At 41.1% G+C, this 121896-nt stretch overlaps 2 protein-coding genes across 7 annotated transcripts; both read left to right on the top strand.

Moving 5' to 3' along the window:
* Positions 1-2507: 2507 nt before the first annotated feature.
* VPS36 (vacuolar protein sorting 36 homolog) lies at positions 2508-34298 on the top strand. The gene is made up of 14 exons (XM_059902848.1): positions 2508-2674; positions 10118-10186; positions 11652-11722; positions 15612-15726; positions 16803-16892; positions 17605-17691; positions 24620-24652; positions 24799-24876; positions 25516-25650; positions 27627-27692; positions 29134-29198; positions 29742-29826; positions 30771-30847; positions 30935-34298. The coding sequence occupies exons 1-14, from the start codon at positions 2579-2581 to the stop codon at positions 31026-31028; spliced, it is 1161 nt and encodes a 386-aa protein (XP_059758831.1). The 5' UTR covers positions 2508-2578; the 3' UTR covers positions 31029-34298.
* Positions 34299-38355: 4057 nt separating this feature from the next.
* THSD1 (thrombospondin type 1 domain containing 1) lies at positions 38356-64552 on the top strand. Of its 6 annotated transcripts, XM_059903108.1 has the most exons (6): positions 38359-38444; positions 38694-38797; positions 41391-41539; positions 44994-45959; positions 56946-57104; positions 62936-64552. In XM_059903108.1, the coding sequence occupies exons 3-6, from the start codon at positions 41482-41484 to the stop codon at positions 64285-64287; spliced, it is 2535 nt and encodes an 844-aa protein (XP_059759091.1). In that variant the 5' UTR covers positions 38359-38444; positions 38694-38797; positions 41391-41481; the 3' UTR covers positions 64288-64552. The 6 variants fall into 6 exon arrangements, with proteins under 6 accessions (XP_059759095.1, XP_059759091.1, XP_059759092.1 ...); XM_059903109.1 differs by lacking the exon at positions 38694-38797; XM_059903110.1 differs by lacking the exons at positions 38359-38444; positions 38694-38797 and adding an exon at positions 41084-41147.
* The last annotated feature ends 57344 nt before the right edge of the window (positions 64553-121896 follow it).

Genomic DNA, 121896 nt, shown 5'->3' with positions numbered 1-121896 from the left:
GCACAAGAGTTCCCTTTTCTCCACGTCCTTGCCAACACTTCTTATTTGTTGTCTTTTTGATAATAGCCATTCTGACAAGTGTGAGATGGTATCTCACTATGGTTTTGATTTGCATTGCTCTGATGATTAGTGATGGTGAGGCTCTTTTTGTTGTTGTTGTTTTTAATTGAAGTATAGTTGATTTACAATGTTGTATTAGTTTCTGGTGTACAGCAAAGTGGTTCAGTTGTACATATACATGGATATATATATTTTTTCATATTCTTTTCCATTATAGGTTACTATAAGATATAAAATATAGTCCCCTGTGCTATACAGTAGGACCTTATTGGTTGGGTTTTTTTTTTTTTTAAATAACACTATTTTTTTAAAAATTTTTATTTATTTACTTATTTATTTTTGGCTGTGTTGGGTCTTCGTTTCTGTGCGAGGGCTTTCTCTAGTTGCGGCAAGTGGGGGCCACTCTTCATCGCAGTGCGCGGGCCTCTCACTATTGCGGCCTCTCCCGTTGCGGAGCACAGGCTCCAGACGCGCAGGCTCAGTAGTTGTGGCTCACGGGCCCAGTTGCTCCGTGGCATGTGGAATCTTCCCAGACCAGGGCTCGAACCCGTGTCCCCTGCATTGGCAGGCAGATTCTCAACCACTGCGCCACCAGGGAAGCCCTGGTTGGTTTTTTAAAATAAATTTATTTACTTATTTTTGGCCGCACTGGGTCTTCGTTGCTGCACATGGGCTTTCCTAGTTGCTGCGAGCAAGGGCTACACTTTGTTGCTGTGCGTGGGCTTCTCATTGCAGTGTCTTCTCTTGTTGCAGAGCACAGGCTCTAGGAACACAGGCTTCAGTAGTTGCAGCACACAGGCTCAGTAGTTGTGGCTCATGGGCTCTAGAGCGCAGGCTCAGTAGTTGTGGCACACAGGCTTAGTTGCTCTGAGGCACGTGGGATCTTCCCGGACCAGGGCTCGAACCCGTGTCCCCTGCATTGGCAGGCGGATTCTTAACCACTGTGCCACCAGGGAAGCCCTGTATTTTTTTTTTTTATATGTATATAACAGTTTGAATCTGTTAATCCCAAACTCCTAATTTATCCCCCCCAACCCAGCCCCGCTTTCCCCTTTGGTAACCTTAAGTTTGTTTTCTATGCCTTAAGTTTGTTTCTATGTTTCTGTTTTGTAAATAAGTTCCTTTGTATCATATTTTAGATTCCACATATAAGTGATATCATATGGTATTTGTCTTTCTCTTTCTGACTTGCTTCACTTACTATGATAATCTCTAGGTCCATCCATGTTGCTGCGAGTGGCATTATTTCATTCTTTTTTATGGCTGAGTAATATTGCATTGTATATATGTACCACATCTTCTTTATCCATTTCTCTGTCGATGAACATCTAGGTTGCTTCCATGTCCTGGCTATTGTAAACAGTGCTGCAATGAACATTGGGGTGCACGTGTCTTTTCAAATTAGAGTTTTCTAGGGATATATGCCCAGGAGTGGGATTGCTAGATTACGTGGTAGCTCTATTTTCAGTTTTTTAAGGAACCTCCATACTGTTTTCCATAGTGGCTGCACCAATTTACATTCCCACCAACTGTGTAGGAGGGTTCCCTTTTCTCCACACCCTCTCCAACACTTATTATTTGTAGACTTTTTAACGATGGCCATTCTGACTGGTGTGAAATGATACCTCATTGTAGTTTTTTATTTTATTATTTTTTAAAATTTTATTTATTTATTTTTGGCTGCGTTGGGTCTTCGTTGCTGCACGCGGGCTTTCTCTAGTTGTGGCGAGCAGGGGCTACTCTTCGTTGCGGTGCGTGGGCTTCTCATTGCAGTGGCTTCTCTTGTTGTGGAGCACAGACTCTAGGCGTGCGGGCTTCAGTAGTTGTGGCACGCAGGCTCAGTAGTTGTGGCTCGCGGGCTCTAGAGCGCAGGCTCAGTAGTTGTGGTGCACAGGCTTAGTTGCTCCGCTGCATGTGGGATCTTCCTGGACCAGGGCTCGAACCCATGTCCCCTGCATTCTCAGGCGGCTCTTAACCACTGCGCCACCAGGGAAGTCCCTTAAATGAAAATGATTTTAATGTGAAAAAAAGAAGGGTACAAAATAGTACTTACATACTGATTGAAGCTGTGTGAAAATTCAGGCCATGAATATTCATTTGGAAAAAAAAAGTTATCATTTACAGACTTTAATGAACATGGCAGCATGCTGGGCACTGACAAGAAAACGGCACAAATACGCAGGAATAATGCACAATAAGAAAGTCCAAGCTGCGGTTTGGGCTCCCTCAAAGTCCGTTGTAAGCTCTGTGTTTGTGCCTGAGCTGGACAAAGGATGGGGTCGATGTCCCCACCGGGCCCTTGGTGGAAGGAACGCCAGGGGGCGCACCAAGCACGTCGCCACGTCCCCCGGCGCCCCCGGGGCAGCGCGCGTTCCCCGGGACGCCTGGGCAGGACCACTACCTCCCTGCCGGCCTCCACCCCGCCCACCGCCAGGGGGCGCCGCAGGCTGCCCGGCACTCGGCTCGCCGCCGGGAGCGCCAGCGCGGGCAAGCGGCGGAGGCCGGCCTGGGGGCGGCCATGGACCGCTTCGTGTGGACCAGCGGCCTCCTGGAGATCAACGAGACCCTGGTGATCCAGCAGCGGGGAGTGCGCATCTACGACGGCGAGGAGAAGGTAGGGCGGCGGCCGGCCCGGCCTCGCTCCCGGACCCGGACTCCCGGGCCCGGCCTCGCCGCTCGGCGCCGCCCCCGCAGTCCACGCCGGCCCAGCGCCCGGCTCCGGCCCGACTTGGGAACGGCTCCGGGCGGGCGCGTCGGGCGGCGGCCCCTTTCCCACCCGGGGAGAGACCCCTTCGGGCGGCACGGCGGCACGGGCCGGGAACCCTGATTCCTCGCCCGGATCGCGGCGGGCGGGCGACGGGCAGGCCGGTTCCGCCTTTGTCCGGAGCCCGCCGGGTCCTGCGCTCCCGAACCGGGCGTGACTTCGGGCGCTGGGACCTGGGGGAGCCCAAGGGACTAGGCGGTCCCGGCCGGAGCGGGAGGGGGGTGGCTTTAAAAGGATTTCCGAAAAGAGGAGTTAGCCTCTCCTGGGACGCCTGGGCTGTAGGCTCTGTGTTTTGTTTTTTGTTTGGGAGGGACAGTAGAAAGGCGGTTTGATTGTTTTGTCGAGTGCTGGAGTAGGCCATGCCTGGTAATCCAAGCGTAAACCTTAGGAGGTGTGGTTGCAAATTGAAAGGAGAAATATTGCCGGTATTTCACAGAAATATTAACGTTCACTGGAGACTTCCGTCAGACTACAAACTATCATCCTCTTCTGGATGAAATGTATAAACTGGAATTAGAAAAAAATTTAAAAACCCCTTTACTCACGAGCATTTGTGGTTTCCAGAAGTTTTCACTTGCTACCTCTCCTTCCTTGCGGTTTCCTTAGAGAAACTTCCTCCTGTACTTTCGCAAACGTTGCTGGACCCAGAGCTCTTCCTGTCTGTGCTTTACAGAAGCTTGAGGCTTCCTTCCTTCTAGGGCGGTGGAGGGCAGGGATTAGTTACACAGCCATCGGAGGCACTGCTGACATGACCGGGGGCCCAGGGGTTCTCCCTCCCTGAGGGCATTTTTCCATGTTTCCATTATTGAGTCAAGATCTTTTTTTCTTAAATAATATGCTTGGCCTTAACTCTGTGTACTGCTTCAGTACTTTTATTAACTTGATCTCAAATTGGGTTTGCATGTTTTGATTGGAGTGACAAGCTCAATGTTTTTGTTTTTGTAAACCGAGGTTACACCTTTGGAACTGGGGTGAATGGGAAGCTTAATCAACCTGCCCTCCCTCGGGGGCTTGGAGCTTGGCTGCACCCTCAGGTCCGAATATGGGTATTGACAGATGGGTCTTCAAAGTCTCCTCCGAAGCCACTCCCTGCTGGCTGTCTAGCTTTTGCCAATCCCCACACTCTGTTGTTCTATGGAATTCCGATATGCAAATTAGGGACACGTTGGCTGCACATAACATAACTATGGTATCTTTTCTTTTTTTTAATAAATTTATTTGTTTATTTTTGGCTGCATTGGGTCCTCGTTGCTGCGCACGGGCTTCCTCTAGCTGTGGTGAGCGGGGGCTACTCTTCGTTGCGGTGCCCGGGCTTCTCATTGCGGTGGCTTCTCTTGTTGCAGAACACGGCTCTAGGCATGCAGGCTCAGTAGTTGTGGCGCACGGGGTTAGTTGCTCCGCGGAATGTGGGATCTTCCCAGACCAGGGGTCGAACCCGTGTCTCCTGCATTGGCAGGTGGATTCCCAACCACTGTGCCACCAGGGAAGTCCTTATGGTATCTTTAAAACAATAAAAAGATCAAACGATTAGGACCCATATATGAAAAACCATTGCTGAGGCAGCAAATTCTAGTTTTTCCTTTATTTTTTTTGCTTCTTGTTTTAGCAGACAAATACATATAGGTATCAGAGGATTAAGAAAAAAGTCATGGGAAGTACTTAGTCGAGACCCTTTGATCTCATCAAGAATTCTTTTTTTTATAACTTTTTTTTATTGAAGTATAGTTGATTTACAGTGTTGTGTTAGTTTCAGGTGTACAGCAAAGTGCTTCAATTGTATAGATACATATGTATCTATTCTTTTTTAGATTCTTTTCCATTATAGGTTATTACAAGATACTGAATATAGTTCCCTGTGCTATACAGGAGGTCCTTGTTGTTAGTCAAGAATTCTTAACTGTTCTGCAAGCTGGGGGTGGTGCGGGAGAGGTGTGGGTGTCTTGAAACCTAAGCGGAGCTCTAAGGCCTGCTCACCACTGTGGTCCCGGGGCTGGAACTACTCAGTCACTTGCTGAGCTGTCCCTAGTGTGGCTGAGGGTCAGGCTGATTCCTGGGGGAAGTCTTGCGTCCTGGCTTTCTCCCTCTGCTGGAAGGCGTCCAGACCTCGCGTGGTCTGAGGACTCCAGGAAGCTGCACACATGAACCTCCGGATCTGAGCAGGTGCCCTCTCAGAATCTCTCACCAGCTCCCGTGGTCTCGGTGCTACAGTGCAGACCGAACAGCCTTCTCAGCTTTGCCCCCAACATGTTCCCCAGTAGGTGCAGGGCTAAGACCAGTGGACTCTCCCTACTCGTCCAATGTCTCTTCTGGCTCACTGTGGGTGTGCAATACATTAAAACAAAGAAACAAACACACAAAACCTTGAATAAGCAGCGTACCTGCTACGTGCCAGGAGCTTTACGTAATTTAATCCTCTCAGTGGGCATGTGAGGTGAGTATTTCACTGAATGAGAAAAGAACTCTCAGAGGCAACGTGACTTGCCCTAAGATCCACTGAGTTAGTTATCAGAAGAGCTGGGAGTTAAATCTCTATTGGTCAGACTTCCAAAGACTGTGCTTTGTTCACTCTGCTGGAGCGCTTCAAAAATACAGCAGTCTCCAGTGCCAGACCCTTTCCGTAGTGTAATATGTATGTCCTACGTATGTTTATGGAACATCCTCTGAAGAGGAGTACACTGAGACCCTCAGTAGGTGGTTGAGAAAACTGCGACCTGTCCAAGGTCACACAGTTAGTAATGGGTGGAGCCAGACCATTGCTCTTTCCACTGCCCAGGTGCCTCTTGCTTGTTTATACAGGCACAGTTTTCATGGGCCCCTTATGACCGGATAATATGTTGTTTTCCTAAGCAGCGTGGACAGGTCATTTGTTTCAATTCACAGAAGCTTCTGCAGCCTCAGCTAATTTAAAGAGTAACGTAAGAAGGTTAGTGGTGTGTAAAGTGGCAAGTTGCCAGCTTATACTAGAAGATTTAGAAAATGTGTATTTTCTTTCAGCTTTTAGGAATTTACCCTTGGGAAATAATCAGAGACGCATAAAAATATAATGAACGAGGATGTGCATCTCAGCAGTATTATATATATATTATTTATTATTATGTAGTATAGGGAAAAATTGGAAGCAATCTGAATGTCCACCATAGGGATTGGTTAATTAAATATGACACGTCCTAATCAGCATGAGGCATGGCTAACCATAGGCTGCTAAGTGAAAAAAAGCAAGTTATAAAACTACAAATATCATGGTCTTATTTTATTTTAAGATTATGTCCACACACCCTGGCTGGTCTGATTACAAATGATTTCGTTTTCTTTTTTAGACTTAAAAAAAATGTTTTCCAGATTTTCAACAGCATATTACTTTTATAGCAGAGAAATGTGAACTCAAAACAAAACAATAAGAGCTTATTCAGCGAATGCCTAAGTTATTTTAACTATTGACTTTTAAGTAGTTGAAATTATTCTAGCTCTGAGTGGTAGAAGCAAAGCAAGCCTAAACTTGTCTGTCCCGTTGAGCTCATAATCCCTTGGAATCCCTGAAGGGAACAATTACACAGTGTCTTCACTCGGAGCAGCAGTGCTTTACGTGTGCACATTGTTCATCAACATAGTAATGGAACGTCCTCTGGCTTCAGCTTTAAACTCACATCCTTATGCTTGGATTTCAGTCAGATAACGTGCAGTTTCCTAATCAGAACTATTATGTAGTTATGCTGTGTAATGTGGTATCAGGTACTCTCAAGTTGATAAAGTATCTGCTTCTGGAAAAGTGAAATCTTACTCATTGGCAAAAAAGAGACTTTTAAAATAGCTTAAACTCAATTATTTGGTTTTGCGTATGCAACATTCACCAAAACATTTGTAGCCAGGCCGCATTAAGTGCCAGGAATGTGAATGTGTTACTTCAGATGCAGAGGAAAGCGTGGAACTCCGAAGTCTTTTCTCTGAGGTGCTGAAGTGCTTGGTGGGAATCTCTTACAGAGTGTCTTCGACCAGATGGTTCAGTTTTCTTCCTATTAAAGCTTATTAACCACATTATTTAAACTTACTAATGTTAAGATATTAGTAATAAAGTCAGACGTTTCTCTTAGAAAATAATTTTTTAAAACTCATGTTAAAAAGTACTGGTTATGTATTTTAAAGGAATTTTTTGACAGTGTTTCTGCTTATGTTCAATTTAGCAAAAAATAATTTATATACATTTCAGAGTTGCATGGAGTTATATATGCCTGTAACAAATTTCTTTATCTTTTTTTATTAGACAAGTAATAAAGTTGTTAAATATGGGTAAACCAAAAGAAGAAACTTGAAATAATCAGTAATCCTTTACCCATAAACAATTACTTTTCGCACGTCCTGTGTGTGTGATTGTGCAGGTGCGTGTGTGTGTGTGTGTAACTGTGCTGTGTACACTGCTTTTTTCTATATTAATATTATGAGTATCTTGTAATATATTGTCAAGTGCATACATAATTGCATTTATGAATATTTTTACTTAAGAATGATATATAATAATGTTCTAATTGGTTATTTACTTGATACCCATTTTTAACCACATTTTATTTTTTTTAATTTTTAAATTTAAAAAAAATTTATTTATTTAATTTATTTATTTTTGGCTGTGTTGGGTCTTCGTTGCTGTGTGCGGGCTTTCTCTAGTTGCAGAGAGTGGGGGCTACCCTTCGTTGCAGTGCGTGGGCTTCTCATTGCGGTGGCTTCTCTTGTTGCAGAGCATGGGCTCTAGGCACGCGGGCTTCAGTAGTTGTGGCATGCGGGCTCAGTAGTTGTGGCTCGCGGGCTCTAGAGCGTAGGCTCAGTAGTTGTGGCGCACAGGCTTGGTTGCTCCGCGGCATGTGGGATCTTCCCGGACCAGGGCTCGAACCCATGTCCCCTGCATTGGCAGGCAAATTCTTAACCACTGTGCCACCAGGGAAGCCCTAACCACATTATTTTAAACTCAAAAGGATTATTATTTGTAATAACCTGGACCCTTACTAAGATGCTTTCCTTTGAGTTTCTGTTTTATATTATAACTTTTGAAATAACTAGTTACTCCTCAAAAGGATAGAAGCATGTCCTACCTTATGGCAAATTCGACTTTCTAGTAACTAAAGTGAATAGAAACTTCCAATATATTTCTTGATTTTAACAAATGAAGGGGTTTGACTTATCAGTCTTTTGGGTTCCAACTCTAAAATTTGCTTATTTATATAATTTCCAGTGCATAATAACAAATTATGAGGATTAAAGGTTTGGTCCTAAAGACCTAGCTGGCATTTTTGTGATGGTATTATAGTTTAAAAAAAAACATTTTTACATTTATAATTTGCCTAAGTGACACAGTCCCCTGATAAAAATTCAAAAACCACGAAAAGTTAAAAGTCTTCCTCCCCTCCTAGTCTGTCACCCACTTCCCCCTGAGAAGTCACCAGTGCTTCATTCTAGAGAGTCATGCGTATGTGTCATACACAGGTGTTTGCGTAAAATATATTGTTTTTTCTTTTTTAAAGTATAAACTTGTAATATACTATGCATACAAAGTTCTGAAACTTGCTTTTTTCACTTAATCTATGTGGAGAATTTACCATATTTCATTAAGTCTTAGTACACATTCTCTACCCCCTCCACCCCCCTGGGAGCAGGATGAATCTTCAATTCATGGCATCTTAGATGTTATCAAATACATAGTCTCCTGATTCTTTGTAATGACTGAGTTGTCATTCCTTGTGTGGATGTACATTTCCCTGTTGATGGACATTTAAATTGTTTCCTATCTTTTGCTTTTAAAAAACAACAATGAATAACCTAGTAGCATATCGTTGTCCACATGTGTGAATTTGTCTGTGGGATAAATTCCTAGAAGGGCATTGATTGGATCAAAGGATTTGTGTGTTTATATTTTTGATAGATGATAATACATTGCCCTCCATAGCACTTGTCCCTCCATTGATGTGTGCAAATGCTTATTTGCCCAACACGTCACCAGCACAATGTTATCAAACTTTTGGGCCCTTGCCAATCTCACGGATAAAAGGGGTATCTTGATGTTGTCTTAATTTGCCTTTTTCTTATCATCAGTGACGTTGGGCATCAATTAATGTGTTTAAGAGTCATTTGTAGTTCCTTTTCTGTGAACTTTCTGTTAACAGTCTTTGCCCATTTATCTAATGGATTATAGGCTATTTCCTTATTGATCTGTAAGAGTACTTTATATATTAAGGAGACATATATATTTGTCTCTGATGTGAGTTACAATTATTTTTCCCAGTCTGCCATCTTTGCCCTTGGTAGTTTTTGCCATGAAGAATTTGTGTGCATGCGTGTGTGTGGAGGGGAATTGATCAATCTTTTCCTCTAATGCTAATGGGTTTAATGTTTTTCTTAGAAAGACTTTCTCCACTCTGAAGTGATTTAAAATTTTTTCTTGTAATTTTTTTCTAGTTCTTTCATAAATTTTTAACTCAAATATTTGATATCCAGAATTTATTTTGGTACAATGTGTTAAGTATAATCTTACTTTGTTCCCCCCGCCCCCCAATGGGCAACCCAGGTGTCCCAGTGCCATTGACTGAATCTCCATCCACACTTATTTTGCATCTGTTTGTGTTTTTTTCTGGATTTTCTTATTATTTAAAAATCATTTAAAATTTTATATGAGTGTTATACACAAATTCAATCTGATGGTAAAAATTCACTCAATAGTGAGGTGTATAGTTTTGAAAAAGGGCCCTTTGCTTCTTTTTCACCCATTCCCTCACACTTTTTCTGAGATAACCATCGTTAACAGATCATTGAATATCCCCATTTAGACCTTTTTCTACTACTTATATGTGTATATGTGTATATATACACACATCTATTTATCTACCTATTTATAGATCTATCTCACATGTAGTTTGAGGGGTATGGAGTTTATATCTATCTGATTACATTATATGCAATATGCTGTCAATTACTTTCTTCCCCACTAACCCTACGTCTTCGAGTTCCGTGATAGTTCATGTAGCTCTACCTCACGATTCTTTTTAACCCCTGCATGGATTTCATAGTATGAATGTATCACACTTGATTTAACCACTTCCCTATTGTTACATAGCTAGGTCATTTTCAATTTTTTCCTAATTTTAACAAGGCTTATGAAGTGTGTAGCATTGCTTCTCTTTAACTTGTGGTAAGTCTAATTCTAAAATGTTTATTTATGTGATTGACTTACTATTGTGCAATTCATGGGGAAGAAAATCTGGACCACATTGAGTGATATGTTATTAATATTTTGTGATGATCTTGTTTTTCTAGATAAAATTTGATGCTGGGACCCTCCTTCTTAGTACGCACCATCTAATTTGGAGAGATCAGAAAAATCATGTAAGATTGCGTTTTTTGCTTCTGTTCTAGGTTTTATGTCACTGATTTTTTTTCTTTCTTTTTTTCTTTCTGGCAAAACTATAAATACATGTGATAAACTTTTGTTTGCAGATGTCAGAAGAGTGTGTCCCATACGGTCTCTCTGAATGGGGCACAGATAGAGGAGTTAGGGTCTGGTCCCTCATTCAACCCTAGCACAGTCTGCAGCTACTGTACAGAGAATCCTGGCAGCTCCTGGTTTTTAAGCACTAATCAGATTCTCCCTCACACCCAAGTGTCCCCATCACTCAGGGGTCCTGAAAACAACCCGTTTTCCTGATTGTTGTTGAGAGTCAGGAGGAGGTCTGCTGCGAAGTGCTTCTACCTAGATACTGAGATGAACTGCCTCTCAGTCACTCAGCAAAAGGAGAAACGCCCCCCCCACCCCGTTTTCGCATTTCTAGGAAGAGAGGACTCAGTGATATGTATAGACCTGATATATTTATTCCAAAGAGCTTTACCTTGAAAGTGTGTGTGTTTTTATTTAAAAAAAAAAAGAAAAAGAAAAAGAAAGTGTGTGTGTGTATTTGTGTGTAAATTTCTGTGTTGCCAGTAAAAGAAGCAAACTTTTCTATGTTTTTTTTTTTAATTGCTGGCTGCCTCCCCCATGAAATTTTAGTTCCACAGGTAAACTATATACTGTACTGAGGCTCTTTGCATGTCACTAACTGCTGCAAACTCTGACTCTTTTTGCCCCCCAAGAACCAATTTTTCCCCCTCAATGGTGATATTGGCCTGGTTGATGATGCATGCCTTAGAACTGTTAATGTTGCCTAATTCTTTTTAAAGAAGTATATATTCAAGAAAGAAATCTTTTTTGGAGGGGTAGGCGTCCTTAAACCATATGTTTATAAATTAAGTTAATCTTAGTATAATTTTTCTGATTATCATGTAAAGGAGCTAATATCAAAACCCTTAGACCTATTAAATGCTGGTCATTTATAATAATTCTAAAAATCAGATATACGAATAAAGGGAAGCCACGTTAGTATTTTCTGTTAAAAATTAATTGTGGGTGGGTGAGTGAAATATAGAAAATTATAAAGAGGAAAAATCAGCTCTATAACACACTCTTTAAAGTCGTTTTGATTTACCCGCTCTATTTTCTGTTTTCCATATAAGAATATATTATACGTAAACAATTTTCATATAAATGCTACTGTTTAAAAGATATAGCTCCTGTAAAAACAAAGGTAGTTACAGCTGCTTTTAAACCTCTTATGTTCTTCCACGCAGCAAAATGCTACCACAGTACTGTCTTCATTCAGTTTTTCCTTAAGTTTATTTAAGGAATAAAATAACATTATTATTTTCTATTGTTATAATTACTAAGGACCTTAAAGGTATGTGGCAACCCACTAAATCTATAAAACAAGGATTTCTGACGAGTCTTAACGGATCGTGTTTTCTTTTGATTCCCTCCCAGGAATGCTGCATGGCCATTCCTCTTTCCCAAATCGTGTTCATTGAAGAACAGGCAGCTGGAATTGGGAAAAGGTAAGGTCTGTATATTACAGTCTTTATGCACAAAAGCGTTTCCAGTCAAGCTGTCCTTGTTAACTTGGTTGAGTCATTGCTCAGTCAGTCATGGCCTTGACTGCGTGTGTGCAAGTGAATCAGATGCTTGTGTTTGTTGGTCAGAGCTCCCCTAAGAAGGTATTGTCCTGGGGGAGGAGGGAAATAGGTGAGGGAGATTAAGAAGCACAAACTTCCAGTTACAAAATAAATGCGTCATGGGTATGAAAGGTAGAGTGTGGGGAATATAGTCAGTAACTAAGTAATAGCTTTGTATGGTGACATAGCGTACCTAGACTTATCATGGGATCATTTTGAAATGTATAGAAATATAGAATCACTCTGTTGTGTAACAGAAACTAACATAGTATTGTAGGTCAGTTATACTTCAAAAACAAACAACCAAAGTCATGGAAAAAGAGATGGGATTTGTGGTTGCCAGAGGTGGTGTGTGGGAGGCAGGGAAAATTGAGGGAAGGTGGTCAAAAGGCACAAACTTTCAGTAATAAGATAAATAAGCAATAGGGACGTGATGTATTGAAGACAACATGATAAATGTAATTAACACTGCTGTACGTTATCTATGAAAGTTATCAAGAGAGTAAATCCTAAGAGTTCCCATCACAAGGAAGAAAAATTTTTTTTCTATTTCTTTAATTTTGTATTGGATATTCACTAAATTTACTCTGGCAATCATTTCATGATGTATGTAAGTCAAATCATTATGCTCTGTGCTCTACACCTTAAACTCATACAGTGCCATATGTCAATTATATCTCAAAACTGGGGAAAAATATGTTTTAAAAAAAAGAAGGTATTATCCTACTTTAAACTCACTGATAAACGGAAGTCATTCTTAAAGCATGAATCAAGTACTAAAGTTGCTGTGATATCCTCAGGTCATAATAAATAAGTGTGGGCCGGCTGTCACTATATATTTCCACAGACATTTGCTTTTTTTTTTTTTTTTTTTTTGTCGAGGGCATACCACACGGCTTGCGGGATCTTAGTCCCCCAACCAGGGATCGAACCCAGGCCCTCAGCAGTGGAAGCACAGAGTCCTAACCACCGGACCGCCAGGGAAGTCCCCAGACATTTGCTTTTATGTGTCTGTGTATGTATCATTCAGTACTTAAAATCATAAATGACCCATCTGAGAAAAATACCTGACTTGGCTCCTATTTCTAGTTGACCATAAAGTTTCTCAACTTCGACTTTTTCAGATATCAGTGTTGAATAGAGTATCACAAGAGTTACTGTCGAAACAGGGACATTTCTTAGAGTAATAAGGGACACTGCTTATAATTAGATCAGGCAAGCATAAAACTGGACTGTCCCAGGCAGACCAGGAGATGTGCTCACCTTGGTTTAAAGCCACAGGTTAAAACGTTTCTGTCTATTCAAGTATATAAAACATTTTGGCTTTATACTTTACATGCATGTGATTGAGGGCAACTCATGAACAAATATTGCTGATAAGGAATTTTTTTCCATGTGGGCTTATCTTCAGCTTTCATGTGGTTAGATCCTTCAGCAGAAGTGAAGCAAATGTTAAAGTTCCCTGGAAATGCAGTGCATCCTTAATTAGAATGTTGTAGCTAGCATAAAAGATTGCTTATTTGGCATAAAAGATTGCTTATTTGGCATAAAAGATTGCTTATTTGGCATAAAAGATTGCTTATTTGACATAAAAGATTGCTTATTTGACATAAAAGATTGCTTATTTCACATAAAAGATTGCTTATTTGACATAAAAGAAACTAACCAATATTTTGAAAAGATTAACAAGGCATAGATTTTTAGAGTAGACTATTTCTCTGATTTATATTTTCCACCTTGTCACTTTTCTCCATCTTATTGAGTTTTTTCTTTATTTTTTGGTATGATCGACAATACAACATTATATCAGTTTCAGGTGTACAACATAGAGATACCTAGTATTCGTATATACTGCTTTATATCTTGCTTTCCTTATTAAGTTCTACAAACTTGGGCTTCCCTGGCGGCACAGTGGTTAAGAATCTGCCTGCCAATGCAGGGGACATGGGTTTGAGCCCTGGTCCGGGAGGATCCCACGTACCATGCAGCAACTAAGCCCGTGCGCCACAACTACTGAAGCCCGCGCGCCTAGAGCCCGTGCTCCGCAACAAGAGAAGCCACCACAATGAAAAGCCCGCGCACCGCAACAAAGAGTAGCCCCCTCTCGCCGCAACTAGAGAAAGCTCGCGCACAGCAACGAAGACCCAATGCAACCAAAAAAATAATAATAATAAGTAAATTAATTAATTTTTAAAAATCATATTAAAAAATGACCATTTAAATAAAAAAAAAAGTTCTACAAACTTTAAGGGTGTTCCAGATCCTTTGACTTTTTCTCTGCTGTGTTCCAAGGAAATCTAAACTCTATAACAAAAATAGTTAAATATTTACCTTCACATTAGTGTCTCTTTTTAAACATCTCCGGTGAGGAGGAATTCGATAATATGCCAGGTTGACTTTTCTCAAGTATTCTCTTTAGCTCCCAACTCCTCCTCTCAAATAATTACCATATCTCAGTGAGTCAAAGATGTATGTGCATTTTCACCTTTTAACGTCTCTGAACGCAAGATGCTTCTTTGAATTGGTGGATTTTAAACTTGGTGAGATATGCTAATTGAATCACCCAAGAAGTGAATATATGAAAAAATTAGCGTGGATCTTTTTATTCTGACTTTGGGATGTTTAAACTTCATTTTGTATCATCTTTTAGCTTTTCATTGGGTTTCCTTTGACAAATTCTGATAGTTAGGGCTCAGGTTTTTTAGTTTTAAAGAGTGTATGATGCTTTTACTTAGTCACCTGATCCTAATTGTCATAGTTTTATTGTTTACCTGACAGTTCATTTCACACAGTCCCGTGATTCTGCTTACACAGTTTTGTTTGCTCACCTCACTTAAAGATGTTCATCACAAAGGAACCAATGAAGAGTCCGTACAAGCCTGGCTCCAGTTCACTAACCAAAGCATTTGTTACATCAAGGAGGCCCCACATGTGGTGTTTCAATTTTAGGGTGATATTTAGGCAACCATATGGGCCTAAACAAAGTAATATTGAGTAATAGGTGTATCTATAATGTGGTCATAAAGAAAAAGCTCTAAGCTAGGTATGCAAGATACTTTGAGTTTTTGGTTTTGCTAATATTTATAGAAGATTGTTTATTGAGCTGGTTGGGAAAAAAAAGACATAAAACTCAACAAATATAATGGTATTCTGATGGCATAGAAGATAACAGTAGTCATAAAGATCATGGTAGTTTGTGATCCTGGAGTGGCAGCATTTTGAGAATTGTTTTTGCTATGGGATAGCTCTCTAGATCATGCTGCTGATTGAGTGGCGTTTTCCAAAAATGACACTGTAGAATGTTAGTTTTGGATGGAGTTTTAATAAAATGTCACCTGGCCAGTTTTACACAGATAAGTTTTCACATTTTGTTTTCAAATGAGTAAGGTTGTATGCTTTGGCAGACATTATAGGCCCCCTGGTAACCTTTGGGGATGACTCTGTAGATGGAAAACCTAATCATAAACCAATATCATAAACCACCCCAAATTCTGAAAATTTATTTTGAACTTACTTTCTAAAACCACATTTTTATTTAGTCTATAGCGCTAGTAATTTGAATTTTTTGGTTCACAGCTTATAGATTTTAAGTAGAGATAGTTTTGAAAGGTTCATTAATACTGAATTGATACAGACTTTAAAAGGATTCCTTTCAGGATGTTGTTTGTTTCTACAGGAATTTTAAGTGATCTGAAATATATTAAAAGTTATGAAAATAGAATTAGTGATTTTTAAAAGACAATTAAATACCTTACATTTGCTCTTTCTTTAGTGCCAAAATAGTGGTTCATCTTCACCCAGCTCCTTCTAACAAAGAACCTGGCCCATTCCAGAGTAGTAAGAACTCCTACATCAAACTGTCCTTCAAAGAACACGGCCAGATTGAGGTAAGTTTCTTTATGAATACTATCAGACTAGAAATGTGTACTTGTATGTATTTTTGTTGTTGTTTGTTAATAGGATGGAAGGCAATATTGTTCAGCATACCAGTTTTCACCATATTTTTACGATAAAATTTTTATGATATCTTAAGCCTTATCAGTGGAGAATATGAAGTTTAGGTTTCATTGGGAACGGGAGGCAGGAGGATGTAGTCACAGGAAAGAGTGGAGGCTGGAAACAGGCTAAGTCACCACACTAGGTAGGCTACTAGTTAAGTGCTCAGTGTTATCGTTTGGATAAAGGGACAGAGTATAATGCAGTGACATGTTTAACTGCCTCAGCATCTGAAAGTTCACCAGCCTTACATCAGGCAGTCTATCTTTATTAACTCCATACAAATCTAATCGCTTAAGTTCTTATCCCATAGTATCATGGTTTATATGTTCTGATTAATAAGTTGCTTTGTAAGTATTCTTTAGACATTTATAAGTGTGTGTTTATCTCCCCATCGAGATCATAAATTATTTATGTTCTTTTTCTCTGTAGTACCTGACCCAGTGTTCCTTGCACAGCAGGCACTGAGCAAATTTAAGTGACTAACTGAAGTCATTCTCACTGTAGCTGAAAAATATACCTGATTTTTTTTTTTATGAGCATAGGCATGTTTTGGCCCTAATATCTGGCCTCACATTTTAACTAGACAAATTATTCTCAGCTTCCTTCATGGATAACAGTTGTGTATTTTTCTTGGCACTGTGTCTGTTTCGCTACAGATTGAAAACAATCCACATATGCAGGATTGTTTAAAGTAAGTCTATTTACTTCATTGTCACTCATCTCTTTGTTGAGAATAGTTCACTTTATGTAGAAGGTCAGTTCCTTCTTTTTTTTTCCCCCTTTGTGCTTTCTGAAGTTGACCCAAGGAAAGAACTTCCTTTGATTTCCTTTGATGTCTCTGAGAATTCTAGGCTTGTTGCAAATGACCTAACAGACTTCCAACTAAAGAAATGTTAAGTAATGATTTGTATGAGGATGTCACAGCCTGACTGACTCACTTAAAGTGTATGCATCTGCATAACAGTTTTACAGGCGTTTATCAGAGGAAATGACACAGAGAAGATGGGAGAATATGCCAGTTTCCCAGTCGTTGCAAGCAAATAGAGGACCCCAGGTATTTTTTCAGCTGTTTCCTAATCCAGTATTTTCAGCTCTGTACTTGCATCTTCATTAAGGGAAAAGAGTTCTATGATTATAGAACTTGCCAGAAACAAAATAATGATATTCTAATTAAAAACTGATTTTCACAGAACTTAATTTAGTGCTCTATAGACAGCAGACACTTAGTAATAATACATGACTACTTACCAGGGTAATTTCAGGGTGGCAGAAGTTAGATTCCCCTTCTGCATTCTCTTCTTTATAATTGGTGTGGCATCTGAGAGAACAGACAGTACCACTGGGTGACATTTTCCAGACCAACGTGGACAGACACTCAAATATATAAAAGTAGCTTGTATAATAACTGTCAAGTACCAGAATTTTACCTATAATTTTTTGCACATTTGAGACCATATTAAATATCTGATATCTGTATAATAGCTTGCCAAAGAACAAAAATGAAGAGGAAATTTAATTTATATCTAAAATACAGAGTAAAATATACCATCTCTTGTTATGTTCAGTTTTTCTGTATAATGATTTGAAGGTCATTATGTATGGCAATAAACCGACAAATGTTTTGAAAGGAAACTGAATGTAACTGTGTGCTGTTTTCTTGGGTTCTTTGTGGGTCCTCTCCCACCACTGAAAACACAATATAGTGGGTTACAAAAGACTGTGTCCTTCCTATTTTGGACGTTTTATTTTCTACTTTTGTTTTTCAGCCAGGAAGAATAAGGGCTGTAGGAATTGTAGGTATTGAAAGGAAACTGGAAGAAAAAAGAAAAGAAACTGACAAAAACATTTCTGAGGTAATTCTTACACAAGTTCCGGTCAGCTGTCTTTTTCAGCCATCTTGCTTATTCTTTTGGATACAGCTGTGAGTAACTCCGTTCTGTGTATTGGAATATATTTAGTTTGCCTGGAGCCACACAGTCTCTTTTTCCATTTAAGGAGTCTACTTCAGGTCGGCATAATTTAGCCCAAATGTGTTTTAAAAATCTTTTCCAGAAAGGAATTAAAAAGAAATGCAAATTTGTTTTCTGTGAGGTTAGGAAACGTCATGAATTATTGTGTGTAAATTTTAAAGTCTAGATGGGATTGATTGGAGGGTCCTCCTAATGAATTCAAGGTCCTATGTATAATTATTTGGGATGTTTGGTTAACTTAGTTGAGGGGAAAATGCTGTTCTGCGGCCCTTGACTCTGGCCGGACACTACACAGTTTTATGCTGATGACCACTTGGGGACCAGGCACAGAGGTAGTAAGAATGGCTCAAACCAGCTTATCACTTCTCCTAGGAAAGCACCCCGAACTTGTACTTTACAGTGTTTCTGAAACCTCGTCCTATACGAGGAAATTCAAATGAAGGGGAAAGAACTCTAGTTAAGAAAATGAGTTATACATTAGATTTTGGCAGTTAGTTAATATATCTAAACATATTGGTTTTCCCATGTTTATATGGAAATGGTCTTGGATTTTTATGGAATGATTTTATGAAGTAAAGTAATTTTTTAGTTTTTATAATAGTTTGTAAGTAAAATTCCATTGATGAGTGCTGCTCATAGAATTTCCAAGATTTATCTCAATCAGATAAAGTCTAAACTGCAAATAGTTACTGAATACCTGTATTAGTCAAGGTTCTCCAGAGAAACAGAACAAATAGGGGATATATTCTTTTGGATACAGCTGTGGATATCTTTTGGATATCTATATGTGGATATCGATACATATAGATATGCTGATATCTTTATCTCTCTCTATATAGATACAGGTATCTGTATACCTAGATTGTCCTATATATACACAATGAGATTTATTATAAAGAAGTGCCTCATGTGATTGTGGGAAGCTGCCAGCTGGTGACCCAGGAAAGCTGGTGATAGAAATGCTAACCGGAGTGTGAAGGCCTAAGAACCAGGAGCACTGGTGGTGTTAAGTCCAGTCCAAGGGCAGGATAAGACTGATGTCGTAGCTCATCAGTCAGGCAGAGAACTTTTTGTTCCATTAGGCCCTCCAGGGGGCAATTCAGGAGGGCGATCTGAATTTAACTGTTCAACTCATTCTGCAGATTCAGATGCTAACCTCATGTGGAAACAGCCTCACAGACCCACTCAGAACAACGCTTGATCAGACACCTGGGCACCCCACGATCTAGTCAAGTTGACAAATAAACTTAACCATCATAATAGCCATATCTGGGCCCACTAATTGAATATGGATTATTATCGAGGGACCAAGGGCATTTGACCTATTAAGTGCTGTGGTCTAGGTTTTGCTGAGGGCATGTTTATGGTAAAGTTGTGTGTGTGTTCCTTGGTCCTTTGTATTTCCTGCACATTAGCAGCTGGACCCTGAGGCTTGATCAGACTTGTGTTTGAGCCCTTTGTTGAGACTAGAGGTGACACTGTGTTCCTTCATCACATCTCTTTTTATCATGTTAGCGGCTGTCAATATTCAGTGCATAGATCTTTGGGTCACTGGTGGTTGCAAATGGTGGTACTCTGTGATTTATTTTTCATTTATTAGTTGGGACACTTTTTAAAGAGATGCTTCCCTTCATTACTATTTGGCTACTCAGTGATACGGCTCCTAGAAGGAATGCAGAACATGTGGCATTTCCTTTATTATCAGGATGATAAATTGGTTCCTTATCATCCTCCCGAGGTGACTAGTTAGGTTTTTTCACGTATTATTATGAATTCATACATTTTAACATATTTGATGATTTCAGTCAGTTGCAATTATTACCCTAGTTAAAGCTCAAATTGTCCCATCTTTGGCCAGTGGGAGCGTCTTCAGGTTAGCTCCTGAGTGGTTTTGATGTGACCTGGTGGACTTTGAGAGCTTCCTTACTGCCTGGTGTTGACAGAAGTTCCAGGACCATCTTGTATATTTCCTGCTCCGGATCTGGAATCAACCATTATCTGAGAAGCTCTGGTTTCTTTTAGTGGGAAATGGTATTTCATAACCACAATCTGCCTGCTAGGAATTTGCATCCCTCTTGGGTTGATCTTTATTTCTAGGACTTTTCAGTGGAAAGAGCTAGGATATTTTTTTTTCTAATAAAGGTGCCTCATGAGGTCACATTGATGCTTCCTATTCAAATTCGGGACTACACTAGTGAATAATGAGTAAAACAGTTAAAAAGGATTTTTTTGTATATGTTCTCCCCTTTCTTCCCACATGTAAAACATAGGTGTGCTGTATCTACACTATCTGAGTGTTCAGCCACCATGTACCCTCTTCCCCTCTAGCTGTCATTTAGTCTCATTTGTACAAGTAACTGTGTGTGATACCACCAGTCTTTACGTTCACCTCCCTCTATTCATTTTGGTTGTCTGAAGCTCATCCTGTAGTAGATGTTTCAGAAAGTGCTCATGGGAACAATATTCCCTGAGTTCTGGCATCTTTGTATTCCTTACACATGAAGGTCAGTTTTGCTGGATATTTAATCCTTGGCTCACATTTTCTTTCCCGAGTGCCTTCCATATGTGACTTCCAGTTTTTTGTCTGGCATGAAGTGTTGCTGCCAGAGTGATGACAACCTCATTTTCTCCCTTCTCTAAAGTCACTTGCTGTTTTTCCTAGATGCCCAAAGGATTTTTTTTTCTAAATAAAGCTTTGTATAATAATTTTTCTAGACTGTCTGTGTGTTAGTCATTCTGGATTGTTATTCTCGGGTGCACAGTATGCTTTCAGTATTTGGTTTCAGACATGTTTTCTTTTAATTTCAGGGAAGTTTTTCTCTACATTTCAATAATTGCTTAGATTTTTTTTTTTTTCTTCTGAGACTCCTATTAGCTGTATGTTGCAGCTTTACGGCCTATCTTCACTCTTTGTGACTTTCTTTCAAACCCTTTTTATCTTTTCCTTCGTTTCTTTTTTATTTTAGAAAAATTTCCTTCTTCACCTGTTGTTTCTCTTAAGATATTATCTGTTGTGTTTATTCCTCTTATGTTTGTCTAGTATAGTCTTTCTTTCAGAAATGATTAAAAAAATTCTTTCCTGGGTCCTGTCACCTCATTTCTGATTTATATTGCCCTTTCACAGCTTCTCTCATTTTATTAACACCTATTAGCTCATTTTGAAATAAAAGTTAAGCTTTCGATGTGATCTGTGAACATGCCTCTCTGGCGTGCTTTCATTATCTTTAATGTTATTCTGCTCTTGATTTTCTTTTTTCCTGTAATAACTTTGTGTGGGATTTGACCTTGATACTTTGCTCTCGCTAATTTTCGTGTGAAATTGGTTTTCTTGAAGTTCCAGAGGAAGGCCTAGCTCAGGGCGGCTCTTCTCACTCCACAAGCTCGCTCTTCTGCTGTGTGCATGCAGCGTGAAAAAGGGAGGTGGCTTGCTGTCTGTGATGTCCTGACCCCGTTCCCATGCCCTGTTTTCAGCTGGACCTTGTCCCCTTCCTCTGTTACCTCTACCTTGCTCAGTTGCTGATTCCTGTCTCAGTAGTTTCTCCCCAGCGTGGGCTCCTGTCCTGGAAGGGAAGCCAGGAGGTTCACTTTCAAGGGCTGTTCACAGGCCCTTCCTGAGGACCCCTTGTACCCACTTCCTGTTGAAGTGGGCAAAGCCCTACCCGTTTTAGTTACTGCCCTCAAGCTGGCCCGTCTGCTTTCGAGGGACTCCTGTGGGCTCTTTCAGGGGCTCTTAATCTCAGACCTATCAGTTGCCCTGTTGCCTCCCTTTTCTTTTTCCTGCCTCAGTGCTGGTATCATGCAGGTCTTGTGGCTCTTGCTGGTTTGTCCCCACTTGCTTGTACCTTGGGGTCTTTGTGGATATCTTGTCACTTAGTTTTTTAGTATATGCTGCCCGTGGGGTTTTGGTCTTGAGATCTGGTTGCCCCATTTTTATGTCGGGATTTGGAGAGATTCAAAACCTATGCTGCCATAGCCACCACCTTCCCAGAATCCTCTATTCCCATAGAATTCCAGCATCTTAGCATTAGAGGGGTTCTAACTATCTGGAAAAGGAATCATCTCGGGGCTAGTGACTAGATTTGGAACCAGGGTTATGAGAACTCAGGTTTCCTGCTTTGCAGATGAGTGTGGTCTGCTACATCACGGCCGCTCACTGCTACCCAGAAAGTGCTATCACTGTCCTCTTTCAGTGACTTTTGTAGTCATCCTTCTGTGTGACACTCTTGGAGATGGCATGGAGCAGTGAGCTAATTTTGCATTATTAGTGTTTCTTTTTCTGAATGTTGCCATTCTAACTTGGTGTTCAAAATAACGTTTTTCTTAATTTATGAAATGTTATTCTGTTCCAGTGTAATTTTCATGGAGTTGCATAGGTCAAAGGAGTGTACACAAGCATTGGGCTCTCGTGCAGGTCACTGATTTATTCAGCAGATGGTCCTTGCTCTCTGTGCGAGCCCTGCATCAGATGTTTTGGATTTGTTGTAGTGCGCCAGACAGACAGGCAAGTAGGCGCTCTCTACAGGGTGAGAAATGCCATGTTAGGAGAAAATAGTTGCTGCAACAGGAACACAAAGCATGGCCCCTGACTTCTAATGGGGTCAGGGAGGGCTTGTGAGCAGAAGTAATGGAAGTCAGGGCCTGAAAGTTGAGCAGGCGCTAGCAGATGACCAGTAGGGATAAGAGGATCCAGGTAGAGGGAATGGAATATGCAAAGTACAGAATGAAGAATATTGAAACAGAAAATTCAAGAATGTATTAACAGTCACCGAAGCTAATCACCAAAGTAATGACTGAAAGTCAGTAAGAAAAAAATGCTATAAGTTGGCTTAGGAGAGTATCCCATGGTTTTTTTTTTTTTAAATTAATTAATTAATTAATTAATTTTATTTTTGGCTGTGTTGGGTCTTCGTTTCTGTGCGAGGGCTTTCTCTAGTTGCGGCAAGCGGGGGCCACTCTTCATCGCGGTGCGCGGGCCTCTCACTATCGCGGCCTCTCCTGTTGCGGAGCACAGGCTCCAGACGCTCAGGCTCAGTAGTTGTGGCTCACGGGCCTAGTTGCTCCACGGCATGTGGGATCTTCCCAGACCAGGGCTCGAACCCGTGTCCCCTGCATTAGCAGGCAGATTCTCAACCGCTGCGCCACCAGGGAAGCCCTATCCCATGGTTTTAAAGCAGATGCCGTTTTTTTTCAAACGTGGAGTGGAAATTTGACTATGAATGAGGTAGAGGGATAGAAGGTCCTATAAACTGGCAGATAAAATAATAGGATGGGCACATGTGTCTGTTTTGCATTTGTACATATATTGCTTTAACTTTTTTTGTGGGTAGTTTCTCCACCCATTTTTTGGATAGTTGGCTAATACCAAATTTTAGAATAACAATAGAAATAGAAGTGAGGAAGCTTTTGTTTGTTTTATAATTACTTAAAATGTTTTACAGGTGCTTCTTCCAAGGTACTAAAATATTTGTATTTCTTGTTTATGGACAGTACGGGCTAATTTGTGTATTCTATGTAGACTATTATTTTTAGCAAACTTTTTCTAGAAAATATAATATAGTAAATAAAGTGATTTGCCATATAAAAATTTAAAAGTGTTGCCTTACTAGTTTTCTTTACATGTAGGTAGAAGAAATCTAGTAACAGTCTGTACATGCAAAGTAAAAATCTAAGCGTGTAAAGTGTCTGCATTTCAGTTTTGAAAACGAGGTTGGTGTGTGATTTGCCCTCCATTTAAATGTTAGAATTGCCTTAGTTTCAGAGCTGGTGCCCAGAGTTTCCCACAAAAGGTTTCCTGCATCTGCTGGCTGTTGCTGATAAGAATCCAGTGTTTAAGCCTTTTGTTTATCTAAGGAAATTCCTGTTAGGTGTGTTCCCCTTTGTTTTCGGTGGTAGCCCAGTGAGTCGGCCATAAGAATTGTACACAACACTCTATTCTTTTAGCAAAATCCTTTTGCAGATGGGGGATACTTTCCTGCATGGAATTAAGATGGGCACCAGCCCGTCAGAACCTGTTAACCACTGTTCTGTATGGATTGAAAGAGTTTTCAATTAATGATAAGCTGCTTAATTGGTTTTAAAAAATAACATCTGTGGATATCAGTTAGGTGATATTCTGCACTGGAAGTATATTTTTGGTAATTTGAAATACATGAATTATAAATATGTCTAAGTTTGAAGAGGCCTTTGAAGTGGATAGTCATTGTAGTGAATTGAACAATTGATGGGTTTTATTTAGATATGTTTTGGTGGTATGTGAATGTTTTTCTTTTGTGATAGCCACTCTAGTCAAGGCTACAAGTATAATCTGTGTAATAGTCAGAGGCTGAGGTTTACGGTTTCAGTTAAATCACACCTGCTATTAAAGCCAAAATGGTTGGGCCCAAAGAAGTATTCCTGCAGCTGCATGTTACCATTTTCAGCCAGGAAAGCTTTACAACACCTTTGATTCTTGAGCTCCTATCTAGAAATGGTTTTGGGAAGAACTAGTGACAAATTTTCTTACTTGTGTCAAAGAACAGTAAATAATATTTTCTGAACTATTACTTATGTCATCTTTTGTTTGTTTAATCAATGACTGTTTCCTCTTTGAAAATTTGAAAAGTTGTTTTTCACAGTTCGTTTTGGAAATTTTATGGTTTATTCCTAGAATAAGGTAGATTTAGTACTTGTATAAATATTCATATAAATAAATTGATATTTGTAAGAAAATTTCATACATTTTTATCATAGGGAAGAAAATAGAGTGCTTCATTGCTTTAAAACATCTAAATTCTTTAGACAGATTCCAATAAAAGCTCATTTCTCATTTTAGGCCTTCGAAGACCTCAGCAAGCTAATGGTCAAGGTATATGTCATTTACATCTATTAAATTATACCAATTATGATACACTTTTGAAAATACATTTTGTTAGCAGACACTTTGGGGACATTATTTCTTTTCAATCTTTTTTTTTTTTTTTTCTTTTCAATCTTTTACTGTTCTCTTGACAGGCTAAGGAAATGGTGGAGTTATCAAAATCCATTGCTAATAAGATTAAAGACAAGCAAGGTGACATCACAGAAGATGAGGTAAATAGATTGCTTTTTTAAGGCATTAGAAACTAGATTACACAAATAATGCATGGACGTTTTGGTGGTTTACCAGCTTGCTTTCTTAATGTAGTGTTTGATTTCTTTTAGGACTTGAAGATATATAAAAGTACTAAAGAAAAAGTCAACCATAAAAACTTTGTTAGTTCTAGCAGGATTAAAGGATATTTCAATACCTTTTCCTGGAGTGTAGAAAACAGAGGTATTGAAATGTGTAAGAAGTGATTGTTTTAGACATATCCGTAATTTTGATATGTTTTATTTAAATTTGTTTACAGTCTGGTCACAGCCATTTTCCTTTTGAAGTTTTTGGTTGTATCACTTGGTTGGCATTAAACAGAGCATAGCTGTCATCTAAGTCTCCTCTGCCACCAAAATTGTGGGGAAAATGGAGTATAAGATACTAAGGCAGGAGAAGGAAGAATAATAATTAGATTTATGCAGGGAAGTACTAGAAATCCACTCTTACATAGTTCACAGCATAGAAACACAGTAGAAGAGATGGGTAGATATAGAAATAGTGGAGTAGAACTGAATGTCTGATGGAAGGATTTTATACGTTGGGTGGAGAGACTTATTCTGCATAGTCTTTTTGTGCATTTTCTCCTCTCATTATAGACCATCAGGTTTAAATCCTATTTGCTGAGCATGGGAATAGCTAACCCGGTTACCAGGGAGACCTACGGCTCGGGCACACAGTACCACATGCAGCTGGCCAAACAGCTGGCTGGAATATTGCAGGCACCTTTGGAGGTAAAAACAAAACCTAAACAGTCTCTTTAAATTGTGTTAAATTATTTCTGTGCCATCAGAAATCTTAAGAGCATAACTCCGTTCATGATATGGTTACTATTCAACCAACGTGTTATTTTTCCTTTCGGTAATATTAAACTAGTTCATTGATTCTTCGTCAATAATCTTCTAAATTGTTTTTAATTTCCATTTCAGATATCTATATCTATTTGATATATTTTTTTTTAATAAATTTATTTATTTATTTATTTATTATTTTTAGCTGTGTTGGGTCTTCGTTTCTGTGCGAGGGCTTTCTCTAGTTGCAGCGAGCGGGGGCCACTCTTCATCGCGGTGCGCAGGCCTCTCACTATCGCGGCCTCTCCTGTTGCGGAGCACAGGCTCCAGACGCGCAGGCTCAGTAGTTGTGGCTCACGGGCCCAGTTGCTCCGCGGCATGTGGGGTCTTCCCAGACCAGGGCTCAAACCCATGTCCCCTGCATTGGCAGGCAGATTCTCAACCACTGCGCCACCAGGGAAGCCCTATAATGTTTTCTTATCTTGTTTTCAAAAGGAAGTATATAATCTGTATATATTTTCATATATTGTGTACTATTAATAATTTCATAATACAGTTTCATCTTCTAGTCATTATTCAGGCAATCAAAACTTTATTAAAACATTTGTATTAAGAAATATTTCAAACATATGACAAAATAGAATAGTGTAATGAATCCCTATGTGCCCATCATCCAGCTTCATCCGTAAGCCAGCCTCCACTCAAAATTGTTTTAAAGGAAATCCCAGACGTCACATCACTTTATCTGTAAACATTTCAGTATGTAATTATAGTGATAAAGACACCTTTAAATGTAATTATAATCCCCTTTCACACGTAAAAATTAAAAAATAATTTTTTAATATTATCAGATACCAAGCTAGTGTTCACATTTTCTCTTATAGTTGATTTGTTCAAACCAGGATACATTGCAAATGTTTGATTTCTCTCTCAAGTTTTTTTGTTTTTTAAAATTCTATGGGTTTTCCCTTCTCCCATACAATAAATCTCCCATACAGTAAATTTTTATTTACTGAAGAAACTAGTAGTTTGTCTTATAGAGTGTCTCAGAGTCTGGATTTTGCTAATTTGTAAGTCACCATGCTTCCCTGTCCTGTGTAGTCCCTGTAAACTGGTAGTTATATCTAGAAGTTCTTTCTTTTTTTTTTTTTTTCTGACAAGAATATCTTATAGAGGTTGTTGAGCATTTCCATCAGGAGGTACATAATATCTGATTGTCTTTTTTTGTGTGATGTTAACAGCCACTGACAATCATTATCTAGATCTGTTACTTCATTAGGGGTTGCAAAATGGTGATATTATTATTTAATTCTATAATTTCTTCAGTTATTAGGTGGAATAACTTAAAGCATTTAAATACACTTTTTGAAGGGACTTCCCTGGTGGCGCAGTGGTTAAGAATCCACCTGCTAATGCAGGGGACACGGGTTGGAGCCCTGGTCTGGGAAGATCCCACATGCCATGGAGCAGCTAAGCCCGTGAGCCACAACTACTGAGCCCAGGTGCCACAACTACTGAAGCCCGCGCTCCACAACAAGAGGAGCCACCACAATGAGAAGCCCGCACACCGCACTAGAGAAAGCCTGTGCACAGCAACGAAGACCCAACACAGCCAAAAAAAAAAAAAGATAAATAAATAACTTTATAAAAATAAATAAATAAATACACTGTTTGAAACATGGTGTACAACCCCTCTTTTCACTTAAGTAAATGTTAGAACAGTAATAATGACAGTAAAGTCCAAATATGGAATTTGAAGTGCCTCGTGGTATCTGAATAGGTTCCCTGTGTGTAAATATAGTTTTCAAAAGCTTCTTAAGAGATTTTATGATTTCTGATTTCACTCTGATTATGATTTCTGTTAAGAAATGCTAACTGGTCCTAATTATAATGCTTCTTTTTATTTTATATTTTAACAGGAACGAGGGGGAATAATGTCACTCACAGAGGTGTACTGTTTAGTAAACCGAGCTCGAGGAATGGAAGTAAGAATAGAATATTTAGATATTCTTTTAGCTAAATATAGACTCGATATAATACAAATTCCCCTACAGTGAATACAATTTGAGGAAGGGTTGGGAATATCAAAACTATTTTGAGAAGCAGTGTGGCGCAGTGAAAAGAATACTGCCCTGGGATCTAGGAGATAAATTCTGTTCCTGGTTTTGCTGAATGCCCTTGAGTAGCTTCCTTAACCTCTCTGGAGCTCAGGTTTTTTTACCTTTAAAATCGGGTTTGGACCGAATGATACCTTAAAGCTCTGAGAGTCTGTGTTTGTATTGTGATGAACAAGGTTGTGCATGATGCCCTTTCTCTGTGATAGTTAACTGTTTTGAGTGAACCTGGTTGGACTCAGGTTGCCTGCAGGTAATACAGAAAGAAAGCCACCCTGCCTCTTTGGCTCAGAATCAGCAGCGGCTATACTTCAGCTCTCACTGCCTGTTCACACCCAGCTGTCTTTGGCCTCCAAGGGTCTGTCTGTGCACTCTCTGTGCCCTTGAAGTAGAACACAGTTTTGTGGTGTCAGCAGTCACCTCCACGCAGACGACTCACACACGTCTCTCCAGCGCTCACCGTGGTCTCACGGGTTAAGCCTCTGTTCTGTGTTTTTATTTGAACAGTCATCATAACCGCCGCCAGTGGGTACTTACCATCACTCTGCACGTGTTATCCATTCATCCTCCCAGTAACTCAGTGAGGTAGCTACTTTTACTGTCCCCATTTAGGGGATGATTAGGGGATGAGGACATTAAGGCTTAGAAAGATTCAGTAACTTGACCACAGCTGCACTTGGAGACAGTGTTTTAACAGGGACTGGGACCCAGGCTGGGCTGGCTCTGGAACCATTCTGTGTGACTGACACCTGTGCTGGTCACCACCACGCAGGACCGATTCTTCAAGGTCACATGGTCCAGAAGGGTAGCCACTACCTAGCTACATGTGATGATTGTGAATTTGAAATGTAGTTAGTCCAAATTGAGATGTGCTGTAAGCATAAATTACACACGGGATTTAGAAGACTTAGTACAGAATAAAGAAGTGTTAACTAGCTCATTAATGATTTTTTATATCAATTATATGGCAAATTTTTGCATCTATTAGGTTGAATAAAATATATGTATTAAGATTAATTTCACCTGTTTATTTTCTTTTAATGTGGCTACTAGAAGATTTTAAATTACGTACATGACTTGTATTATATTTCTATGGATAGTATACTTGTATTATATTTCTATGCTTTAATGAATAGAAGTCTTTTGCTTCTTTGTTAATCCTTTTTGCCTTGTAGTGATTAAGCCACCTAAAATCCTTGATACATGATAATTTTACAACATCCTCTTCTGTTTTAGTGGTCGTTATAATTATATAACGTCACTCTATTAATTTGCAGTGTAAACTGGTAAACTGGATTTTTTTCCCTGCTAGTTGCTCTCACCAGAAGATTTAGTGAATGCATGCAAGATGCTGGAAGAGCTGAAATTACCTCTCAGGTAAAAGAACCTCTGCAGGAAGGTTGCCAACTATAGCCACGATTCCACCCTGAGTAGACAGGACAGCCCTGCAGGTCTGCCATCCATTTGGTGAACCAGCATATATATTGCCCCTCTTGAAGTTTATATCACACATGGGCAGAATTCACCTGGCACCACGGGCACCTCTGTCAACCCAGTTTCCATCCTTATCAGGGCTGTGCGGGGCCTCAGGGGCTGGTCGTCGGCCTCTTGCCACTGGGGCAGGAGGTGAGAACGTGGGCTCCTCCCAAGCGGTCCCAGTGACCATCCCTCTGCCCTTAACAAAAAGTAGACAGGCATAGTTTATTTAGCATGTAGATTATAGTTCAGAACTTCATTAACTGTTTATTCATGAGCTTTTTAATTAGGCCTTAGTTACCCGTGGTCATTGTATTTGAAATGTTCTTTTGTGTTAATATTGCCCTCAGTCCTGGCATAAATGAAAGTAAACAATATTTGCGCCTCCTCAGGGGCCCGAGATCCCAGATATTCACGGCTTTGTCCTCCCGTCTGTGATTTTAGGCTCCGTGTGTTTGACAGCGGCGTCATGGTAATTGAACTTCAGTCCCACAAGGAGGAGGAAACAGCGGCCTCAGCCTTGGAGACGGTACGGGGACCCGGTTTCCTCCCTCCGTTGTTAGACCTTGCCACACAAGACCCCAATGCTTAGCCACTTGAGAAACAGGATTTCCTTTTAAATTCAACTTTACTGAAAAGTAACATTCACAGACCCAATTGAAAACGGTTTCTCATTAACAACGAATAACTATTCATCACATTTGTACTTTGAAAGCTCTTTGAAACTTGCCGACACTCATAACATCTTGTAAGGGGAGTTAGGATGAGTGAGGTGCTTGCTCTCTTTCTGTTTGAAACTCAGTCTTGAAAATATGTTTTTAACTTTGTAAATCAGTGTTACCCATGATTAAATTTTTCTTTCAGTATTACCCACATAAGCTGCATTACCCTACAGATTGTTTTGTGAAAGAATTGCTTCAAAATATACGGAAAGCAAGTGTAGTTTAGATGGGTTTTACTGGGCAAACTCCTGATATTACTCATTAGGATCCTTGAAATACTATCGCCTCAGAGCTTCTGTGGTGAGCCTGTATAATTTGAATAACTCGCAGTTATTACACTTCTTATTTTAAACTCGATGAAAGTCCCAAGGCTATAGATACTTCTATCACATATTTAAAACTAATCCTATGTATAACGGTCCTTCAGTGGCGCGTGTACTATGCACTCAGAATTTGTTATATGTTCCTTTTCAGACTGTGGAATAGTTCTTTTTAGACATTAGTACAGTGCCTTTATTACATTATATAGGGTTTCATGATGTTTTAGCCTTCACCATGTTTGTTCTGGGTTCTTCAACTTTTGTAGACTTAAGCATTAGTGAAGAAGATTTAGTTCTAGACTGAACAGTCTTTGGAGTTTAGTAGAAAATTCAGTAAATTATTTCCCAAGTATACTGGTAGATAGTCTCCCCAGGTTAGTACCTAGGTGGCCTAAATGATCACATTTTTTCCTGCTGTGTGTTTCTGTTAGGTTTCAGAAAAGGGATCTCTAACATCAGAAGAGTTTGCTAAGCTTGTGGGAATGTCTGTCCTCCTGGCTAAAGAAAGGTAAGCAAGGGCTTTGCTCCTCACTTGAAAATATCATTTGTGTTTCTGAATGGGTGGATGATGGTGTTTTTTTCCCTTGACTCCTAGGTTGCTTCTTGCCGAGAAGATGGGCCATCTTTGCCGAGATGACTCAGTGGAAGGCTTGCGGTTTTACCCAAATTTATTTATGACACAGAGCTAAGAGTTTTGTATTTGAAATAACTTGTCACTGGGATACTTGCATCATGTAGAGGTTGTATGACATTGAGCTAAGGGTAAACCCTGATAAACCAAGAATTTACTGGAACTTCGCAGTATAATATAAAACCCTTTTAATTTCTCCCTAAATATTATGATCCAGGAAGCTTCTTTAGGATAAATATAGGAAAATATAGAAAGATGAATGCCAATATGAATTCGAAATCATGCTACAGTTGTACAGAAACCCTCCGAGTTTAACTTGAAATATGGTGGATTTTAACTTGATCTTCAAATCTGACCATTTTTGAAAGAAGAGAATTTAGTTCATGGGGGAAGAAAGAGAGAAGTTGCATGTTTGGACAGGTTAGGTCATTATTTTGGTGTGACTAAAATTCACCTGAATTATAAATGAAGTTTTTCTCTGCATCTAGTGTGCACATTTTGGGGGGTTTTCATGCAACAATTTATACCTACAGTGTAGTTTAAGAACGTGACGACATTGGAGCAGAATATCCAACTGCAGGATATCATCTGAGGCTCTTCCTAAGGGCTTTAGAAGCAGCCATAGGCATGTCTTCAGCAGACCAAATAAAGCACCTTAAAAACAAGAGAGAATTTGATTTGACTTACGTATATATAATCTGACGAGTTTCTTTTTTTTTAAGTGATGATTTCATGGCTGGCATTTAAAGAATGCAACTATGTCATTTTGTTTTAAAAATGCTGTAGATTTTGCAAGTGAATTAAAGAGCTGTATAGACATGCCCAGAGATACGGTTACAGATTTGGGAAGTAGACGGTTCAGGATTTCCCTAGGATTGTTGTGTGGGTAGAGGGACCGGGAGGACCTTTAACTCGCTTTACAGGAACCTTGGTGCTCTTTTACCTCAAAGCCAAGGATGGAAAAGAGAGTGGGAACATAACATGTCTCCTTTTCCTTCCCTAAAGAAGGAGTTTCAATGCTGAACTTTTAAAATCTTTCTATCATAGTCTAGCAATATTTTTTTCCTTTACCCCACACATTATAAGTTGTGTGGAGAAACTGTCTCACTAAAAAGTATTACCGGCTAATATATTGAATCTCGATTGCTTGAGTTTTCCAGTGGACTGCCTGACTTTGTTACCGCTACATAGCGTACGGTATGTTGGCATTACCTCAAACTCAGGGACCCCAAAGGGACAGAAGGAGAACCCCTTTCTAAGACTGAATTGGCGGTGGAAGGTAGTGATGGGTTTTGGCCAAGCATCTAGAAGGGATAGTATCTGTATTGAGAGAACCTTTAAGACCGGGAGGTGGGGCTACCCAAGCTCAGACCCTGGGATCCCTGAGATGTCCTCGCTGAGAGGTGGCAGGCCAGTGCTGGGGCCACTGCAAGTGCCCTTTGGGGAAGGTCCAGGGATCCTCAGCTGCAGACCCAGGGAATCCCTCCAAGTGCAGGCAGAGTCAGTCCCCGATCCCTGCCTGCTCCCTGTCGCTGCTCCGCACCCTCCTGTGTCACGGGAATGTTGTGGCCGAGGCATCCTGCCTTAGCCTTCGTTTTCCGAACCTGTCACTGATTCCACGTTGTGATGACAGATCCCTTAATTCCCCCATCGCTCAGCCTCAGGTTTGTTTGGGGGGAAATTCAGTGTCTGGCTACCCAAGTCTTTCGGGCCATTGTGTACGGTCGTTTGTATATCACTCCTCTCTCTGGGATGCACTCACTCTCACACTGCCCTGGCAAACTTGTATGCATACACACACACACACACACACACACACACACACGATATCTCATACACATGATATCTCATCTGCCTAAGGCTTTTTAAAACTACACAGATAAATAATCTGTTTCACTAGTTGGAATGAGTTGCAACTAAGATTGTTTGAGCTACTGGGTCTGGCTCTAATGGTCTGGATTCATTACAGCAAACTCCTATAATTCAGAATATTTATTTACACTAGTGTGACAACACATGAACAAAAATGGAGCAGGCTGAATTGTATAAAGTGAACTAAAGAGGAAGAAAAGTGACATGGATATATTTTGCAAATGTCACGTTAGTTAAAAAACAGGTATGATTGATCTTATTGTTTTAAAGTGGGCATTCTTCAGTTTCCAGACCTCTGTATGTATATTTTTATCCTTTTTTTTTCTTTGTTTTTGCCAAATAAGGTGTCATTTTGGTCCTTTGTTGGTAGAGGTTATGTTTAAATACAACCAATGAGGCCCTAAGTGCAAAAAAGTTCTGTCTTGGTGCTTATCACTATTATAATATTATTTTTGCTTTTCTAACTTTGCTCTTAGGAGCATAAATCTGTTTGTAGCTTTATGGTAATAGAATATTTCTAGTCACATACTGTCAAAAAGTTTTTTACATTGTACAAGTGAAGAATGTTTTCAGAGTTAAATGATTGGTATTAATGTATACCAATCATTTTGCAATTATTACAAAATTTAAAAATGATTTTTTCTTAACTTGGTGTTCTTTTTAAATACTCTTTGGAAAATATACGAAAATGATAACCCTTTAGTCAGAATAAGCCCATGTGTTAAGATTTTTTCTTTTAGATTTTATAATCAAGAGTTCATTATAAATATTTATGACCTCAAGCTCCTACTATTTTAGTTGTCTTAAAAGAATGGGAAATGGCTCACAAACTTTTTTTTTTTAATTCTTGACATGAATTCCACTGTCGATTGATTGTGTATATTTGTGTGAGTGTACTATCTCTTGTTCCCTGTTACCAGACTAAACCGACCAGCATTTATCATGTCATCATTCTCATGCTCAAATACTTAAAATGGTTCTCCTTTGCCCAACAGTCTCAGAGTTTCCATTGTGGTAAGACAGAGTCACAGCTCAGAAGGTGGGTGGGTTTTAAGGGCTGTGCTAAGGATGGAATCGAGCATGCTCAAAATGATCCTTGAAAATCTCTATATAATCTTACAATTCGAATGCCTGTAGAGTGATACATGGGTATGAATATTTTATGAATATAGTAAGTAAAATATATAATAAAAAACTACATATCAACAGTAGACTTTTGTCGTACCAATAATTAAAACTATTTAAATGTGTCTTTTTTTCTTTTTTTCACTTTGCTGATAGGTATGGTTGAATTTATGTAAATGTATTGCTAATTCCATCCCTTATAATAGATCGTAAGTGTAAGCTCCACAGGGGCAGAGATTTTTATCTGTTTTGTTCATGGATGTGTCCTCAGAGCCTAGAGCGAGGCCTGGCACACAGTAAGCATTCAATAAATGTCTACCGAATGAATGACCTCCAACGTGTATGCCTATTTATCATTTGGCTTCACTCTACCCTACTTTATCTCCCATTCAATTCAATACAAAGAAACGTTTTTGCATACCTGTCGACTTTGTGTGAGGAACGGGGGCCACTGGGGGATACAGAAGTGAATAAGATGCGGCCCCTGCCTTTAAGAGGGTGGCCTCGTTGGGAAATAGACACATAGCAACCTCAGTTGATGATGAGATGAAATGTGTGCCATGGAAGGGGCACAGGTACCGTGCTTGGAGGGCAGAGGAAGAGGCCTTCAGTTCTGACGGAGGAGGGTCTGGGAAGGCCTCATGGGAGAGGAGAAGCTGGTGCACTAGGCTCACAAGAACCCAGAGATGGTCAGGGGCAGGCGTTGGGTCAGAGAGCAACAGGAGGTGTGTCCCTTCCTGCACCTGGGGCACATCGTCCTTGTCCAGACTTCCCTTTGTTATTTCCTCCCATCCACCCACCCCCACCCCCAATAATCAAAACGAAACTTTGCTCAATCCCACCTGCTCTGGAAAAATCTGTCTCCAGTACACAACTCTGCTACTCCTAAACTCCGCTAAGAGTTATTGTCTCTCCCATATACTTGACTGTCTTTTGTCTTGTTCTCTAATTGTTATCTTAATGCCGTAAGAAAACAGAGAAATTGGGTTTCTTTAAGTTCAAGGAATATCATATAACACTTCTTTGGAGTTCCCACTGGCCTAGGTCAGTGATTGTACATGGTAGATTCCTAGTTAAGCATTAACTAAATCGAGTGGTTTTTGAATTATAATGTGTCATGAGTTGAGTCTGAAACCTAAGTCTGTATCCTTTACCCTCTTCCCAAAAGGCTTCTTATCTGGACTTGTCCAGGCTCAGCCTGTCTGAGATACACTGTCTTAATTCAGATTCCATGCATGGGCCATATTCATGATGTGGGAAGCACTCCAGAAAAGTCAGGTTAACACACATGTAAGATCTTGTTATCACAGTGTGAAAATTGAGTCATTCGTGTTCTTCCTTGTGTTCCGATAATCACGAGTCAGTTAAAGCTTGTCTCTCAGAGTATTATCTAGGGGGAAAAACATCTCCCCATTTATTTAAAGGGTGTACTGAGATAGTGAATACATTTTACACAATTTGCAAAAGATCCCTAGACCAGTCACTCACTCAGAAAAAGAACTCAAGATATCTTGTCAGCCAGCTTGTTTTAGTTCAGTACAGCCAAGACCATACCACTGTTCTTTTGAAAACTTTTTTCTTCACATCTATGTTGCCTCCTTTTATTTTATTTAAAAAAATTTTTTTAACATCTTTATTGCAGTATAATTGCATTACATTGTTGTGTTAGTTGCTGCTGTATAACAAAGTGAATCAGCTATACGTATACATATATCCCCATATCCCCCTCCCTCTTGCGTCTCCCTCCCACCGTCCCTATCCCACCCCTCTAGGTGGTCACAAAGCACCGAGCTGATCTCTCTGTGCTATGCGGCTGCTTCCCACTAGCTAGCTATTTTACATTTGGAGGTGTATATATGTCCATGCCACTCTCTCACTTTGTCCCAGCTTACCCTCCCCGCTCCCCGTGTCTTCAGGTCCATTCTCTATGTCTGCATCTTTATTCCTGTCCTACCCCTAGGTTCTTCAGAACCACTTTTTTTTTTTAGATTCCATATATATGTGTTAGCATACAGTATTTGTTTTTCTCTTTCTGACTTACTTCACTCTGTATGACAGACTCTAGGTCCATTCACCTCACTACAACTCAATTTCGTTTCTTTTTATGGCTGAGTAATATTCCATTGTATATATGTGCCACATCTTCTTTATCCATTCATCTGTTGATGGACACTTAGGTTGCTTCCATGTCCTGGCTATTGTAAATAGTGCTGCAGTGATTATTGTGGTACATGACTCTTTTTGAATTATGGTTTTCTCAGGGTATATGCCCAGGAGTGGGATTGCTGGGTCGTATGGTAGTTCTATTTTTAGTTTTTTAAGGAACCTCCATACTGTTCTCCATAGTGGCTGTATCAACTTACATTCCCACCAACAGTGCAAGAGCGTTTTGCCTTCTTTTAGAAAGGATTAAACTATCTTAACTGTCCAGTAAACAGTAATACAGTTTGGCAAGTATTCTAATTAAAGCAAAAATGACCAAGCATCTCAATAAAGCTCTTATTTAAAAAAGGACCAAGCACATTGATCTGGGCACTTGCACCCGGATTTAGGCAAAGAGTGGGTTTCTAGGAAGAGTGTGTGTCTGAAAGATCAACACTGAGCAAGTTGCTTTCTATATGTTTCACTCAGTCACCACAAAACTTCAATATAACTATTATTAGATGCCTTTTACAGTGGAGGAAAGGAGGGATTATGTATTTGCCCAAGGTTACAGAGGCAGGGCTGGATTTAATCTCAGCTGTGTCTAACTCCCACTCTTAAAATGAGCTTTTGCTTTCTAAACCAAAAATGGCAGGGCCTGTGGCATGTACTTAAAAAGAGTTCTAACTTGAGTAATAGATGTTGGACTAGATAATTCTGACGGTGAAAGTGGATGATGACCTTTGCCAACTAAAAATTGTCACTTGCCACCTGTCTCTACAAGGATTAGGTCACTAGCCCTGGCAATCACTGACCTTCAACATACCCTGAAAGGAGTTCAGGGTGGAGACCAGGAATGAGGTACTCTGTGCCCTGGGAAAAACTGGCAGAACAGGCATCAGATAGTTAGATATTTTCAGGAGAAGATTTTAGGAGCCCAATTTCTTGCATCTTATATGCAGAAAAGCACTAAAATCATTAACAGAGACATCTGCGCCTGGTGACGAGCCGCAAGCCTCTGCCAAAATGCGTGCTCGGCTGCAGCATCCCCCTTCACACAAATCACACATACCCTGACCTCCCACCCCACCTCTTCGGAGCAGTTCTTCAGGGCTATCTGAGAGGTGTATCCTGGGCTTTAGTCCTCATTTTGCTCCAAATAAAACTTAACTCACAACTCTAACGTTGTGTACTTTTTTCAGTCCACACCTTAAAGCCTTTTTTGAAACTTTGGCTGGATTTAATCAGTACTGCTAGCATTATTTGACAAGATGGGTACTTTGCAAATTTGGTACCTCTGATAAACTCTGATAGCTCTGATAATTGAATACATGTGCTACCTTTTAAAAGATTAAGTAATAGATTCAAGGACCTGCAAATAACATATTTCTAAGATTAAAAACTGAGGTAAAATTTACAAGCAGTGAAATACACAGATCTTAAGTTGGATGTTTTGACAAATGCGTCATAAATCCATGTGATTCACACCCTAACCAATAGAATGTATCTATCATCTCCCAAAGTTTCCTGAGGCCTCTTTCCAATCACCTGCTCCCCAGGGGCCACCAAATCTGTGCTACGATTTCTGTTCCAACACATTGGTATGTTAATGGTAAAGTGTATTGCACTTTGCAGCCTATTCAAAAACAAGCACGGCTGCTAAGGTGGAACTCTATCCTCTCGTATTCTTTTAAAAACACAACTTTAACACTTCTGGACTAGAGTTTTAAAACTATGTTAAATTAAATAACCACTTCTGGCTCCTGAGAAAGAAAAACGAAGATGCACTTTACCTGAACTGTTCTCTTTTGAAACTCTTCAGTGACATTCGGGAAACAAAGTTTACAGCCCACAGCTTATACCACTTCCATGACTGACTCGTGGTCCCCCAGAAGACAATGACACGGGGGCGGAGGGGGGAGAAGTGATAGGATCGGAAATGCCGGGAGACTGCCGGCTCGCCCTTAAACCCGGCTCCCGCCTGCGGGCGGTGGGTGTGCGTGGTGGCATCCGCGTCCCCTCCCCGCGGGCCCTCCCCGGCCGCGCGTTTCCTGCCGGGTTTCCCGTCCAGTAGCGGGCCAGCCGGGCGCGGGCAGGGAAGGATGCGCTGTCCAGAGCGGGCGGGGCGGCCCTCGCGGGCTCCCGGAGGCCCCCCCGCCCGCCGGGTGCCGCCCTCCCCGCGCCGTCGGGGGCGGGCCCGGGCGGGGCTGCGGGAGCGGCGCGCGGCGCGCGGCGGGCGGGGGGCGCAGTCCCGGGACGCGGGATGCTCGGTGCGCTGCCTCACCGCGCCCCAGGCCACTCGCCTGCCTCGCCACCTCGCCCGCCGGTCCCAGAGGTAAGAAGAGCCTTCCGGAAGTGACCCGGCGGGAGCTCGCGCCGCGGGGTCCCCGGCGGCTCCCGGGACCCTTCCGCCCCACCCTCCCCGCCGCCGGAAAGCACTGGTGGACGGGACCGTTCTCTCCACGCACCCGGTCCCCTTCCCTCGCTCCTTGGTGCTCAGCCCCCAGGGACATGCGTTAAAAAGTGTCGTCTCGGCATCTCTGAGTCCCGACTTCAACCTGAACTCGGCGCTCTCCTGGCGCAGGTGTGGCCGAGTGTCTGAGGCTGACGGTGGATTGATGGGTGTTGAGTCCGAATAGTTGGGACCCTTGAAGAACAACTTCTGGGATACTCTGCGTTTCAGAACAGGTTTGCTTCTTTCCATAAAGAAATCCTTACTGGGATGCAAGCAGTATGAGATATGTGCCTTGCAAAACGGTCCTCATTTTAAGAGATTTTGTGCTGGGGACACCGGCAGCCTTAGATTTCCAAGGGTAAACTTGACTCGCAGGCCTGGAGAAAGCTGAGTAGATGTGGGGAGCGCACAGCTGAGTAGATGTGGGGAAGCAGCATCCAACCCGTGGGACCAGGCATATATTCGCCGATTGGCCCGAATATATAAATACAGCCCGTTTACACGAGCCGCGTTGGAATTAGCGATTTCCTCCTAATAAATATTACTATTAGATATACACTTGAGCGTGTGCATGTTTGTCAGAAGGGACAAGATCACTTTGCTTCTTTTTGTTTTTCCTTTTATTCTTTCATAAATCATTGGTCCCATGGAGTTTAGCATAATTCAGTTTCTTTTTCTGCAGCTCTGAAGACACTATAGGGGATACAGTAGCGTGTATCTCAGCTGATTTCAGCAACAACATGGGGTCTGAGCTTAGCGTGGTGCCCTTAGCCACTGAGAATATTCACAACTTCCTCCTACCCTCTAGCTGATACACTTAGAATTTGTCTATAAACGTTTATGGATGTGAATGCTATATAGAAGTTTTTTAAAATGTGTATAAAGTATACCTAAGTTCCTATTTTCTCAAAATGTTTCTCAAGCTAAACATTTTAAGTAGCCAGTTGTGGTATTGGGAACACGTGTTGGAAGAAAATAAGCAAGCAAGGTTTAAAAAAAATTAAAGAAACATGCTATTTTCTTTAAAACAACAACAAAAACGTAGTGATTTTTCACCCAGCATTCCATTCCATTCTGGGATGCTCTGTTAACATCTTCAAATTAGTGGTTGAGCTAGTGAAAAAAAATCAGCATTTATTTTCAAAAGCTTGAGAGCATTAAAAAAAAAATCCATATTATGTAAACCATATTATGGCTTATAAAATAAAGCAGCCTATTTTCAGGTAGCCTGGATTATCTTGTAATTCCATGTCCATCCAGCTCTAAATATAGATTATGACACTATTCTGTTTTACTAGTCTTTTTCATAAGAAAGAAAATGTGTTATAAGCACAAAATCAGTTGTGATTAAGAACTTCTTTAAAAAATGGTTGTCATGGGGAAGCAAGCAATTTGGGAGAAGCCAGTACAACTTTTGGGGGCCAGGGATAGCTTGTTTCTCCTTACTTTGATTACTGAGTAGCAGTGACTAAAAGGAAGCATTTTAATTGCCCTAAGTGCCCACACTTGCCCGGGAGATACAATGACGCTCACCTGCTGTCTTTGGTCAAGTTTCCCAATTCATATTCAAGGAAAGGATTGGGTCAAATCCATGCCTAATTCCAACAAAACTGAATTTTCTTTTTTTTTGTTGGGGAGGGTGGGAGCCTTAATCATCTGCATGATTACACTTCATATCTCTGCTTCTCTTTGAGGAAGTACAGCATTTCCTTTGCTCAACCAACTCCTACAGAAAGAAAGCTAATAGAGACACACCAATTTCCTTTCCATTGAATTTTTGATTATTTCAGTCAGTCCTCTTTAATTCCCTTAATTTCTGTCTTATCCGAAGGGATGTGACATACGTATATTTGGAATATAATATACTTATTAAAAATAGATTAACTGCATAATGGAGGGGAATGTAAACATTAAGAAAATATATATTTGTTTATGTTTAGTATAGTTTCCTAGACTCACGTATGAAAAATACTGGCTCTTAAATGCCCCGCATCTTATTCTGTTGTCTAATAGTTTGTTTATATCAAAATAAGTGCCTCTTCCCACAAATCATTCTGAACCACAGGCCATCAAGGTCTTCCCTGCCCTCCTAGGTGGTCTGGGAAGATTGCTGCATGAAATCATCCATCTCCTGATGCATGCCAGCCAGCAGCAACAAGTATTGGAAGGCTGACAAAGATGATAGCTGTTACTTGTTTTCTCTTTAGAGTGCCCTAACCAAGGGAAGTCTGGACCACCTGGAGTTCATATTTAATTGCAATAATCTGGGTATCTTTTTTTTTTTTTTAAAGGTTTGATAGTTTTGACATAGCTCCTAGGCATTAAGAAATGAAGCAATCCAGATAACACACCAATTGTGCAAGAAGGACAGGGTTAATAAACCCATTTGTGGAAGCAAGGCAGGTCTACACAGCACGATGCAAAATGAAAGTTTCGCAAAATTTTAGTCAGTTGATTAACTGGCATATTAACTATGCCAAGCATATAAATATGTGAAGATATAATATTATCCAGGTTGGCGAGGAGCTTTGATGAAATTAAGCAGAGAACAGCCAACTCTCCACTTAAGGATGTGCTATAAAGGTAAGAGACGTGGTGTTTTGCAGAGATAGTCTTGGTGTTGGGCAGACCTGAAAGTTCTTAGCAGGTGAGCTATAATGGAAGGAAAGGACATGTAAATTACAGATCATTTCCCTGGAGGAACAATAATGTCCTTGCTGTTTTCTTTTCAGTATTACTAGGCAGTTTGACTTCTTAGAATGGTTTTGTCATCTCAGGATTACTATTTTATGAATCACACTGAACAGAGCCAACATTTTTTTGAAGTTCTAATTTCAGGTGTTTTGAAGAAAAATTCACCATTTGGATGTGAGAAAGGACATGAGGAGACCAAAGACCTGGGATTTTGCTGATCAGAATGAAACAAATGTTGAAAGACTTTTCAAATCTATTGTTGGTGGTGCTCTGTGACTATGGTGAGTGTTGTGTGTACTTATGCTGTGGGTACCAATGAAGAAACATAAATGGAGGGTTTATAAATGTGATTCTTGCAACCCTGGGTTCTCTTAAGGTTCTACGTTATTAATTCAAATTTCACTTTAAATACATTCATTTCACAAATTGGAGACAAGCATGTTGCCCTCAGTTCTCTTTGATTGATTTCCTAGTATTTCAGTATTATATGTTTAAACTTCACTCACATACACAGGAAGTCATGTTTTATATATTGGGGTTCTACATGAGATTTCACTTGACAAGAGAGTTTGCTGCTGTAATACCTTTGGAGCAAATCTGAATTTCAATCCTTGCCAGCTGTGTGCCTTTGACTAGTTTCTAAATCTCTTTCTGTTTCAGCAACAATATTGACAGGGTTGTTATGATGATAAGATAAACTCAAGAATGTGAAATACCTGAATGTCTGAGCACATAGTAGGTGCTTAATGTTAGTTTTCTTCATTCATCTTGATTCAACTAAAAATTCATTTCTCAGAGAGTTTTATGCAACTACTGAACCAGTAGATTCAAGCATATAATACCCACCATTTTTCTTTTGATGATTTCCGAGTATTTCAGACATCTAAGCAGTTGGTGGTATGAGAGTGGAAACTGTTTTCAAACTGATGAAGAAATTATCATCCAAGAGACAGAGAATCCTGGCTCATGTAATATCGGTTGGATGGACCAGAGTGTGTACTGTTCCTTTTGTCCAGTGAATCTCCTCCCTCAGTCTTTTATTTTTTAAGAAGTTTATTTAAACAAGAAGACACTTGACTTGCAGAAAAGCAATCTGGGATCATTTCTTTTTAAGTCCTTTATCCGTACTTAAAAATAGATTGCTCTATATGTAACAGCCTCATTCAAAAAATTATAAAAGCTTGCTTTGTTTCATAATGATAAAGACATCAAAATTTTCCATTTAAACAGTCTGCAAGAACGTTTGTTATTGTTGAGAGCAGAATATCTTACTGCAATATAAAAATAAAAGTTGATTGACCATAAAATAGAGCATACAAGTTGAGTACAAAGGCTACTACTGGAAAAGGAGGTATTTTCATAGACCTGGATTTTTTTTTTCTTCTCCATTTGATTTTGATCAAAATATACCATCACCAGTTAGTGTTTTTTCTTTTTTAAAGCAACATGCTTATATTGAGACACCAGTTCCTTTAAATACAATAAAGGAATGGGGAGAGAGGAAATGAAAGAATGGAGAAAACTGTACTGTAGTAGTCAGGATGTGGTACAACCAAATTGTAGTTTTCTAAATGAGAGTGTATTCTTGCCTGTAAAAACAAGAGTTTGAGTAAAGCAGCAAGTTCCCTCTTCAGTACACACCTCCTTTCTGCTGCTGTTGGAACCCGTCCGTTGCGTCTGTTTCCTCCATTTCCAAAGGGCCATGTGTGTCTCTTTCTTCGACAGGCTGCCCATCAAAGCAGAATCTGATCTGCCTCATCGGTATCCCTTGTCATTGACAATTCATTAGTTAACTAAGTGCGGTGTGCCTCTCACTCTTAAAATGCATCGCAGAACCATTCTGCCCCATCAGATTCAAATGAATATGAGCTTTGTTCTCGGTCCTTTGTTCTCAGCAGTCCTTCCTGGGCTACTGTGAGTACTGGAAGCTCTTCAGCCACCCGTTCACAAAAAAGTATCAGGTCCACTCTGAACCAGCACACAAACTGCACCGAAAGCAGCTGCCTTTGGATGAGTTGTCTCCATCCAAAAGGGAGTGTCCCTCAATTTCTGTACTGACTAAAATGAAAAAAAAAAAAAACCAAACAGCTTTATCCTATTAAGGTTTTCAAGCAAGTGCTGATTAAGCATTCAGGTCTATCCAAGTTTTATATATTTTATTTCACCTCATCTTAAATAAGAAATGGGTGAAGTGCTGAGCTAATTAAAACCTTTATGTGCCAATATTTTCATGTGCTGATTCTAATAATCATTTTTTTATATCTTTGAATAGTCTATTTTTTTTCTTTTTTAAAAATTTTTATTGGAGTAGAGTTGATTTACAACGTTGTATTGGTTTCTGCTGTCCATCAAAGTGAATCGTCGAATAATCACTGATTGAGTATATTTAAAGACTACCAGCCCAGACAACATATTGTCCTTTGGACATATATGATATGTACACATTATTATTATTATATTAGTATAATATTATGTTATATTATCATGTATATATAAGAAGACTCATAAATTCATACTTACACATGTTGTTTTTCAAACCAAAGGGCACTGCAGTTCCTTAAATCTAGAATGTTTCTTACCCTAGTCACAGGCCAGCTGATTGATGCATTTGCCAAACTCTGTCTCCTTTGATATGTATTTGGATAGGGTTCAAAATAGAAACAGGGATTCTTGTGTGTCTGTGCTCTTCCCACTCTTTACTTCAGCTGCTCTGATGGGTCTCTTTTTAAAAAAAGATAGAATTGATCCTAACAGAGTGATACTTGTGGGCCAGTAGTCATCTGTCCTATCTAGGCCAATAGCAGTTACTGTAATGTCATTAAAATTGCTAAGAACAAGCTTAGCTATTCCATAAATGTTCACCCTATCCCTTGAATAACCCATGCAGGATAGAATGCCAACATTTCTTATTCATCTAAAAATTTCTGCCTTATACAAAGGAAAGGCACTGTTTCCTTTACTGGTGAAAATGCTCAAGCACTTGTCTTGAATGTCAGAAAACAGTAACTTAGAAGTTCAGTTAATCGTTGGACAACACGGGGTTTAAGGGTTAAAGGCTCTGATCTTCTGCACAGGTGTAATTTATAGTCAACCCTCTGCATGTGCCGTTCCTTTATATCTGCTATGTGTATCTGCGGATTCAACCAACCACAGATCGTCTAGTACTGTAGTACTTACTACTGAAAAAAATGTGTGTGTGTGTAAGTGGACCTGTGCAGTTCAAGCCCATGTTGTTCAAGGGTCAACTGTATATTTAGGGTCTCCCATTTTAAGTAGTCTAGAGTAGTGCGTATTGTATCATTTAAATCAGGCTTTCTCTCATTTCACTGTAAATCCATTTTCCCCAAATACCTAAACACTACAATATGCCTAAAATGAGAAAAGTCAAGTGTTGGATTTTTATCATGAGACTTGTCAGTTGTTACTCTTGCTTTATTAGGTTTTCATCACTGATGTATTACATTGTTGACTGTTGTGAATTCAGAGTATTTATCACTAATTCATTATTTTCAACAAAACCATGAGAAATGGAGATGAAGGAACAGAGCCACTTTAGAATGGAAGCAGCTCAGGGCGCAGCTCCCAGAGTCAACAGTCAGCAGCCAGCAGCATTGTGCATCACCCTTGGCTCAGTTTAGACTTTTCCCGTGTCTGAAACGCTGTTTCCATCGATGTCACCAATAGTGCTGGCTCAGATATTCCTTTTTAAAACCCACTCTGACCATTTCCTTTCAGTTCTTGGAGAAGCTGAATATCTCCTTCTTGGGGAACCGGGCCATGTAGCACTAAGCAACAGGACAGTGTCTGTGGATTTCCAGTATTTGGATGGTGCCAATGGGACGCTGAGGAATGTCTCTGTCCTGCTGTTGGAGGCCAACACCAATCAGACTGTTACCACCAAATACCTCCTGACCAACCAATCCCAGGGGACCCTCGAGTTTGAGTGCTTCTACTTCAAGGAGGCCGGCGACTACTGGTTCACGATGACTCCGGAAGCCACAGACAGCAGCCCTCCGGTCCCCTGGTGGGAGAGGAGCGCCTTTCTGAAGGTGGAATGGCCTGTCTTTCATGTTGACCTGAACAGGACATCCAAGGCGGCTGAAGGCACCTTCCAGGTGGGTCTTTTTACCAGTCAGCCGCTGTGCCTGTTCCCCGTGGACAAGCCCGGCATCTTGGTGGATGTCATCTTCACCAACAGCCTTCCAGAGGCAAGAATGAGTCAGGGCCAGCCGCTGGAGATAAGGGCTAGCAAGAGGGCAGAACTCGCTCAAGGCCAGTGGGTTGAGTTTGGCTGTGCACCTGTGGGGCCGGAAGCCTATGTCACCGTGGTGCTGAAGCTGCTTGGCCGAGACTCGGTCATTACGTCCACAGGCCCCATTGACCTGGCCCAGAAGTTTGGATACGCGCTGGTGATGGCGCCAGAGCTCACGTGTGAGTCCGGGGTGGAGGTGAGGGTGCTGCCCCCGCCATGTGTCTTTGTCCAAGGGGTGATCGCTGTCTTCAAGGAAGCGCCCAGACGCCCTGGGGAAAGGACCATTCGGCTGGCTGAACACACCCTGACCTTGGGAGAAAGGAGGACAGTATTCAACTGCACTTTGTTTGACATGGGGAGGAATAAATACTGCTTTGACTTTGGCGTTTCAAACAGAAGCCAGTTTTCCGCAAAGGAGAAGGAGTGCATGCTAATTCAGAGAAATATAGGTTGGTATTGAGATTTTAAAGCAATTTTTTTTTTTTATCAAATTGGTGCCTTCATGCAATCAAAATTATTATTTTGAATTTAGGTGAACTTGATTTTCTATGAACTGTACCATCATTTTTATGGTTCGCTCCTCATAATGTCCCAAATGGCATTAGCATCCTTATCTGAAAAACGAAGAGTACTGGTAAGCATACCCAGCTCACTCCTAACTAACCGCCTCAGGTCTTAGTTTCCCCGTCAATAAAGTGGGGATAATAAGAGTATCTACCTCAGAGAGTTGTAAGAATTAAGTGAAATCAGTGTGTACAGTTCTTAGCACAGTGCCTGGCAGGTAAGAAGCAGTGATAAACGTCAGCTATTATTACATTGTATTTTTTTTTTTATGTTTGTTAATTTTTATTTTATATTGGAGTATAGTTGATTTACAATATTGTGTTAGTTTCAGGTATACAGCAAAATGATTCAGTTAGACATATATATATATATATATCCGTTCTTTTTTCAGATTCTTTTCACATATAGGTTATTACAGAATACTGAGTAGAGTTCCCTGTGCTATACAGTAGGTCCTTGTTGATTATCTATTTTATCTATAGTAGAGTGTATATGTTAATCCCAAACTCCTAATTTATCCTTCCCCCACCCCGACCTTTCTCCTTTGGTAACCATAAATTTGTTTTTGAAGTCTGTGAATCTGTTTCTGTTTTGTAAATAAGTTCGTTTGTATCATTTTTTAGATTCCGCATATAAAGTGATATCATATGATATTTGTCTTTCTCTGCCTTACTTCACTTAGTGTGATAATCCATGTTGCTGCAAATGGCATTACTTCATTCTTTTCTGTGGCTGAATAATATTCCATTGTATATATGTACCACATCTTCTTTATCCCTTCCTCTGTCAGTGGACATTTAGGCTGCTTCCATATCTTGGCTACTGTATATAGTGCTGTCATGAACATTGGGGTGCATGTATCTTTTCGAATTATGGTTTTCTCTGGATATATGCCCAGGAATGGGATTGCTGGATCATATAGTAGCTCTGTTTTTAGTTTTTTAAGGAACTTCCATACTGTTCTCCATAGTGGTTGTACCAATTTACATTCCCACCATCAGTGCAAGAGGGTTCCCTTTTCTCCACACCCTCTCAGCCTTTATTGTTTGTAGACTTTTTGATGATGGCCATTCTGACCAGTGTGAGGTGATAACTCGTTGTAGTTTTGATTTGCTGTTCTCTAATAATTAGTGATGTTGAGCATCTTTTCCTGTGCTTTTTTGGCCATCTGTATGTCTTCTTTGGGAAATTTCTATTTAGATCTTCTGCCCATTTTTTATTGACTTGTTTGTTTTGATATTGAGCTGTATGAGCTGTTTGTACAGTTTGGAGTTGGTCACTTCGTTTGCAAATATTTTCTCCCATTCTGTGGGTTGTTTTCTCGTTTTGTTTATGGTTTCCTTTGCTGTGCGAAAGCTTTTAAGTTTAATTCGGTACCTTTTGTTTATTTTTGTTTTTATTTTCATTACTCTAGGAGGTGGATCCAAAAGGATATTGCTGCGATTTATGTCAAAGGGTGTTCTACCTATGCTTTCCTCTAAGAATTTTATAGTATCCAGCCTTACATTTAGGTCTTTAATCCATTTTGAGTTTATTTTTGTGTATGGTGTTAGAGAATGTTCTAATTTCATTCTTTTACATGTATTTAAAAATTCTGTTATTACATCGTATGGCAAATCCATGGCAGGTATGATCAGAATTCAAAGCTAAATCCCAAATTGTACTTTAGTAGCTTTTCACTTCCTCTAGAACGTCCTCAAGCATGTCTCTTTCCTCTTACCTCCTTCATTATAAGAACGAAGCCTCTTTAGTGAGAGTTCAAAGCAAGATTTCTGAAAACTTCTTTAAATTTTGAATTCTTTGCATAACGCCCTCCCTAATCACAAAGAAGTGGGGTTATTACAATTCCATCCATGCCCCAGGCTCCTCTTTGCGTTTCTTTCCCTTTTCCTGGGTGCAAGCCTGGTCCTGGCAAGAGGTTAATCTGGCAGAGATTGTCCTGATCGCTTACACGTGCTCTCATTTACGTCCCCGCTAAGCCTGTGCTCCCTGACGGCCCAAGCCTCTGAGCAGCTTCAGTACCCCACGTGTTTCTTGCTCCAAATTCACTCACTCCTTCTCCTTAGAAGTCCCTTTCCTTTGACTCTCTCCCCACCCACTGGCCACTTCCCTGCTTGCACTTACCTCTCTCTCCAGCCTAGATTCCGAGGCCCATCCCTTTAATCACTCTCCGACCAATACCCTAAACGCCTCTGCCCCGATGTCCTTCTGATTGCAGCCACCCAGCCGCCCCCCGGCTCTGCGTGGATCCAGCCATCTGCCAGCCGCCCACGGCACCCGGGCAGGCCGGGCCTCCACCCTTCCCTGGGCCCACCGTGCTACTCACTGTGCTCCTGCCCTGCACAGCAGCTCTCTCGGCCCTCTTCTGCTCTCCTCGGACCTCACCCCCGCCCCTGCCTAACCCTCTGAGCTGACTGGGCTCCTGCCACACAGAGCAGCTGGAAGCCATCAGGTGCGAGCTCCGTCACCCTCCCACCAAAATATCCGTAAGCCTGCAGGCAGCCATCCCGTCCTCTCCCCCTCCTTTGCTGTCCCCAGGGAAGCAGTGTCATTCCTCCAGCCCAAGGTCAACCCTCCCCTCCCCTGTGGGTCCCAGCCCCTCTGCTCTATCAGGAACCTTCTGTTAATCATTATTCCCCTCTCTCCTCCGTCTCTAACTGTCCCTTCTTTACTGGTTCATTCCCATCAACTTCGAAATGTACTTAATTGTCTCATCTAAAAACGAAACAAAATCACCCCTCATCCCCTGGTTCTCCCCCAGAGCACAACCTCTTTCTCGCGTCTTCCTTTTATAGCCCCGGTTCCTGAAAAAGCCACCTGTACTTTGGGGTTTATTTCCTCACCCCCATTCACTTTTCAACCCACTCCAAACCCATACCCCTCCCCTGCAAATGCTCTCACTAAAGCAGCCAGCGAATGACTTCCGGGTCCCAAACCCTGGGGGTGCTTTCCAGTCCGTATCTTGGTTGACCTTGATTCTGTGACGTTACACTCGCCTTGTTTACCTCCTACCTCCCTGGCTGTTCCTTCCAGGTCTCCTTTGCCGGCTGGTTCCATGACCCCATCGCATCCCTTAAGGCTTGGACTTCGGCATCCTATCCTAGAACCTCAGCATTTTTCATTCTTCACACACTCGCTAGGTGATTACTGTCCTGATGCTGTTGACTCCATACTGGTATCTCTCCCCTGCATCCAAGTGCTGAATAGCTGTCACCCCCCAGATGTCTCCCGGGCGCCTCAAAAGCAGCATATCTGGAACCGGACTCATCATCCCACCCCCTAAGCCTGCTCCTCAGTACAGGACTCCACCCCATCTCATTGTTCAAACCCCAAACCCAGGAGCCTTCCTCTTCTTCACTTCCTATGAATAAATCACTAGGTCCTGTGGATTTTGTCTCTTCAAAAAATCTCTGTCTCAATCTCTGCACTTCTCTCCATTTCCACTGATACCGCTTGGTTTAGGCATCCATCATCTCCCACCTGGACTCTTGCAATAGACCCCTAATTGGTTCCCTCCCTCCATCCACTTCATTCTCTCAAGGCAGCCGGAGAGGGACTGTTGAAAATTCAGGTCAGCTGAGGCTATTCCCTTGCTGAAAACTTGTCAGTCACCTCACTTGACAGCTCACTCTTATGAGGATGGGCATCCACGGGTGGGCTGGAGACTGGGCAACGCTCCTCCCGCCTTCGCTTGGTTAGCATTAACCCGTCCCCCAAGTCTCCTCCTGGTGACTCTTCCTCAACCCCAGACTAGGTAAACTCCCCGCTGCACGCTGGCCGGGCATCCTTAGTTCCTCTTTCATGGCATTTATCACTTCTGTCATTGCTTGTTCAGGGTCTTTCTCCCCACGTTTCTCCCCTCCTCCACCCCGCCCCCAGATTGGAGAAGCTCACTGGGCAGCGGAAGCCGACTTGGGCTGCCAGGAAGCTATTTATGATCCTTATTTGGCCCGCTTTGTACACCTGCCACATTAACAGGTACTCAGTACATGTCTATTAAAGTGAAGATTGCACTCTGATGTCTCAGCTAGGTATCAGTGGAAGAACAATTATGTGAAACTAATCATTCAAGATACGCTTGCCGTTTCAAAAGAATTTATTGCTTAGAGGGAAAAAAAATTCTAATTGACTGAATTTAGTGGAAACAAACCAAGGGGAGTAAAGGAATTCGGGCCACGTGGTGAAAGACCTTGGGAGCAGGAGGTCTTTGTGTTGGTTCTCCCTGGGAAGGGGCAGAACAGGGAGTGATGCTCTGTGTCTAGGCTGAGGACTGCAGCAACGAGACACGACCTGGCAGTAGGGCTGGAAGCAGTACCTCGAGGGGCTAAACATTCCTGGAGACCCCAGCTTCTCTGTGTGGCCGCCCAACAGGGACTCTGTTTGGTTGATCAGTGAAATTGATGCTAGCGGTGGGAAACTCAGTGCCTTTGTGTTTTTAGTATAAAAGTTTATAACTAAATCGAGTTCTTTTCATTTTCCATTTAAATTGACAGCTCTCACCAGTAAAGACTTTTTTTTTTTTTTTTTTTTGCCAAATGGCATCATTCAGGAACCCCATTGAACCTACCATGAGGTGTGACCCACCAACTCACAATGAATTTCTCATTAGTTCCTTTTGGAAGGGGAATAAAGGGTTTGATATGTTTGTCTCTTTTTCCAAATATGTCTTAGGACCTTAAAACCGTAAATACTGATTTACAGCAAAAAGATGTTAAAAATGATTATTTGTGACCTTCATTTATCCTACTTAGTGTGAATGTTTATGTGTTTCTCTGCAGAAGCGTTAATGTGTGTGATTATGGGACGCTGCTAGGGGAGTATTAGTAATATCTGGCACGGGCGCTGTAATAACATGCAAAAGTCTAAATTGAGAAATTCTAAATTCTGAACTCATCTGCCCCAAGGTTGTCAGATAAGGGATAATGGACCCTGTATCTCAGTGCAAAATATATATTTAGGGCAAAGTTGAGGATTAATGACAGAGGGTATACATTCATAGTCACAATTTTTTTTACTTAGTTTTTTTTTTTTTTAATTAATAGCTACTTTATTTATTTATTTATTTATTAAGCTGTGTTGGGTCTTTGTTTCGTGCGAGGGTTTTCTCTAGTTGCGGCAAGCGGGGGTTACTCTTCATCGCGGTGCGCGGGCCTCTCACTATCGCGGCCCCTCCCGTTGCGGGGCACAGGCTGCAGACGCGCAGGCTCAGCAATTGTGGCTCACGGGCCCAGTTGCTCCGCGGCACGTGGGATCCTCCCAGACCAGGGCTCGAACCCGTGTCCCCCGCATTGGCAGGCAGACCCTCAACCACTGCGCCACCAGGGAAACCCTACTTAGTTTTTTTGACAAGTAAAAATTGTATATATTTAACGCATAGTTTTCTTGATAATTTAAATTTGTTGGCCATCTTCTTGTTTCTCTGATTAGATGGTCTTGTTTTTCCTTCACAGTGTGACTGAACAAGAGCTTTTTACCAAGAATAGGAGTACTGTCATCCTGTCATTTGCTGCTTATTTGCAGGTGCTTAATTATTGTATCATCTTTAATTCTTTGCCAGAATCTTTATAAGCCATTTGTCCACTTAGTTTTACCTAAAACTAGAAAATATAATTTAATATAAGCAGGCCCTTAGGTGGTTTAATACTCTACAGTTCTCTGAAAGTGAATGAACCAGTAAACCCTTCCACCTGGTGTAACTCCTGTTCTTCCTTTGGGATTTTTTTTTTTTTTTTTTTTTTTTTTTTAGAATAGCTGACATACTGTATGTGACTTTCTGACATAATAACATTTATATAGTGATTACTTTGCACCAAGAACTGCTCTAAGTGCTTTATGAATATTAACCCATTTAATCCTTATAATAACCCTATGAGTTAGGCTTATTGTACTGTCAATTTTATAGGTGAAGAAATGAGGCACGGAAAGGTTAAGTAACTTTTCCAAGGTTTGTGGCTTACCCACTGCTGGTGGTTAGACTGGCTTGAGCTGTTGCTATTCCCACTATTCCATACTGGCTCCCATATAATCATCTATCAATCTAGATATTAAACAATATGAAACTTTTAGATCGAAAAAGTTCCAGTATTTTCCTCCTCATGTCATTGGTTCATCTTGTGCTTCCCACCCCTCCTGAAAGACATGTGACCCACTGGCCCAGGCATAAGCATGATTGGTCTAATATGAATGAGCCTGTGCGGGGCACAGAAAACCTGAACTGCTTATCCAAGTGCCTTTGTTCCCACTGCTGCTTTTAGCTACTTACTCATGTCTATAGAATTTTCTTTCTTTCTTTTGTATATTTTATAATAACTTTATTATTTTTTTAATAGAATTTTCTTCTAAGGATGTTTTGTTTAGTTACTTTAGTCTCTTGAGTGAACTATCTTGCAGATGTGAATATTTCATACTCTGTATTCCTTCAAATATTCTTGGGAGTGGAAACAAATCTCCCTTTTGTTATTCCAGACACATTTTGCTCATTCAGAATTAATATCCTCTAGAGTGGCCTGAAAGGCATTTATCCTGGTCAAACAGGTTTGTTACGTAGTGGGAGTGCATGTATGGACACATAAACAGGACAAAACAAAACAGCCTTTCATTCATGAAGTAAGACTGTTTAGAATAGTGGTCATCTTACTCTTCATTTGTAACATGTGAACTATAGCTAGGCAATGAGTTCCCGTTTTGCCAAGTATTTTCCTCAGTGTTATTAACAGAAATCTTCAGGGAACAAATAGAGGTATTTAAGACATTTTTAAAATTTTGGCTGATTAAATCTGTTCATTGCTTTATTTGAGTGATTTCCCTTGTTTTCTGTTCGATTAATTTGGTTTAGCAGTAAAAGAACCTAAAACTTAGTTTAAATGTTTATTTTTTAAATTGTTGATGATCCTGCCAGCCATAATTTTACTTTCAAAGGAAAAAAGCACATTTCAAAGTGAGATTTTTGACATTAAGATTCATGCTTTTATCAAAACTTTGATTTTTTTTGTCCCCCTGGTGCCCACTAATGGAATTTTTGTTTTTAGTTTGACAAATGACTTTATGGATTTAAATAATGTCTCTGTAAAGTAAAAGAAGAGTTAAGAAAGAATACAAAAAGGATGCTCAGCTTTTGTAATTCTACCTTTTGTGGTCTTAAATATGAGCACAAGAGAAGGATAAACTATGTATTGACTTTTCGATTTAGATTTCACAGTAGTGGAATTCCCAGTAGATTTTTCAAAAATAAATCACAATACTTCAGCTCAGAGAGACTTAATATGAGATTCCCAAAGCTTTGCAAGCACTGGGAGCTCAGTGACTGAGCAGCTCTGAAGCTTGAGGACAAAGCTGGCTTGTTGTTCTGCCATTTGAGGAGCTACAGTGTGATCTGGGAGGCACGGAACCAACATTGTGTTCCGCTGGACCTCTGGGTGGAACATAATTACCACACCTCAGCTGATGTTGGTCCAGGACACTGGTTTGTAATGCTCCCACTCTTGTGACAATCCGAGACTTTTAATTGCTGTAAAGAAGTCACATGCCATGACTCACTCCAAAGATTGCACCACTTGGCTCACCTGAGAATGTAACTGCCCTGCATGTTTTCCGTATGTTTTTGTAGTGCTTTGTATACCCTTGACTGCATTGTGAGGTTTTGTCCATAACGATGAAGAGAGACTTTTATGCAGAGGATATCTTGTGCCTAGTGTGGGCATGACCTGGTAGGTCTTGGGATTGGATGGGTGCTCACAGAGAAGGGACTTAGGATAATTATTTGTAGGGAATTAGTCAATTATTCTCTCTGGCAGTGATTACTTATATGCTTGGAAGAGATGTTTGCATTTGTCAATCAGTAATGACTGTTCTGGGAGTGTTTTGTAGTATGTATTTTGAAGGTCTGGTGTTAGTTGCATCCCTATTTGTGGTTGTTAAGGCTGCTGGCTGAATTGACCCTTTGGTCATTATGTAACATCCCTCTTTATCTCTGGTAATACTCCTTGTTCTGCAGTCTGCTTTGTCTGATATTAATAAAGCCACTCTAGTTTTCTTTTGATTAATGTTTACAAGGTATAACTTCTCCCACCTTTTTACTTTTAACGGTTTTATGTATTTATATTTAAAGTGAGTTTCTTCTAAACAGCATATAGTGGGGTCATGCTTTTTTATCCTGTCTCACAAACTCTGTCTTCTAATTGGTGTTTAGATTATTTATATTTAGTGTAATCATTGTATGGTTAGATTAAGATCTACCATCTTGGTAGTTTTATATTTTTTCCATCTGTTCTTTGTTTCTTTTTCCTCTTTTTGTCTGCCTTCTTTTGGATTAGTTGACTATTTTTTATTAATTACTTTAACCACACTATTGGTTTATTATTTATACCTTAAAATATTTATTAGTGGTTGTCCTAGAGTTTACAGTGTACATTTTTAATTACTCTCAGTCTACCTTCAGTTAACATCTTGCTTCACGTACAGTGTAAAGACCTTATAACAGTACAATTCCAATTCATTTCTCCCATTCTTTGAATGATTGTTATACATTTTACTTTATATATGGTATAAACACATAATACATTGCTACTGTTTTGCTTTAGATCATCAATTATATTTTAGAACATTTAAAAATAAGAAGTAAATTTTATCTTTACCTCTATAAATGCTAATTCTAGCACACTTCATTTCTTTATATTGATGCAAGTTTGCCTGGTATCACATTCCTTCTGCTTGAAGGATTTTCTTTGAACATTTTTTATAGTGAAGGGCTGTTGGTAATTAATTCTGTTAATTTTCATTCATCTGAAAAAGTCTTTATTTTTCCTTCATTTTTGAAAGATATTTTCACTGGATATGGAATTTGGGGTTGGTGATTTTTTTCTTCAGTACTCTAGAGATGTCACTCCATTATCTCTGGCTTGCATGATGAGAAGTGTGTTATAATTCAGATTTTTATTCTTCTGTATGTGATGTAATTCCACCTTGCCCCCTCTCTCCCACCACAGCCTTCAAAGTTTTCTATTTGTTTTTAGTTTTTAACAGTTTGAGTGTAGTGTGTTTAACTTTTTTGTTTGTTTGCTTTTTTGTGTTTATACTGCTTCATGTTTTCTGAGCATCTTGGATGTAGTTTGGTGTCTTTCATTAATTTTGGAGAATTCTTGTACATTAGTCTCTTTTTCTTCTGGGATTCTAGTCATATGTATGACAGACTATTTGATATTGTCCCACAGCTCTTGGGTATTCTGTTTTATTCACTCTTTTTTTCTCTCTCTCTTTGTGTCTCAGTTTGAGTGATTTCTGTCCATATATATTCAGTTTCACTGTTTCTTTCCTCAGCTATGTTGAGTCTGTTGATGAGCCTCTAGAAGGCATTCTTCATCTCTGTTGCCATGCTGTTAATTTCTAGCATTCCGATGAACTCTTTTTAGTTTACAATTCTCTGATGAAAATTTCCATCTGTTCATGCATCTTATTCACATTTCCCACTAAAACTTTAACATATTAATCATAGTTAATCTCTCTCTCTGATAGTTCAAATGTCTGGGTCACATCTGAGTCTGGTTATCTTAATTACTTGGATATTTTATTGTTTTTTTCTTGCTTCTTTGTATGTCTCATAATTTTTGGTTGAAAGTTGGACATTTCCTTAGAACTGTAGACACTGATAAATAGCATTTATGCCTGGAAATTGGCATACCCTATTTATGCTAGGACTTTAGTGTGGAGATTGGGTCACTATAATAAGGAATTGAGCTGTGTTTGAGTTTTTGCTGTTGCTATGGCTATCCTCAGTGCACGATCAAGTTCAAAATTTTCTAATGTTGCTTTGTGTTTAGGGTAGGAATTGGGTTGCCAGAGGGTTTTCTCCATACTTCTGTTGCACCCTCAACTTTAGGCTCGAGCCTGCATATCAGAAAGGCTTTTCCTTGTCACTCGTGCCTCTCCCCCAGCAGTAGACTCTTGTTATTTGATACTTGGTAATTGCTAGCCTGGAGCAGGGTGGGTGTTAGGTGATGGGAGTGGGAGAACATCTTGTTCTGGTTCAGCCTTTGTCTTAGGCAAGTGCTCTGCCTCTGAGTCTCAGGGATGGGGCTTTGTAATGATCCTGCCCCTTGCCGGTGGTAGAAGCTCTCTATTAGTGTGGGCCCAGGGTCTTTTCTCCTCCTCTCTAGGGGTGAAAGATTTTCTTCTTTTTCCATTCCTTGGCAGCACTAGGTTTCAGCTGCTGCTCATAGAGTGACAGGGTTTTCTGCCCTGTCCGCAGTGGTTGGGGCTTTTGTTGATAGAGCAGACGGGGAGGAGGATCTGGGTGAGGTTTGTGTCTTTCCCACAATGCTTCTCCTCCCCTCCTTGGCCTCCACCATGAGGGAGGCTCTCCCTGGTCTTGTGCCTGCCCTCAGTCCTCCTTGTGGACATCTGGTGAGATCCGTGGAGAAGAGCCTGCAAGTGGGTACAAATTCCCAGTTGGGTAGCGTGGCTCCCAGGGGTTCTGTATTCTCATGCTAGCCCACACCAGGCTTCTGGCGGTTCATCATATCCTTAGATGATTTCTCACCAGCTTGTATGAGGCCTGGCATCTGCCCCAGGAAGCAATGTTTGCATCCTGGCTTTCCTTGGAGGAGTCTGTCCGTCCTTCTAATTCAGGCCATTCGGTTGTCCTGTGGCCTTAGCTCTCTGAAGCGTTCTAGAAAGGTTGATGTTTTGTAGATTATACGGCTTTCCTTGGTTGTAGGGGGAGCAGCAACATTCCAGCCTTCCACTTCTTTGGGAATGTTCTTCTTTACTGACTTGTCAAAGCCTGAGATTTGAGTTTTGCTGCTTCATGTGGGTGCAGTTAAATTCTGACTCTCAAGCGAGCTATAGCGTTAAAAGCCTGGCCGATGTCCCTGCAGAAACCTGGGGACTGTGGCAGCCGTGGAGCCAGTGCAGTGCCTCGTGCGGGGACGGTGTCAGAGAGCGTCGCCGCCTGTGCCTGACCTCCTCCCCCTCCCGACCTGGCTGCCCTGGACTGTCCTCGGAGAGCTCCCCGTGTTCCCTGGAGGACTGTGCGGGTACGTATCCCCCCTCCCTCGCAAGCCTCTTCCCAGAGGGACTGTCGAACCCAGACCTGCCTGGCAGTCGCCAGCCTGAAGTTCAGGAGTGGGCCCGACGCTCTGTCGCTGCTGCTTCTGGCCGTACAGACTCTGTGCCCTTCAGCGTGTCTGCGACTGGGGGTGTCTTGCCAGGGAGATGACAGGGGACTTAACCCCGTCGAAGATGGGGGCAATGACAGGGACATCGGTGTAAATGAAAGATTCAGACATACGGAATCATGTTTAAGAATACAAAAAACGGGAGGGATGATGACTTCTTCCCGATATTTGTTGTTGTTGTTTCTCCCTCCTTTACTTCTCCCCCCAGAAATTGTGGGAAAACATTAAAAAAAGAGTTTTTCTCCTCCTCATCTCCGAGAAACCCCAGGGAACCAAAATGGACATTATTTGTCCAAAATGGGGCAAGGCACCCTATCTTATCCCCTGAAGGGCTCTGTGTTTATTCTTCCCCCCCCCCCACCCCGCCCAGGAGGAGAAGGTGGGGAAGTTCATCTTGCCATCACCTGGGGGCTGGCCCTTCCTTCATCCTCTGAGCGTCTTGAAATGACCCCCACTAGGAGGTGCTCAGTGAGTATTTGATGTGGGTGGTCTATGGTGTGATGCTCAGGTCACTCAGTTGGGTTGGCTGCAGCTTACGGAGCTGAATCCCATTCATTTGCCACAGGTTACAGTAAAAAGAGAATCCTTGCTCTTCCCACACACCGTCCCCCCTTCTGAGACACAGCCAGCTCCCCATTTAGTTGACCAGCCTTTGCTGTGGTCCTGACCCTTAGGTGAAGTCCTTCTGTCCAGTCCTGACTTCTTCCACTCTCCAATTCCAGCTTGAAGACCATCCCTGGTTCCTTGTCCCTTTGGGATCTGGAGGAGTTAAGTGTTTTTCTGTGTTTGGTCTCAGAGCACCTTGTAGCCAAAACCACTGGCACCTGACAACACCTTGACCAGCATCCCCACCTGTGACCTCACAAAATTCTTGCTGTCTCCTCTTTCCAGCCAGTGCTGTAGGCCTTGTTCCCTTTATTCCAGCATCCTGAGGACATTCTCTCTTCTGTGATTTTTCCTATTACAACTTCAGACCCACGCTCTCCTCCCAGCCCCCAGTCTACCATCTTCTTTCATCAGCCCTGAGCCCCACCCTGAATCTGTTCTTTCTCCAGTTGTATCTCACACTGTCCTCTAAGGCTCTCTTCTCCGTCTGCCCTTTTCTTTATAAGTCCCCTTACTGTCCACAGCTCCTTCCTTGTGTATAACTTCTTCCTCTCCATTCTGGGATGGCGTGTTGTATTAAGATATTTCATCTAGAGTTCTGTAATACTCGAATGAATTAAAAATCAACTGCCCCTGGCTTCTACTGCACTTTTAGAAGGGACAGCAATATCAACCATTTATTACATTATCTCACTCAAAGCTCACAATAACTCTACGAGGCAAGGATTCTTATGCTGGGCTCAGATCTTGCGAGCTTGCTGCTGCCCGGCATTTTTTCTAAGTGCCTTGCACATATGAGGTCAGTACATCATTATCTACACATACAGGTGAGGACTTTGCAGCAGAGAGAGAGGGTAAGTCACCTGCCCAAGACCATAAAGCTAGAAAGCAGGGGACTAGATCTGACCTCATACTAAGCTACCTACCTTGAATACTTTGCCTCTACGTACAGGCCAGTCTAGCTTTCTAAAACCATCCTGGAATTAGCAATCAGTTTTTGAGGCTGTGTGGTATTATTTCATGTTCTGGCATCTTAATCTCTTTAATCCTGGGTGGGAACTGGAAATGTGTACATTATAAATGAGCAGAAAGGGTAAGTGCTACAGGCACCCCTACTTCTACTATAAGTGGTCCTCAGGTAAACAAACGCTTGTGTGGATAAAAATGATCATTTCTTCCAACTGTTCTCTTTTTCCAGTTCAGCCTGTTTTCCACTCCTTGGAAATGTAAAGGTCTGTTTGCAGGCTGCTTAGCGTCAGGAAGTCTCCTTCACTTCAAGGAAAAGAGGGAAGACAAGATGAGGCAGAGATGGGTGAGGTCAGCAGCTTTGGGGCTTTTCTCCAGCTGCGGTTTTGAAGGGTTCCAGCCAGAGTCAAATGTAACAGCTAAGAGGTCCCTGTGTACATTTGCAGTGCTGCTACCCACTGACGGAGCAGCCACTGCAGACGAAGACATGATCAGTCAGGGAACAAGTCTTTCATCATTCAACTATTTTCACTTGGTTGAGAGTCTAGAGTTTTGCTTGGCTTTGAAAGGATGTTTTTACGCCAATGTCTGAGTGAAGTAGTTCTATGTTAATTTGGTCTATCTTGTTCACCACGAAGAGTGGGAGGATCCAATTGCCATTGCACCCACGTTCCATCTGATGGGGTGTTGATCATTTTGCTATTACCTTTTTAATAATGAATCTATTAATGAATATGACATTAATTGAGTACCAACTCTATGCCAGTTATTGACTGGAGTTGGGAGTATATAGATAAGCCATGTCTCTGGAAGGGGCTTATGATACAGTAGCTCAGCAGACACAGAAGCAGGCGTAGCATACAGTGCAATAGAAAGGTATCCACAGCTTGCTACGGAAGCTTGTGACAATCCATGCTGGGAACACCTCTGTTCCTGGAGGAGGTGATATTTGAGCTGAAGATTGAGAGCTGAATAGGCGTCACCTGGTGAACTAGGTGAGAAAGGGAATTTTAGCAAATGGAGCAATGGATGAAAGCTTGGAAGACGACGGCATGCTATGAAACCCAGGGAACCTGGCAAGAGTTTGATGTGGCTGCAGGATAGAGTGTCAGGAGGGAGTGAGAGAAATGAGGCTGGACAGGGGACTTCCCTGGCGGTCCAGTGGTTAGGACTCTGCACTCTCACTGCCGAGGGCCCGGGTTCAATCCCTGGTCCGGGAACTAAGATCCCACAAGCCGCACAGCGTGGCCAAAAGAAAAAAAAAAAGGCACAAAATGAGACTGAACAGGTAGGCAGGGGCCAGATCCCGAGGGCCCTTGAAGACTGGACCTGTGTTGTAGAGGGATCTCTTGCCTGTAGTGTGGAGTACAAATCAGAAGGGGCAGGAGTGGCAGCAGTGAGGCCTGTGAAGAGTTTTTCAGTGACCCAGGGGGAGAAGGAAGCCCTGGCAGTGGGGATGCAGAGGAGAGAAGGATTCAGCGAGTCTGGATGTGGCGAGTGTGGAGGGGGGAGTGTCGCGGGTGAGACCTAGGATCTTAGCACTGCCAGCCGCAGGACAGCAGCACCGTTCCCGTGAGACCAGATGTATCAGAGGAGGCGCGGGTTCTGGGGGAAGGTGATGAGTCCTGGGCGCGTGGAGGTGGAAGTGTCAGTGGGACGTCGATGGAGAGAGCAGAGCTAGTGGAACCAGGATGGGATCTAGCTCTCCCTGGCTCCAAAGTCCATGTTCTTCTCTCCGAATTAGATGATTGTTGAAACCAAGAAGAGAAACAATCACAGGAAGGGTCAGACAGTAGCCAATGCTGCAAAGCTCAAGGAATATCAGTACGGATCTCCTTTGCATTTGACTATTAGATGGTTAATGACCTCCATAGGAGCTGCTTCACTGGAAGCCTGGGGGCAGGTTGCAGGAGCCAGAGGTGACGAGGAGTCAGCACATGTGGACCCTTCTTTCTGTACGTTCAGCTGGGAAGACAAGGAGCAAGCTATGGCTGTGGCAGTAGTCTAGAAAGATCTTTGTAAAGTGCGAAGAGCTTGAACATGTTTCTGTGGAGCTGCACGGAGGAGAAGCTGGAGATAATAGGTACAGAGGGATGATCCCCCTGGAGAAGGGTGGCCTATAGAGCACCTGGTGGGCTCGTCTTTATGGGAAGACGCTTCTCCCACTAGTTCCCTAGAGAAAGAGGGAAATGGAGTTGTGGCTGTTGCTGAGTTTATGGGGGAGGAGAGGATGGCAGAAGAAGCTGGTGGGGGGGTACTTGCTTGATAGCTTCTAACTTTTGAGATCTAGCAGACAGCTGAGGAAGAGGATTAGTGGTAAAACTTTGAAGCACTATTGTAGGGGATGGAAGAGAGAGTTGCTTAGGAACCCGCGGAAGGATTTGTGGGCAGTCAAGTTTGGGCGCCATCAGTACACAAAGGTTCTGGCCTGCATGGGTGCATTATTTTCTCCACCAGGGCTCAGGGGCCTGGGTGCAGCAGCTGATAATCCACGTGTCTGGATTTTTCTAGGAGCAGACTTTTGCTTCTGAGAAGGGGAAGGGATACAGCTCAGTGTTAGAGGTCAGAGAGTTGAGATGATTGGCAGGAGAAGGATTTAAGCGATGGATCATGGGTGTAGGGAGAGAAGTGAGGGCAGAAGGTGGCTGGCGGATGGAGAGAAAATGGAGGGGTTGGAGAATCAGATGTTGCAGCGAGGTTGAGTAACCGTTGTATGAATAATGAGTGAGCGAGAGGGGAGGATACAGCCGGAAAGTGGGCTGTGAAGTTTTAAGGTTTCAAAAGAGGAGCAGCTGCAGACAATGGGAAGGTATGGCAGCTTGGGAGGACAATGAATGGTCCCAGCTATGGGATGGTGAGGAAGACTGGACCCAGGTGCTAGTAACTGATGGCTGCCCTGAGGTGGGGAGATGACAGAGTTGAGGAAGGGGTAGAGGGTGGTCTGGGTGGATGGCGTGGGTGTCAGAAGATTAGAACTTTTACACGGAGGTAAAAGCGTTGGTTGAGATGGCAGCCAGGAATGAGGAGGCTGAGGAACACGCCCTGCTTCTGGCTCTGCTTCTAATAAAGCTTCCACCCAAGAGTGGGCCGGGGAGGCTGTGCCCTGAGGGATGGCCTGTCCTCAGGTCAGGCAAGGAGACAAACAGTGTTTTGTGGAAAGTTTCTGGATCGTGAGGAGTTTGGTTATAGGTGTCCTATAGGGTGCAGTGGAAAGGGGAAAGGGACGCAGTTGGGAGGATGGAGGTGAGGCACGGAACTGGTGAGGATAAGACTATGGGAAAAAGAGATACAGGACAGGTGACTGGAAGGGCTTGAATGGTGAACAGTGACCAAGGAGGAAAGAGAAGTGAGGCCTGGTGGCATTGGGTGGTCTAGGGTTCCCGGGTACTACAGGCTGAGGCCCAAGGTGGCGTCTGAGTCTTGGTGAAACATTTTGATGACTGTGAGACACACCAGTTTGAGAGAGCAGGGAAGAAGAAGAAAAATCAATGCCACGTGGAAGGTAGGAAGGGGAGTGAACAGCCGAGAAAGCAAGAGTGAGAAAGCAGAGGCTTCAACACTTAGGAAAGGCAGTTCCTGGACATTGGGAGGGAAAAGTGAGCTGTAGTATATTGCCAAAAGACTTATTTTCACCTATTAATTTCTCTTGAGATGTGCAAATTTAGCTACAACCTTCCTAAATTGTTTTGCATTCCAAGTGTTGCACTTGGCAGAAATTTTCTGAGGTGCATCTCAAAGGTACATTTAATTATAGATATCCCATGTTTCCCTTAAGTGAAAAACCTTGATTTTTTACCTTGAAACGTTCCTCATGAGGCTTCTGTGTAGAAAATTGGGGACAAGTGTCAGCAAGAGCCAGTGAGCCAAGGAGTCACCTTTATGGTGGCTCACCTGCTCACCTCGCTTCTACCAGTCTCTGTTTTTCAGCTTGGCTTAAAAGCCTGCCTGCAGAAATATATGTAAGACCAGAAATCCCAGTCCTTGTTTATTTTCCTTCCTTCTTTAATCGCTACGTAATTAGAGCAAGCCACTCAGAGACCTTAGACCCAGGCAGAGAAAACGATACTAGAGAATGCATTCGTTCTTCCTTTTTTTTTTTTTTTTTTTTTTTTTTGTAGCTTTCCAGCCATCCACTCCGTCTCCTTTCCAGCCCCAGGCTCCCGTGAAGTCCAACAACATCGTGACGGTCACTGGGATATCCCTGTGCTTGTTCATCATCGTGGCCACCGTGCTCATCACGCTGTGGCGGAAGCTGGGCCGCGCCCCCAAGTGCAGCACCCCAGTCCGCCACAACTCCCTGCACGCGCCCGGCTGCCGGAAGAACTCGGACGAGGAGAACATCTGCGAGCTGAGCGAGCCCCGTGGCAGCTTCTCAGATGCGGGCGACGGGCCGGCGGGGAGCCCCGGGGACCAGGGCATCCCTCTGACCTACCGGCGGAGCGTGCCGGCGCCCCCCGACGACGAGACCTCGGGCAGCGAGAGCTTCCAGTCCAACGCCCAGAAGATCATCCCGCCCCTGTTCAGCTACCGCCTGGCCCAGCAGCAGTTGAAGGAGATGAAGAAGAAAGGCCTGACGGAGACCACCAAGGTGTACCACGTGTCCCAGAGCCCCCTGACGGACACCGCCATCGACGCCGCCGTCGCCGCGCCCCCCGGAGGCTCCGAGAGCCCCGAAGAAGCCGCGGCCGGCAAGTTCCGCCTCAAATCCCCGTTCCTGGAGCAGCCGCCCGCGGTCGGCGCCGGGGACCGGCCCCCCTCCCGGCTGGACCACCCGCTCTCGCCGGCCAGCTGCGCCGTCAGCCCCAGCCAGAGCCTCCTCCGCAAGTCGCAGATGCGGAGCCACCCCCGGGGGTCCCATTTCCGGAGGACGGCAAGCTTCCACGAGGCCAGGCAGGCCCGACCGTTCCGGGAGCGGAGCCTGTCCACCCTGACCCCCCGGCAAGCCCCCGCCTACAGCTGCAGGAGCCGGACGTGGGACCAGGCGGGAGAGCGAGTCCGGCCGCCGAGTCGAGGCGCTGCCCTGCTTCCGGAGAAACGGGACCATTGTCCAGGGGCAGGTGGCACCAGTGGTCCCTTAAGCCCGTTCCCTAAACCCCACACCCTGGGGCAGCCCACGAGGAAACCAGACCTGGGGGATCGCCAGGCAGGGTTCGTGGCCGGAGGTGAGAGGACGGAGCCTCACCGGGCTCGGAGGGGACCGTCCCCCAGCCACAGGAATGTCTCAAGGAAGCGGCCTTCCTCCCCGGCCCCCAGAGATAGCTACCAGAGGGTCAGTCCTCTGAGCCCTTCTCAGGGTCGGAAAGACAAGTGCCAGAGCTTCCCCGCCCACCCGGAGTTCGCCTACTACGACAACACATCCTTCGGCCTCACTGAGGCAGAGCAGGGGATGCTGGACCTTCCGGGATATTTTGGGTCAAACGAAGAGGATGAAACCACAAGTACGCTGAGTGTGGAGAAGCTGGTCATCTAGACCGAGATCAGCCTGAGACTTCACACAACTGGGGCTCTTTGCCCAGCTCAGGGTTATCAGCTGCTCACATTGTTCTGTGGACTGTTTTGTGTAACTATTTGTACAGCAGGACAGGATGTGGGGCGGTGGTAACTGACACAGGTGTCCGCGTGTGTTTTAATTCATAAGGAAGAAGTTATTTATCCGGAGCTTTTCCCTTCGTTATCTTATTTCCATTGGCTTATTACTACTAACTATGATAATAAAAATTTAAACAAGAGTGAAATAGGGCTTGGTCTCTCATGTGAATACGAAAAATGACAAGATGCAACTTGGCAGGTTCCAACTTGAAACAAACCTGAGAGTTTCAACAGGAAGAAGGGCTGGAACAAAGTAAGCTCGCTAATACAACCCTGAACTGTAATTTATTAAGTTTTAAATCCTTCAGAATTTGACTCCTGCACGGGCAGTATTGAACAGGTTTTATATTTGGCTGATTAAGTCAATTATGGCTATTCCTAGGTTACCTAGAAATGGTGATACCACAAGATATTCCAGAAGAACTTTCAGGCCAGAGTTGGGTGACATCTTACTGTTTTTTTTTGCAAGAAAGAGTGCTGGGGACTCGACACAAACTTTATGTGAGTTAGTTCTGCTTTGGAGAAAGAATATAAGAAGCTGATTGTTCAGGTAGTGAGTCAAATGAAGACCTATCCATCGTTGTTCTGAGCGAAAAGTAAACATTTTGGAAAGGAAGGGGTTGTCTCCCAGGAGAGCATCAACTGGAACCTGGGCAGTGGATGCGTGTCAGGGTGCTGCCTGGCCTCAGGGTGCTGACAATGTGCTGCTGGACCAAGCTGGCAGCCAAGACCCCAGGAGTGCCATTCTGAAACTGGTGTGTGTATTTTTTTTTTTTTTTCTAATAGAGGACGTTTACTATTTCTTTGCTGGTCAAAGAGAACACAGATGGGTAGTACATAGGGAAGGGGTGCCTTATAAAGGGATGTATGTGGCGGTTTCTTGGGAAATAGTCCAAGGAGTCTTCTCAGCAAAGGGACTTGGGCTGGTGTGTCATAAGCATCCAACACACCCAGTCCTTGGCCTTAAGTTGGGGTCCCCCCCCATAGGCGGTCTGTGGAGAGTCTCACTTTTTTCCCAGCTCCTTTGCTGGAATCCACACTCCCAGTGTGATGGGGGCGGCTTGGTCCTAGAGAGGGGTCTGGAGAGCCCCCAGGAAACAGCCCAGGGTTGGTAAGAGGGCTCCTGTGCCCACTGCCCAAGGGGACGAGAACCCTGCAGGGTGCTAAAGGCTGCCCACCTCTCCTCTGCCCTCTTTCCTTCCCCCAGACTGGGCAAGAGAAGAGGAGGGATGAGTAGGGCCCCCAACCTCTACTGAGTCCCAGGGGCCTCAGGGTGGGGTGGAGGAAGGATGGAGAGTGAGGGTCTTGGCCATCAACAGACACTGTAAACTTTGGTTTAAAACAATACCTTAAGCGGAGGCAGGGCTTCCAGCCTGGGGCCGGAAGTATCATAATATCATGTTATTTAGAAAGTATGTGAATTAATCTCAAGTATATGGAAAACAGGTAGGCTGGATTATGATTTTACAGCTTAAGCTTTTGTAATTGGAAGAAAGAGGGAAATAGAGAAAAGAAGTCTTTTTAAAATATGTATTTATTTATTTATTTATTGGCTGCGCCGGGTCTTCGTTGCCACATGCAGGAACTTTAGTTGTGGCATGCGATCTCTTAGTTGTGGCATGTGGGATCTAGTTCCCTGACCAGGAATCGAACCTGGGCCCCCTGCATTGGGAGCGTGGAGTCTTAGCCACTGGACCACCAGGGAAGTCCTGAGAAAAGAAGTCTTTTAGAAATTTAGAATCACTTAATGTTTTCTGATTCAATCTGCCTACCACATTTTACAGATAAAGAATTCGAGGCTTGGGAAGGAAGTTAACTCCTGCTGGGTTGGATGGACCTAGACTCACATTTTAATTCTAACTGCCATACTCTGCACTCTGCCCTCACAGCCTTTTTGAGTCTTCTCCAACAGCAGAAACTTCCTGAGAAAGCTGGCCCTTTTTGCAGTGAGAGGGCATAGAGAGATGCCTTTACTAGCTTTTCCCAAAGGAAGTAAGCTTTCTGCCGCCTGATGTGAGAACTGGTCTTGCAGCTTGCTTTGTTTGGAAGTGAGGGCTACACAAAAGAACCTAGAGGTCAGGTTCCATCATTGGAAGTCTGTCATCAGGTATCATGTGGGCACTCTGCAATCTGGTATACTTCCTTTCAGACCTTGAACTTGACACCTTATCTGCATACACTTGAGTAGCTGCACTTTCTTTTTGTTCACCATGACCTCTCTTAGCTGCCACACCCACCCTGCCTTTTAGACTATGTTTTCCTTCTTCCTTCTAGAGTTTATCAGGATGTCAGCCTGCTGGCGAGGTTTCAGGGACCATTGGAGAGAGTGGAATTAGATGGGGGGAAAAAATCACAAATAAAAAAATGCAAATACTGTACTTAAAAAAATTTCTTTTATGTTTGTTGCATTACCACTTCATTTGTTCCATTATTATTGAAAACTAAAGTATATTTCCTTTTGGAAATGCTTTAATAATAGCTATCTGCCTTTCAGGAATTGGAGGAATCGATTATTCAAAGGTTTCTGACAACTGATGGAAAGAAGAGGAAATCAGATTTTTTAATGTCCCTTTTCTTTGTCCTACTAGAAAGCTCTGTTCTCTTTCCAAGTTCACAGGCTTGTGTGCCAACCTTTGACAGAAGGTATGCTTGCTTGTTCCAGACTTCACAGTGAATTTCCAAAAAATTGTTTTTATCAGACTGAGACAAAAACAGCTATTGGGAAGGTGAAAATTAGAGAAAAACAGTATGAACAGAAAGATCTTCTGTTAAATTATGTTGTTCCCCTGTATATCATGCATTTAAATTAATATCACAGTGAATTAATACCAGCATATAATATGTTCACCATCTACCTAGCCCAGTTTTCTGTGGGTCAATCTCTACATTTCAAAGTTAAGTGAATTTGGCCTCTGTCTCTGAGAAAAAAGAAAAGTGGGTGCCTCGGCATTGTCTTTGGTGGTTAAGTGGTTAACTTCCTTAGAAATAATCTCCTGTTCCTCACTAGCATGTCCCTAGGTCCTAGCCCCAGTGGCTGCCATTAAGTAAGCGCTCAATAAGGATTTGTTGACTAAATGACCGGCTATTCAAAAGCCCTCAGACTATATTTGTGGTTGAACCAGAGCAATTCTGTGTAACACTTTAAATCTTAAACCATTAAGAATGAGATGTGTTCCTGCGAGAGATTGTGGGGTTTTTAATTTCTAGAAGTATCCAAAAATGAAGAAATCCTTATCTTTGGGGGATAATACCCTGGCTGAAGATGAAGGTATCTCTAGAGCCTTCCGCAGTGTCTGTACACAGTAGTTAACAAATACTGCATGTATATGAGAGAGTGGCTTCCATGTGGGTGGGGTGCCCTGTCTTCCTAGCAAGTCTTCTATTCACCCCCCTGCCCGGAGTCTGCCCCACCTCGTTGGGTCAGTTGCTCTCCAGATGTGACTTCTAAAGTGGATTTATTTCATAGAGCCGAGAGCCCTCAGTGTGCCACGCCCTTGCCACAATTGCCCAAATGATGACTAGCCTTTCCTACCAGTGTTCTCTCCTCAAGCTCTGTTCCACTCCAACCTGACCCACAAAATATAAAACTGCTGTTTTACAACTTTGATGAGTTCTCACTTGATTCTAGATATGTAACTTGTAAAATGGTATTGCACAGTTTATTCTGGGCAGTTTCTGAGTCATTTTTATACACAGATGACAGCATATTGTAAATGCGTCGTATTCTGTAAGGGCTTGTTTCTCCAGGTCATACCAGCTGAGTCATGGTTTGGAAAAAAAGAAGTATTTGGCATAGTCAAAAGCATATAAGTTTAATCTTGGCCCTTCCCGTTCTAGCTGTGTGATCTTAGGCAAGTCACTTAATCACATGAGCCTCTGTTTTTCAAGTGTAAAATGGGCATAATCATCTCTATCCTTGCTACTGAAGGTTCAAGATGGGGACTTGAGTAAGAGAGAACAAGAGACTAAGCAATTTCAATGGATTTCTGGAAGACTAAGCACATGGAAGAACACTGAGTGGGAGAAACTATAGCCCAGGATGTGCTTGGAGGGTCTTGCAGAAGACAGGGGAGCCTCCCTCTGTGCTAGAACCTTGCTGAGGTTGGGGACTCAGAAAAGTTATTGGAGTGAATAGAAGATGGAAGATAGTGAAGATCTCTATACAAAATGGTCATCCTCCATCCCTGCTCCTCAACTCTGGTGCCAGGAACCCCCAGCAACTAGATGTTCAATCACAGAGAAAACCAAAACCAACCAACCAATGACCCGAGGGGACTTTTATAAAGACAGTGGAGGATCTTTCTGACAAAACTTGGGCAGCTGTAGGTACCATGGCACAAAGTCATCTACGTTCCGGCATTTGAGAGGCCTCAGCACAACGATCACATCTCTGACTATTCACCCTAAATTGAAGCTTGCCAATCAGCAAGTTCACACACGTGCTAAGAGTCCTAGTCAGCCTTTCTCCTCTCTCATTCTTAAGAATAGCGTGACAACTGGAGTCACCAAACATTTGAGAAAAACCTACAGTATGACAAAGAAAGATAAACAGAGAAGAAGTGACCCCAGAAGAAACATAATTCAGGGAATATAAGAAGAGCCAAATAAAAATCCTACAAAATGAGTTACTTATCGCTAGAGAGATGTGAAGTGATATTACATCTGTTAAACAAGAACATGATGCTACAAAAAGGAAGAGTCAGAAAATGGGAAGGAACTCTTGGAAATGATATATTCAACAGATAGATCAATAGATGAATGAAACAAGTTTGGCAAGTGTTAATAGTTGTTGAAGTCTGGTGGTGGATATATAAGTGTTCCTGTACTATTCTTCCAACTTTTCTGAATACTGGAAAATTTCATTAATACATTTTTGAAAAAGCAAAACAAAAAAGATAACAGTTTGACATAAAAATTCACTGGAGAAGTGAATCCTGCTTTTGACACTTAGTAGCTATGTGACAGCAATGATGCCAAGAGATGGTTCTTGGGGAGGGAATGGGAACTGGGGGAGACTTGATTCTATGCAGATCCTCCATGGAGACACCACCTGTGCCACCCCAGAAGCAAAAGGGCAGCATGCTTTAGCACAAACCTCCTAAACACTACATTTTGGCTCCGAAGGCCCACCCACCAAAAGCTATGTGACCCGGCTGAAGTACTTAATTTATCCATGGACCTAGTTTCGAGTAGATCTGAAGTATGAAGAGGAAAGAGGAGTTTAGGATGACTTCCAGAATTCTGGCTGGAGTGACACCTCAGGAAGAGGAGGCGTAGGCATTCCTAGGGGGTTGGGAGGTATTTCAGGCCAAAGGACTCAAAGAGGAAAGAATGACCTTCTCTGTAGAAACAGTGTGGGGACTCAAGAGTCATCTAATTTTAACAACATGGGATTTCTGCTTGTATCCCAAGCTGATGAAGAGGAACGAAGCAATTATGTCTATTCTTTCAAATGTTCTACAATGAGCATATATTGCTCTATTTGTAAATAGAGATTATTGTTAAAGCATTCCTATGGTGTAAAGCTCAGAAACAGCAAAAACTGCTACAGGGTGTTGTATATTATAAGCTATATTTTTAATTGAGTATTTATATGACTGTGTGCTAAAATTAAGCTTTTAAGTGCATACATTTGAACCGATAAAATAAATTTATATCAGTTGATGTATAACAGCAAGATGCAGCTTGATGTGTTTTGGCAGCAGTTGAGGGAGAAACTGACAACAGCTATAACCACAGGATGGGACATCCAACCCCGGCAGCGAAGGTGGCATCCGGAGTAGAGGTGAGTAGTGAGGGACCATTCTCGCAGCTGGAGTGCTGCTGAAACAATAGACAGGGCAGCTGGGGGTGGGAGCCATTCAGGATCCCCAAGGAAGGAAAAAATCTAGGGTGCGGGAGGTTGGAGGTCCGGTACTAACACCAGGAGCAAATCCTACTAATAACAGTACAAGATGGCTCACCGAATACATTTCTGGGCGTTAGTAATAGATTGTCCCTGACCTTCGCCATAACCTTGTATGATTGTTATGTTTGGTTTGGTTTTGTCAGAGTTAAAAAAAGCAAAGAGTACAGGAGGATTTACAAAAAGAAGCAATGGTTCCTTGCTCTTTATTCCCCAGCCTCAGTCCCACTTTGCGAGGCAACCACTTTTAGCTTCCCGGCTCTTGATTCTGCCGCTGATGCCCTCCAACTGTGTAAATACGATGGATCTACTATTTTATGACATTACTTATTGACTCTTGCAATGACAGATATTCATTTTACTTAACATCACCCCCGCACACACAATAGTTACATCACTATTTTTATCTTATTCACTTTTGCAGCTTTAATTTCCTTAAACCTTTGTTTTCAGTTCTCCCAAACACAGACAGCCTCTCTTGGCTTTCCATTTTGTGAGAGGAGAGTATTTGAGCTCCTACGTCTCCTAGACTCCCCACCTCTGCTTCCACCTCCAAACTATTCATCAAGCTGCACTCAGATTTCCATGGCTGAGAACATTTACATTCCGTTCTGTAACCACGGTTAAGTCTTCTACAGTTTGTCCCTAGGTGAGAGTCTGTTAGAGTCTAATAGACAGTAACAATAAACAGCATTAACGCAAACTTTCCTTCACAGCAGAGATAAGAAGTGTGTTTCCTTCTCTGTAGTCAGTGTCACAACCCCGTGCTGCTCAATTGCTCAGAATCGTGGTTAGTTGGATTTTTTTTCTTTTCCTAGCGTTTTCTTCTTTTTTTAATTTTTTAAAAAAATTTATTTTATTTATTTTTTGGCTGTGTTGGGTCTTCGTTGCTGTGTGCTGGCTTTCTCTAGTTGCGGCGAGGGAGGCTACTCTACGTTGCGGTGTGCGTGCTTCTCACTGCTGTGGCTTCTTTTTGTTGCGGAGCACGGGCTCTAGGCATACGGGCTTCAGTAGTTGTGGCTCACGGGCTCAGTAGTTTGTGGCTCACGGGCTCTAGAGCGCAGGCTCAACAGCTGCGGCACATGGGCTTAGTTGCTCCGCGGCATGTGGGATCTTCCCGGACCAGGGATCGAACCTGTGTCCCCTGCATTGGCAGGCGGATTCTTAACCACTGCACCACCAGAGAAGTCCCTTAGACATCTTCTCATATGCTTGTCCTTCCAGTGTTTCTTTGTGCCAACATTATTTATTACACATATTTTTATTTCCCTCATTCCTTACACAAAATATAAACGTTTTAGTATCTTAACGCGCTTAACTTTAAATGTGTGTCTTTCTACTTTAAAAATCTGCAAATAAGGCTCATAATAACCAACTACATATAAACTTAAGAAATTGCTGATTCTAAATGTTAAATGTTGGATACATATTTTTAAGTAAAATAAATAAAGTCATGAGACTTTATTCCCACTTTCCCTCCCTGCCAACCATAAATATATAGCCACCTGGGAGAATTTACAAGCCTGTATTCTCACAGTACTTCACTCATAGACCAGTTTTGCATTAATCTCATTGCTTTATAGTTATTCATATGCTTTTTTTTAAAGATTTTTTTTCTTTGACGTGGACCTTTTTTTTAAAGTCTTTATTGAATTTGTTACAATATTGCTTCTGTTTTATGTTTTGGTTTTTTGCCCATGAGGCATGTGGGATCTTAGCTCCCTGACCAGGGATCGAACCGGCACCCCCTGCATTGGAAGGCGAAGTCTTAACCACTGGACCACCAGGGAAGTCCCAGTTATCATATGCCTTTGTTCCCAATAGTGTGTGAAAGCTGGGAGCAGGAATCATATATACTATTTTTCTGTGTCTCAAGCAGCACTTGTAGGGGAAGGTTCATTGTCTCTGGAATCTTGGCTCTGCCATTCCCTAGCTTGTGTGTGGTACATCACTGCTGTGGACTTCAGTTTTCTCATCCATAAAGGAAGAAGAATCTCTTCTTGCTGGACTGTTGATGATATTGAGTGAGTTGATGTGAGTGAAGGGCCCAGGGTGTGGTCCAGCCATCCTCCGAGCTCTCAGTGTCCCTTGACCACCATTTGACTTGTCCCTAGATTCAACTTCCATTTCCATTTCTGACATCAGCTCTTTTGATAGATTTTACATATTTATTTCTTTTATTTTCTTGTCCCAACCAGTCAAAACCCATCATGATATCCCTGTGCTCTCTCTATTGAAAATAGGTGTTCTTGCTTCTTAATTCAGAGCAAAAATGGCATGAATGGAGGGAGTGAGATGGGAACACACAGTTTCACAACTCCAGGGCACAACGCTCCCACAGTCTTCTGAACCATGTCTTCTGGAGTTGTGCAACCTCGCAGCCCTACTTCCTGGCCTCCAACCTACAAAACTATCTGTTTTCAAACCCTTCTTGGTCTACTTTTTCCCTGTCCCTTCTACCTGTGCTAGGGATCACATCCCTTCCCTGATGGCGTCAGGCTCTGTGGAGGAGTTATTTACTCCATTTCCTTCTCTTTCATCAGCTCTTTTCTCTTCTCCTCCCCCCACCCCCCATTCACTCTTCAGTTCATTGCAGTCTGGCTTTTACCTCCACTAAACTGAAACTGACTCCAGGAAAAGTCACTCTGATTTCAAGGCCTTTGCCCTTGCTCACCGAAACTTTTTTTTTTTATAACTATGTTTATTCTTTTTAAATTAAATTTATTTATTTATTTTATTTATTTATTTTTGGCTGCGTTGGGTCTTCATTGCTGCGCGTGGGCTTTCTCTAGTCGCGGCGAGCGAGGGCCACTCTTTGTTGCAGTGCGCGGGCCTCTCATTGCTGTGGCTTCTCTTGTTGCAGAGCACAGGCTCCAGGCGTGTGGACTTCAGTAGTTGTGGCACGTGGGCTCAGTAGTTGTGGCTCACAGGCTCTAGAGCGCAGGCTCAGTAGTTGTGGCGCAGGAGCTTAGTTGCTCTGCGGTATGTGGGATCTTCCTGGACCAGGGCTCAAACCCGTGTCCCCTGCATTGGCAGGCGGATTCTTAACCACTGTGCCACCAAGGAAGCCCGCTCACCGAAACTTTTTAATCACTCTATTTTACATTGCATCCCAGCAACTCTGCTGTGAAAACCAATTTATAAGCTTTACCGTTCTAAAATCACCTTTGTATTTTATCTGTTTTTGTAGGGCAATTACAATTCTGTTTATCCATTTTGTAGCTACTAGAGTCACAGGTGGTCATTTTAGACTGCAAACTCCAGAAGGGCAAAAAGCCTTGTGACCCTCAGCGTGTGGTTGAACAGAGTATCTGATGCTTCATGTACACTGGCTGAGGTGACTTAAGCGGAGTTCAGAACAACTTTCAAGCAAGCTCAGTAATGGCAAGATTAGAAGCAGATGTGCTGTGATTTTACTTATAAATAACAACAAAAAGTTTTGCTCCTGATAAATGGAAGGTGCCGGTTTATCTAAAGGAATAAGAAAGAAAACTGATGACATGACTTCCTAAATCTAAATCCTTTGAGTAAAATCAGGGCTGGAAAATAGGAAAACCCGCTTAGATGCCTATACGATGCGTGGTTATGCTCAGAGTAGGCTCTCTACAAATACCTGTTGGCTGAGTCCAGCTACCCTGCTGGATACAGCTTTAATGAGCTCCCAGGAGCAGCTAGCCACGTCCCTTAATAATGTCTTCCTGCTGACGGCTGCAAGACCTGCATGGTGGAAGCATCCTTGTTAGACAATGGAAGAGGAGAAAGGCCAATCCTGAGTAAACATCTAGGAATTTAGTACGAGAAGTTTAGCAAAGAACTGTATAAAACTGCAAATAAGACTAAATATCAGTTAATGCAAACTTCATATTGTTAGTTATACCAATTAAAAAAACAAAAAACAAGAGCTGTCTGCTTGCCTAAGGTTTGCCTTTAGCCAACAGGTGAGTTTTGGACAAAATGTTTTTTGGATTTTTTTGTTTGTTTGTTTTTATAAATTTATTTATTTATTTATTTGTTTTTGGCTGCGTTGGGTCTCCGTTGCTGTGCGCGGGCTTTCCCTAGTTGCGGCGAGTGGGGGCCACTCTTCATTGCAGTGCACAGGCTTCTCACTGCGGTGGCTTCTCTTGTTATGGAGCACAGGCTCTGGGCACGTGGGCTCAGTAGTTGTGGCTCGCAGGCTCTAGAGCGCAGGCTCAGTAGTTGTGGCACACGGACTTAGTTGCTCCGCAGCATGTGGGATCTTCCCAGACCAGGGCTCGAACCCTTGTCCCCTGCATTGGCAGGCAGATTCTTAACCACTGTGCCACCAGGGAGGTCCCTGGGTTTTTTTTTAGGTGTTTATTTATTTTTTCTTTTTTTTCTTTATTGGAGTATAATTGCCTTACAATGCTGTGTTAGTTTCTGCTGTATCACAAAGTGAATCAGCTATACGTATACATATATCCCCATACCCCCTCCTTCTTGCGTCTCGCTCCCACCCTCCCTATTCCACCCCTCTAGGTGGTCACAAAGCACCAAGCTGATCTCTCTGTGTTATGCAGCTGCTTCTCACTAGCTATCTATTTTACATTTGGTAGTGTATATATGTCCATGCCACTCTCTCACTTCGTCCCAGCTTACCCTTTGGACAAAATGTTTGAATTAGAATCCTTTGTTGATGATGCCGATACAAGCCAGTTTTCCACCATTCCTAACACTCCCTATTGATCTTACTTCACTCATTTACATAATGCATGAGACTCCTGAAGGCAGGAACACCAGGGTCACAGGAAGCAGAAACCAGAGAGAGACGTTTAGGGGCCAAACTGGCCTAAAATTAGAATTTAGTCTTCAAAATTGGTTTAGCCAAGCTTTCAGAACTTACGGGCATTGTTTCTTTACCTAATTTCTCTTAAGAGCTTTGTGGAGTGCTACCTCTTGTGGAAACACTTTGAAAAGACGGGCTTGTTATAAGTAATTTCCCAGGGGATCTTACAGATACTCATTTTTTCCAGGAATCAAAAAGCACTTACTGTGTGCGTTCCATGTAGCAGCCTCGATGCATAGATGTATGACGTCTCGTTGAATTTGCATGGCCACGGGAGGCTCAGAGAGTAAAGCCTTGCTCAAGGGTACCCAACCGTCCCCTGGCCAGGAACAGTCCCCTGAACCCAATACCGTGTCCTTTCCATGGGTCCCGAAGGCAATACATGATTTCCTATCATTCTGGGGTGCTGAAAAGAATAGTAATTTTATGATCTAGAGACGATCAGCCTGAAGGTAGATCGGGTGCAAGATTAGAATAAAATAAAAATCTCTAAAGTTTTTGGGTGCCTACTATGTGCTGGCATTATTTTAAGTGCTTACATGTATGAATTCAATTAATACATCAACTCTGTAAGGCATTATCCCATTTCACAGAAGAAGAAAGTGAGGTACAAAGAAGATAAATAACTTGTTTGCCCAAGAGTACAAGCAGTCAGTGAACTACTAAGCCAGCCGTCTAACTGCAGGGTTCATATATATACATACAATAAACCATGTTGTAGCTATTTCTCTTTTATTTAAGGGGCAGGGGTGAGGGTGGTGAGAGACGGCAAATTAAACACTAGTCTGTATTCAAAATCCAATGAAATGTTTCTGACATAAAGATGATTTGTCTCTATTGATACTTTGATTGACATTCAGCGTTTTATTACTATGGCATCCTGTGATATAAATGTACACTTTCTTTGGTGAGTTCTAGAACTATAAAATATCGTTGGAAGCTAATTATATGGATACATCTAAACAGTTTTCTTTTTTTCCTAATTGTTTATTGTTACTAGGAAAATAAGGGGGAATAAACGTGGGATGAGTAGCTCTCAGCAGTGGAAGAGCTACAGCTCTCCTCCCGTGAAGTCACCATCTGTTTCTGTCCGACCATTGCTGAGTCCAGATGTTCCTAACCTCCTAGCACAATTCCCACAGTGAATGTCTTCCAACTGAAACTTCTTTGTTCAAGAAAATCAAGGCAGAGCAATATTTTATGGAGGTTGGACTTTGGCTGTTTTGAGCCACATGTTATTAAAACACAATTCTCTGGATGCATTTGTGCTGTGTTCCTAATCAGTAATGTGATCCCTCATTCATTATTTTGAACTTTGGTGTTTGCATGACAAAAAAATTTAAATTTCAAGTCTGAGTTATTACAGGAAAGATTTCTTCTAAAATATGAGAGGTAGCAGGAACTTGCTATGGGTTCCTTGCTCACAGCTGTAAAAAATAACGTTGTGACAAACATGTTTGCTTGAACTAACTTTTTAAAAACCAGTTGACTCTGACGATTCATAAGGTGATATTCATGAATAATGATTGTTTGAAAATTATATGGATCAAAAGCAGAAAGTCATTAGTGAGTAATTTTAACTTAATTTCCATATATTTAAAATCTGGTTTAAGACTAAAGGAAGCTTTTGAAGAAGAAAAAAGATGTCCTAGATCCCTAACACAATTTTTCATTTTGGAGTGTTCCTTTCCAGCCTATAACATCAGTGAGTGATTAGTGGATAGAATACAGGATATATTTATGGTGCTAGGATGACCCCTCCAGAGTTCTATCACTCAGTTTAAGTTTTATGACCCATCCCATAAGACACAACTTAAGTGAAAGAGGAAGCTCTTCTTCCCATTTAAAAACAATTTTAAAGTAAAAATGTACTTTCATGGAATTTGGTTGTTTTCTAGCATTCGAGAGGGTGTGGTGACTATAAAAACAGCTGCTTGTTGACTGTAAGTAGAAGTTATACGGGCTTGGCAAATCAGAAAGTCTGAGAGTATTAAAAAAGCTAAGCTGGTAAAAAATAACAACAGCAGGACTAGGGAATGATGATTGAGTTTTGGGTGCGCTAGAAGCCCTCCTGAGGCAGTGTCTCTGGCAGTGATGGGCCAATGGCAGGAGATGAGAACAGAGGCCAGGAAGGAGGGACTAGGCCAAGTTGGAATGAACTAGGCCTTGAAATTAACAATAACTTCTACAAAGAAGTAGCTGCAAGGCCGTATACTATTTATACTTAGAGTTCCAGGATTTTAAAGAAATAATTTGCCAATGTTTTTACCAGAAGTCGGGACCACTGTTTGTATATCTAAATATTAGAGCCAAATGGGTGTGATGTGAACATTTAAAGGTTAAGTCCAAAGAGGCTAGTCTGCTTGGCATTTGCTGCAGGAACCAATGTGTGTAATCTAACGCAGCTAATATTTGTTGGGAGCTTGCTACATGTGAGGCATTGGTGAAGGCACTTACATGTATTAAATAATTTTATCTTTACACCAACTTTGTGAGCTACATGTCTCCAGACAAGGACTCTGAGACCCAAGGAGGTTAAAGAGCTTGCCCAGAGTCACACTGAGAAAATGTGGCGTCAAGATTGTACTCTGGCCATTTTCTCCAGAGCTCTCACTATTAACCGGTGTTAGATCTGCCTCTCTTTTTATTTTCTGAATTTTATTTATTTTTTATACAGCAGGTTCTTATTAGTTATCTATTTTATACATATTAGTGCATATATGTCAATCCCAATCTCCCAATTCATCCCACCACCACCCGCTCCCCCTCTGCCACTTTCCCCCCGCTTGGTGTCCATATTTTTGTTCTCTACATCTGTGTCTCTATTTCTGCCTTGCAAACCAGTTCATCTGTACCATTTTTCTAGACTCCACATATAGGTGTTAATACACGATATTTGTTTTTCTCTTTCTGACTTACTTCACTCTGTATGACAGTCTCTAGGTCCACCCACGTCTCTACAAATGACCCAATTTCTTTCCTTTTTATGGCTGAGTAATATTCCATTGGAAATATGTACCACTTCTTCTTTATCCATTTGTCTGTCGATGGACGTTTAGGTTGCTTCCATGACCTGGCTATTGTAAATACTGCTGCAGTGAACACTGGGATGTATGTGTCTTTTTGAATTATGGTTTTCTCTATGTATATGCCCAGTAGGGGGATTGCCGGGTCGTATGGTAGTTCTATTTTTAGTTTTTTAAGGAACCTCCATACTGTTCTCCATAGTGACTCTATCAATTTACTTTCCCACCAACAGTGCAAGAGGGTTCCCTTTTCTCCACACCCTCTCCAGCATTTGTTGTTTGTAGATTTTCTGATGATGCCCATTCTAACCAGTGTGAGGTGATACCTCATTGTACTTTTGATTTGCATTTCTCTAATGATTAGTGATGTTGACCAGCTTTTCATGTGCCTCTTGGCCATCTGTATGTCTTCTTTGGAGAAATGTCTGTTTAGGTCTTCTGCCCATTTTTGGATTGGGCTGTTTTTTTTTTGATATCGAGCTGCATGAGGTGCTTGTATATTTTGGCGATTAATCCTTTGTCAGTTGCTTTGTTTGCAAATATTTTCTCCCATTCTGAGGGTTGTCTTTTCATCTTGTTTATAGTTTCCTTTGCTGTGCAAAAGATTTTAAGTTTCATTAGGTCCCATTTGTTTATTTTTGTTTTTATGTCCATTACTCTAGGAGGTGGATCAAAAAAGATCTTGCTGTGATTTATGTCAAAGAGTGTTCTTCCTATGTTTTTCTATAAGAGTTTTATATTGTCCCATCTTACATTTAGGTCTTTAATCCATTTTGAGTTTATTTTTGTGTATGGTGTTAGGAAGTGTTCTAATTGCATTCTTTTACATGTAGCTGTCCAGTTTTCCCAGCACCACTTATTGAAGAGGCTGTCTTTTCTCCATTGTATATTCTTGCCTCCTTTGTCATAAATTAGTTGACCATCTATGTGTGTGGGTTTATCTTTGGGCTTTCTATCCTGTTCCATTGATCTGTATTTCTGCTTTTGTGCCAGTACCATATTGTCTTGATTACTGTAGCTTTGTAGTATAGTCTGAATTCAGGGAGTCTGATTCCTCCAGCTCCGTTTTTTCCCCCAAGATTGCTTTGGCTATGCGGGGTCTTTAGTGTCTCCATACAAATTTTAAGTTTTTTTGTTCTAGTTCTATAAAAAATGCCATTGGTAATTTGATAGGGATTGCATTGAATCTGTAGATTGCTTTGGGTAGTATAGTCGTTTTGACAATATTGATTCTTGCAATCCAAGAACATGGTATATCTCTCCATCTGTTTGTGTCATCTTTGATTTCTTTCATCAGTGTCTTATAGTTTTCTGAGTACAGGTCTTTTGTCTCCCTAGCTGGGTTTATTCCTAGATATTTTATTCTTTTTGTTTCAATGGTGAATGGGATTGTTTCCTTAATTTCTCTTTCTGATCTTTCATTGTTAGTGTATAGGATTGCAAGAGATTTCTGTGCATTGATTTTGTATCCTGCTACTTTACCAAATTCATTGATTAGCTCTAGTAGTTTCCTGGTGTCATCTTTAGGATTATCTTTGTATAGTATCACGTCATCTGCAAACAGTGACAGTTTTACTTCTTCATTTCCAATTTGTATTCCTTTTATTTCTTTTTCTTCTCTGATTGCCGTGGCTAGGACTTCCAAAACTATGTTGAATAATAGTGGTGAGAGTGGACATCCTTGTCTTGTTCCTGATCTTAGTGGAAATGCTTTCGGTTTTTCACCATTGAGCATGATGTTTGCTGTGGGTTTGTCATATATGGCCTTTATTATGTTGAGGTAGGTTCCCTCTGTGCCCACTCTCTGGAGAGTTTTTATCATAAATGGGTGTTGAATTTTGTCAGAAGCTTTTTCTGCATCTACTGAGATGATCATATGGTTTTTATTCTTCAATTTGTTAATATGGTGTATCACATAGACTGATTTGCGTATATTGAAGAATCCTTGCATCCCTGAGATAAATCCCACTTGATCATGGTGTATGATCCTTTTAATGTGTTGTTGGATTCTGTTTGCTAGTATTTTGTTGAGGATTTTTGCATCTATATTCATCAGTGATATGGTCTGTAATTTTCTTTTTGTAGTGTCTTTGTCTGGTTTTGGTATCAGGGTGATGGTGGCCTCGTAGAATGAGTTTGGGAGTGTTCCTTCCTCTGCAATTTTTTGGAAGAGTTTGAGAAGGATGGGTGTTAGGTCTCTTCTAAATGTTTGATAGAATTCACCTGTGAAGCCGTCTGGTCCTTGGCTTTTGTTTGTTGGAAGATTTGTAATCACAGTTTCAATTTCATTGCTTGTGATTGGTCTGTTCATATTTTCTATTTCTTCTTGGATCAGTCTTGAAAGGTTGTATCTGTCTAAGAATTTGTCCATTTCTTCCAGGTTGTTCATTTTATTGGCATAGAGTTGCTTGTAGTAGTCTCTTAGGATGCTTTGTATTTCTGTGGTGTCTGTTGTAACTTCTCCTTTTTCATTTCTAATTTTATTGATTTGAGCCCTCTCTCTCTTTTTCTTGATGAGTCTGGCTAAAAGTTCATCAATTTTGTTTATCTTCTAAAAGAACCAGCTTTTAGTTTTATTGATCTTTGCTGTTGTTTTCTTTGTTTCTATTTCATTTATTTCTGTTCTGATCTTTATAATTTCTTTCCTTCTACTAACTTCGGGTTTTGTTTGTTCTTTTTTCTCTAGTTCCTTTAGGTGTAAGGTTAGATTGTTTATTTGAGATTTTTCTTGTTTCCTGAGGTGGGATTGTATTGCTATAAACTTCCCTCTTAGAACTGCTTTTGCTGCATCCCATAGGTTTTGGATAGTCGTGTTTTTGTTGTCATTTGTCTCTAGGTATTTTTTGATTTCCTCTTTGAGTTCTTCAGTGATTTCTTGGTTATTTAGTAACATATTGTTTAGCCTACATGTGTTTGTGTTTTTTTTGTTTGTTTGTTTGTTTGGTTTTTTATAAGAAGGAATGAGGCGGCAATGGGAGGGATGCTTTCTTTTTTTTTTTTTAATTTATTTATTTATGGCTGTGTTGGGTCTTCGTTTCTGTGCGAGGGCTTTCTCTAGTTGCGGCAAGCGGGGGCCACTCTTCATCGCGGTGCGCGGGCCTCTCACTATCGTGGCCTCTCTTGTTGCGGAGCACAGGCTCCAGACACGCAGGCTCAGTAATTGTGGCCCACGGGCCCAGTTGCTCCACGGCATGTGGGATCCTCCCAGACCAGGGCTCGAACCCGTGTCCCCTGCATTGGCAGGCAGATTCTCAACCACTGTGCCACCAGGGAAGCCCTGTTTGTGTTTTTTATGTTGTTTTCCCTGTAATTTATTTCTAGTCTCATAGCGTTGTGGTCGGAAAAGATGCTTGATATGATTTCAGTTTTCTAAAATTTACTGAGGCTTGATTTGTGACCCAAGATGTGATCTATCCTGGAGAATGTTCCATGTGCTCTTGACAAGAAAGTGTAATCTGCTTTTTTGGATGGAATGTCCTATAAATATCAATTAAATCTATCTGGTCTATTGTGTCATTGAAAGCTTGTGTTTCCTTGCTAATTTTCTGTCTGGATGATCTGTCCATTGGTGTGAGGTGTTAAAGTCCCCCACTATTATAGGGTTACTGTCGATTTCCTCTTTTATAGCTGTTAGCAGTTGCCTTATGTATTGAGGTGCTCCTATGTTGGGTGCATATATATTTATAATTGTTATATCTTCTTCTTGGATTGATCCCTTGATCATTATGTAGTGTCCTTCCTTGTCTCTTGTAACATTCTTTATTTTAAAGTCTATTTTATCTGATATGAGTATTGCTACTCTAGCTTTCTTCTGATTTTCTTTTGCATGGAATGTCTTCTTCCATCCCCTCACTTTCAGTCTGTATGTGTCCCTGGGTCTAAAGTGGATCTCTTGTAGACAGCATATATATGGATCTTGTTTTTGTATCCATTCAGCAAGACTGTGTCTTTTGGTTGGAGCATTTAATCCATTCACACTTAAGGTAATTATCGATATGTATGTTCCTATGACCATTTTCTTAGATGTTTTGGATTTGTTTTTGTAGGTCCTTTTCTTCTCTTGTGTTTCCCACTTAGAGAAGTTCCTTTAGCATTTGTTGTAGAGCTGGTTTGCTGGTGCTGAATTCTCTTAGCTTTTGCTTGTCTGTAAAGCTTTGGATTTCTCCGTCGAATCTGAATGAGATCCTTGCTGGGTAGAGTAATCTTGGTTGTAGGTTCTTCCCTTTCATCACTTTAAATATATCATGCCACTCCCTTCTGGCTTGTAGAGTTTCTGCTGAGAAATCAGCTGTTGACCTTATGGGAGTTCCCTTGTATGTTATTTGTCATTTTTCCCTTGTTGCTTTTAATAAATTTTCTTTGTCTTTATTTTTTATTTTCAATTTGATTGAAATTTGATTATTTTGTCAATTTGATTACTATCTGTCTCGGCGTGTTTCTCCTTGGGTTTACCCTGTATGGGACTCTCTGCGCTTCCTGGACTTGGGTGGCTATTTCCTTTCCCATGTTAGGGAAGTTTTCGACTATAATCTCTTCAAATATTTTCTCGGGTCCTTTCTCTCTCTCTTCTTCTTCTGGGACCCCTATAATGCGAATGTTGTTGTGTTTAATGTTGTCCCAGAGGTCTCTTAGGCTGTCTTCATTTCTTTTCATTCTTTTTTCTTTAGTCTGTTCTGCAGCAGTGAATTCCACCATTCTGTCTTCCAGGTCACTTATCTGTTCTTCTGCCTCAGTTATTCTGCTATTGATTCCTTCTAGTGTATTTTTCATTTCAGTTATTGTATTGTTCATCTCTGTTTATTTGTTCTTTATTTCTTCTAGGTGTTTGTTCTTTAATTCTTCTAGGTGTTTGTTAAACATTTCTTGCATCTTCTCAGTCTTTGCCTCCATTCTTTTTCCGAGGTCCTGGGTCATCTTCACTATCACTATTCTGAATTCTTTTTCTGGAAGGTTGCCTATCTCCACTTCATTTAGTTGTTTTTCTGGGTTTTATCTTGTTCCTTCGTCTGGTACATAGTCCTCTGCTTTTTCATTTTTTCTGTCTTTCTGTGAATGTGGTTTTCATTCTACAGGCCGCAGATTGTAGTTCTTTTTTTTTTTTTTAATTAATTAATTTATTTATTTATTTTTGGCTGTGTTGGGTCTTTGTTTCTGTGCGAGGGCTTTCTCTAGTTGCAGCTAGCGGGGGCCACTATTCATCGCGGTGCACGGGCCTCTCACTGTTGCATCCTCTCTTGTTGCGGAGCACAGGCTCCAGACGCGCAGGCTCAGTAGTTGTGGCTCACGGGCCCAGTTGCTCCGCGGCACGTGGGATCTTCCCAGACCAGGGCTCAAACCCTGCATTGGCAAGCAGATTCTCAACCACTGCGCCACCAGGGAAGCCCCTGTAGTTCTTCTTGCTTCTGCTGTCTGCCCTTTGGTGGATGAGGCTATCTAAGAGGCGTGTGCAAGCTTCCTGATGGGAGGGACTGGTGGTGGGTAGAGCTGGGTGTTGCTCTGGTGGATAGAGCTTAGTAAATCTTTACTCTGATTGTCTGCTGGTGGGTGGGGCTGAGTTCCCTCCCTGTTGATTATTTGGCCTGAGGCGTCCCAGCACTGGAGGCTACAGGCTCTTTGGTGGGGCTAATGGTGGGCTCCAGGAGGGCTCATGCCAGGGAGTACTTCCCAGAACTTCTGCTGCCAGTGTCCTTGTCCCCACGGTGAGCCACAGCCACCCCCCACCTCTGCAGGAGACCCTCCAACACTAGCAGGTAGGTCTGGTTCAGTCTCCTATGGGGTCACTGCTCCTTCCCGCTGGGTCCCGATGTGCACACTACTTTGTGCGTGCCCTCCAAGAGTGGAGTCTCTATTTCCCCCAGTCCTGTTGAAGTCCTGCAATGAAATCCTGCTAGGTTTCAAAGTCTGATTCTCTCGAGGTTCCTCCGCCTGTTGCCAGAATCCCAGGTTGGGAAGCCTTATTTGGGGCTCAGAACCTTCATTCCAGTGGGTGGACTTCTGTGGTATAAGTGTTCTCCAGTTTGTGAGTCACCCACCCAGCAGTTATGGGATTTGATTTTATTGTGATTGCACCCCTCCTACCATCTCATTGCAGCTTCTCCTTTGTCTTTGGATGTGGGGTATCTTTTTTGGTGAGTTCCAGTATCTTCCTGTCGATGTTTGTTCAGCAGTTAGTTGTGATTCCGGTGCTTTCGCGGGAGGGAGTAAGCGCACGTCCTTCTACTCTGCCATCTTGAACCAATCTCCTCCTAGATCTGCCTCTGATGCATGGCTTCTGGAGTGGTGTCTAAAGGAAGCTTACCCCCAAAAGAGCTCACAACAAATTTATTCACTGTATTCCCTACTAACAGATTCACGACTAACATTAATGTGGTGTGTGGCCTGGTTCATTCATCGAGATGCCCTCTTCAGCCTGCCTTTGTGTGGGGTACAGTCTGACTCCCACCTGCTCAGCCCTCAGGCTATGTCTACTGGCTCCCTGGGATGGTCCAGCCAGCAGTGTGAACTTTAGCTTATCCTTTGGATTTGTTTTCTAGTTCTTTCTGGTCCTCTTACTATTTTTATCTCAGTCTAGCTTTTAAAAATATGCTTTCTGTTGTAGTGTATTTAGATTTTTCGGTAGCAGCATTTTTAGATATTCTATACTGGGAAAGGTGACTCTGAATGTTTACTCCTCAATATTGCCATCAATTATCTGAAATGCTCTTCTCTAATAATACTGTGAAACAGCTTGGATTCATGAAGACATAAATACATCACCCAACAGCAAAAGGGATTCAGGCTAGTAAGGAATGGTGGGCATTACGGCTTTGCAGAGGCATACATTAACTAGCGCAATGCTTCTCAAAATGTCTGGGAATCATAATCTTCTGGGGAACTAGTTTAAAATGCAAATCCTAATTCCTAGCCTCCTTGAGATTGAGATACAGTAGATCCAGGGTGGAACCCAGGAATCCCCATTTAAAACAAGCACCCCCAAATGCTTCTGATACAAGTGGACAGCTGATCCACTTTTGAAAAACATGAAACTAGCAGAAGGTTGGGGAAAGCATATTAATATGGAGAGAGAACTACAGAAATTACATCCCTGGACTTTGGGAGATGCTTGCTCTTTGGGAGGCAAGAGCATGGACTTTGGAACCAGACCAACTGATTTGAATCTTGTTCCATTCTAATTATCCATCCAACCTTGAGTAGGAGTTGAAAACTCCTATGTGTACCTTGGTTTCCTTACGTTAGGTGAAGCTAATAAGACCTTTCACGTAAGGTTGGTGTAAGGATTGAATGTGATGACAGAATAGAACATCTTGTAGACTTTTTGCTGAACAAAGCTTTTAAACGCATGCATTTATTTCTACTCATGCTGAAATCACACCAAATGATAATAAAGGAATATAACAGGACATATACACTTAAGGACAAGCAGAATGGGAAGGAGACAACGGTAAACAAGAAATGTTGTCAGAGTTTGGAGACAAAAAAATGGATGGAAGCAGAACAGACATTTGAATGGTACTCATCAGTTGACACTAGTATGACCCTATTGGTTATTTATAGGCAGTGTCCATTCAGTGCTCATGCTCTCCTAGTGGTTAAGTATTTTCATGGTCACCCCTGGATAGAGGAATAGTAGTTGACTTGATAAGCTGAAAGTTGAACGTAAGTGCCTGAGGAAAGTGATGCCAATAGGAAGAAACCGATTTGCTCCAGAGAACACTGGAAAAGCTTAGGATTTGGCAGTACCAAACACCATGGAGAGCAGGGGTGAAGAATAAGGGCTAAAAATGGAGACAGGCTAAAAAAATGTGTTGGGGCAGATTTAGGCTCAAAATTAGACTTCTTAACTACAAATCTGAAGTTAATAAGACAATGAAACAACTATTGAAAACGTAGAGGAAAAAAGTTTTTCAATGAAGTATTCTATATCAAATTAAATATCAATCAAGACATTTTCAGACATAAAAGGTCTAAAAAGTTTTACTTCCTATGATTTCTGTCTCAAGAAGTTACTGGATAATGTGCTTTATGAAATGGGCAAGTAAACCAGGATAAAGGAAGACACATAAGGGCAGGAAATGAGGACTCCAATATTGAAGAGAAACAGAAGGAATTCCCAATAGATGCAGAAGGGAAGTGCCAGGACAACTATGCATAAGGCCTTGATTGGAGCAGGACAATAGACAGCTCTGGGAAAAAGTCCCCTCAGCCCTGAAAAATGGAATTGATAGATCATCTGATGCATTTGACCATGAGAAAAATAATATTAAGAGAGATTTTACAATGATTTTGAGAGTTTGGAAATAACAATTGTAAATACATTGAAAACTAAAACAAGGCAATTAATAACTCCAGGAAAAACAAAATTTGCACAAAAAACCCCATCACGATCATAGGCCTCTTTGGCTTAGTAGTAAACAAAATTGTCATATACCTTATTGAGAAGATGGGGGAAAGAAATGAAGGAAGTGAGGCTGAATTCTCATTGTCCATAATAGGAAGTTAGTAAAATGCTGTCTGAAATAGAGAAATCAAGAAATAGTAGCATAAGGATTTTATTTATAATTTTGGATGTAAATATTAGAAGAAATTTAAATAAACTGAGGTAGTTTCCTTTGGGGAACAGGATGGCACTAGAGAAGGGTGAAATGGGATTCTGTTCTTCATTAGAAGTCTTGTAGTACTATTTGCTTTTTTAAAAAATAAATTTATTTATTTATTGGCTGCGTTGGGTCTTCGCTGCTGTGTGCGGGCTCTGTCTAGTTGCGGCGAGTAGGGGGCTACTCTTCGTTGCGGTGCGTGGGCTTCTCATTGCGGTGGCTTCTCGTTGCAGAGCATGGGCTCTAGGCGCATGAGCTTCAGTAGTTGTGGCACACGGGCTCAGTAGTTGTGGCTCGCAGGCTCTGTAGTTGTGGTGCACAGGCTTAGTTGCTCCGAGCCATGTGGGATCTTCCCGGACCAGGGCTCAAACCCGTGTCCCCTGCATTGGCAGATGGATTCTTAACCACTGTGCCACCAGGGAAGTCCATACTATTTGCTTTTTTTTTTTTTTTAGTGAAAGTTCAGTTCTTTTTAAAAATTATTTATTTATTTATTTATTTTTGGCTGTGTTGGGTCTTCGTTTCTGTGCGAGGGCTTTCTCTAGTTGCGGTGAGTGGGGGCCACTCTTCATCGCGGTGCGCGGGCCTCTCACTGTCGCGGCCTCTCTTGTTGTGGAGCACAAGCTCCAGACGCGCAGGCTCAGTAGTTGTGGCTCACGGGCCTAGTTGCTCCGCGGCATGTGGGATCTTCCCAGACCAGGGCTCGAACCCGTGTCCCCTGCATTGGCAGGCGGATTCTCAACCACTGCGCCACCAGGGAAGCTCCATACTATTTGCTTTTTAAAATTTATGTACAAGTATGACTTTAACGACAATGATTAAAATATAAATGCTCTTCATATATAGATATACATATACAGTGCTTGTCACTGGTAAATACTCATTAGTTGGTAATTATTTTTATTGTTTGTGGTGAACTGTAGGTGAGAACTAGGACACACTCAGAGGCTTCTCCAGAATTTCTCTAGGAGAGATTTAGAGGCAGCAATCAGATTGACAGGTGGGGGTAGTGGGTTGAATTGTGGTTCCAAAAATATATGCCCCATTCCTAGCCCACATATCTGTGAATGTGACTTACATGGAAGTAGGGTCTTTGCAGATGTATAATAATTAAATTAAGGAACTCAATATGAAATCATTCTGAATTTAAGGTGCACCCTAAATCCAATGATGAATGTCCTTATAAGGAACAGGAAAGGAGAAGAACAGAGAGATACAGAAGGGAAGGCCATGTGAAGATGAAGGCAGAGACTGGAGTGATGCATCTACAAACCAAGAAACACTAAGAATTGCCAGCAGCCACCAGCTAGGTGAGATGCATGGAAAAGGCTCTCCCCGAGAGACTCCAGAAGGAATCCACCATTACCAACATCTTGATTTCAGACTTCTGGCTTCCAGAACTGTGAGAGAATAAATTTCTCTTGTTTTAAGGCACTCAGTTTGTGGGAAATTATTACAGCAGCCCTAGAAAACTAACTCAGTGGGGTTAGCAGATAGGTCTGGAACTTCATTTGTAGAGCACGTATCTTATTCTTTAGATTGTATATTTTTGGGGAATTTGATGGGGTCGGCGTAGGAGATTATGGGGGTGACTAAAGCCTCCTTATACTATCCTTTGGCATTGCCGCTGGTAGATCCCGGTTGGATGAGTCAATGAAAAAAATGTGCTTTATTATTTTTTCCAGCTTTATTGAAATATAATTGAGATATAACATTTTATAAGTTTAAGATGTACAAGTGTTGATTTGAAATGCTTATTGCAAAATGATTACCACCATGGAATTAGCTAACACCTGCATCACATCACATAATGATCATTTCTTTTTTGTGGTGAGAACATTTGCCATCTACTTTATTAGCAACTGTCAAGTATATAATAGAGTATTATTAACTATAATCACCATGCTGTACCTTAGATCCCCAGAACTTATTCATCCTGTAACTGGTATTTTGTACCCTTTGACCAACACCTCCTTTCCCCATCCCCCCCTTCAGCCCCTGGTCATCACCATTCTAGTCTGTTTCTATGAGTTCAGGTTTTTTAGATTCCACATATAAGTGATATCATATACTATCTGTCTTTCTCTACCTGACCTATTTCACTGTAAAAAAAAATTGTATTTTAAAGTGATTTCAGATGCATACATTCATGTTATGAAATGTATTTTGGGGACAGCAGCATTTCTACACCACTATGTGGTAAAGGGCTTGAATGTTTCCCTATTTTATCAAAGAAGCAGATGTGAAACCAAGAGAAGAAATTGGTCTCCTCTGAGCCCATCCTTTTAGAAAACTTAATGAGACTGGGCTACAATAAGGTATCATTCATTGACATTCCACTTCTCTGTTTTAGGACTGGCTTCCTAATACTTGAAATTAAATGAGTAATCTCTTTTTCCATCCTATTCTTTGCTTTTTTAATTTACCTTTTCTCCTTAGTCTCATTTCTTTTAGCTGTCCTGGCCATACCTTTAATGACTCACAGAAAATTAGCCCACACCAAAAAAATGATAAACTTAAGATTTCAAAAATAGTGCTTGGAAATTTTCTTGAAATTTTGCTCTATTTTTTTTTAACATAGAAATTCATTTGATAGATGCCGTGAGCTCAAATTCTGTTTCCGAATGTCTCAAATAAGCCCATGTTTCTCCATCTCTAGCCCGACTAAGGCCATGCCCGTCTCTCCAAAACTTTGCTCAGGAGATTTGTCTGCTTCTTCCTTTATATACTTCCATCTCCTCCCCTGAAACAATGGACAGTATAAATTGGCCTCCTAAAATCATTAGTTGGATGCACTTATCTTAAGATAAAATCTACCTTTTTTTTTTTTGTTTTTTTTTTTGGCTGAGCAGCTTGTGGGGTCTTAGTTCCCTAGACCCTCGACAGTGAAAGCACGGAGTCCTAACCACTGGACCACAAGGGAATTCCCAAATCTAGCATTCTTAATGCAGCCTACTAAACCCTGTATAATCTGACCCCTGCCATCTTCACAGCCTCATCTCCTACTATTGAGTTGGTCAAAAGGTTCGTTCGGTTTTTTCTGTAAGATGGCTCTAGTAGTGCTTAGCTGTCTTTAAATTCATTCGAAACAATTTTGTTAGATTGTACTGTGACAGCTGTCATATCAGCAACATGCATTAAAAAAACATCAAAATTGGTGAATTTTTGTGTAGCCATTTAAATATTGAAGATGGAAGGAAAACAACATTTTTGGCATATTATGCTTTATTATTCCAGGAAAGGTAAAAATGCAACTGAAACGCAAAAGAAGTTTTGTGCAGTGTATGGAGAAGGTGCTGTGACTGAGCGAACGTGTCAAAAGTGGTTTGCGAAGTTTTGTGCTGGAGATTTCTTGCTGGATGATGCTCCACGGTCAGGTAGACCAGTTGAAGTTGATAGCGATCAAATCGAGACATTAATGGAGAACAATCAATGTTATACCACGCGGGAGATTGCCGACATACTCAAAATATCCAAATCAAGCGTTGAAAATCATTTGCACCAGCTTGGTTATGTGAATCACTTTGATTTTTGGGTTCCCCATAAGTTAACCGAAAAAAACCTTCTTGACCATGTTTCCGCCTGCGATTCTCTACTTAAACGTAATGAAAACATTCCGTTTTTAAAACAGATTGTGACGGGCGATGAAAGGTGGATACTGTACAATAATGTGGAACAGAAGAGATCGTGGGGCAAGCAAAATGAACCACCACCAAGCACACCAAAGGCTGGTCTTCATCCAAAGAAGGTGATGCTGTGTATATGGTGGGATTGGAAGAGAGTCCTCTATTACAAACTCCTTCCGGAAAACCAAATGATTAATTCCAACAAGTACTGCTCCCGATTAGACCACCTAGAAGCAGCACTCAACGAAAAGCGCCTGGAATTAGTCAACAGAAAACATGTAATCTTCCATCAGGATAATGCAAGGCCACATGTTTCTTTGATGATCAGGCAAAAACTGTTAGATCTTGGCTGGGAAGTTCCGATTCCTCCACCGTATTCACTAGACATCGCGCCTTTGGATTTCCATTTATTTCAGACTTTACAGAATTCTCTTAATGGAGAAAATTTCAATTCCCGGAAGACTGTAAAAGGCAGCTGGAACAGTCCTTTGGTCAAAAAGATAAAAAGTTTTGGGAAGATGGAATGATGAAATTGCCCGAAAAATGGCAGAAGGTAGTGGAATAGAACAGTGAATACGTTGTTCATTAAAGTTCTTGGTGAAAGTGAAAAACGTATCTTTTATTTTTACTTAAAAACCGAAGGAACTTTTTGGTCCACCCAATACTATTCCCTTCAAACATTTTGCTCCAGCCACGTGGCTTTCACTTCGCTCCTCTAATACATCAACTATTTTCCTCCTAAGGCCTTCGCATGTGCTGTTCCTTTTACTTACCATGCTCTTTTCTCCAATCTTTTCTTTCTTCTGTAACTATAGCTACATTTCACTTGCTTTGTTTATAGATTAACTCTAAAAATTAAAAACCAATCAATAACATTTAAGAAATGATTATGTATATGTAAGTCATTATAAAAACAAGTAGTAAGATTGGGCCTATTAAAAAAAAATTCCACTCTTAGGTATTTACCCAAGAGAAATAAAAACATATGTCCACAAATGACTTATACTTAAATATTTTTAGGGCTCTATTCATAATAGCACCAAGCTGGAAACAAACCAAATTCTGTCAACAGAAGAATGGACAAACAGATTGAGTTATATTTGTGTAATAGACTACTGCTCAACAATAAAAAAGAATAAGCCACTGGTGCATGCAACAACTTGAACCTCCAAAACATTTTATTAAACAAAAGAAGCCAGACATAGAAGAGGATATATTGTATGATTCCATTTATGAAAAGTTCAAGGGCAGGCAAATAAATACTGTAGCAAGAGAAATGAGAACAACCACAGTCTTTGGGGGGGTGTGGTGGGGCGGGGAGGGGCATTGGCTTGAAAGAGAGCAAAGGAACTTCTGGGGTGATGGGAATGCTCTGTATCTTGCTTTGAGTAATGGGGTTACACAGGTATACACATTTGCCAAGACAAACTATACACTGAAGATATGTGCATTTTATTGTGTATGAAATACACTGTAATTAAAGAACAATGCAATCATATTTTTGTAATTTAGCTGCTCAAAGAGACTTTTCAATAATCAAGTCCAATGCTTCATTTTATTTTCTTTCTAGCTTCTTTCACCTCTTCTGAATCACACTCAAATGTCATGTATGTTAATAACGTGAGAGGTTATCAGGCCTCCCTCCAGATCCATAGACTTATTTTACCTGTGGCATTATGATTCCAGACATCTCATCCCCACACCTACATCAGATCAGAAGTAGCTGAAAAGTACACCGGAAGGCACACTGGTAATAGTGACACCCTGACAGTGAAGGAGAAAAAGAAAAACTAGAAGTATGACCTAAGATGGGACTTCCCTTACGGTTCAGTGGCTAAAACTCCGCGCTTCCACTGCAGGAGCCGTGGGTTTGATCCCTGGTCAGGGAACTAAGATCCCACATGCCAGCGTGGCACGGTCAAAAAAAAAAAAAAAGTATGACCTAAGAATCCAAAAAGAGTGTGAACCTGGAATAAATGAAACAAAATCAGACTATGGTACACATTTCCTTAGCCTTAGGGCATCACATTTTATAATAGGGTTCATCCGGAAACGTTAACTCGTATGCAGTATATTCTATTTTAAAAGCAAAGAAGGGTAAATACACGAACATTTCATAGAGAACAGTTTAAATCATATTTTTGTTTTGGCACACGAAGGGATAAATTTTCAGATAGCCAGATAAATCCAGTCAGGAATGAAAGCCACTCCCTGCTAGAACAAGGGCTGGTGGCAAAGGAACCCCCTTTGGGTAGATGGCTACTGTTAAACCACTTGGTGGAGCCCCAGGCAACCAAGAGGGTCGTGTAATCCCAATAAGCTCTGATTTGACACCATTACCACCAACATGGAATTTCCTGAACGCTGTAAGGAGGCTGAGAAATGCTGCAAGCATGTGCTTTGTCTGGGCCACATGGTTGTGAAAACTCCATAGGGGAAGACCCATGAAAATGTTCTTCTGAACGTAATAGTTCTTCTATTACATGCTAGTTCTTCTGAACATAAATAATTCTAAATGGGCTCGTAGAGCGCTTTCTGAGTAATTTCCACTCTACAGAGATTTGATCGCAGAAAATTTCCGGTAAACTTAAAACAAAACAAAACTCAATTTCCTATAACACTTAGAAAGTGTACCAAGCTGGGCACTTGTACCAGGGCAAGTGTACCAAGTATTAAAAACACTGGGTTTTTGTTCAATTGAGGGAGGCCCTCGATGAGTAGTAGAACTTTGAAATTTCAGAAAAAAAAAAAGGTAGCTAAATAAAGAAGATGGACATTTCTGATCGTCAGTGACTAAAGAAAACCTTGCTGAACTTGGAAAGTATAAAGAAAGAGGGAATACCTCTTAGTTTGAGGTGTTGTATCCTTCAGTTCAGGTTCATGCTTGAATTGGATGCCATGTATCCTCAGGGATGAAGGGCCCACGGGAGAATGAGAAAAGGGAGGGGAATGCTGCTGGAAGGAGAGAACATGGAATGTCCTAGCGGTCAAGAGGAATGCGTGTGTGGGTGTGTGGGAGGATATCAGGGGAAAAGAACACTGCGAAGCTGATTTGTTTTTTAACTGCCAAAGCATTCCTGGGACATTATTCCTAGATGCTGGGATTAGAGAGGTGGGAACTTTGAACAATATGTTTATCCAAGTACAAGCATTAAAAAAAATATTTTGGCAGATGTATTTTCTAAAAAGAAAATGGTGACATTAAGGCAACTTTGAAACAAAATGACTTCTCATAATTCCACTACTCTTTAACAGCTAATATTCTATTTCTGTGTTTTCTTCTAGACTAAAACTCTCTTTCTTTAGCAATACTTTTGGGCGAGTAAGTTTCCTCTTGGCATGATCTCTATTGAAGCAGCTTCTGACCCCTAACAAGCTGGGAACAATCCTCCAGTCCTGTATCATTCTGCTTTAAATTGGAAACTTGAACTGCAGAAGTGAATTACCTGCAATTATCATTTCATGACTGTTTTTAAGATTCCCCCTTTCAACATCTGCTGCATGCGGTCTGCGGAAGTAAAGGAAGTCAAGCACTGTGGGTAAGAAAGCAATTCTATAGTTCTCTAGAATGGGTTTAGGGATCATCCATCCTAACTCTCTGTTTAGTAAGAAAAATGAGGCCCCGAAAGGCCACAGAACTAATAAATGTTGTAGCTGAGATTGGACTCAAACTCTTAAAAAAACAAAACATTTAAATTTTAAATAATTTTAGATTTATAGAAAAATATTAAAAATAGCACATAGAGAGTTCAAGTCTACCCTCATCCAGCTCCCCCTAATGTTAACAATTACACAACCATAGTTCAGTTATCAAAATGAGAAAATTAATATTGATACAATACTATTAATTAAACTACACACCTTATTTGAATTTCATCAATTTTCCCTTTAGTATCTTTTTGTCTGTCATTCTGGGATCCAGTCCAGAATCTCACATTGCATTTAATCATTTTAATCATTATGTCTCCTTAGTTTCTTCCAATCTGGGAGAGTTACTCAATCTTTGTCTTCCATGACCTTGAAACTTCTGAAGAGTACTGGCCAGGTATTTTGTAGAATGTCTCTCAATTGGGGTTTGTCTGATGCTTCCCCACGATTGATTGCGGTTATATATTTTTGGCAAGAATAACACAGAGGGAAAGTGTCCTTCTCAGTGCATTATAAGAGAAAATACACAATGTTGGTATGTCCTATTACTGGTGATATTATCCTTGATCACTTGGTTAAGGTGGTATCTGTCAGGTTTCTCCACTGTCAACCTACTATTTTTCCCTTTGTAACTGATGAACATCTTAGTGGATATTCATTGAGACTATGCTAATATCCTAATTTTCCTCAAACTTTCCATCAATGGATCTTGCCTGCAGCAATTATTATTGTGATGTTTACCTAGTAATGATTTTGTCATAGATAGATGGATAGACATAGATATAGATATGTATGGACTCATGGATATTTATTTAATCCTATGGATCATAACCCCATATTATCATTTACTCTGTTGCTCAAATTGTTCCAACTTTGGCCATTGGGGACTCCTTTAGGTTCACTCCTATATCCTTTTGTCATACCTCGTCATTATGGGCATTCTGTATTTTCTGACACAAGACTTTCCAGGCTCGATTAGATTCTCCCTACCCCAGCCCTAGAATCAACCACTTCTCTGAGGAACCCTCTGAACCAAGACCTTTTGATATAAACCTCTCATGCCCCTTCCACCAGCTCATGTTATATCTTAAAGGCTTTTGACTTGAACCCTTTATACACTTGTCTCAGAAATATACTCTACAGGTGGGTGAAGTTTGTACTGGTTGGGTTTGGTCCAGTCATTCAACATCGCTTTGTGGTTACTCCCGATGCTCCCCTGTCCACTTTAATTGTCCCACAGGGATGATCCAGGCATGAGGTGGCAGGAGGGTGAGAAGATGGAGAAGTGGATTGGAGTGCAGATAAGGGGATGATGTGGATATAGATGGAGATATGGAGAAGGAGCCCGGGAGACTCAGATATACACATCTAAATTCTTCCTGCTTCACGACTACACAAATAAAAAAAAACCACACACACACAAATTTCAAAAAAGGAAATTAGAAATTTTGAAGTTTTAAGTTTTCTAGCACTTGATCCACTCTGCCTGTCGGGAAGTTGCTCTTTGTGACTTTGGCTTCTCTTCCTTCTCTCTCTTTCTCTCTCATGTTGCCCCTAGCAGCTGTCCGGGCTGATTTGTAGGGTCATAGCAAGTCAGCTTCTGGCTGAGTCTCACACGCTCATTGTGTATGTGTTATTACACTCTCTGTGTTAGGGGATAGATACAGTTACCCATATGGATGTTAACTGAAAACAGAGCTAAGTTCGCAGTGGAAATTAAGAGGCAGACTGGAAACAGAAACTTGAAAATTCTAGGTTTCTAATCATTTGCATGAAATAATAGGACTTAAAAAACAACTTAGAAAACTATTCCAAATAGATGAATATGTATCATGTTGTAAATACCTGCAGTAAAGCCCATGTTCCATTCCAGGATTCAAGAACACTGAAGGGTAGCGACTGCAGTTTCTTGGGGTTTGGTATGAGTGTGGGATTGTTTTTCTGCTGTATGAATAGTTATTCTATTTTTTTAATTTGTAACTTTCTACAAACGACACTACACTTTTTTCTACATACTTGTCCTTGGGTGTGTGTGTGTGAAGGAGAGAGAGAGAGATTGAAAGAGAAAGAGAAGGAGAGAGAAGGAGAAGAAGAGGGAGAGCAAGAGATATGACACACTAGTTTCTTACTTTTACAGGAAATTTAATACATGTCAGCACAAATCTGAGACTGACTCATTTGGCAGGAAGAACAAATTCACACACCAGTGTAAACAGAGAATGAGGTGAGATCTCAAGAATGGGGGAAGGGTGGGGAGGCACTCTACAATTTAAGATATGAATAGAAGTGCTTCATTAAAATTATTTTCAGTTTCTGATAGTCACGTTGAATTTTTATCCTGACCTCCACAGTACTTGTCTTAAATGATTTAGGAAATTTCTTCCTTCCCTCTGATCGCTCAATCATGTAGCCATCGAGCCCAACATATTCTACCTCTTGTGCACCTTGTAGGCCACATCATCTCCTTTCTGTCCCCACGTGTACTCGCTTGGTTCGGGCCTTCACCAAGTTTTGTCTAGACTATTGCTATAGTTTTCTTTCCATCTTTGAATGTCTCTGAATTATTCACCCCTTAAAACTCATTCCAGGCATCTCTTCCTACTCCATCAGAGCTAGCTATTTCCTTCCTGATGCCACCACTGAACCTTGTGTTATCTCATTCTATCATTCTGCCCCAAATGTATTGTAATTGCTAGTGTATATACTCATTTCCCTACTAGACCAAGGCTGTGGGCTCCTTGAGGAAAGGGATTGTGTCTACGTTCCCAATGGGGTTTATTTCTATATCCCCGATGCCTGGCAGTGTTGGGCACACTCGGTGCTTGATAAATGCTTGGTCAGTGAATGAAAAAAATAAACAAATGACCAGGTGAATAAATGAAGGAGGCCACTCAGTTCACCAGTGAACTATTTTTAACTAGTAAACTCCTCACTGTCAACCCCAAGCAAATGTTTCTCCCTGGAGCTGACAATTCATGACAAATCATGTGATGGAAGATTATATCCTTTAAGATGACATCTACAGGCAATAGTTTCTCCTCTACAGATAACAGTCTTCTCAAGGTAACGTTATTTTTACTTTTTTGAAGGCATTTGTAATTATTATGCCTCATATCGCCATCTCGTGAAGCAAACTGGTAATACAGCAATTAAGCTATGCATGAAAGTGAGAAACACACTTGTGAAAAATCATTTATAGAAAATGATCCTTCCTTCTCCAGGTTCAAAAACGTTCAATTGTGTCTACTTTGTACTTTCTAGAGTTCAGCAACTTTTTTCTTGCCAAAATAACTTATTTCTAAATATCTGAATAGTGTCATGCCACTGGAAAATAATGTGGATATATGGAAAACATTTGCAGTTAGCCTGTGTTTCACGGCCTTTAAATCAAAGAGCCACTGATACTTATTAACACAGAATGTTATTTTAGATATGTTATAGAATAAAATTTTTGTAAGCTATGCAAACAATCCCAGCAATTTAATTTAATTAATATTTATCGAGTGGTTTTTAGTGATCAAAATGTGCTTCAAAGTAAATATCATTTCACTATGATACCCATCTTTGTAAAGCTTAAAAATAGATACTATAACAAAATAGTGTATTGTTTAAATATCTGTCGGTTTTTTTTTCCTAACATCTTTATTGGAGTATAATTGCTTTACAATGTTGTGTTAGTTTCTGCTGTTGTCTGTCTTTTGTCTATCTATCTAGACTGTAAAGAAAAGCAAGGGGGTCATGAACATAAAAACCTCCAGAAGAATGGTCACCTCAATGGAGAGACAAGGGGAATGGATAAGAGGAGAACCCCCAGTAGCTTCCAAAGGATTAGAAATGTTTTTGTTCTATGTGAGGTCATGGATTTTTATTTTATTGCTTGCTTCATAATTTAGATGCACATATTTTTGATCCAGTAACCCCACTTTTGAGAATTCTTCTTATAGAAACAAAGCACCAGTATACAAATATATGCATTAAAAAAAGGGAGAAGAAAGAAAGAAAAAGTAATATAAAGAAATGAACACAGTTACTACATAAGCTTCATGTATACTTTACTTTTGGACTCATCTAAGTGTGATGGATATTCGTTTTTCATAAAAGCAAAATTTGATGATAAATATGATAAGCATTATCATATGATATGCTTCACTAAAAACTATTTTTTAAAACTTAAAAAAACTTTCAGTGATATTTTAACAAACATATAGTTTGTTATAAATAGATACATATGCATAATTATAATAAGGTTATTATGCTAATAAAAGAACATTGAATATGACAAAGTGGAGAAAGTCTGGTAGCATAAAAAAGAAGTAAATGAATTACAATGCTTCGGGCTTCCCTGGTAGCGCAGTGGTTGAGAGTCTGCCTGCCAATGCAGGGGACACGGGTTCGAGCCCTGGTCTGGGAGGATCCCACATACCGCGGAGCAACTGGGCCCGTGAGCCACAACTACTGAGCCTGCGCGTCTGGAGCCTGTGCTCCGCAACAAGAGAGGCCGCAACGGTGACAGGCCCGCGCACCGCGATGAAGAGTGGCCCCCGCTCTCCGCAACTGGAGAAAGCCTTCGCTCAGAAACGAAGACCCAACACAACCAAAAATAAATAAATGAATTACAATGCTTTCATAGGGGGATTTAAGAACATGTTTTCTAGTATTTTCTTCAGCCTAAAACTTTAGTATGTTTTGGTAGCTGTTCCCCCAACAATATTTTATCTTATTTATTTTATTTTTAATTTTTAAGGTTTTTATATATCTTTATTTTTATTGAGGTATAGTTGGTGTACAATATTATAGGAGTTTCAGGTGTACAACATAGTGATTCAATTTTTAAAGGTTATACTCCATTTATAATTATTATAAAATATGGGTTATATTCCCTGTGTTGTATAATATATCCTGGTAGCTTATTCATTTTATACATAGTAGTATGTACCTCTTATTGCCCCTCCCCACTTCTTTCTCCCCACTGGTAACCACTAGTTTGTTCTCTATATCTGTGAGTCTGTTTCTTTTGTGTTATATTCACCAGTTTGTTTTATGTTTTAGATTCCACATATAAGTGATATCATATAGTATTTGTCTTTCTCTGTCTGACTTGTTTCACTAAGCATAATATTCTCCAAGTCCATCCATGTTGCTGCAAATGGCAAAATTCCATTTTTTGTTATTTTATGGTTGAGTAGTATTCCATTGTATATATGTGCCATATCTTCTCTCTCCATTCATCTGTTGACAGACACTTAGGATGCTTCCATATCTTGGCTATTATAAACAATACTCCTATGAACATTGGGATGCATGTATCTTTTTGAGTTAGTGGTTTGTTTTTTTTTTTTGTCTTCTTTGGATATACACCCAGGAGTGGAATTTCTGGATCATATGGTAGTTCTATTTTTGAATGTGGCGTAAATTCAAATTTCAGCGTGAGAGTACAGCTGATTACAAAACACTGGGGAGGATTATCAAAATTAAAATTATTAATGTTTTTAAATCCAGTGCCAGCAGAGACAGACTGATTTGCTTGTTGGTTCACTCTGCCCCCCCCTATAGATTTTTCCAAGTTTATCTTTTCAACCAAATATATAGCCAGTTTGAGTGCCTAGATTTATGTGTAGGTCTCATTGAGCTGCCCACTTTGTCAGGTTCAAATCCTGTTACTTGGTTAACCAACAAAACTCTATATTCCCAGGAATATGTCAGAGCTTTTCAAAGTCCTCTCTTGACATCTTATTTCACAGCTTTTTTTTTTTTTTTTTTCAAAGCTTTATGGTTAGCCTATTGTTTTCCCCAACTCCTATCTACCACTTCAGTCAGCCACAATGTTGACCAACAAAGCTCTAGATTTTTGGTTTTGGCAAACTTCCAGGGCATTCCTTGTTTCTGTGTTGGTTTATCACTTTAGTTTCAGTGCTAAAGTGTGTGTGTGTGTGTGTGTGTGTGATGATTTAGTACTTCCCTTACTTTCTTGTGAATTTAGCAATGTATTTAAAAGTACATTTGGAAGTAATATCAGTAAAACTGGCAGAGACCTCCAAAAACTCTTCCCTTCATAAAAGCAAAAGAACACTGGCAAAAATGGTCAGAATCAACTTTTTCAGAACTCTGGAAACTAACCAAAGTCTTACAGCAATCTGCAGAGCATTTATTCAAGAACATAGGCTGAATTTTGATGAGAACGGTGAGCTTTGGGGTCCTCTCACTTGCCCTATTCCTCGTCACACCCTCCTCAGCTCCATAGGAGCCTTGAAAACCAACATCCTGCAGTCCCGGTGTTGACCTAAAATAGACTGCCAGCTATTTCTCCGGCAAAAATGGGTTTATTTGGGGTCAGCAGAAATGTGCAGTTCAGGGTCTGCAGCCATGGCGAGCCATTTGCAACTTCCCGCACAGCAAGGGAAAGAGAACTTTTTGTAGAGTAGAAATGGAAGCTGGGAGGGCTGTAGTGAAAAAAAAAAAAAAAAAAATCCATGCTTTTCACTGGTTGAGTCCTTGCCAGGAAAGGAAAGGAGGTCTTTCCTCTTCTTGTTGGGCATGAGAGCTCCCCCTTCTGGTCTCCTGACTATTTAATTGAGGTTTCTGTTTATTAATTCTTTACCTTTCCCCCTTTTGATCAAGTTCTTTCTCTGAAAGCATCACTGATCAAGAGTCAGGTTTTCCAGTTTCAGTGGCTTTTTATCCCTCAGTGCCAGGAAGGACCTTTCCTGGGGGTAGTGTCTCCTGTGGGAGAGAAAGTGTACAGATTGGAAACCTACTGAGGTTATGCTGCAGTAACAAGGAGGGATGGGAGAGAGCACTCTCAAGCACTTTTTTCTTTAATTTATTTTTCTTATTGATAGATTTTTTTTATTGTATCATGTTTTTTGCATCTTTATTGGAGTTTAATTGCTTTACAATGTTATGTTAGTTTCTGCTGTATAACAAAGTGAATCAGCTATATGTATACCTATATCCCTATATGCCCTCCCTCTTGCGTCTCCCTCCCATCCTCCCTCAAGCACTTGTAATCTAAAGTTTGTATGTTATCAAGATCATAGACACTGGAGAGCCTCTGAAACATTACATCATCATCAAAGGTTTGGTGACAAACTTCCAACAGCCCTGGTTTGGATATCTTTACTTCCAGGTCACCAGATGATGTGCGGGTCCAGTTGGGGTTTGGTGCTTTCTTTAGGTGTGTCATGTGAATCTAAGAGTCTATTCCCTAGAGTCTGGTGGCACAAGGATTGGTTAGTAGTACCTGACAGGAGCCTTTTCAGAGAGGTTAAATGGAGTCTTTCTGGAAGTATCTTTTCCAGTTGAAGAAATCTCCAGTTTATAAGTTGTGATGCTCGAGGTCTTCATCTCCCAAGAGTGCACTGGGAAAAGATGGCTCTACCAAAACATGGTTATTTTCAATAGAAGCAATTAGGCCCTTGTAATATTGGTGTATCTCTCCTTTTGTCAGTTGTGGGTCAAAAGAGGCAAGAGCCAGTGCACTGGGCATCCTGTGACTATTTCAAAGGGTGAGAGTTTATGAGTGAATCTAAGATTGACAAGGATCAACAGCAATGCTTGTGGCCAAGATGTGTGGAGGGCCTCTCCAAGACTCAAGTTCTGCCAATTGAGTCTTAATAATGTCATTAGTGCTTTTGACTAAACCAGAGGATTGAGGGCGGCCAGTGCAGAGAAAGTGTTGTAAACCTGGCCAAATAGCACAGACTCGTTGAAGTATCTGATAAGTAAAATGGGTTCCTCGGTCACTGTGAAGTTTGAGGAGTTCCCCAGATAGGAATAATCTTTTTCCAGAAGGACTTTAGCCACAGAAGAGGCAGTAGCATGTCTGCAAGGGAAGGCTTCAGTCCAGTGTGAAAACATGCAGACTGTGACTAAAACATATTTATATGCATGAGACAGAGGAAGTTGTATGGAATCCGTTTGCCAGATTCCCAAAGCGTCCGTTAGGCAGTTTAACATGCCCAGGGGCAGTACAAACAGGCTTCTGTGAGTTATATTTAGGACAAGTGGGACGAGTGATGTAGGCATTTTTGTGGTCTTGTTAGTGTTTCCCGGCCAATATTGATCCATGAAGGCTATCATTTTGTCAGTAGACCAATGGTTTAAAGCATGAACTGTGGAGAGGAGTGGCAATTTTAGAGCCTCTCGCAGGACTGGGTTGTTATTTGGTCCAAACCAGAACTTTCTCTTTTTATCAAACCAACAGTTGTTGAATTTCCAGTCTTGTGTTTCCTTTTCTGAGGCCAATTTTTGGGCTTCTCTAGCCAGTTTTTCTAAGTTATCATTTGTGGAAATATCCCTTGTGATCATGACAGAGGTTTGACTGCTGTTGGTTCCTTTAAGGACAGTATGCTTTGCAGACATGTCAGTCAGATGATTTCCTTTAGCTTCCAGAAAGTCAAGTTTAGAATGCCCTGGAATCTTAAATGATAGCTAAAGCAAGCAAGTAAAATTATTGCACCCAATAATTCCGAAACATAGGGGGCTTTTATTTGCACTGGAATTAAGGAAGTCACATTGCTTACACAACATTCCAAAATCATGAGCTGTTCTGAAAGCATATTTACTATCAGTATAAATATTGGCAGTTTTGCTCTTGGCTAAAGTGCAGGCCTGTGTAAGAGCAAATAGTTCAGCCTGTTGGGTCAAAGTAGCCATAGGTAAGTATGCTGCCTCAACAATATCAAAAGGAGTTGCAATAGCATACTCAGCACAGTATTTGCCATTGTCACCGTTTAAATAAGAACCATCAGTGAGCCATGAGAAGTCAGTGTTACCCAAAGGAATTGCCTGCAGATCATCACGAGGAGTCAGGAGGTGATCCATCAGCATTAAGCAGTCAGGAGGGACTTTGTCGGGGACAGAGGGGAGAACAGCAGCAGGGTTAAGGTTATTGCAATGTAAAGGTGTCATGTGAGGAGAGTTCACTTCATAGGAAGTGAGCGACTGACTGAGAAATGTTGAGTATGATGAGAATTCAGGAGGGCTTTTACCGCATGAGGTGCAAAAGTGGTTAAAGGGGATCCCACAATGATATTCTCAGTGGTCTTAACCAAAAGGGCAGTGGCTGTAAGGCAAGAGGGGGTATCCCAGTGTCACAGGGTCCAGTTGCTGGCTATAATAGCCTATGGGTCAATGGTGGGCCCTGGGTTTTTGAGTGAGTACCCCAAGGGCATTACATTACTTTTCTTATACGAAAAAGGAAAAAGGGAATCTGATAATTGGGATGCCCAAGGGCAGATGGGTTCATCAAACTCTCCTATAAGGCCTTAAAGGCTATGTTATATGGTTTTTCCCATAAAATCGGGTCAGGGTTGTTATTATTTAGTAAAACATACTAAAGAGGTTAGGCTATAAGAAGGAAATTTGGAATCTAATTTTAGCAATAACCAACTAGCTTTGGTGCTTTTAGTTTGGGGTTTTAGGAAACTTAGGACATCATGAAATCTATCTGGATCTGGGTGTAGCCCTTGTTCTGATAGTAGATGCCCTAAATATCTAAACTGGGTTTGGGCAAACTGTAATTTTTCCTTGCTGACCTATGTCCTTTTAAGGCTAAAAGCTTTAGCAGGTGGTTGCTGTCTTCCTGTGAAGGGGTTTGAGAAGGAAGCAGAGAAGCAGATCATCCACATATTGCAACAAAGTGGAACCTCTAGGGAATTTGTTATCATCAAGATCAGCCTTCAGGATTTGTAAGAAGTAAGTAGAACTCTCAGTAAACTCTGAAATATTACTGTGCAGGTGAATTTTTTTTCTTCCCAAGTGAGGGGAAAAAGGTATTGGCTAGTTTCATCAACTGGAATACTAAAGAATGCATTGCATAAATCAATTTCAGTAAAGAATGTGCTTCCTATAGGAATGGATGTTAGCAATATATGAGGGTCAAGAACAACAGGATGTTTAGGCATAACAATGTTGTTTCTTGTTCAGAAGTCCTAGACAAACCCCCACCCTCACCCTTAGGTTTTCTCACAGGGGCAATAGGAGTATTACAGGGATTAGTAAAAGGGATAATGAGACCTTGAGCCTGTAATCTTCTATTATGGGCTTTATGCCTTGAAGGGCTTCTTATAGGCTCTTGATTAATTCTGGGAAGAGGTTTTGAGGGATCTACCTGAATCTTGATGGGAGATGCACTGTGAATTTTGCCAGTATCAGTGGAGATTTTGCCTGTAAGGAGGGTGGTAGCTGATTCAATAGGGACAAATGATTAGTGTTTCCAGGATCAGCTCTAGACAGAGCAAATAAAAGATGTCACAGGGTCATTTAATTCATTTGATTGGCTGCTTTGATGACTACTGTTAAATTCTAGAATTATTCCCCCCAGAATTCCCTGGTGGTCCTGTGGTTAAGACTCGGGCTTTCCCTGCTGTGGACCTGGGTTTGATCCCTGGTCGGGGAACTCAGATCCCATCAGCCGCAGTGTGGCCAAAAAAGAAAAAAAAAAAAAAAAAAAAAGAATTATTCCCCCCTTTTGAGAGAAGGAAATTCTGGTATGATACTTCTTTAAGGAGTCACAGCCTTACAAATGCATAGGGGTGAAGGAACTAAGGAGGAAAAGGTGTGTGTCTCTCAAAGGGCCTAAACAAAAGGAAATAGGTTCAGAGACAGAAGCATCTTGAGGTTCAATAGAGGTCCCTACTGTTTGAACTGTTCTAGTACTCCAAGGCAGGGACTGCTTTATAGTAGTGGGGTTGATAACCAAGAGTGTGAATCTGATGTCAGTTAGGACTGGAAGAGATTCAGCCCCAATCTGGAGAAATGTTTCTCCAAGCCAGTTAGAGAGAGGATTGGGAAAAGCCCCTGTAGTTCCTCAGAGCCCCCTCACTGAGAATTGAGAGTCTGTTCAAAGCCTGGTTAGAGGGCTGCTGGTGCCTGAAGGGCTTAAATTTGTAAGTCTCTTTTCCAATATCTCTGCAATAATAACAGAAACTAGGAGGGTTTTGCTTTTCAGTTGCTGGAGTTGAAGATTAAGAATTTCGGTGGTCTTCCTTTTAGGTGACTCATCTAGCATTCAAGAGAGCTGGTTTGCCAGATTAACTAAATTTGGAGTGGACATAGTTTCCCATTTCATCCTGGTCCTTTTTTTTTTTTTTTTAACATCTTTATTGGAGTATAATTGCTTTACAATGGTGTGTTAGTTTCTGCTTTATAACAAAGTGAATCAGTTATACATATACATATGTTCCCATATCTCTTCCCTCTTGCATCTCCCTCCCTCCCACCCTCCCTATCCCACACCTCTAGGTGGTCACAAAGCACAGAGCTGATCTCCCTGTGCTATGCGGTTGCTTCCCACTAGCTAGCTATTTTACGTTTGGTAGTGTATATATGTCCATGTCACTTTTTACTAGAAGGGAAAGGTCCTGGTTTAGCCTGTAAATAAATATAGAGTTAAAATCTACCTGAGTGGAATCAACATCTGAAGGAAGATCAGAATTTTCATTTAAAATAATCTGAAATTGACCGTAATAGTCATGAACAGGCTTATCAGATTTTTGTGTGCAAGGCTGAATTGTGTTCCAATCAACAGGCTTTGGAAAAGCCCTAGAAATTGCCCTATGAAGCCACCTATTGATTGTTGAGCCTGATCAAATAAATTAGCAGGCTGGTTTTGAAACTGAAGGTACTCATCAGTTAGATCCATTACACCTGTAATGATCAAGCTCCCTTGAATTGTTTTTACAAAAACGTGCAGGTCCTCGAGTAGCCTAAATAAGAGGTTTGCCTGAGTTGTTTTTCAGGAGCTTGGAGTCAGCTGTGTCCAGTTTGAGCTCCAGCTGGTTAAGACTGGTTAAGACTGGTTAAGACCACCGACCCTCCAACTGAGCATGCTCGGTGTCCTTTTGACATCAGAAGGCAGGAAAACTGCATCCTCAGAGCATGCTAATACCTCTATTTTCTGAGCATGCGTACTGGGAAGAAGCTGGTGGCTTAGGTGTATCTACGCAGAAAGAAGATCACCTCACCTTTTTCTTATCTCCAATTAGCTTTGCCCATGCTCCCCACGCCTTAGTTTTATCCCATAAATACCCTTAGCTCCCGGGCCTTTGAGGTGGTGGATTTCGGACCTGTTCTCCTGTCTGCTTGCTTGGCTGCCTTGCGAATAAACCCCTTCGCTGCTGCAAACTTCGGCGTCTCAGCATTTGGCGTGCTGCGTGGTGGGCAAACAAACCTGGTTCGGTAACGCTTTTCCAGTTGTATTTCTAGGTACCTTTCAGGATTTTCCCAGTTAGCAGTCTTTATTCAGTGTTGGGACTGGTCTTTGCCGACCAGCATATAGACTAGCTGATACAAGTCAGAGTAAAGCAGGCTGATAAGTTGAGTAACAATATTAAATTCCTCAGCAAATCTGTGAGGCTCTTCGGTTACTTTGGGAAAAATCTATGACTATGGCTCAAAGTTCAGAGAATAGCTTTAGCTCAGAGAATAGAAGAAATGAAGGGTTTAGTTTCTGGATCCTCAGTAGGCTTAATTTTAAAGGGACAGGTTCTGAAATGTTCAGAGGAAAAGGGGAGGGGGGAGAGTTTAAGAGAAAAAGGGAAGTTAGCCAAGAGAGTTAGTGTGGGGGAAGTGAGGGTATAGAGGAGGGGTAGATGGCAGAGAAGGGAAAAGAGGGCAGCGGAGGCCTGAGCACAAGGAGACAATGGAGAGAGACGAGACTGCGCCAGAAGCCGTTTTCTCTTTCTTGCATGGTAACCCCTGGGAGACTTACTGGTTCCGGGCACCTGAGCGACTCTCTAATTACTAGCCGACCCTTATGGTGACCAAGCTGACTTCAGTAGTCATGCTGTACAAAGAATAGAGTTCAGAAAGGTCACTTAACAAACAAAAAACAACAGTAGACCCTGGAGAAAGGGAAAAATCTGATTTCTAGTTGTTACATTATTTTCCAAGTCCAGTTTTGAACAAAAATTTAAAACATATAAAGAAACAAGGGCTGTGATCTTCTGAAGAGTTTCTTAGTCTTTTTTCCGTCCTCTTATCTGAGACAGGAAGGCTGGAGGGGGCTGGGGTTATCTTACTGCCCTTCCCCAAGGTCAGAAAAGGCTCTGGTAAACTAGGTTTCTTTAGGGCAGGTCTTTCTCACAGAAAGTAGGATGCTCTGGGCATATCTCAGAATGGTCTGGCCTTGAGGTCATCAACCTGACACTTAAGTCAGTGACCATGTTTTATTCATTTTTGTAACTTGCAAAGTGCTTTACAGACATAATACTAAGTAAATATGGCTTTAATCTCTTTTTTCCATGTCTTCACCTGACCATTTATTCAGCTTCATAACATGTACCAACACAGACGTCAAACTGATGTTCCTCTTTTGGGGGTAATTTTTATATTGTAATTTCCATATAAAAATTCTAGTGTTTCACTTATGTTTTAAAAACTTTTTTGGGGGAATTCCCCGATGGTCCAGTGGTTAGGACTCAGCGCTTCAATGCCGTGGCCGGGGTTCAATCCTTGGTCGGGGAACTAAGATCCCACAAGCCGTGGTGCGGCCAAAAAAAAAAAAAGTTGAAATTTAAAAACTTTTTTTTTCCATATTTGTTTTCATTTGTTTGGTATTACCTTTACGCCTTTCAGGTTTACTCAGGAAAATGGGTGTATTTTTAATTTACAACTAATACTTGATTGTTTCTTCTCAATCCTATGACTTGATACCTTGAGTAAAATGATTTTGTTTCCTCCTCGTTCCTGTATCAACCTTGCTTATTTTACTTAAAGTTAATATTAGCCAGAAAATATTCAGCCCTCTGGTCATTCTCTCCAGCCTATAGGGGAAGCCAAAAGCTCAATGTAACCTTTTTTAGAATCAGAATATGTAACAAGCATCCCCTCCATTAGATGCAAAAGAAAAAGTAACAGGGGAGACGGTCTGCCCTGGGATGATTATCCTGGGCTTTTTGATCTTCATACCCTACCCCTGTCCTTTAGGAGAACAGCGTCTGTTTTTAAGTCCCTGCAGCCTGGAACCAAGTTCATTGTACTCCCCACTCTGGCACATCTCAGGACCACCTGGAATCTGTTGTTTAGTGTTGCTATGGACACGGAGTTCTTATTCTAATACTGGCTTGTTAGCAGCACCAGGTAAAGACCTAGGGTGGAGGCCTCTGGCCAAGGACGTCCCATCCCATCCTCTGCCCTTTATGTCGGCCCATGTTGCCCTTTCACCCTCACAGAGTGAGAAGAGGATAATGTTTTAGAGGGACAGCCGGAGGGTGTGGGGAGGAGGAAGGATGGGGAGAAGGGACAGGAAGGGGGTCTTCGGACCCCGTAGACAGGAAGGTTGCCTTGTGCCCAGCTGTGGGGAGCCCTAATTAACGCTCCTCTCCCCTCCCGCTGATTCTGCAGAGCCCCGTCACCATCAGGGCATGGGGACATGGGACATGGAGGGGGAGGGGGCACTAGGCCGAGGTAGGACCAACTAGCGGTAACTTTGTGGCTGGCCAGGACCTGGGCCGAGATTTCACTTAACGGACTTGATTTGGGGAAATTAAAAATAAGAAAGAATGGAAAAGAAAGAAGGAAAAAGGCATTATCCTGAAAGGCAGCGGGAGAGAAAATGGCTGCCGGGATCTTGAGGAAAGTTTGCTCCCGCTTAGGAAAGGTTGTACCCGAGTCACAAAGTGCTCCCCGCTGCCCCACAGCCCCTTCCGAGAGGCAGCGCCTCTGCCTTTGCTAAAGCAGCCTTGCCTGCAGATAAGTGGGTCCAGGGCTTGCAGGGAGGGGGCCCAAGAACCCGGCTGTGCCGTGGCCGCCCTGGGTCTCGGGTCCACCTCGCCTCTGGAACACAGGCGGTACCTCCGAGCTTTGGGCTTCCTACTCCCACTGTGCATGAGCTGGTATGCCTCAAAGGTATGGAATTCACAGGTGGCTGGGCCCCACGCCCTAAACTCAGGATCAACATTTATGCCCAAATTGGTCTGTTTTTGAAAAAAAAAAAAAAAAATTGTTTTCTATTTCTTTTCAAATTTCTCTCCTTGCCCGGAATTTAGGGGCTGGTGGCACATTTCTGCCTGCCTCGTGTGGACGTAGTATTACCGCTTGTTAACTTGGCAGTCTACTTGGCAATGTGTTACTCTCCAGTGACTTCCAGTTTTCGTCCATGAAATCTGCTTTATGAAATGCTGAGGGTCACATCTCTTAGCTTTCCCAATTCTTTGATTTATTCTGCAGAGAATACTTCAGGATGGAAATATCATGTCACTATGATGATGTAAAATTGGTTTGAAACGGGTTTTGTTTCACTACCTGGGTCCTGTCCAGCAAGTGGGCAATCTTTAAAGAGTCCTGTGCTTGAGCTAAACTTAAGTTTTATTGAACACACAAAAAATGTTTTCCTCTGTTTCTTGAGCTAACATGCATGTTTCACAGGCTTGATAAAATTGCCCAGTATTGCAGATTTTATGTTTGTGGATTCAAGACTTTGGAAATGCGTCCATACGTGTGACTTTCTAATTGGGGGGATATCATGTGTGTTTTAAACATATCGACTATATAATGCATACATGCTTTTCCTTTTCTTAGATTAATTGTAGATTAAATTCGACCACGAAACAAACCATGCAGAGATTAAAGAAGAATTCTTTATATGCCTGGTTCATGCATCAAAAAAATAAGTAAGTGATAAGATTCAAATTTACTGAATTTTAAGCATAATTCTCAGCCTTGGTTAATAGAATGGGGAATACATGTGTACCTTCTTTCATAATAAATGTAAGCTGTATGCACATGAAATGAGCAAACTCAAAATTTAAAGACCTTGTTTTATGCCTGTAATTTCCTTAAATACCACAGGTTAGGCAGTATGTCAGTAATAGTATGCATGTGCCAGTCATGGTCTCTTTAAACTTGTCCTTTAGCTGTGGCTGGTTGCCCTAATGGAGGATGTGCTGTCCATGGGTGGTGACCATTTTCCAGGGACGGCCACTACAAGGGCTTCAGTTGTCACATCTCCATCAACACCTGAAATGTTGCTAATTACCACAGTGAAGGTCACAAATGCATTTTTATTGGTGAGATTAGTGGTTTACAAATCGGCATGATGGATATTAGAAATACACAAATATTCAAGATCTGTGAACTGGTGAAAATAAATAATAGTAACTATCTCAAGGAATGTAATGAGGACCAATTGAAGTAGTATCTGTGAAGCATCAGCACAATGCCTGGCCGTTAGTAAAGACCATTTAAATATTTATAAGGTGAAAGATCACTTTGTGATATTTCTTTAATTTTAGAAAATTTATCCTTATTTTTTTTCAGCTTTTTCTTTTCCATTTTTTTCTCATTTATTCTCAGATGTCTATAATCCAGATGTTAGATATGATTTTATGCTCCATATCAATTGGCTTTTCTTTTGTATGTTCTCCCTCTATATTCTTTTTTTTAATAAATTTAGTTTTGGCTGTGTTGGGTCTTCGTTGCTGCACGCGGGCTTTCTCTAGTTGTGGCGACCAGGGGCTACTCTTTGTTGCGGTGTGTGGGCTTCTCATTGTGGTGGCGTCTCTTGTTGCGGAGCACAGGCTCTAGGCGCGTGGGCTTCAGTAGTTGTGGCACGCGGGCTCAGTAGTCGTGGCTCATGGGCTCTAGAGTGCAGGCTCAGTAGTTGTGGCACACAGGCTTAGTTGCTCTGCAACATGTGGGATCTTCCTGGACCAGGGCTCGACCCGTGTCCCCTGCATTGGCAGGCGGATTCTTAACCTCTGTGCCACCAGGGAAGCCCTCTCTATTCTTCTCTACTATTTTCTGGGAGAGTTTCTCAATCTCATCTTCCAACTCTAATTTGCTTTTCACATGTACCCAAACTACTCTTTATCCCATGAATGGATTCTTTATTTCAACAATTATACATTTACACTTAAGATTTCCTCTTGGGTTTTTTCCTTATGGTTTCTTATTCTCATTTCATGTTACTAACATCTTCTCATGTATCATTAAGTGTGCTTCTCATGTGTATTTAAAAATCTTACTACAGTAATCAAGACAGTATGGTACTGACACAAAAACAGAAATATAGATCAATGGAACAGGATAGAAAGCCCAGAGATAAACCCATGCACCTATGGTCAACTAATCTATGACAAAGGAGGCTAGAATATACAGTGGAGCAAAGACAGCCTCTTCAATAAGTGGTGCTGGGAAAACTGGACAGCTACATGTAAAAGAATGAAATTAGAACACTCCCTAACACCATACACAAAAAAACCCTCAAAATGGATTAGAGAACTAAATGTAAGGCCAGGCACTATAAAACTCTTAGAGGAAAACATAGGAAGAACACACTTTGACATAAATCACAGCAAGATCCTTTTTGACTCACCTCCTAAAGTAATGAGCATAAAAACCAAAATAAACAAATGGGACCTAATGAAACTTCAAAGCTTTTGCACAGCAAAGAAAACCATAAACAGAACAAAAAGACAACCCTCAGAATGGGAGAAAATACTTGCAAATGAAGCAAACAACAAAGGATTAATCTCCAAAATATACAAGCGACTCATGAAGCTCAATATCAAAAACAAACAAACAACCCAATCCAAAAATGGGCAGAAGACCTAAACAGACATTTCTCTAAAGAAGACATACAGATGTTTTGTTCATCTCTGTTTGTTTGTTCTTTATTCTTCTAGGTGTTTGTTCTTTAATTCTTCTAGGTCTTTGTTAAACATTTCTTGCATCTTCTCAATCTTTGCCTCCATTCTTTTTCTGAGGTCCTGGATCATCTTCACTATCATTATTCTGAATTCTTTTTCTGGGAGGTTGCCTGTCTCCACTTCATTTACTTGTTTTGCTGGGTTTTATCTTGTTCCTTCATCTGATACACAGTCCTCTGCCTTTTCATTTTGTCTGTCTTTCTGTGAACGTGGTTTTCATTCCCCAGGCTGCAGGACTGTAGTTCTTCTTGCTTCTGCTGTCTGCCTTCTAGTGGATGAGGCTATCTAAGAGACTTGTGCAAGCTTCCTAATGGGAGGGACTGGTGGTGGGTAGAGCTGGGTGTTGCTCTGGCGGGTAGAGCTCAGTAAAACTTTACTCTGCTTGTCTGCTGATAGGTGGGGCTGAGTTCCCTCCCTGTTGATTGTTTGGCCTGAGGCGATCCAGCACTGGAGGCTACAGGCTCTTTGGGGCTAATGGTGGGCTCCAGGAGGGCTCATGCTAAGGAGTGCTTCCCAGAACTTCTGCTGCCAGTGTCCTTGTCCCCGCCGTGAGCCACAGCCACCCCCTGCCTCTGCAGGAGACCCTCCAACACTAGCAGGTAGGTCTGGTTCAGTCTCTATGGGGTCACTGTTCCTTCCCCTGGGTCCCGACGTGCACACTACTTTGTGTGTGGCTTCCAAAAGTGGAGTCTCTGTTTCCCTCAGTCCTGTCGAAGTCCTGCAGTCAAATCCCACTAGCCTTCAAAGTCTGATTCTCTAGGAATTCCTCTTCCCATTGCCGGACCCCCAGGTTTGGAAGCCTGAGGTGGGGCTCAGAACCTTCACTCCAGTGGGTGGACTTCTGTGGTGTAAGTGTTCTCCAGTTTGTGAGTCACCCACCCAGCAGTTATGGGATTTGATTTTATTGTGATTGCACCCTTCCTACCATCTCATTGTGGCTTCTCCTTTGTCTTTGGATGTGGGGTATCTTTTTTGGTGAGTTCCAGTGTCTTCCTGTGGATGATTGTTCAGCAGTTAGTTGTGATTCTGGTGTTCTCGCAAGAGGGAGTCATTTTGTTTACTTTTGATTCAGTGATTAGTTAGGAATCGACATTTCTCTAAAGAAGACATAGATGGCCAAGAGGCACATGAAAAGCTGCTCAACATCACTAATTACTAGAGAAATGCAAATCAAAACCACAGTGAGGTATCACACCGGTCAGAATGGCCATCATCAAAAAATCTACAAACAATAAATGCTGGAGAGGGTGTGGAGAAAAGCGAACCCTCTTGCACTGTTGGTGGGAATGTAAATTGATACAGCCACTATGGAGAACAGTATGGAGATTCCTTAAAAAACTAAAAATAGAACTACCATATGACCCAGCAATTCCACTACTGGGCATATACCCAGAGAAAACCATAATTCAAAAAGACACATGCACCCCAATGTTCATTGCAGCACTATTTATAATAGCCAGGATATGGAAGCAACCTAAATGTCCATCAGCAGAGTAATGGATAAAGAAGATGTGGAACATATATGCAGTGGAATATTACTCAGCCATGAAAAGGAATGAAATTGGGCCATTTGTAGAGACATAGATGGACCTAGAAACTGTCATACAGATTGAAGTAAGTCAGAAGGAGAAAAACAAATATTGTATATTAACACATACATGTGAAATCTGAAAAAATTGGTGTAGACAATCTTATTACAAAGCAGAAATAGAGACACAGACGTAGAGAAAAACGTATGGATACCAAGGGGGAAAGCAGGGATGGGATGAATTGGGAGATTGGATTGACATATATACACTATTGATACTATGTATAAAGAAGATAACTAACAAGAACCTACTGTATAGCCCTGGGAACTCTACTCAGTGCTCTGTGGTGACCTAAATGAGAAGGAAATCCAAAAAAGAGGGGCTATATGTATACATATAGCTGATTCACTTTGCTGTACAGTAGAAACTAACACAATATTGTAAAGCAACTGTACTCCAATAAAAATTTTTTTTTAATTAGAAAAAAAATCTTAGTCATTGTGTTGCAGTGGTTCTGCTTCAGACGGTATATGATGTTCAGTTTGTTGTATTTTTCAGGAGTCGTACTCCTCAGGTATCTATTTTGACTTGTGAGTTCACATTCCTTGTGCCCATTGGCCCCTCTGTCTGGTAACTTGTATTAGGAAAGGGCTGAAGGTTGGGGACCGTCTCAGCATAATTATTAATAGCGCATTCTTGTCACTTTCAAAAGTATCCTGGCTTGGATGACGTATTATAATGTCACTCTTGTTGAAAGCTAAGATCCAGGGTGTGTTTTCCTCAGTAAGTTTAACATGAGTGGAGGTGATGAGCCTGGGCACAGAGAGTCTCAGGAACCATGAAACACTGTGACCAGGCAAATCCTCTGATCAGGGTATGTCACCTTTCAGCTCCTGGGCAAGGCAGCACTGGGGGAGGCAGTCACCCTAGGTTGTCACCTGGGGCTTTGGAGATGGGGCGTGGATGAGTGAAGGCCCAAGGATTGCTCTTCAGCCCTTTTCTGTTTTCATCAGCTAACCTAATCCTACCCTAATTTTATCCTAACTACATCTGGGTAGTTGCTGCTGGGTTCTACTGAGGAGGCACTTATTGTCTCCAAGCAACTCAAGGGAAAGGCAAGAACCGAACTTAAAATTTCCCCTCCCACTGAGTCCCTCCAGGCTGCCCTTGGCAGCCCTTTTCCTCAGTCTGTCCACCAGTTAAGGGTGGACTCTTTAGAGTCTTCCAGTTTTGTGTTATTTCTTGGAATCCATACTTCCATTCGTCTTTTATAGTTTTGGGAGGAAGGCTATTTCTCATCTTGGATAGGAACCCAAGATTTCCCAGGGAATTACTCTGAGAATCTTGAAGTGTTTTTGAAATTTAAAATATGTATCAGTTTATATTGTTTTCCTGTACTGATTTTTTGAGGCATAACATTTGATGAAGAAGGCAGGCTGCCTAAAAACCAATAATATTTGTGAAATGGTGAATATTCAGCATGATCTTATGAAGCTGACAGATGCAAAGTACATTTTTATGTGTCTTATTTTACAGATGAGGAAATTGAGTTGTAGAGAGATCAAATTATCCAAGCCAGTGATTTAGTGATGGGAAGGCTTGGTTTTGGGTAATATAACCAAATATCTTTTTGAAATAAATTCAGAGAAAAATAAAAAGGAATCATTCTAAACATGCTCTACTTCTAGTTCAGAAAAAAAATTAAAATATTATATAGGCCATCCTTGATCTACCTACCTGTTTCTTCTCTACTGAATGATGACCAGTGACTAGTCCTTGGCATTGGAATATTCATTGTTCTGGCATTTTCTTTTTTTTTTTTTTTCCTGTAACCCTTCATTAGTTATTCCCTGGATCCACCTCCTCGTCCCTATACTCTCTGCTCTTTCATGTTTCCCAAATTGATTCCAGAGTGTGTGCATGGTTGGCAAAATACAGAAGGAGAAAGGAGGTTTAATAATGAATGCTACACCTCCTTTGCTTCTTTCCCTCGCTTTCCAGTGGATTCACAAACACATGCACAGCCCAGAGGCCGTCTCAGAGAGCCCAGTGCTGTACTCTGAAACTGTTTGTTTAGTTTTTTCCATATTCATGATTTTACTTTTTATGTCTTGAAATTCTATCGGGAAAAAGAAACTAATTGCCTTCCAAACTGTCTGACGTATTTTTTGTATGATTTTTACTCTTTGGCAGAGTTATGGATGCCTCTTTAGGCTCCTCTGACAACGTTGACAAGGGGTGAGTTGACTGATGTGGGTGATGAAAGGTATTGGGAGTGCTGACTGCAAAGGGAGGTCTCTTTCCATAAGAGACTGGAAGCTTCTATAGGTAACTTTCTTTTGGGGTCTAGATGGAAAAAAGAAGAGGTCATAAGTGGGAGAATCCTTACTCATAGTCTCTTTGTGACCTTTAGTAACTAGTAGCCAAAACCCTTAGGAAACTCTCAGAATGTCTGTGTGTGTGTCTCTGCTAGCATGGGCCAGGAAAGGAGGAAGGATGGGGCAGAAAAGAGCAGCCCTACTCTATCTCAGCTCTGGCCCTCACCCTCCAGAGCTCTGCTACCATCTAAAGCTGGTGTCCCAACTCTAAACCCACCATCATATTGGAGAGATCCCCTGCCTCAGGCTTGTTGTTCTTTGAACCAAACTGAGGAACGGCAAAGGAGTACATGGTACAAGGAAAGTAGGGCTGCAGGGGAGGGAAGGATAATCAGGAAGTTAGAAGGGGCTGGAAGTTTGTAGATCTACAGGCTGAAGTTGAATTTTGAAGTAAATGCAACCTCAGTGCAGTTACACATGAGAGTTAGGTGTAGAAATCAAGAATTGTACTTTTCTAGATTTGTCAGTCTTCTTGGACAGGCCTAAGGTCTTCATTACAACCAATAAAGCCCTATTTCTTGGGAAAATTGAAATACTGATTGCCAAATAAGTAACTTCCATGTAGATTTTTAGAGTTCAACCAGTTTACAAATTGAAGACTACTTGTAACTAATTAACTCTATGAAGTCATTTGGAGTTTGATCGTGTGTTTTTAATTCCTTAGAAATGACGCGTATGAATTGACATCAGGAATCTATGACAGAGCCACCTATGAAAGGTGAGGTATATATTGAGGGGTGGGGGGCCAGGGGAAGTGAAGTGGAGAAATTTAGTCTCGGGATTATCCATGGCAATGCAGAATTTTCTGGACAATGATCTAAAATTCTTTCTAAAAACATAGTAATTGCAGTGAGTTGTTATGTTTACTATATTTTTTAGATTCAAGGAATCCTTATTGTTCAGATAAATTCATTATATCACTGTTCTATATAGAATATCACTAATGATAAATTTCTGCATACTAGTGAAGTAAAATAGAACAATTCTTGAGGGTCGATGATAGTAATAAAGATGTTAACTTTGGTAATTCATATGAATAAGTCAGTGTGAAGTTTGAAAGGAGGGAACTGTTGGTGGATCTCTTATCATTGGGAAGATAGGGTTTATACTGATGCATGAAGAAAAGGGAAAACTATGGAAAGTAAAGATATAGTGGCACTGAACAGCACCTTCAATCAACTGGACCTAATTGACATTTATAGAAGAGCTCATTTAACAAGAGCGGAATATATATCCTTCTCAAGCTCACGTGAAACATTCACCAATATAGATCACATTCTGGGACATAAAACACACCTTAGCAAATTTAAAAGAATAGGAATCATACAAAATTTGCTGTCAGACCACAATGGAGTTAAACTAGAAGTCAGTAACAGAAAGATAGCTCGGAAGTCCCCAAGTACTTGAAGGTTAAACGGTGTACTTCTCAATAACACGTGGGTCAAAGTAGAAGTCTCAAGAGAAATTTTAAAGTCTTTTGAACTAAATGAAAATGGAAATACAAACTATCAAAATTTGTAGGATGCAGCAAAAGCAGTGCTTAGAGGGGAATTTACAGCCTTGAATGCATATATTAAAGAAAGATCTAAAATCAATAAGCTTCCAGCTTAGGAAACAAAAGGGAAAAAAGACCAATATAAACCTAAAAAAAGCAGAAGAAAAGAGATAATAAAAGAGCAGAAATCAATGAAATTGAAGGCAAGAAAACAATAGAGAAAATCAACAAAGCCAAAAGCTTGTTCTTTGAAAAGATCAATAAAATTGATATCTCTTTGGCCAGGCTAACAGGAACAAGAGACAGAAGACACAAATTGCTAATGTCAGAAATGAAATGGGGGTTATCATGACTGATCATATGGACATTGAAGGGATAATAAAGGAATATTATGAACAACTCCAAGCCCACAAAGTTGATAGCTTACATGAAATGGAGTAATGCTTTAAAAGATACTGCCAAAACTCATACAAGGAGGAATAGATCATCTGAATAGACCTGTATCTGTTAAAGAAATGGAATCAATAATTAAACTTTCCAAAACAGACGCTAGGCCTAGATGGTTTCACTGGTCAATGGTCAACGTTCCGCCAAACATTTAAGGAAGAAATGATGTCAATTTTCTAAACTGTTCCAGAGAATAAAAGCAGAGAGAACACTTCCTAACTCATTCTCTGAAGTCAGCATTACCATAAACCAGACAAAAACGTTACAAAAAATAAATAAATAAAAGCACAGAACATGGAGGCAAACATTCTAAACAAAATATTGGCAAATTGAATCCTACAATGTATGTAAAAAATTATTTACCCAGACCAAGTGGGATTTATCTCAGATAGGCAAGGCCAGTTCAATATTTGAAAATCGGTCAGTGTAATCCATCACATCAACAGGCTAAAGAAGAAAAATTGATGCAGAAAAAGCATTTGGCAAAATCTAACACTCATTCATGATTAAAAAAAAAAAAAAAACTTGGCAAACTAGGAATAGAGGGCAACGTTCTCAACTTGATGAAGAACAGCCATAAAACCCCTACAGCTAGCATCATACTTGATGGCGAGAAACTTGAAGCTTTTCCGCGAAGACCAGGTACAAGGCAAGGATGTCCCCCCGATATCACTCCTTTTCAACATCATACTGTAAATCCTAAGAAGGATTATAGTAATGAGCAGTGAGAAGGAAATAAAAGTATGCAGATTGGAATGGAAACAATTAAATGTCTTTGTTCATATATGACATGATTGTCTATGAAGAAAATCCAAAAGAATCAATTAAAAAAAAAAAACTTCTGGGCCTAATAAGCTTATGTCCTGTAACCTTGTATAACTGCTTAATATACAAAAGCTGATCACTTTCCCATACACCAATAATGAACAGGAGGAATTTGAAATTAGAAGGACAACACCATTTAAATTAGGACCCCCAAAATAGATTTATACCTAAGTATTTATCCAACAAAATGTACAAGATCTATATGAGGAAAACTAAAAAATTCTTATGAATGAAATTAATGAACTAAATAAATGGCAGAGACTTTGTGTTCATGTGTAGGAAACCTCAATACTGTAAAGATGTTGATTCTTTCAAATTGTAGATTCAATGCAATCTGAATCAAAATCCCAGAAAGTTATTTTTGGGATATTGGCAAACTGATTCTAAAGTTTATATGGGAAGGCAAAAGACCCAGAATAGCCAACACACTATTGAGGAAGAGTAAAGTCAGAGGACTGACAATACCCAACTTAAGTCTTAGTGTAAAGCTACAGTAATCAAGACATGTGGTGATGGTTAAAGAATAAACAAGTAGATCAAAAGAATAGAATAGAGAGCCCAGAAACTGGCCAACATAAATATAGACAACTGGTCTTTGATGAAGGAGCAAAGGTACAACAGTAGAGAAAGGATAGTTTTTCAACAAATCATGCTGGAACAACTGGACATCCACATGCAAAAAATAAGCTAGACACAGATCTTACATGCTTCACAAAAATTAAATCATATCACAGACCTAAACATAAAATGCAAATCTCTAAAACTCCTAGAAGGTAACACAGGAGAAAAGCTGGATGACCTTTAGTTTAGTAATGACTTTTAGATACAACACCAAAATCAAGATTACGAAAGAAAAAAAGTGATAACTTGAACTTCATCTGAATTAAAAACTTCTGCTTTGTGAAAGATCTTAAGAGAATGAGAAGACAAGTCAGCCACAGACTAGTAGAAATTATTTGCGAAAGACACATCTGATAAAGGAATGCTATCCAAATTAAACACAGAACTCTTAAAACTCATCAGGAAATGAATTATCCAATTTAAAAAAATGGGCAAAAGATTTGAACAGACACCTCACCAAAGAAAATACACAGGTGGCAAATAAGCATATGAGAAGATGCTCAACATCACATGTCACTCAGAAATTGCAAATTAAAACAAATTTTGTTGCATGCCTCTTAAAATGGTCAAAATCTGGGACACTGACCACACCAAATGATGGTCAGGTTGTGGAGCAATAGGAAACTTCATTCATTGCTGGTGGCAATGCAAAATGGTGTAGCCACTTTGGAAGGCGGTTTGGCAATTTCTTACAAAGCAAAATATAGTCTTGCCATATGATTCAGAAATTATGCTCCAAATGCGTTGGAAACTTTTGTCTACACAAAAACCTGCACACAAATATTTTAGCAGCTTTACTGATAATTGCCAAAAACTGGAAGCAACCAAGATGTCATAGATGAATAGAAAAACAAACTGTGGTAGCTATATATAATGGAAAATTATTCCACAATTAAAAGAAATGAGCTATCAAGCCATACAGAGAAACAGAGGAACCTTAAATGCATAAGTGCTAAGTGAAAGAAATCAGTCTGAAAAGGCTACATACTATGTGATTCCAACTATATGACACTGTGGCAAAGGTAAAACTATAGAGACAGTAAAAATATCAGGAGTCGGGATTGGGGGTGCAGAGGGATGAATAGGCAGAGCACAGGAGACGTTTAGGGCAGTGCAACAATTCAGTATGATGCTGTCATGGTGGATACATGGCATTATGCATTTGGCAAAATCAGTAGACCTGTACAACACAAAGGGTGAACACCAGTTTCAACTATGGACATTAGTTAACAATAACGGATCAATATTGGTTCATCAGTTGTAACAGATGTACCAGACGAATGCAAGATATTAATAATAGGAGAAACTGTTAGGGAGAAGGAGGTATATGGAACTCTCTCTATTTCCTGCTTAATTTTTCTATAAACCTAAACTTGTTCTAAAAAATAAATTATTTAAAAAAAATTTACAACCACAAAGGAATATCACCTCATGCCTGTTAGAATGGCATTGTTGGGCTTCTCTGGTGGCACAGTGGTTAAGAAATCCGCCTGCCAATGCAGGGGACACAGGTTCAAGCCCTGGTCCAGGACGATCCCACATGCTGTGGAGCAACTAAGCCCATGCGCCACAGCTACTGAGCCCGTGTGCCACAACTACTGAAGCCCACATGCCTAGAGCCCGTGCTCCTCAACAAGAGAAGCCACTGCAATGAGAAGCCCGTGCACTGTAACAAAGAGTAGCCCCCGCTCGCCGCAACTAGAGAAAAGCCGCGTGCAGCAACAAAGACCTAACACAGCCAAAAAAATAAATATAAATAAAATAAATTAAAAAAATATGTATGTATAGAATGGCATTGTCAGAAAGATAAAAAATAACAAGTGTTGACAAGGATGTGGAGAAAAGGGAACGCTTGTGCACTGTTGGTAGGAATGTAAATTGTTACAGCCACTATGAAAAACACTATGGAAATTTCTCAAAAAATTAAAAATAGAATTGTCATATGATCCAGCAATTCCACTTCTGGGTATTTATCTGAAAAAAATGAAAACACTAACTTGAAAAGACATTTGCACCCTCGTGTTCATTGAATTATTTACAGTAGCCAAGACATGGCAACAACGTGTCCGTTGACCAATGAATGGATAAAGAAGTTGTGCTATATATGTATACAATGGAACATATTCAGCCATAAAAAAAAGAATGAAATCTTGCTATTTGCAACAGCATGGGTAGAACTTGTGGACATTTACGCTGAATGAAATAAGTTAGAGAAAGATAAATATCATATGATCTCACTTGTATGTGGAAACTTAAAAGAAAAAAAAGCTCATAAATAAGAGAAAAGATTGGTGGTTTCCAGAAATGGGGGGTGAGGGCTGCGTAGGGGGTGGGTGAAATGGGTGAGGGAAGTCAAAAGGTACAAACTTCCAGTTATAAAATAAGTCACCCTGGGGATGTAATGTACAGCATGGTGACTATAGTGAATAATACTAATAATACTGTACGAGGGATGGTACCTGCAAACTACAGTTGAATTTGAAATAATTGCAAACACAAAAACCGGTTACACCTTGGGATTAGGTTCAGAAGTAAAGAAATGGTTTTAAATCTTGATCCATTAAGGATTCTTTTACAGGCCTAGGAATTTCATTGCCACCATGTAAAGCCGCATTTCTAGGGTAAAATGAAATACTTATTTCCAAATAACCAAATTACACATGAATTTGTAATTTTCAATTCATAATTGAAAATTTGTTTATCTCTCTACAACTTAGCTAATTTGAATGAAAAAGTAAGTCTGTGAAATCACATGATGTGTCTGTACATTTTAATCCTTAAGCTATGAGCAGAATGAATTGATATCTGTAACCAATAAGGAAGCCATCACTGAAAGGTGAGATTATATATAGATAGATATGTAAAGATGCACACACAGAGATATGTAATACCAAGTTTCTTGTATGCTTTTTCTAAAATGTTGACATGTTCTGTATGTAAC

This window comes from Balaenoptera ricei, chromosome 18, assembly GCF_028023285.1.
Source record: "Balaenoptera ricei isolate mBalRic1 chromosome 18, mBalRic1.hap2, whole genome shotgun sequence".
NCBI classification, from domain to species: Eukaryota; Metazoa; Chordata; class Mammalia; order Artiodactyla; family Balaenopteridae; genus Balaenoptera; species Balaenoptera ricei.
This window is presented reverse-complemented; position numbering and strand designations above follow the sequence as displayed.

Excerpts from the sequence above, each read along its gene's own strand:
- THSD1 (XM_059903107.1), top strand. The coding sequence starts at position 44,930 with ATGTCACCAATAGTGCTGGCTCAGATATTCCTTTTTAAAACCCACTCT. Across the intron at positions 45,960-56,945 it reads GCTAATTCAGAGAAATATAG|AAACCTGGGGACTGTGGCAG; the intron begins GTTGGTATTGAG and ends ATGTCCCTGCAG. Across the intron at positions 57,105-62,935 it reads TTCCCTGGAGGACTGTGCGG|CTTTCCAGCCATCCACTCCG; the intron begins GTACGTATCCCC and ends TTTTTTTTGTAG.
- VPS36 (XM_059902848.1), top strand. The coding sequence starts at position 2,579 with ATGGACCGCTTCGTGTGGACCAGCGGCCTCCTGGAGATCAACGAGACC. Across the intron at positions 11,723-15,611 it reads GCAGCTGGAATTGGGAAAAG|TGCCAAAATAGTGGTTCATC; the intron begins GTAAGGTCTGTA and ends CTCTTTCTTTAG. Across the intron at positions 25,651-27,626 it reads TATTGCAGGCACCTTTGGAG|GAACGAGGGGGAATAATGTC; the intron begins GTAAAAACAAAA and ends ATATTTTAACAG.